Here is a 144,179-nt window from a genome sequence, read left to right on the forward strand (position 1 = left end):
CTAATCGATAGATACAAAGTCATTTTTGGGGTGAACTATACACTTTAACTTGAGCGGCCGGTTTGGGATTCATAAGGTTCCCGGTTCGATCCCCGGATTCCCCTCTGTGTTATCTGTCGAAGTGTCCTTGGGCGAGACGCTGAACTGCTCCCGATGAGCAGGTTGGTGCCTTGCATGGTTTCCTCTGCCATCAGTGTGTGAATGTAATGCACATTTTAAAGCCATTTGGATAAAGGTGCTATATGAATGCACCATTTACCATTTTACTTAAAGGGGAAGACCACTCATTTTCAACATTGTTCAACATTGTTCTAGGCAACATAGAGGTGGGGGGACTTTTTTCTTATTTCCACACAACAGCTCTAAGGTGTATTAAAGTCATAGTTCAATGTTGAAAATGAGTGGTCTCCCCCTTTAAAGCTGTACTATGTAACTTTCCTCTTCTACCCTGGATTTGACCCCGGTTTCCTGCGAAAGTGCTGCCATTTTTACCACTAATGCTAATACTTTTGAACTAATATAGCCTGCCTGCTTGCTCAAGGGATAAATTGAATCTCAACCATCAGGTCAAAAATCATGTCAGATCCAAAGAGACTCTTTGTGTCTCCTACAGGAACCGCTGCCGGTCAACAAAAAAATGGCTTAGGAATGCGGCAAAAACAAAAAAATATACATGAATTTAAGTCTCCATGGGGTGACTAGTCGATAGGGGAAAAAAAAGTCATTTTGGGGGTGAACTATCCCTTTAAGTAAAAAAGTGACTTTGTCCACCACTGGCTACAGTCAGTGTTTTTGGCAGTAGTTGATATAATTCTACACTGGGGGAAACGGAGAGGTGTTTGAACAGGTTTTTTAACAGGTAATAAAATGTGCAACAAGCTATTATGGTGGCTTGTTTTACAGTAATCCAATGTAGGCTAGAAATGACAAGCACAGACCCAACCACCAGTGGGACTGACGCATTCCACTTTTACAATGTGATACCTGTTACTCTGAACACAATGTTTTGTGTGGCATCTCTAATACAGTGGTTCCCCCAACTGAATGTTTTCGATATTTTTCAATTAGTGAGGGTGATGCAACACATTGTCACAACATCTTCACTAATTGGCAATTCAATTAAAAAATATTGTATTTTTAATAACTGAAGCTACTGTATTGTATAGTTGTGTAAGTTGTGTGAAAATAGACAATCTACAAGCTCACATCTATGGCATGCTTTATGCGTTGAGCTTATGGGAGAAATTAAAATACGTTAATTAAATGAATGTATGTATGAATGAATAAATAAATAAATAAACAAATAGATAAATAAGCTGCATACATGCATACATAGCCTACATACCTACACACACACACACACACACACACGCACGCACGCACGCACGCACGCACGCACACACGCACGCACTCATCTCCACACGGATAGGCTGCCGTCGCCTCAGTTCTCACAAATCAATACAATAATTAATGAATGAATGAATTGAACCTATCAGAACACGCAGGGGATTTCACGCCCCGCCCACCCAGTGTGGACCGCAAATAATAATAGCGTGGTCAGTGGCGTTCCCAGAAATTACATTTAGGGCAGGCGAGATTTTTTTTTTCTCTACCTACCCCCCCCCAAGGGGCGGGGGGGGGGGGGGGGGGGGGGGGGGGTACTCGGGGAAAAAATCTCGGGGGAAACAAGTTAACAACGCAACACTTACTACAAAACTGAAAAACGTTAATAAAAACAATATGCAAGTATAATCAATCAATCAATTATTCAGCAGTGGTCTCTTCATGTTGTAGTTTAATGGTTCAAGCTGCTCTCATACTCAGAGCCCCTTTTATGCCTGGTGAGTACAGGTGATGGCCCAGAAACCCCCACACCTGGCACTCCTGGCACCCCATGAAGATAAAGGCAAACATTTGCATCACTATAGTATAATAGTATAGGCGACGTCGCTCTGCTGTTTGGATACGGTAGTGATTAGCTGCCTGCCCGCGTGAATGGACGAGGTCCGACGGCCACTATTCTCTTTGGATTTTTTTCACTGCCTGTTTTTCAGTCTTTTACTTTATTCTCTAGGGGAGGCTAGATTTTAGTTGGGCAGGCGGCCGCCTGCCCTGCCTCTATGGTGGGTACGCCACTGAGCGTGGTGGATATCAGCTGTGAGAGAGAGAGAGAGAGAGAGAGAGAGAGAGAGAGAGAGAGAGAGAGAGAGAGAGAGAGCGCGCGCGCGCGCGCGCATGGTCGAGAGAGAGAGAGAGAGAGAGAAAGAGAGAGAGAGAGAGAGAGAGAGAGAGAGAGAGAGAGAGAGAGAGAGCGAGAGAGCGAGAGAGAGAGTGAGTGAGTGTGAGTGTGAGTATTGTCTCTCGTCTCATTCACTGATCAGACAGCCTGTAGGTTTCATATACTGTGGACTGGAGGATGTATAACCGTGTTTCACTCATTCTGCCTGCAGTGCGTGTGCGTGTGTGTGTGGTTATTAAAATAAACACCTCCAATCTGAACCGCACAGAATCATGTAAATAAATAACACACAGAAACAGCACGAGAAGCTGCTGCGGTGCGATAAGGCGAGGAGAAAGCTCACCACAGGAGTGTGATCCAGGTAAGAACACACACACACACACACACACACACACACACACACACACACACACACACACACACACACACACACACACACACACACACCAAAGTCACTTTAACAGAGAGGATCGTACATATTTATTAACAAATATTAATAACAAATAATAATGTTTCTATAGCGCACGCTTCCCTTCCAGCTGAGCGTGCGCTATAGAAACATATATTATTATTTGGAACAGAATGTCTTTTCTTTCATTCAAGATTGATCCTACTATATACTGTCCGCATGCTCTCACGTGCTTTATCTAGAGCTGCTTTAGTTCTGATGCTGAGGGTGATTGATACTGTGTTAATGTTGCTGCTGATTGGAAGCGTGTTGTGTGTGTGTGTGTGTGTGTGTGTGTGTGTGTGTGTGTGTGTGTGTGTGTGTGAGAGTGATATTGGAAATGAGGATTCTATACAGTATGGTCTTGTGTTTGGATTTGAAGTGGAGCTTCAGTCCATCACAGTGTGTGTGTGTGTGTGTGTGTGTGTGTGTGTGATTGATTTACTTTATTTAGTAAGACATGAGAAAAACAGTACATGGAAGTACATATTCACAATACAAGGGTGTGTGTGTGTGTGTGTGTGTGTGTGTGTGTGTGTGTGTGTGTGTGTGTGCGTGCTGTTAGTGCAGTGGTTTTCTACCCTTTTCATGTCAAGGACCCCCAAATTGACACTTATTAGCCCGAGGACCCCCCATTTGAAAATATATGCCTGCAGGGACCCCCATAAGAGAAGATTGTTTTACGTCTCTAGCAGTGATTCTCAAGCATTTTAATTTCAAGGACCCCCCCCCCAAGTTTGACATGCATTAGGGCTACGGACCCCCATTTAATGGCATTTGTATCTCTGGGACCCAGATTTATATTGTAAAATCTATGTTAATTTAACTTTGAGAGTGTACAAATGGACCCGTTAGGGTCCATCTGGTTCCATTTATACACTCTCTGAGTTACACATAACACATAAGACCCTTAAGGGTTGGTTCCTAAATATCTATCATTTAGCTGGGGACCCCCTGGAACCCCCTCAAGGACCACTTAAACCCCCAGCATCCAGTATTGTGGGGAAGGCTTTCGCAGGAAATGAGCAGATCTACAAGCTCACAACTGCGACTCGTTGTGAGCTTGTAGATCTGCTACTTTCCTGCGAAAGCCTTCCCCACAATAACAGCACATACACTAGTAGTCCTGAGGGACTCTGCTCAACCATAATATGGCGTTTGAGTTGTAAATCTCTGTTTCACCTACAGTATACTCATGGAATGGATTGATTCTAAGAACAAGCTATTAGTAATTAAGTGAATTTACTTGAGTACTGTGCATTTTCTTTTCTAGTATCTGTACTTTACCTGAGTATTAGTATTTTTTTTGGTGATACTCTCACTTTCACTCCACTACATTTCAAAGACGCATATTGACTTACAGTAAGTCACTCTGACTCCACTGCGTTTCTAGGAAAGGAACAAGTACATTATGACTAATAACCACTTTAAAGTGAACATGGCACTTCTGTCAAGCGGTGAGCTTGTAGATGTAGGCTATGCAAACTCCCACTCACTTACTGGCAGGGGTGCAATGCTCAGTGGACGGGGTTGCACGCCGAGCAACCACTTATTTGGCCAGGGGGACGTGCAGGCACACGCATAGATTTAAAACTACTTTAAATTCACACTTCATCAAAGTTTACAAAGGCTCCCGACTCACGCCAGGTACATTAACATAGGAATTAGCCTATATGCATATCAATTGCCCATTGTGTGACCTGTACTGTAGGTGTTAAGCGACGTGCGCGTCATTAAAATAGAGAGCAACCACTTCTCAAATGAGCATAGCATCACTGCTTACTGGGGATTATTGAGTATTTTGTCCATCACTAAATGGACGGATACATAAAAGTGCTGAACAAATATTAAATGTGAAAAAGGTTAAGACACATGTCTTCCTCACCCCTCTGTCTTAGCCTTGGGTCAAGACGGTCGTCGGTCATAATGTTATGACTTGGAGTCAGTTCAAAATTAGCCTTAATACATATAATATATGACAGTCTTGTGTCAAGGCTACCTCTGTCTGTACTGATATGAGAATACATGGATGAATATCTTTGATATCAGCGGGTTGACCCATGGCTCAATGGTTGACAGGGTAGGCAAGTGGTTTAAAGGGATAGTTCACCCCAAAAAATCCCCATGGAGGCTTGAATTCATGGATATTTCTTTGTTTTTGTCGCATTCCTAAGCCAATAATTTGATGACCAGCGGACCGGCAGGCAGCGATTCCGGTAGGAGATACAAAGGAGACTCTTAGTGTCTCCTAATGGAACTGCTGCCGGTCATCGACTTATTGGCTTAGGAATGCGACAAAAAAATATCCAGGTCTCCATGGGGTGACTAATCGATAGGGGAAAAAAATCATTTTGGAACTATCCCTTTAATTGTATGTACGAAACGTCATGGGTTCAAATCTGGACCATGGCACACACTCTCTGTCTGTTTTTGTGCTCCCCCAGAGTTAGTGTCCTTGACGCTGAACGCCTAATTGCTCCCGATGAGCAGGTTGGTGCCTTGCATGGTTTCCTCCGCCATCGGTGTATGCATGTGTGTGTGAATGGGTGAATGTAATGCACAATCTATGTAAAGCGCTTTGGATAAAAGCGCTTTACATAGATTGTGCATTACACCATTTAGGATAGAGAGTGTGTGTGTGTGTGTGTGTGTGTGCGTGTGCGTGTGTGTGTGATGTTTCTCTTCCTTTGTTTTCCTGGTTAGCGCTCCCTCTCTCTCAATCCCGTCTGTCTGTCTGTCTCTCTCTCGTCAAGCAAAGGTTGTCAGTTCACCGTAGAATATCAATATTATGTCAATATGGAGGATTTAGAGGCGCTCACAAATTTGTGGGATTATGAAAGTTTCCAAGAAGGACTTGGAAATCACTTTTGTCGATGGCTGCGTCTGCCGCGTCTACTCCATTGGTTTTCAAAGTGGGGTCTGGGGACCCCCTAGGGGTTCTGGGGGGCAAAATGAGTTAACCCAATAAGACCTGAAGCCGATTCTACTGTATATGTCTCCTAAATCCCAACAGTATTCTGAAAAAACTTATATCAGTGGGGCTCAAACTTTTTCATGTGAAGGACCCCAAAAATGATATGTATTTGGCCGCCGACCGCCATCTCAAAATGTGTTGTTCCAGGGACCCCCAGAAGCAAAGATTTGAGTTAAAAATGTCCGCTTTCAAACTATATATTCAAAGTTTTGCACACATTTTCACAATTTTTCGAAAATAGCAGATCTACAAGCTCATAGCGCGGCACCCGGTGCCGCGCTATGAGCTTGTAGATCTGCTATTTTTTAATAGCCAAAGTGTAAAATAATGTTTTTTTTCTCGCTCGCTCGCTCTCTCGCTCTCTCTCTCTCTCGTCACCCACATACCGTATGCTGCAAAATCCAGAGAGCGTAACATTATGTAAGTCAATGTTTATGCCAAGTTCAAGCTGATAAATGCCATAAACTCTAGCGTGAATGAATAGCTTAGGAAAACAAACACCGCGCTAAGCCCTTGGAGAGTGATGAAAGCTCTCCGCAACACGCACCCTGTTGAGGATCGTCACAAAGAGACGCTCACAACGCCTGATGATCTATATACTTGGTCATGCACTAAAAAACAAAATAGCAGATCTACAAGCTTGCAAAGTGTCGTGACTCGTGGATGCGCGCGCTTTTCGCGTTTCCGTACACCTGTTGACCCATTGAGACCGGGAACGCATCTGTGTCATTGTGTTTATTTCTTTGGGCTATTCAAAAATAGCAGATATACAAGCTCATAGCGCGGCACCGAGTGCCGCGCTATGAGCTTGTAGATCTGCTATTTTTGAAAAAGCGTGAACATTTTTGCAAATCTTTGAATATTTATATTTCTTAAGCAAACATTTGTAAATCTTTGCTTCTGGGGGTCCCTGGAACAACATATTTTGAGATTTTTTTAATTTTATATACATATATATATTTTGTTATATTTTTTATTTAAAAAAAACCTGTTAGGATTTAGAATCGGCCTCAGTTGTTAATGGGTTAACCTCATATTGTTGTCGATGTCGGGTGGGAACCTTGTATGCCCAAAACCGATATACAAGCTAAGCTTGTAGATCGGTTTTGACTACTATTTTCACTACTTTTTGTGTGACCCTCTTGCATGAGAGTCTGAGGCCCCTTTTCCCACCAAAATAACTTTGTTTCTAAGACTCGTTCCGTTCCAGATTCTTGGAACCTTGGTGCTTTCACGAAACCGTCTTGCGTCTGCATCTTCCAACCTCTAGAACAGTGACACGCCCACTTTGGTACGAAAAAAAAAACTAGTATTTTTGTTGGTTCCGCTTCAGAACCAACTTTTAGGGTTCTGAACCCATATATTCTCAGTGGAAACACTCTGAACTGTCACTCAGGTATTATTAGCATTTTTTTCAGAGTGGTGAAAGGTTTATAAATTGATGTCACACCTGCAATACCTACGTTTCACGTCCTACCTGGAGTTTGAGCCCACATTTCTGCCACTCACATGCTGCAGGGGAAGATGTGCTTATGAGCTTTGGGCAGTACTATGAGCCAGCCAACTCCTCTCAATGGAATTGTTGGGCGACCACCTCCAATACTCTGCAGTGTATGTAGGCTACTGCTTATTGTATATTGTATTAAAGCTGCACTACGTAACTTTCCTCTTCTTCCCCCGGATTTGAACCCGGTTTCCCGTGCAAGTGTTGAAATGTTTACCATTGAGCTACTAGAGCCTGCCTGCTTGCTCAGGGGATGAATTGAATCTTGACCATCAGGTCAAAATTTGTGTTAGATCCTGTGTCTAGGTTGAGACGCGACCTTTGACACAATCTAAATGTCTCAATAGAAGAGAAGGGAGACAATTACTCTACCATACAAAATTACATTTTGTTCATAAGAAGAAAGGTTACACACTTTAACATACTCTACTATACAGACTGATTCAAATTAAGTTTTATTTGTTCAAAGAAGTTCTGGATTGTATTTATTTTTCTCCCCCTTTTTTTTGGGTCAACTTTAGGAAGAAAAAAACAAATCTCTTGAGATGCCATCCTTGCTCTGTCAGGCAGTGGTGGAAAAAAAGTACTCCAATGTTTTACTTAAGTAAAAGTATCAATACTGCAATGTAGAAATAGTCTGTTACAAGTAACAAAAGTAGAAAAGTATTGGTATCAAAATGTACTTAAAGTACCAAAAGTAGAGAGTTATTATGCAGAATGTCCCATTTCACAAGGTTTCAAATGTATCTATAGAATGTATATAAAACTTTTGAAAATAGCCAATCTACAAGCTCACAATGTGTCGTGTCACGACACATTGTGAGCTTGTAGATCTGCTATTTTCAAATGGCCGAAATGTTTGTAGGGCTGAAGTGGTTACTGTATGTTTTGTAATAATCAAAATCTACAAAGTAACTAAACTAAGTAACTAAAGTTTTCTAATAATTGTAGTGGCTTAAAAAGGACAATGTGTTCCTCTGAGATGTTAGTGGAGTAGAAGCAAAAGTACTGAAAATGAGGGAAAAAAACAGTAAAGTATAGTACTTGAGTAAATGTACTTCCACTGCTGTCAAAAGGCTTATAGATCCAAGCTGGAGGAACACAATGGCTCCGCTGCTCAAAGTCAGTGGAACCGAGAGATTTGGTTTTTCCGGTGGTTGCCAACTCGGAACAAGAAGATTGGGGGCCATGTTTGTGCTGTTGGCCGAGTGTTGCCTGGTTACCTGAGAATGACCAGTCCAGCACTAATCTGACCTGGACACTGGCTGACTACTAATGAGAGAGCTTTGTAAAAAGCTGTTGTCCTGTTCCTTTAGTGAGGGGGGGGGGGGGGGGTTTGGAATTGAAATTGATTGATTGATCGAATACGTTATTTGCAGTGGTGGAAAGTAACAAGTACATTTACTCAAGTACTGTACTTAAGTACCATTTTGAGGTAGTTTTACTTTACTGGAGTATTTAAAAAATGTCAGTACTTTTACTTTTACAAATATTGTGCTTTTACTCCACTGCAATTATTTGAAAACTTGAGTTACTATAGTTACTTTGAAGATTTTGATTATTATTACAAAACATGAACCACTTCAGCCCTATATATATTTTGGCCATTTGAAACAGATCTACAAGCTCACAATGCGTCGCATCGTGACGCATTGTGAGCTTGTAGATCTGCTATTTTGTAGATCTGCTATTTTAGTAAAAAATCGTGAAATATATAGATAATTTTAAAGCAAACATTTTTAACTCAAATCTTTGCTTCTCGAACGACATATTTTGAGATGGGGGTCCGTGGCCAGATATATATAATTTTGGGGGGGTCCTTGACATGAAAAAGTTTGAGAACTACTGATATTATTAGCCTGGTAAACCCTCCCTCCGGAAATCTCATTTCAATTCGATTTCAGAAAGGAGTCTGGTCTGAAACGCCTTTCTGCAATAATCGCTGTGGGCTGGAGTTGGGCGGGAGTAATACCGTTGACTGACAACCCCTTCAACCAATGATCGTTTTCCCCTTCAGCCAATGAGCAGTTCATTTTGACGAGCTCCAGGCTATGTGACGCAACGGGACTTTTGGGACGGCCATGCCGAAAATAGGTTGCCTTATTGGGATACATGCGTGTCACTCCCCGCCCCTGCCGGTTCTCTAAATTTATATTTTTAAATAGGCTCTGTCATGATTAATTGACCACATATATGAAGTTAAACAACTAAATTCTATCCAAACGATATCTTATAAGTAAATTCCGTGCCTCAAAAAAGAAGTTTGAAAGCGTTATAAAACTGAAAGTAAGAAGTGAAGGCACCAGGAAGGCACTCGCACAAACAACAATGGCTGCCGTTCGTCTTTTTTCGGCGGCTCTCAGGCTGCACTCGGGTTCATTCGGGCTCACTCGAACTCGCCACCTGATTGGCCAACTGTCGCTGTCAATCACAGAACAATGAGCGACGACGCTGATAGGCTCGTCGGCTCGGCGAGCAGAGCGATTATTGGAGAAAGGCGTTTCAGACCAGACTCCTTTCTGAAATCGAATTGAAATGAGATTTCCGGAGGGAGGGTTTACCAGGCTATGATATTATAGCAACATATGTAAAAAAAGATATATATTCAAAGATTTGCACAAATCTTCACGATTAAAAAAAAAAAAAAAAACTGATCCACAAGCGCTTGTAGATCTGCTATTTTTGATGCCAAAGTATCAAATAATGGTTAAAGTGGTCAAAATCTAAAATGACAGATGCTTTCCCGGTCTTTAATGGGTTAATGGGTGAAGTCAGGACATTCCACACTTTGGTGGCTGAGCAGCTAGAATCATGAGAACTTTCCCAATATGTTTGTTCTAAATGTGGATGTACCAGGCCAGCAGATCATGGTGGTTGGTGGCTGTCGGTGTCGCTCACTTTGGAGAAGTAGTTAGACAGGTATGAGGGAATGGAGGGCACTGAGGATTGTATGGGGTGCAACGGTTAATCTTATCAAACTAATCTATTTAATCAATAAAGAAATCCATACCAGCTCAGTGATCTTGTGGTTAGAGTGTCTGATCCTGGCACTGGGAGGTCGGGGTTCAATCAGCAGTCATACCAGAGATGGTTGATTTAGAAAGGTGTGTGTGTGTGTGTGTGTGTGTGTGTGTGTGTGTGTGTGTGTGTGTGTGTGTGTGTGTGTGTGTGTGTGTGTGTGTGTGTGTGTGTGTGTGTGTGTGTGTGTGTGTGTGTGTGTGTGTGTGTGTGTGTGTGTGTGTCTTTTGGTGCTTCTTGTTTTCATAGACCTGGTTGTTTATTTCTCTCGCAAAATTTGGCAACACTGCTTCTGGTTATAGTTGAGGTCTGTGATTTTCAACTTGGCGACGTTGCAGACTCACAGCTCTGTACAAGCTCTGAAACAAGTGATTTCAAGGATGCACAATTAGATATGCATTATAGGCCAGAGGTTCTCAACCTGTAGGTCGGGACCCCCACATGATGTTTTGGGGGGGTCCCGAGATGACAGTGAAGTGACAATTAATACCTCCTCAAAAAAAGAAAAAAATGAAAAGAAAAAGACCATTACTTCATCAAAAGTAATCAACAAACTTTACAATAAGAACTGGTCAAACATTGGTCAAATTGTCATTTAAGAAATAGGCAAAATATTATATATTTTAATAGCTGATCTACAAGGTTGCGAGGCGTTGTGACCTTGTAGATCAGTTATTTTCACTATTTATCTTTGGAACTGAGTCAAACTAAATTCCTACATTGAAACAAATTTATAACTCCTACATTCCAAGTGCTTAACAGGGTGGGGGGTCCCCAGTTCAAATATGATCAGTTCAAATGTCATTATTTTTGGGGGTCCCCAGTTCAAATATGATTATTTTTGGGGGTCCCCAGTTCAAATATGATTATTTTTGGGGGTCCCCAGTTCAAATATGATTATTTTTGGGCGGTCCTCAGTTCAAATATGATTATTTTTGGGGGGTCGGCAAATATGATTATTTTGGGGGGTCATGGCCTGAAAAGGTTGAGAACCACTGCAATAAGCAATGGACCCATACTGTATGACTTTTTTTACATTTTATATTATGCGTGGGTAACTTTTCCCTGTGTTTACATAACAAGAATAACTATACCAGCAGTCACCACCAGCCACTGGAGTAGTGTGGCGGTGTTTACCTACAGAAACACACTGCCCTCTCTCTGTATTTGGGTGTTTTCACTTTCTTTTTTTTTCGCAGGCCAAAAACATCCCAGTCTACCAAAACAAACCGTGAAAACAAACCAAAATACAGAGAAAGGGCAATGTGTTTCTGCAGGTAAACACCACCACACTACTCCAGTGGCTGATGATGACTGCTCGAGCCTTTACTTAAGGGTCCATTTGGTTCCTCGCCTGCATGTCAACCCAGACAACTATTCTACAATATTTTAATGCTGAGTGCGTGGAGTATGTTAACTGAATTAGGTCTGTTCATCATTCATGCAAATATATTAAAATGCCTTTAAACAAAAAAAACATTTTTCTCGATTTTCCATTTCTTCTAAACTGCAAGCTAATACTGTATATACTGTATGCTTTTGAGTAATGTTTGATTTAAAGTAGGACAAATTGTAGTGCTTCCTTTGCATAGACTGTTTAGTTAGACAGAAGCATTTGGAAATTGTCTCTGCTGCCAACAGTCTGTTTGGTTCCTAATCCTAATCGTCATTTAGCTGGGGACCCCCTGGAACACCCTCAAGGACCACTGGGGTCCCCAACGATCCCACGTTGAGAAACCAGTAGTGTAGGTATAGTTGATTCTGGGATGAGGTGGAGCAGATCAATTGTCTCATAATTGCTATCATCTCAAATAATTGCGATTAATGTGATTACGTAATAATTGTGACAGGCCTAATGAACGGTATGGGTGCGACTACAAAAACTCTTATGCCATTGGTCCTCAAAGTGGGGTCCGGGGACCCCCAGGGGTCCTTGGGGAAGTTCCAGGGGGTCCCCAGCAAAAGTGGTTAACATAGCACCACAATCGTTTTAACCACTTTACCCATTTATACGTTGGCTAATGGCTATAGTCAAAAATAGCAGATCTACAAGCTCACAGCGCGTCACTTCGCAAGCTTGTATATATGCTATTTTTGACACATTTTGAAAAATATGTTTTTTTTGTTTTACTCTTCTGGGGGTCCCTGGCACAAAACATTTTCAGATGGGGGTCCGTGGCCAAATACATATCAATTTGGGGGTCCTTGGCATGAAAAAGTTTGAGAACCACTGATATTATGCAATATAGCAGAATCGTGCTGCTGACACAAAAACGACAACAATAACGCTATTTAGCAGTGCTTAGTGTTGAGCTGAAATTTGGCAAGAAGACAAAGACAAATTGACACTGTCTCTAAATCCTTTTTTAGAAAGCCACAACGCTGCACCGAGGCTACAAAGGCATTTTTCTCCATTTCATCTGCGCAAACGTAATGTTGTCCAGATGAATATTTCAGAGGCTTCTCATGTGAATAAAGAGGACGTCAAGCTGTGAAGGAGAGAGATGCTCCTCGCTCAGCCCAGGGCAGGTACTGTATAGTACAGTGCAGTGCAGTAGGCCTGCATTTTAATAGGATTTATTCTGCTGAAAGCATCCTGTGCGCTGCCTGCATGTTTAAGGTATAGTGCAAGTGATATTTTGTGTAAAGACCTGAGGCCAATTCTAAAAACGTCTTCTAAATCCTGAGTTTTCTGAAAAATGTACTGTATGTTGCTATATCAGCAAACTTTTTTCATGCCAAGGACCCCCAAAATTATATGTATTTGGCCGCGGACCCCCATCTCAAAACATTTTCACGATTTTTCGTGACACGCTATGAGCTTGTAGATCTGCTATTTTTGAATAGCAGATATACCATATGCGATAATACCATTTAATGTATTATATAAACTCTAAAATGACACAGGAAGGGTTAAAACTAAATGTTTTGTTTTTCTTTTCGTTAAAAAGTTAAAGTGCTATTTTCTGATGGTAATCATTGCTATAGTGTCTTTGTTCAGTAACAGGGTCTCTTCAGCTCTTTTAATAAACAGAAAATACATTTTCGGGTGGGTTGCCAATTTCAGGAGATTATAGTGTTCCAGTTCCAATTCCTTCTTTGTATCATCGCTTCCAATTGCACTTGTTTATCTTGTGTTCTCTCGCCTGATTGGATTAAATTGGAACCCCGACCTGAAAATGTATGTTATGAACACCCTATATTGTTTACTGATGATTACTATCAGAATATAGAGCTATTTAACACTCATTAACCTATTCAATCCGGGAAAGCATTTTAGAGTTTATCGTTGGCTATTCAAAAACAGCACATTAATTCCTCGCCGGCTCGTGCCTGCTCACTCACTCACTACTCCTGCATGTCATTGTATTGTATTTTAGATGCTGGTGTCTCATACTGTATATCAGGGGAACGTTTTTCAGCCCAAGGACCCCTTAGCTGAGAGAGAGATGAAGCAGGGACCCCCCACTGCATATTGTATAGCATTGTAGTAACTTAGTGAATGGAGCAGCAAATCTTCAAATGATGATATCTTGGGTTCTGAACGTTTTTTTTTTACATTTTTTTTCAAAAACACGTCAAACACGTCATTGGCACGTTGCGCCATTGCGGTAAAACGCGTGAAACACGTCAATGGCACTCAATGAGTTAAGACCCCTGGTTTAGTTGGTTTCCATCCCATTGCCAGAGGAGACGGCCCATCCAATAACAGAACAGATAGGCAGACAACACTTCCAGCGAACGAACGAGAACAGGCTGTTAGTGCACACTGGTTGTACTCTCGCTGTTAGACGGTGCGAGCGGCTTGGAGAGCTGACTCGCTCTCCGGTCTCAGCTCCTCCAGAAAATGACCATTTGGGACAAAACTATTTTCGGGTCAAACCATTAAGACCGGGAACGCATCTGTGTCATTTTTTGCAATTCTTTGAATATATTTCTTAAAAGTGAACATTCGTAACACAAATCTTTGCTTCTGGGGGATTCTACAGATGTCTTCTAAATCCTAACAGTTTTCTGAAAATCTTATGTTGCTGTAATTTCAGTGGTTCTCAAACCTTTTTTCATGTCAAGGGCCCCGAAAATGATATGTATTTGGAATTTTGGCTTCTGTCAACCCATCAATGCATCCACGGTATAATGCCCCCTCCTACCTTTAAGGAGTTGCTCGAGCCACAAACCTCCACTCTGGAAACAGTAACCTCCCCCTCCTCCCCCCACCAAGCTCCGCACCATGGGCGACCGGGCCTTCTGTTCAGCCCCCCCCCCTCCCTCTCCACTGTGGAACTCACTCCCTCCCGGACCAGCTAAAGAACTAAAGACTTTTTAACCCATTAAGACCTGAGGGCCGATTCTACAAATGCCTTCTAATTCAGTAGTTCTCACACTTTCAAGACATTTAAAACATTTTCAAAAATAGCTGATGTACAAGCTCAAAGCGCGTCACACGCGCCGTGAGCTTGTATATCTGCTATTTTTGAGTAGCCAACGCAAAAATCTAAAATGACACGGATGATTGCCTGGTTTAAGAAAGCATTCGGTTAGCTAATATTCTGGGTTTACCCCCTGCCTAGTTTTCCATTGCCCCCATGTTTTCAATAGTTTTTTTAGACCATTTTTAAGACACTTTAGATGTGTTGTTTTGATATGCAAATGTTTTTTTTTATTCTGTACTGCGGCACTTTGAGATTTCTTTCAAATGTGATTATTATCATTGATAGAAACGGCAGGCTTTTTCTTCCTGGAAAGTCAGCATGCTAGTATAATGCAAGCAATTGGTCTGGCATACATAACAGCCCTCCTCTGAGACTCTCAGAGTCAATAGACAAAAATGGCACCGTATTATAAAGAGCATTACTGAGGACCAATTATATGAAGATGGGTTGAACATGGCTGAAGTGGTCCTTTTTAAGTCAGTGGTTCTCAAAGTGCGGTTCGGGGGGGGGGTCCGGGGACAACTGTGGGATCCGGGGACAACGCGATGCGACGCGTTGTTGTGAGCTTGTAGATCTGGTATTTTCAAACGATTCATTTGGATTACCGGACCTTTTACTTGTGTTTCTACATTGCAGTAATGATACTTTTACTTAAGTAAAGAATTAACCACTAGATCTGCTATTTTCTAAAGATTTTTATACATTAATACATTCGAAATCTTGTGACATTCTGCACAATGAGTACTTTCTACTTTTGGTACTTTAAGTACATTTTGATGCCGATACTTTCGTACTTTTTACTCAAGTACATTTCTTTCCCAGGCCTTCTAGAGGTGTTGTGCAGGATCCTGGTTCAATGCAACATGTGTTTTAGGGCCCCGCCGTTGGCCCGGGGTTTCGGGTTGCATGGCTTTGGTGACTGTGTGAATGGATCATTACATGGCACTGAACGGTGCCAGGGTTAGGGGCACCATTTCCTTGGTGGCTCCGTGTTGGGCAGAGCCCGGGCAGTCTCTCTGCCAAGGTTAGGGGCAGTTACTGTGTGACACTGTGGGCAGGGTCTTTGCTTGGCAGGCTGCTGGTTGTGTAGGAGTCATTGTGGTGCTGTTGTAGTCCTGTCTTGTGTTAAAAAAAGGTAACTGGAAGAGTGGGCACCTCGATGTAAAAATGGCCATTTGGTCCCACATGTTAAAAAAGACTTAACTCATTCACTGCCAGGAATTCATTCATTCATTCTTCCGTCCACTGTACCCTTGCCAGCGAAAAACGGCGATTTTGCTGTACCTTTTTGAAAAATCACGGGATAATCTCTGTGACCGCGATCCTCACGGACAGGGGCTTGTTGCACACACAGGGGGGTCCCATAGCGTCGGGGGGGGGGGGGGGGGGGAAGATTGGCCCATTCCAGAGCTATGGCCGTTTGAATGTGGCTTGTTTTTTGAAAAACACTTGAAAACAACATAAATCGGAGAAAAAAAATACTTTTGTAAATCCTTTAACATGGATATATTTTTTTCTTCTGGTCACGTGATCTCTGGGTGTACACTTCTTCGGTGGTGCTCGGACATTCACAGGCTGCGGAACAGCGTCCCCTGGTCTAATATTTCTACAATTGCTACAAAACATGTACATCCAATATTTTGGGCATAAACAAGAAGTTGAAGGGCACATTGAAGTCTGATAATGATGTACTGTGCATGTTCAAAGCATGTACATTACATTACTTAAGAGCATTTTTCAAATATATATATATTTTTTAAAACATTTTGGACAAAATAGGAACTTTTACATGGAGGCGCCCACTCTTCCTTCCTTAGTGCCTTAGTGTAAAATGGTGATTCTTCTCAACCTGTGAGCCGTGAGGATACTGCAAGTGGGTCCTCAGGAAATGCATGTGGGCGGGCCGGGCCCACCCATCTGGCCACTTAACAGGCCAGATGGCGGGGGGCGGGGGGGAGTGCGTTTGAGATTTTCAAGTCCTGAAAAGGAACAGTTTTGGACATATGAGGTTTCCACCCGATAGAGACAATACACTATGTCAATAGGCCTCTTCTTACTTCCTTCACAGGTGTTACCAATGATGCTAATGAAGGCTCTGTTCCATTCGGGTCAAACAGAGTCAGGGTACTGTTGTGCATTTTAAAAGGTGTGTAACTCTGAGAGTGTACAAATGGAACCAACATTTGGTTCCATTTGTACACTCTCAGAGTTATGGGGGTCCTTGAAATTAAAAGTTTGAGAACCACTGTGTTACATGAAATGGAACAAAGCCTTAATTAGTATCATTGGCAAAACCTGTGAAGGAAGTAAAAAGAGGCTCAATTTCTTTCCAATATGGCTGCTGTGCATAGAGCCTATTAAATAGTCAACCGCAGTTCTTTGTACGTCAATTTAATCGTGACAGAGCCCTGGGTTCAGTTCTGTCTGACATTGGAAGGAGAATGATTGTTTTCCTTCACTTTAGCTTTTTTGTTGTTGCTAAAAATATATTCAAATGGATGAGATGATCTGTATCATTATTTTTGATCTCCCGCGTGCCCCTGGGCGGAGAGCGAGCCAGCTTGCCTGTCAAGTCAAATGTATTCAAAAAGGACATAAAAAAAAAAACGGTTTGTCACAAAGTGCATTAGGCTACACACAGTGCATAATGGATACACTGCAGAGTTGATGCATCCAAAATATAGTTGTTTTTTTTTGGCGTGTGTCAGTGGTGGATAGTAACGTGTGTGTGTGTGCGTGCAGTGGTGTAAAGTAACTAAGTACATTTACTCAAGTAAGCTGAGGTACTTTTACTTTACTGGAGTATTTCCAATTTTCAATGCTTTTACTTCTACTCCACTACATCTCAGAGGCAAATGTTGTACTCCTCTACAATTATTTGAAAACTTTAGTTACTAGTTACTTTGCAGATTTAAATTACTACTTTAGCCCTATTTTATACATGGGCTATCTGAAAAAATAGCCGATCTACAAGCTCACAACACGCGATGTGAGCTTGTAGATCGGCTATTTTCAAACATTTTAGTACTTTTACCTTTGGTACTTTAAGTATTTTTTGATGCCAATAGTTATACTCAAGTAACATTTTGAACGCGGGCCTTTTAGTTGTAACAGAGTATTTTTATATTGTGGTATTTTTATATTGTATGTATTGCTACTTTTATTTAAGTAAAATATCTGAGTACTTCTCCCACCACTGGGAGAAGTACTGCGTGCGTGCGTGCGCGCGTGCATGCGTTCCACATCAAACAAACGGGCCCTGTCCTTGGCCACTGTATCCTGTGGCTGCAGTCTGTCAGGCCGTGCAGGAACAGATAAGGCTGGCAGAGTTTGATCTAGCGTCGTGATTTAGACCAATTTAGAACTCAATTTCCCCCCCATGCCTATCTGTGTCTGTGTGTGTCTGTCTGATCCATATAATCTCAGCCAATGTGTCTTTCTGACCATTACGTCTATGAAACCCTTTTGCTTTATTTTTGGCGTGTCTGTCTCTGTGCATGTCTGTCTAGCTATGGTTGCTTTGTGCATGTGTTTGTCTATCAACGTGTCTCTTAGGCCAGTGGCTCAAACCTTTTCATGTCAAGGACCCCCAAATTGATATATATTTGGTCGCGGACCCCCATCTGAAAATGTTTTGTGCCAGGGACCCCACAGAAGAGAAGATTTAAGTATTTTTTTTCCAAAATAGCAGATTTACAAGCTCGCGGTGCGACACGAAGTGACGCGGTGTGAGCTTGTAGATCTGTTATTTTTGAATAGCCAACGCGCAAATGGACAAAATTGGTTCAAATAATTTGTGATGCTATATTAAAGGGGAAGACTACTCATTTTCAACATTGAACTATGTCTTTAATGATTGAGGTCATGTGATCAGTGACATATGCAGGGTGTACTTTTGGATCCGCCCCCTCAGCCAAAAGTACACCCTGCGTATGTCACTGATCACATGACCTCAAGCAATTATCCAGTTCTAGGCAACACAGAAGGGGGGGGGGCTTTTTTCTTATTTCCACACAACATCTCTAAGGTGTATTAAAGGCATAGTTCATGTTGAAAAAGAGTGGTCTTCCCCTTTAACTACTTTTGCTTGGGAAAACCCTAGAACCCCCCCAAGGACCCCTGGGGGTCCCCGGACCCCACTTCGTTGTTTGCCAGCACTGCATCCTGTTAGTGTTCGAGGTAATGTTCTGTTCAAGGCGTTGTCCCAAATGGGAATCTTGGTGGCACCGAGCCAACAAGTAACAAAGTGCATTTACTCAAGTAGTGTATTAAGTACAATTCTGAGGTACTTTTACTTTACTGGAGTATTTTCCATTTGTCTATACTTTTACTTCTACTCCGCTACATCTCAGAGGCAAATATTGTAGTTTTACTCCCACTACAATTGTTTGAAAACTTTAGTTTCTAGTTACTTTCCAGATTAACCACTTTAGCCCTATTTTTTACCGAGGCTATTTGAAAATTGCAGATCTACAGGCTCACGTTTGAATGACCCCTCATGTTTAGTCTCAAAGTTTGTTTGTGTGTTTGTTTTGTTTTAACCCATTAAGACCTGAGGCCGATTCCACAAATGCCTTCTGAATCGGTAGTTCTCAAACTTCTTCGTGTCAAGGACCCCCAAACATTACAAGCAATTTGGCTAAATTATTTTAAAAATTATTCAACATTAAATAATGTTCAAAAATAGCAGATGTACAAGCTCAAGCTTGTATATCTGCTATATTCGAGAACCACTGTTCTAAACCACTGTTCTAAATCCTGGTTTTAATGGGTTTAAGAAAAGTCCTCCCTCTCACACTTCTGCCAGTGTGCCAGTTATTACCCTCTCCTGTGCCAACAATGGTGGCACCTGTGCCTAAGGTTGCCTACCCTTGCACTAGATTAATTTTCAACCTTTTTCATATCAAGGTCCATTATTTATTCGGCATTTGAGCCACGGACCCACCGTTTGATGAGATTTAGCCTCTAAGGCCCAAAACTTCAAATATTTTGTTATCGTTGGATAAGATTTTGTACACAATTCTGTACACAATTCCATGCTGTATTGATGTGGTACCATAGGAGAGATAACAGGCAAACATTGATCAAAATAACAATCATTTAATGAAGTAAATGCAGATGTTTAACAATAATTTAACTCTTGAGAGCGTAAAATGAAACCAAATGGTCCCGTAAGGGTCCATTTGGTTTCATTTTACGCTCTCAAGAGTTAAAGATCAATAAGGATCCATTTGGTTACCAACTCCCCATCATTTAGCTGGGGACCACCTGGAACCCCATCACGGACCGCTGGTGGTCCCCGGACCACTGGTTGAGAACCACTACTGTAATAATACGACAGAGAAGTGCTAGGTAAGGAAATAAGAGGCGATGAGATGGATACTTCAATTAGTTGACATGTTTAATATGTGGTAGCTCTCCACAAAGGGGGGAATCAAATTAACAGTGAATCGATTGTATTTAAATCAATTCACTTGCACTGATGTGAAATCAATCAGCGCAGTGCAGTGGCGGAATCGGGTTAGAATTGTGAAAAAGAAACAGGGGAGTACATTTTCTTAACAACTACATTTTAAAGCCCTATACTTCATCATGCGGCAAATAGCGGAAATCTACAAGCTCACAACGTGTTGTGAGCTTGTAGATTGTTTCATTATTTTGGAAAAAAAGTGTGAAACATTTTGCTTTATTGCCACAGAATATAGGGATGCCAGATTTATTGTTGTTAACATATGTTTATGTTAAATTGTGATCAAAGTTTAGTCAAGACTTTTGAATACATTTTCATTTAGTGGTAGTCATATTTTAGTCATCTGAAATGTTTTAGTTTTTGTCTAGTTTTTGTCGACTAAATCTACAGTTGATTTAGTCGACTAAAATGTATTTTGGTGGTGCCTTGATGGCGTGGTGACTGATTTTACACTTGGTTGCATGCTTAAAATAGCTGATCTACAAGTAGATCTGCTATTTTCAGAGCGCAACACCCGAGTGCAACCAAACACAAAATTACTCGTCTTTTAGTTCTACTGGATCTCTTCTCCAAAAGTCCCTCCCTAACATTTCAGTCTAGTTTTTATTTGTTGACAAAATTGTCAATATATTTAGTCTAGCTTAGTTTTTTTTTCTTTTTTTTTCTCGTTTTCGTCAGTGAAAAAAGTAGTCGACAAACATTTTTCGTCATAGTTTTAGTCGATGAAATCAACAATGTAACAAACATTCTGACATTTAGTCTGACCAGAAGCAGGGATAACACACTGGACACACCAGACAGCCCCCTCCCTCTCTTCCAGCAAATCGAGGTCAGTGTTGCCATGTCTGCTTATTATAAGTGCCGTTGGGCTGTTTTTTTCTGGAAAGTTGCTTGTAAATATTGGTAGTTGTGGGTTGCGTTTTTTTTTTGGCTTGTTTTTAAAGTGCATTTATTTGGGCTTATTTATTGGTCCAATCATTTTTTTTGTACTTTCTCAAACGCACATCAAGGACGCCCACATTAATGTAGCCCCCATCTGAAAACGTATCTGAAGATCTGAATATAGCAGATCTACAAGCTCACAAGCTTGTAGATTGGCTATTTTCAAATATCTCAAATGCATATTGGTTTAAAGTGCTCACGTAGCCTATTATAGTCCCTTCTTTTGGCCTTGTTTTCATGGATCTGGCTGCTTATTTCTCTCACAAAATCTGGCAACCGTGATGGAGTTGGAATGGGAAGAAGAGTGCACAGTCGGCACATGACTGCGTCCCACAGTAACTGACACAGTAACTGTCAGCAAAGTGCAGCAAGGACGAACCACAAGGACATTGTTGAGTGGCGAGCGGTTTAGGCGAAGGACAGGGTGACATGAATTATCTCTAGACAAAGACAGGTTTTCAGGTTCGGAATCTAGAGATTGGCATCTGTGTTGTGTTGTGACTGAGCCCGTTGACAGCTAAATAACTATACGACTAGAATTGGAAAAAAAGCTAAAAACCAGGCTTTACAAAAAAAAAGAAGCTCCTTGACAGGGAAAAGTTTGGCAACTATCAGTGAAAAAGTACTCAAATGTTTTACTTAAGTAAAAGTATCAATACTGCAATGTAGAAGTAAAAGTCCGGAATTCAAAATTGACTTGAGTAAAAGTACAAAAGTGTTGGTATCAAAATGTACTTACAGTACCAAAAGTAAAAGCACTCAACATGTTTGAAAATAGCAGATCTACAAGCTCACAACGCGTCGCAATGCGACGCGTTGTGAGCTTGTAGATCGGCTATTTTCAAATAGCCTATGTATGAAATAGAGCTGAAGTGGTTAATGTATGTTTTATAATATAATGATTTATATCTGCAAAATAACTAGAGTTGTAGTGGAGTAAAAGTACAATATTTGCCTCTGAGATGTAGTGGAGTAGAAGTAAAAGTATAGACAAAAACAACTCGAGTAAAAGTACCTCAAAATTGTACTTAAGTACAGTACTTGAGTAAAGGTACTTAGTTACTTTACACCACTCGGAGGCCGTTGACAAACCAGGCTTTACAAAAACAAAAAGGCGGGGGGGCCCTTGCATGGAAAGGTTTGGCAACTATGATCTACGAAAATAATTTCAGCCAAATATTTGGAAACGTGTTGCTTTCAATCTCTGCTCTTTGAAGGGATATTTCACTTTTGTTTGGGGTCATTTTAACGTCTACTCAGGCTTTTGTGAGCACCCATGACAGTTTTTAAGGTGCTTGATTCAGTATTTATGTATTTGATATTCATTTTATCAGACGCGTGGCACATGCCCTTCCAATAGAAACCCATTTTAACCATGATAGATTAATCAAAAACACCCGTCCTTGGTTCTGATGACTGATATTGTCCTTCTAATATGTTAGGGCGCTGTATTTTCCCAAGACATTATAAAAATACACGAACAAATGTATTTGAAAAACCCAGCCCCCTCACGCATTAGAAGGACAATATCAATCACCAGAACCAAGGACGTGTGTTTTCATTGAATCTAACATGGTTAAAACTTAAAGAGTAGTAGTGTTAAAATGACCCCAAACATATTTTAAAGTATCCCTTTAATTATCGTTTATAGATACATCCCTTGCCATTAATTGGTTATTATTCAGACTCTGAGGTTGTACTTGTACGTTTGTTTACATTCTTGTCAAGTCATTAAAACACTACAGAAGTTCCCTGAATTATTCAGTTAGTGTTAGCTTAAAGGTATTGTAGGGAACATTAAGCCTAAATTTAAAATATATATATATATATATATTTTGCATTTTTTCCCCTCTATCAGCCACTATATAATGATGCTGGGGTGTTTATATGCATTGAAACACAGTCCTCCTTCTGAAATCCGTATTTTCCCTAATGTTTATGTGTTCTATGTTTATGTCCGGTACGTAAATTAACGCACGCATGTGCGCGTCCGTGCGCGTCCGTGTCCGTATGAACGTTTACTTTCGGTTTTAAAACGCTCTCAAACTTCGTTTTTGAGGCACAGAATTTAATTTTAAGATAGCGTGTGGATAGAATTTAGTTGTTTAACTTCATATATGTGGTCAATTTATCATGAAAGAGCCTATTTAAAAATAAAAATTCAGAGAACCAGCAGGGCGGGAATTTCCGCATATTGTATCCCAATAAAGCAACCTGTTTTCGGGCACCATGCCTTCAAAAGAACCTCTCTATGGAGGTCCCTCCTACGTCACCCCCTGGTGGTCGGGGAAAAGTACTGCTGGAGTTTATTTACCTCTGAACTCCCTAGTATCCCTTTAACATAACAAAAAAACACCACCATGAATCATTTTTTTCTCCAGGGTCTATTTTGGCTAGGCTTTACAAACCTTAACCCCCTAGGAGTTGCAGTGCAGACGAATTCACTTTTGTAATATAATGTAATGAAATTTGTATTTTCCAACCGAGACCAAAACTGCATAGACTTTCTCTCCACACACAGTTCCTCTTGGAGGTGAAGTGGCTGTTGTCTAGCACAGTAGTTCTTAAACCTTTTCATTTCAATAACCCCCAAATTGATATATATTTGGCCGCGGACCCCCATTTCAAAAGATTTTGCCAGGGACCCCCCCAGAAGAGAAGATATATATGTTTTTTTTTTATACAAAAATGATTCAACGTTTTCGATATTTTTCAAAACTTCTCAAAAATAGCCAACGTATAAATGGATAAAGTGGTTAAAATGATTAGTGATGCTTTATGAACACATTTTACTGGGGACCCCCTGGAACCTCCCCCAAGGACGCCTGGGGGTCCCCGGACCCCACTTTGAGAACCACTGGTCTGGCAAGCATGACAAATAAATATAACAAACCCCCCAAATCTCTGTCTTGAGTTTGGAGAGACTATGACAGCAGGGTTCTTATTGAAAGACTGAATGGTCTGAAAATAAGGAAAGTAGACTCTGACCCATGCCACATTTGTGGGTCTGAGTCCTAGACCACCCATTACTGAAGTTTTTTTACTTGATATTTCTGATATTTCAGCACTTGTGCAGAAGACCCCACGGTTCAAATCCGGGGGAGAACATTGAAAGTTAACAGGGGTCATTTTTAATGTAGGCTATAGACCAATTATTTGTTTACCAACATTGAGACTGGATGCACAGGTGATTGTTTCACGCAATCAATTCTCAACCTGTTGTTTTGGGGTGCGCTTGTTTTCAGCGCACCCCGACCCCCTCTTGTGTGTTGGCTGGTGAGGCGCGTGCTAGCGAGACCTGATAGAATGGGTTTCATTGCGCGCATACTGGTAGCACGCATACTGGTTCTTATCAGTGTGACGTCGTCTGTTAAGGGTGTTAGTTCCAACTGATCCAAGCCAAAACACAAAGCGATTGATCATGAACATAAAACATGCTCCGGAAAGGCACGCATCTGCACACAAGTCTGACCACTTAACAAGTGGTTTAAGTGGTGAAGATGGGTGGCCCACGAACGAGAGGTGGTCCTTGAGGGCGTTCCAGGTGGTCCCCAGCTAAATGATGGAGAGTTGGTAACCAAATGGTCCCTTTAACTCATGAGAGCGTAAAATGAAACCAAATGGACCCGTAAGGGTCCATTTGGTTTCATTTTACGCTCTCAAGAGTTAAACTATTGTTAAACGTCTGCATTACTTAATTAAAGATTATTATTTTGATAGACCTTTGCCGGTTGTCTCTCCTATGGTACCAACATCAATATAGCATGGAATTGTGGACAAAAATCGTATCCAACGATAACAACATATTCTAAGTCTTGGGTCTGGGAGGCTAAATCTCATCAAACGGTGGTTCCGTGGCTCAAATGCCGAATAAATAAATAAATAAATAAATAATGGACCTTGATATGAAAAGGAGTTGAAAACCACTGTAATGTACATCATGGCTGGGGGACGTTCTTGTACATCAAGCTGCATGCACGTGCACACATAGACATGAAAGGGGGCTTGAGACCCTGCCCTTTCCTTTCCTTAGGTATCTAGTTTGTCACCGTACGACCTTCTTAGCCTGTGTTATTAAAGAAACACGGGCGACAATGGCCAAAACTCAATCGAGAAACCGGAGAAAGTGGCCGCTTTCAAGATGTTTTGGGCATTATCTCTGGAACGGAAGGTCCAATCTGCTCAGTTCTTGTTGGGTGCGTGACTTTGAGGACACTAAGCACGCAATGATACCTTTTCGGAGTTTTTGGGGTCGTCGGGCCTAAAAGTAAGGTAATTGTTAGTTAAAAAAAAATTCCGATAGGTGCCCTTTTGAAATTCCAGCCCCTGCCTCTCCAAATCCCTCTGTCTGCACGTCCCTGTCAAGCATGCCTCACACACTACAGAAACAGGAGATATAGGCTCCTGACCCTATGGGCCGCATGTCTCAGCAATAAGGCTTACCACCCCGCAGTGGGCTGTCCGGGCTGACGGAGCAAGGACACGGGCGGGGTGGGGGGGGGGGATGAGGTGTTTAGTGGGGAAGGTAGAACAGGCATGTTATCCAGTAGCTACTGTAACTCTAGTCCTTTTCCAGAGAGGGTCTCGGCCCGGCTACGAATGGTCCAGAAACCTTGTATGTCCTAAAAAACTGTTCCTTTTTGTCATCGCGAGGAGGCGTTGTGAGCTTGTAGATCTGCTATTTTCGCGTTTGGTCGTGCAACGCTCCTTTTGTATGACGACGTAGTAAAGGCATTAACCCTTTAAGACCTGAGGCCGATTCTGAAAATGTTTTCTAAATCCTAATAGATTTTTTTTTAAACACAAAAAATATAAAAATATATAAAAATGTACATAAAATATGTTGTTCCAGAGATCCCCAGCAGCAAAGATTTGAGTTAGCAAATGTTCGCTTTAAAAACGTATACATTCAAAGATTTGCACAACATTTTCACGATTTTTCAAAAATAGCAGATCTTGTAGCTCATAGCGCGGCACTCGGGTGCCGTGCTATGAGCTTGTGTATTTTTCAATAGCTCGAAAAAATAAATAAATCTTAAAATGACACACAGCTGCGCTCCCGGTGTGAATGGATTAACTTACGAAAAAAAAAGTTTAAATATGGAGATACAAGTTTTCTGGCCTGACGGCGAAGATATGAGTCAGACGTGGGGGGGGGGGGGTGACAGCGCCTGGCGGGGGAGTGTCATAGATGGACGGCGGGGGGCTGTCAGCAGAAAAAGGATACCGGGGGTCTCTCTCTCTCTCTCTCTCTCTCTCTCTCTACAGGGACACCTTTCTACTGGGTCCTGTGAAATGAGCTCCATTAGAGAGAGTGCTTTGGTGCACATCCGTCTTGCTGGACTGAGAATGTGTCGGCATTATTAACTTACACCGTGTGTGTGTGTGTGTGCGTTTGTCTGCATGTGAATGTGAAAAAATGTGCATGTATTACTCATGACCAAAACGTGTGTGTGTCTGATGTATGTGACTGTGAGTGTACTTGTCTTTTTTTGTGTGCAAAGAACCATTGTCTGTTTGTGTGAACACATGATGTGTACGAGTGTGTCTGCATGTGAATGTTCTGAAGGAAGAATGTGCATGTAATGTATTACTCATGACAAAACGTGTGTGTGTGTGTGTGTGTGTGTGTGTGTGTGTGTGTGTGTGTGTGTGTGTGTGTGTGTGTGTGTGTGTGTGTGTGTGTGTGTGTGTGTGTGTGTGTGTGTGTGTGTGTGTGTGTGTGTGTGTGTGTGTGTGTGTGTGTGTGTGTCCACGTCTGTCTGAGACTATTTGTAGACATATTGCTCGATAAGAATGTGTTTTTGTAGTTTTCACCATCTGTGTGTGTTGAGGGGGGTGCTGTTGAACATTCGTCACATTCGAACAGTCGTTGCCAAGCCGGCAGACTGTTTCATTGTTTGTGTGTGTGTGAGAGAGAGAGAGAGAGAGTGGTTATCAAACTTTCATGACAAGGACCCCCAAATTAATTTGTGTTTGGCCGTGGAGCCCCCAACAGAAACCATTTTTTGCCGGCTAGACCACAAGATTTGCGTGCCACATGAGCACTTTAAACCTATATACATTGGCTATTTGAAAACAGCCGATCTACAAGCTCACAATGCGATGCATTTGCGACACGTTGTGAGCTTTTAGATCTGCTATTTTCAAGAAAAGAAAAATGGAATACATATATATTTTTTTTTATTCAGATGGGGTTCTGGGGAGAAATACATTAATTTGGGCATTCTTGACATGCAAATGTTTGAGAACTGGTTTAAACTGGTTAAAAAAAGAATGGAAGCAAGCCAAAATGACAAGCCCCCAAAAAACGCAACCTAGGCTCCAATGTAGTCTGACAGCGTGTCGCGGGATCGAGTCCCAATCCCGACGGCCCTTGCTGTTTGTCATTACATTACATTACAGTCATTTAGCAGACGCTTTTATCCAAAGCGACTTACAATAAGTGCATTCAGGCAAGAAAACTACTAGAAGTCTTAAGTGCATTCTCTTCTAAAACAAGCAACTAAGAGCATACCTGGCGCTAAGGTAAAACTCCCCATCTCTCTCTCCCCGTTTCCTGTCTGCCTACTGTACTATCAATAAAGGCATAAAAATGGCCATGTCCAATGCCATGTCTGCTTATAATAAGCGGACATGGCAAAACTGACAGTGAATTGTCCTGGGATAGGATACAGTGTCACGTAGGCCCGTGGGTGTTATTATTATTATCATGATTATGATTATTACTGGTTCACTCCATGACAGCATCCAATATGTAGGACGTGGAAATGAAAGGTCACACATCTGTCCTGCATCAACCAGGCGAAGAGAGAGTGAGAAAGAGAGAGAGAGAGAAAGAGAGACACATTTCCCACACAACGGGCAGTAATAATAGCATATTTCCTCTTGCCTGACAGTGTGAGGTTCTCTCAGACTACCCTTGAATAACAAATAGACTTGTGTTTTTAATCTATTTTTATGTAACACACTCACCTAGGACTCTTTTGATGTTTTTCTTTTCACATTTTCAAAGGAAAGTGTGTTTTCTCTCCCCCATGCTTTCTGTTTGTCTCTACTGTGGCAACCTTTTTGGATACAAATGTTGTTTAAAGTGCCTCGGCTAACTGCATTGTCTTATAATGCCGTTTCACTTTGCTTCTGTTAGACGCGACCTTAGAATATATAGGGTTGAGTGCCCGTTGGGCACCGGCCTACTCGGGGAAAGAGGAGGCACGGTGCCCAGCAAGCTCTGTGAAATCCTCTGTGTTAATTGAACTCTGAGGCACCTTTTCCACCAAAATAACTTTGGTTCTACAACCTTGATAGGCTCTATGCACAGCAGCCATATTATCACTTCCTTCACAGGTGTTACCAATGATACTAATGAAGGCTCTGTTCCATTTAGTCTAGCACAGTGGTTTCCACGAGCCCCATAACTCTGAGAGTGTACAAATGGAACCAAATGGACCCGTAAGTCCATTTGGTTCCATTTGTACACTCTCAGAGTTACACACCTGTAAGGGGCCATTTGGAAGCCCTACAGTTGGGGTCCCTGGACCCCAACTGTAGACCCACTGGTGTAACAGTGTTTCCAGTGAGCCAACATGAACAGTATCAGCACCCTGACTCTGTTTGACCAGAATGGAACAGAGCCTTCATTAGTATCATTGGTAACACCTGTGAATGTCTTCATAATATGGCTGCTGTGAATAGGGTGCTTTCACGGAACCGGCCGCAAACAGGCCCGCATTTCCAGCAGTTCTAAGCAGAACCATTGTAACTGGGGGTGAACCAGCTGAATGGTTAGAGAGCCCGCCTGGGGAGAAGGAGTCCACAGTTGCCCCAGGTTCGATTCCAGGCCTGGCCAGCAATGTGCTGAATATGACCGGTCGAAGTGTCTATTTCACGGTGGAAATTCAATTGTCAATGGTGGTTACAGTTTCCCTTTTCTTTTCCCTTTTTAATGATGATTTTTCGCTTGCTTTTGCCATTATTGTTTATATCACATCAGAAAACTACAAAATTACGTCACTGAGCAGTGGTGATAAGCCGATAGATGGTCACCTCAGAATGTTTTACTCTCTCCCAACTAGCTTGTGGGAGTTCGGGGACAGTGTGATTCTTTTTTTATTTTTTTAATTTTTTTTTGTTTTAATTGCTGGGCGCTACTCTCCCTCTGCCAGCCAAGGGAGAGCCCAGACCGAGCTCATGCCTCCTTCAATGCATGAGGAGTGAGCAAGCCGCTTCTTATCACCTGTCACCTTTCCCTGGTAGGACGTAGCGCGTGGAAGGAACACGTTATTCCAACCAGTTCCTTTCCCCTCCATCAGGCGCCCTGGCTGACCAGGGGGAGGCAGTACAGATACCAGGATTACTGCATGTTTTTGTGAGGGCGCCTACCCTAGAGGACATGGGGAGAACATGCAGACTCCACACAGAGAGGCCCTCTCACCAACCCCACCTAGGGTATGGGCGCTGATGACGTGGAGGAGAGGACACGCTCTTCTCTTATTATTATTACTAGAACAGTGTGGCTGGGTTCTTGAGATGCGTGGATCCCAGATACATACGTACAGAGATTCCCTGCATTTATTGTTAGATTATCATCATCATCATTATATTTTGCATACACACATTTGGTATGACACACTAAAGGCTGCACAAACACACGTATCTAATTCTTGTTAGAAGACTCTGTAATAAAAGTGATTCAATACGAACATAGCCGGATGTCTTTCTTCTCACAGGGTATAAACCTTTGGGTGCAAACACTGTTTGAGCTTGTGTTGTATTAGACTGGGAGCTAACCTGGCACTTCCTTTTCTTAACTCCTCAGTGTTTTCTTTGTGAAGAAGGAGCGTTGTTGTGTGTGTTGGAAGCTGGCTCGGGGAACAGCGTTACACATCCATTAATGGATGATGTCAGGGCATTCCAGATTTTTGGCATTCCGTACTCTGAGAGCGTACAGACCATGTAAGGGTCCATTTGTGTGACCCCTTGTTGGTCCCCAGACCCGATGTTGAGTAACAATGGATTTATACTGTAGTAGCGTTGTCAGTGCACAGCGCTGGGCGATCAAAGAGGTCTTTGAAGTGTGTGTGTGTGTGTGTGTGTGTGTGTGTGTGTGTGTGTGTGTGTGTGTGTGTGTGTGTGTGTGTGTGTGTGTGTGTGTGTGTGTGTGTGTGTGTGTGTGTGTGTGTGTGTGTGTGCGTGCGTGCGTGCGATTGAAAGCAAAATCCCAATAGCCGTAAGCCTAGGCTACCTACCATACATTCTTTCACAGCACACACACACACACACACATAACCACACCTTGCCTGCAGCCATACTTAACCGCGGCGGGTTAACCTTTTATCTTGCTCTCTCTCTTCCTCATCATCTTTCACTCACTACTTTTATCTCTGTTTCATGTGGCTCCTCTTCCACTATGAAGGGTTAATCCAGAACTTTCCATTTATTACCTGAAACTTTCCAGAAACAGTCAAGTTCTGAGATGTTTTTTTTTTTGGTTTCTTTGTTTTGTTTTCATTACAACCTGAAGCACCTCTGAAGGGGGGGGGGGGGGGGGGGTACGTCTTAATAATAATAATAATAATAATAATACAAATTGTTAAAACGTTTCCAAACATCTTCGATATTTTTCAAAAATCTTCTCTCTCTCTCTATCTCTCTCTATCTCTATCTCTCTCTCTCTCTCTCTCTCTCTCTCTCTCTCGCCCCTGGTGCAGCAGTACCTGGTTTGTGTAATAAGCCTCTTGACGCTTGATAAGCCCTCAGGGAGCCGTGCCTTATTGAACATCATTTAATATACCACCACCACTCCTTCCTCTAGAAAGCTTCTGCAATATGTCAGGACAAAAGGACTGGCGGGCTTAGCTTTTCTTCTTCTTACGGTGACGGTATACGCAGGGGCGTCATTTGGCGTCGTTTGCATCTAACCGAATTTTCCTCTTCTGAACTTTGTTGCAGATTTGACTCTTCCATATAGGCTACTTTGTGTTGATGTGTGTGTGTGTGTGTGTGTGTGTGTGTGTGTGTGTGTGTGTGTGTGTGTGTGTGTGTGTGTGTGTGTGTGTGTGTGTGTGTGTGTGTGTGTGTGTGTGTGTGTGTGCGCGTGCGTATGTTTGGGGTCATTTCCCTTTCCCTAGCGTTTGCTTCTAACCGAATTTTCCTCTTTTGAACTTTGTTGCAGATTTGACTCTTGCATATAGGCTACTTTGTGTTGGAGTGTGTGTGTGTGTGTGTGTGTGTGTGTGTGTGTGTGTGTGTGTGTGTGTGTGTGTGTGTGTGTGTGTGTGTGTGTGTGTGTGTGTGTGTGTGTGTGTGTGTGTGTGTGTGTGTGTGTGTGTGTGTGTGTGTGTGTGTGTGTGCGCGTGCGTATGTTTGGGGTCATTTCCCTTTCCCTAGCGTTTGCTTCTAACCGAATTTTCCTCTTTTGAACTTTGTTGCAGATTTGACTCTTGCATAGGCTACTTTGTGTTGGAATAACTTATGAAGTGTGTGTGTGTGTCGGGTGGGTGTGGCCCATCAATGCAGTTAAAAGATAGATAGCACTCATATTTGATAGCATCAAATATGAGTGACTGACAGAGGTGGACAGAGTAGGCCTACTCGACCCCAGTACTTGAGTAAGAGTACAGATACTCCCTGGTTAAATTTAGTCCACTACAAGTAAAAGTAGCTCAGTCAAAATGTTACTCAAGTAAGAGTAAAAAAGTACTTGCTTTTAAATATACTTAGGTAACCAAGAGTACATGCTTTTAAAAATACTTAAGTACACGTAAAAGTAAAAGAACATTTCTTATTTTTCACATCAATGAATTGCTGTAATTTTTTAATATCACATGTCAAGTCAAACTAGTGCAGCATTGGTTCAAAACGAGTAAACTAAATATATATATAGTTTCTTTATAGCCTAGCCCTAGTGGTGCAGCACAAAATAACCAAATAAGCACAAAATATTCAAATTCAATATACTGTCTTGAACAAACTAAAATATGTCTAAAACCCAAGTAATTCCAATGCAACAAAAATAATTCCCCATCTAAGCAGCAGTGATGTTAGGTTTTCAATCTACTGACTGACTATCATAAACGATACAGAGCCACCTCCTTGACAATATCGCCGAGAGAGTTTGTTTATTTTTTTTACCACAATTCTTATATGAGACGATTCTAAGATGACCCAATGTTATTCTCCATAGAGAAATGACTTCTACGACCCAGGGGATGAACGGGTGACATCAGGACTTCTCTGCTCTATAGCTGCTAAATAATGTCTAGGTCTAGGTCTTGTGCATAATAACAGCCGCTCTCGTTCCCATATCGTGCAGGAAAGTCTTTCCAGAGCACTCGATTGGCTCCCAAATGGAATCACAAGACATTCAATAGGCTACATATACTGTATAGTGTTTTAGACACAACATCTCATATTGAAATACTGTCTAATGTTTTACAAATGCAGGCCCGGATCTGTCCCAATTTGCACCCTAGGCAAGCTTTCGCGGCCGCCTAGGTTGCCTATAGACGAATCCACAGACGCGCTGCCTTTCGGCAATCATAACTGCGGTGTCGCGTTGTAGCCGCTTGACACCGCAGTCATGATTGCCTACAATCTCTGTGGATTGTCTGCGGATTCGTCTATAGGGGCTGCATTGGGTTATGGCTGAGTCGTGGTGACATGAGCGTGACCTCAGAGGTCCGCAGAAACCGGATGTTTGAACTGACCGACCGACATTATACCATCATTAGAGTCTAAAGAAAACGTATCTAATACTGAAGGGCAGCCTCTGAACTCTCCCAGGATCAGTGGTGGGAAAAGTGCTACATTTTTTAACTGAAGTAAAAGTATCGATACTGTAATGTAGAAATACTCTGTCACAAGTAAAAGTCCAGAATTAAAATTTACTAGTAAAAGTACAAAAGTATTGGTATCCAAATGTACTTTAAGTACCCAAAGTAAAAGTACTCATTATGCAGAATTTCCCATTTCAAGTTTAAGTTTTCAATTAAATGTAGTGGACTAAAAGTACAATATTTGGATCCGAGATGTAGTGGAGTAGAAGTAAAAGTATTGGAAATTGGAAATACTCAAGTAAAGTACAGATACCTCAACATTGTACTTAAGTACATATACTGAGTTACTTTCCAGTTCCACCACTGCCCAGGATGACTTGTTATTTCCTCTACTTTGTGTTTTGTGCTCAGCTTCTTTAGCGCTGTAGTTTGAGGCTCTGTAGTTTGAGGCTCTGTAGTTTGATTCTCTGCGCTGACTCTCCTCCTTGTCTTGATCCAGCCAACGAGCTGTGGAATAAATATTACATCAGCCGAGAAGAAAGTCAGCTTTTCCCTTCACAGCGTGCATGCAACACAACGGACGTCTCATCATGTTGGCTTTGGCAACAGGAATCCCAGTGTGGCTGATTACTCTGTTTTCACCTCCACACTAGTGCTGTCCTCTGTCTGTGGTGGAAGAAGTGCTCTGATGTTTTTAGAATGCCGATTTTACAAATGTCTTCTAAATCCCAACAATATTCTGAAAAAAAAAGACGTTCTATATCTGTGGTTCTCAAACTTTGTCATAACCCCCAGAATTATATGTATTTGGCCGCCGACCCCCATCTCAAAATATTTTGTTCCAGGGACCCCCAGAAGCAAAGATTTGAGTTAAAAATGTTCGCTTTAAAAATATAATCAAAGATTTGCCCACATTTTCATGATTTTTCTAAAATAGCAGATCTACAAGCTCGTAGCGCTGCACTCGGTGCCACGCTATGAGCTTGTAGATCTGCTATTTTTGAATAGCCAAAGTGTAAAATAATGCTTTTTTAGCTCAAATCAAAAAGTGACATAGCTGCGTTTCAGGTCTTAAAGGGTTAAAGGAGCACTTTTCAACCTATTTTCATATAATTGTCCCCCACTAATGCTCATTGTAACATGGTACCATTTCTTGTCTGCTTATACTCTTGTGTCTCAGAGGAGTGCTGTACCAGGGGGTCAGACCCCCTGTCCCCAGATAAGTCAACATAGCGTCACAATCATTTTAACCATTAAAGCTTTCATGACATTCAGTTTTACAACACATTAAAAGTCTTTGTCATGGTCCTTCAAACGTGTATAAAAAGTTTTAACTGAAAACTCCACTCCAGTTAGCCATTGCAGGTGTTTTTCTCTCACATTTCTAAAGCCTTTTCAACTGCAATGAAAAAATAAATCTTTGCCTGCGGGTGTCGCTGTTGAGGGATTTTGCCTGTCAATCATCATCTCTGCCCCCCCCCCCCAAAGGAAAGGATAGGAGGGGAGGGGCGAGGAGGAGAGTGGGCGGGAATCATGGACCGTGACCTCACAGTCCAAGGGCCAATCACAGATTACTTTTCAGCCTAATTATTCATAAAACCCCAGACCACAAAAAATCCACTGAATGTTCAAAGTTCAGTTTTTTGGGGTGTAATTGAGGTCATAAAACCCCCAAAAAAACATGAAAAATAAAAAAAGTGAAAATTAATGTCATAGAACCTTTAACCATTTTTATACTTTGGCTATTCAGAAATAGCAGATATACAAGCTCACAGTGTGTCACTTCGTGCCGCGCTGCGAGCTTGTACATCTGCTATTTTGTTATGTGTTAAAACAAAAACAAAAGATTTTCAGACGGGGGTCCGCGGCCTAATGCATGTCCATTCGGGGGTCCTTGGCACAAAAAAGTTTGAGAACTCCTGGGCTAAAGGACGCCATGTCTTTTCTCGAGTTGGAAAAGATTCGTTTTTCTGTTAAGGGCAGCCCCGCTAAATTTCTCCATGAGTGGAACCCTTTTATTAATTACTTCAGTTCCTTACAAACTCTATAGGCCTACCTCCTGACTGAATCACCCCCCCTCCCCCTACTCTCCCCTCCCCCTCCCCCCTTAATTATCCTTACCCATTTTGTTCTGTTTTGCCGTGGTTCAATGGTTTTTATTAACATTGTATGTCCAAATCCTCATACCATGCAATAACTGTCTGTAATGAATACACCCAAAGAACGACACACACGGGTACTGCTAATTACTTTGCTATTGTTACTCAGTTTGCTGTTGTTTCTTTCTTCTATTCTTCTTTTTATTATTAATCACATCTTTTATTGTTATCATTTTTTCTCCATAATTATATACAGCGATAAAGGGAAAAAAAACACAAAAAAGGTATTACAAATGTACACTTCTGTAACTATGTACTTATAATTTACCCTTATAAAAATATTTAATAAAAAGTAACTAGTAACTGAAGCAGTCAAATAATTGTAGTGGATCAAAAAAGTACAGCGCTTGAGTAAATGTTCTCAGTAACTTCCAACCTCTAGTATTTCATCATGTGGGCTTTGACAAAAGGAATCCCAGGTGTGGCTGATTACTCTGGTTTTCACCTCGACGCTGCAACAAACCAACTCTGTTCTCTGTCGGCTGTTGCACAGACTTTCCAGCCGTCAGTGAAGTCTGCTGCAATCGGAAGAAAGCTGTCTTAAGCCATTCAATCCGGGAACGCATCGAATGTCATTTTAGATTTGAGCCTTAACCATTATTTTATATTTTGGCTGTTCAAAAATAGCAGATCTACAAGCTCGTAGATCTGCTGTTGTTGAAAAATTGTGTGTGTTTATCTTTGAATATATATTTCTTAAAGCGATTTGTAACTCAAATCTTTGCTTCTGGGGGTCCCTGGAACAAAATATTTTACAAATGTTCGCTTTAAAAAATACTCAGATTTGCATTTTCAAGATTTTTCAAAAATAGCAGATCTACAAGCTCGTATGTATGTATATCGATCGATCTATAGCTTTTAGATCTGCTATTTTTGAATAGCCAAAGAAATCTAAAAATCGATCGATCGATCTATCTATAGCTTGTAGATCGATAGATAGATAGATAGATAGATAGATAGATAGATAGATAGATAGATAGATAGATAGATAGATAGATAGATAGATCGATCGATCTATGATCTATCTATAGCTTGTAGATCTGCTATTTTTTAATAGCCAAAGAAATCTAAAAATGACACGCACGTGTTCCCGGTCTTAATTGGTTAAGACATTATGTCTGGTGTACAGTAATGTTATCGTGTTCTGTATCCTCTGAGAATTAATTAGAGTGTCAAACCACTCACACACGCATCGTATATGGTACACTATGGAGAAGATTACACCATTCTCTTTTACTGTGTGTGTGTGTGTGTGTGTGTGTGTGTGTGTGTGTGTGTGTGTGTGTGTGTGTGTGTGTGTGTGTGTGTGTGTGTGTGTGTGTGTGTGTGTGTGTGTGTGTGTGTGTGTGTGTTTGTGAGGGGCAAATTTCTCCACAAGTATAGTAGAATTTGAGGAATAGATGTTGTGAGGACAATTTTCCAGGTCCTCACAAGAGAAATTGTGGTAAAAAAAGCATTGTTAGGTGTATAATTAGTTAAAGGTTCATGTTGGGGATTAGAGTTGGACATTTAAAGGTTAGGTTTAGGTGTTGGGTGTAGAGTTACGACTGATTTATACCTAGTTGCGTGCCGGTGTCGTGCATGGAACATTTTAGATATGCAAGCTTGCAGCGTGTCACAGCCCAATGCGCTGTGAGCTTGTAGATCTGCTATTTTTTGGCTTAAGGGTTAGGGTTCAAAATGGCTAAAGTTGTTAAAAAATGTCCTCACAAGTATAGTAATACAATACAAACGTGTGTGTGTGTGTGTGTGTGTGTGTGTGTGTGTGTGTGTGTGTGTGCGCGCACACGCACGCACGCGCATGCACCCGAGTTTGTTTGTACACAAGTGTTTGTGACGCACACACACACATACGCAGCGAGTGGGATATTTGTTTCGGAGCCATCAAAGCAGGAACAGGAAAACTTCAGACGTGTGTCTCTCTTAACAAAGCTTGTCTGTGTCAAATATAACGAGTTCAGTTGTTCTGGGCTTACACACACACACACACACACACACACACACACACACACACACACACACACACACACACACACACACACACACACACACACACACACACACACACACACAGATATAACGAGCCGGGCTCTTCTGTTCTTCTGGGCTTCCAAAAAACAACAACAAAGAAATGCAAGGAAAAGTACAGTTCATTCTTTCTTCTTCTGGGTACATTTACTCGAGTACTGGACTTTAAGGTGTAGTGAAATGAAAACTATGTTTTTCACACTTTTAGAGCATATCCGTGGTCATCATATGGAAATACCTAACAATAGATGCCAAGATAATTGAAAAAAAAAAGCATTTTTGTGTATTTTTATATCAAAAGTCCCTAAAAAGCCAATCTTAATTACTTCCTGTAAACAAAAACGTGCTGCGTGATGACATAACGCAGCTTTCATGAATATGAATGAATCTTGATTACATGCACCTGTTTGATTCCCATAGCTGCACGTTTTTCAAACACAGCTGATTTTAATTACAGAGCTACTCCGTTTTGAATCTCATTCAAGATGACATCCAGACGGTGTATTACTAATTTTAAACTTCATCTGCACACTAAAATATGTATCTGAAAACATTATAGGTTAGAAATAAGCCAGGTAGTAGCAAACGCGCTTAACTGGTCGTCTCTCTCTCACTTGTAAACAAACACTAGCCCGGTTGCGCACGGCTGAAGTGATTTAGATTCCAACGTCCCATAGCCTGAAGGGATGGGACCTTCTGATTGGTTGAGAGTCCATTGAGACGACGTTTCAGACTGAATCTTCAAAAAAAAATGACCGAAAATGTTACTGCACTGCATCTTTAAGTACACTTTTGAGGTACTTTTACTTTACTTGAGCGTTTCAATTTTTCGATCCTTCATTGAGGTCTCGTCTGTTTGGACGTTGTACGACATTTTAAACATGCTGCACAGAATCATATGGACATATAGATTTAAGATTCACTATTCTTTAAACGTTTTTTTAAATGCATGCTTTTTTATCCCTGAAATTTTGTTGAAAATGTTTGACTTGCTGTCAGGCAGAAACCAGCTAACTGCGAATGGTTAATTTTTCAGGAAATGACAAAAACAAAATAAAAAGTGGAGTTAGGAGGTTTTGTTCATCATTGATAAGAACAGCTGAATGGACCTCCAAGCTCACAATGAGGTTGGAGGTCAAAAGGGGGTGGAGCCTGGAGTCAGCAAAACCAGCTAACTCCACTCCCCTTTGGTGGTGTTAGCTGGTTTAGAAGAAAGTTTGAGGATCCAATGGAGTTAGCTGGTTTTGTCAGAAGCGCTTTTTAATACTTTTCATTGGTTCAATATTTTTTTTTACCAACACACAGACATAAAGGGTGTTCAATTACTGATTTATGGGAAGAAAAAGCAAAAGCGTCAAAATGGAGTTAGCTGGTTTCTGCCCGACAACCACAATTTGTTAAAGCAAATGTAAAATAAATGAATAAAAGGGATACTTAAAATGGGTCCGCGACCCATTGTATGGGCCCCCGACCCACCGTTTGGGGAAACGCTGATGAAAACAACAATAACCATTTCCTGTCGTGTGTGTGTCTCTTCCCTCTCCCCAGGCCACGCCCCTCCTGGACCACGCCCCCCCCCCCCCCCCCCCCCCCCCTCACCATGAAGCGCTGGAGGAAGCTGCTCCTGGCGGCCATGCTGGCCTGGCTCCTCCTCTTCCTGTCGGTGCTCTCGCACTTCCTGGACCTGCGGGCCGCCGTGGCGCCCCGGGCTCGCTCGGCGGCGTCTGGACCCTCCCTCAGCCGCACCGAGATCCGCCGCCTGGCGTCCATACAGGGGGGAGGAGGAGGAGGAGGAGGAGGAGGGGGAGGAGGGAAGCCCGGCGGGACCCCCGGATCCTCCTCCACCACCTCCTCCTCCTCCTCGGCCCCGGGGAGTCGAGACCTCGGCCCCCCCAGGGCCCCCAAGGTCAGTGGGTGGACAGTAGCTAAATACTTTTTACTCGAGTACTAGCACTTAACCACTTAATCCAGGTGTCTTCAGCGTTTTCAGGCCAAGGACCCCTTAAACTGAGAGAGAGATGAAGCAGGGACCCCCCTCTATATTGTATAAAATTGTTGTAAAATTGTGTAGATTAAACTGCTCTTTATTCCCTCTACACCAAACCTCTTTGCCAAAAATCAAGCCGATCTACAAGCTCCCAAGTGCGAGGCGTTGGGAGCTTGTAGATCTGCTATTTTTGGAAACTCACGCTGAAACTCGTGCTGATTTTAAGAGATTGTATGATTTGAAGATCACCAGAAAAAGAAAACACAGCTCACGGTAACTAAAGCTCCACTGGCTAAGAGAAACGATCTACAGATCGTATAAAACAATTAAAAGAACGCTTTTTGAAACGCTTCCGTCTTCCGGTGGAAACAAGTGGAATTCTGGGTAACAGAGGAATAAACGAACGGCCTGCAGTGACTGTAATGACCAGCAGAGGCTGCTAAAAATCGTTATTTGTGGACTTGCACTGTATAACTTAAAAAAAAAAAATCGTGAAAGTATTGGAACTTTTTGAATAATTTAGATTTTAGTTTTTTTCTCACAATTCCTTGAACACAGGCCTTTTTTACTTACTACTTTACTGAGTACCTCTTTTTTCCCCCCACTGCTGAAGGTCCTAAACGGGGACACCCAGGACCTGGCGGCCTGGGCGGGCCTCCGCGACGGCCCCCGAGGCGCCGAGGGGGAGAAGAAGAAGAAGAAGCCCCCCGGACGGGTCAAAGGGGGGGACTCCTGGAGCCCGGAGGTGGAGGAGGACTGGGAGGAGAGGAGGCGGAGGAGAAGACTCCGGATACGCATGAAGAGGGCCAGGAGGTGGAGCCGGAGGAGAGGAGGAGGAGGAGGAGAGGCGAAGCGGGCGGAAAACGCCGCGGAGGACGAGGAGGAGGAGGAGGAGGGCGACTACTTCCTGTCGCGGAGCAAGGCGGTGGTGCAGAAGCTGTGGAAGGGCGCGGCGTCGGCCGACATGCTCAGCGCGCGCCTCCAGAAGGCCCTGAAGGACTACCTGAGCTCCAACAAGCACCACGTGGCCTACAGGTAGGCCTGGGTATCATTATTAATTTCGTCGACTAAAACCATGACGAAAAACTTTCGTCAAGTACCTTTTTTCACTGACGAAGGTGTGAGCTTGTAGATTGGCTATTTATGGCACGCAGCTAAGTATAATTCGACGCCATCACGGCCTTTAGTCAACTAAATACATTTCCTGATCCTGTTTTGCACTTTAACTGGATATTGAGTTATTTTGTGTGGAGTGTGTGATATACAGTACGTGTGATATATATATATACACAGTATATATATATATATATATATATATATATATATATATATATATTGTTGTAACAATGCTGCCTCTTGGCCAGGTCACTCTTGGAGAAGAGATTTTGATCTTTATGAGTGTTTTAACGTGATTAAATGTAGGATGTCGTCTCTGTCGGTTGGAAACCTCATTATGTCCAAAAATTCAAGATTCTAATTCAAAAGTAGCAGAAGTAGCAGATCTACAATGAAAATGCGTCGCTTCGTGCCACGTTTCTAGCTTGCAGATCTGATACTTTTGATATATTTGTGTGGCGCTGTAGTATGATCCAGTAGAACGCTAATTTACGAAAAAAAACACAAAAAGAATATGGAGATAAGAGGTTGTCATTTTATATATTTTTTAGCTATAATCATTATTTTATACTATGGGCTATTCAAAAATGGCATATCTGCTTCTTTTTTGAAAAATCGTGAAGATGTGTGCAAATCTTTGAATATATATGTTTTTTTAAAGCGACCATTTTTAACACAAATCTTTGCTTCTGGGGATTCTACAAATATCTTCTAAATCCTAACAGTTAAAAAAGGTGCTAAAATTTTTTTCATGTCAAGGACCACCCGAAATGATATGTATTTAGCCACGGACCCCCCGTCTCAAAATATTTTGTTCCAGGGACCCCCATTCAGAAGCAAAGATTTGAGTCCAGAATGTATATATATCTTTAAAGATTTGCACACATTTTCGAAAAATAGCAGATCTACAAACTCATAGCGTGGCACTCGGTGCCGCGCTATGAGCTTGTAGATCTGCTATTTTTTTGAATAGCCAAAGAAATCTTAAAATTACACAGATTTGAATGGGTTCAAATCCTAAACGATACCCGCCCCTCTGTACCCACACAGCGGGCAGCGGAGGCCGCGGCAGAGCGGGCGGCAGGTGCTGTGCGAGCTGAAGAGGCGCGCCCGCCTCCGCACGCTGGACGGGACGGAGGAGCCCTTCGCCAGCCTGGGCTGGACCCGGCTGGTGCCCCCGCGGCCCCTGGACCAACTCCTGCCCCAGGGGTCCGAGTTCAAGACCTGCGCCGTGGTGACCTCGGCGGGGGCCATCCTCAACTCCTCCCTGGGGGAGGAGATAGGTGAGTGAGATAACCGTTATACCGTGTTATGGATCAGCGGCACGCAGCGCCCACTTGAAAATGTCCAAAAGAAGACTGGTTGTACTGGTCAGTTCCATTTTCTACTTTACTGGAGTATTTTCAATTTTCAGTATTTTTACTTGTACTCCACTACATCTCAGAGGCAAATATTGTACTTTTACTCTACTACAATTATTTGAAAACTTTAGTTACTTTGTAGATTTTGATTATTATTACAAAACCTACATTACCCACTTAAGCCCTATATACATTTCAGCCAATTAAAAATCTGACATTATGCATAATGATTACTTTTACTTTTGTACATTGTATATTTTGATGCCAATACTCTTGTACTTTTACTCAAGTCAATTTTGATTACCGGACTTTTACTTGTAACAGAGTATTTCTACATTGCAGTATTGATACTTTTACTTAAGTAAAACAATGTAGTACTTTTTCCCAACACTGCCCACTACAACAGTATTAGACTTGTGGTTTTACTGGTCAGCTCCCAGTTGCAAACCTTAAGCAACTTTGCCAGAATGTCTATGTATTTTGTATTGCTGCTCTTTTTAAGCTTAATTCCTCCCTACATTGGTGAATTCAACTGTCTTATAGCCCTGCATTTTGGACCAGCCTCTTTCTCCTTATGAAGATGTTTGGAGATACTAGACTAGAGTGTGGTTACTGAAAATATTCCAGTAAATGAGGTGTTTCTGCCCTCTTGTGGTCATTAAGTGTCATGACTAAAGGGAGCAGTCATAACACTATTTACATGATTTGGAGTGTTTTGCCTTTTCAGTGAGCTTTATTTAAAATAGCGTTACACATTATGAATTACCACATCACATCTCACCAATATAAATGATTTGGTGTGATGCTCATTTACACAAATATCTCCAAATCAATATAAGATTCACGTAGAAGAGGTTAGGCTATACATAGTTGCATAATGCACATACCTAATGCAATGTAGATAAATTATGCTTTGTCATTTTTCCTGAACGTAGTCGGTAAGCGTTGTTAGCTTGTAGATATAGCTATTTTTACTAGTTTGGGTCCTGGGGAGACATCAAATTTCTCATTTGGGTGTCCAGCTAAAACATTTAGGAACCACTGCATTATATTAAGGTGATGTGCACTGCAGAAGAGTCTGTGTAACGTGTTGTTGGCTTGTGCCTCCTCAGATTCCCATGATGCAGTGCTTCGCTTCAACGCAGCGCCCACGAAGGGCTTTGAGAAAGATGTCGGGAACAGGACCACCATCCGCATCATCAACTCCCAGGTGAGACCCTCTCCTCTCCTCTCCTCTCCTCATCCGCTCTCTACCAGTTACAGTTCTCAAACTTTTTTGTGCCAAGGACCCCCAAATTGATATGTATTTGGCCACGGACCCCCATCTGAAAAGGTTTTGTGCCAGTGACCCCCAGAAGCAAAGATTTGAGTAAAAAAAATGTATTAAAAAAATATATTCTAAGATTTTTGAATAGCCAAAGTATAAAGTATGGATAAAGTGGTTACAATAATTGTGATGCTGGAACCCTCCCCAAGGACCCCTGGGGGTCCCCGGACCACACTTTGAGAACCACTGCTCTATACCACTCTTGTTTTTGTTTTGTTTTTACGGCATTGCAACTAGAGAGTGAACAGTTTAGAAGAGGGTCTGTCTGTCTGTCTGTCTGTCTGTCTGTCTGTCTGTGGCTAATCTCACAAACCACTGGACTGATCAGCGCTGAATATCTTATGCCACACTGTTAGTAGGCCAAGAAGGAAGTAAATCCCTGAATATGTTTTATTTTTTACATAATTGTGAATATTTCTTGGGGTGGGGATATTTATCACATTTTGTGAATTCTTAAACCTCGGTTCCATAATCTCTACCGTCCGTATTTGGGCAAGACTGACATCACCAACACGATGTGATCAACATGCTGCCATATATCCACAGGACAGCCACAGATTTATTATGAGACTCTGTCTTGTTTCCTTTCAGCTTCTTATATCAGCGCTTCTCCATTTCTCAAGTCTCAGAATTACAAACCTGTAAGGCAGTAGTTATCAAACCTTTTTATGTCAAGGACCCCCAAAAGGATATGTATCTGGCTGAGGACCCCCATGTGCCAGGGACCTCCAGAAGCAACACTTTTTGTTAAAAAATGCTTTAAAAACATAATATATATTTAAAGATTTGCCCCCCAGACCCCACTTACAGAACCAATGCTGTAAGGGTCCATTTGGCACTTCCTCAGGCAATCGTGAGGGTCCCTAGATCTCACTCTCCCCCCCCCCACCCCCCCCACCCCCCCCCACACACACACACACACACACACATTTTGTGAACCACTGGCTTCCACTATCTTTTCCAGTTGAGAATTTGAATGCCACTGCATTCATGAACATGCCCACAAGAGGGCAGTGTGTCCACAGAAATAAGAAGCATCCTGCACAAAGTCTACATCACCCTCTAGTTCCTCTAGAGTCTAGTAGTAGTTCATATATAGCTTAATGCAATAAACTCATCAAAGGCACCGCTCACTTCACACTGGGTGGGGATTTTGTTTTTGGATGTAGTTCTGTGAGGGAGAACACAGTGACGCTGAGGTCATGGTGGGAATAAGGGATGTAAAGGTTGGCACCGTGGCTGTGACACTTCAAACCGGTTCACGTCACAGAGAGATTGTGACCAGACCACATGAAACCTCTCCACAGCACTGGCAGCAGTGTACAAAAAAAACACACACAAGGATTTGGCGGCCCCACTGTAGTAACTCTGAGGACCTCCTAGGTTTCTGCTGTTTTCTGTTTGTCTGTTTGTTTGTGCAGACAGCACTCTCTCTTGATTGGTTCATGCAATGATGTGCGCACCTGATGTAAATATGGTAGATGGTGCATTTATCTATAGCATTGGTTCTCAGAGTGGGGTCCGGGGTCCTTGAGGGGGTTCTTGGGGGGGGGGGGGGGGTTCCCAACGAGATTTGTTAATATAGCCTCAAAGTCAGTGAAAAACACTTTTTACCCTATATGCACCGGCTATTTGAAAATAGCCGATCTACAAGCTCACAACGTGTTTGGGGGGTTTGGGGGGGGTTTGATATGAAAATAATGTGAGATTCAAACCTCCCAGTAGAAACATTTATTAAAGTTTAAACAACGTTTCGACCGCTGCTTGAAGAACTTTTCTTGTAGACCGGCCATTTTTTTGCTATGTTTGAAAACGTTAATACATTTACTTTGCTATTGTTAAGTAGGCCTACAGTATATTTTGATGGCAACACTTTTCTACTTTTACTCAAAGCGTGCGTGTGGGCTTTTATGAATATTTAACCAATGAAAAGTATCAACAAGAGCTTGTGACTAAATAATAACTACACTGGAATCCATTAGAAGTTTTTTTTTTTAAATGTTACCATTTCCTGAAAAGTAACAGGTTTGGACATACAAGGTTACGATATTATGAAGCATTCCGAACCCTCGGGCTCCGTGCAACCTTTCTCTGAACCGCACGAGTATGAAGAAGCATGAGAAATCATGATCCGTAGCGAATGGGAACATGATGTTACCGGATCCCTTTTTTTTTTACAGACAAAAACAATACATTCACACAACACAGTGCATGACTGATGTCATTGGTGAGTAGAGTACTACTCCAGTCCAAGTATAGATACTCCTGGTCACATATCACTCCACTGCTAGAAGGGCTGCCCCCCCCATTACACAATTTAAGCCATTAAGACCGGGAACGCATCTGTGTCATTTCTTTGGGCTATTCAAAAATAGCAGATATACAAGCTCATTATTGTCTCCGCCAGGCCGAAGGCATGGCGATAGAGTATGTTTTACCCTCCGTCCGTCCGTCCGTGTGTGTCCGTGTGTCCGTCCGTCCGTCCTGTCCGTGTGTTACCACCAAATCTCCGGCACCGTTGGCCAGGTCGCTGCGAAACTGTGCACACACACTCCCTGGATGCCAATTCAGAACCTCTGCCTCAAATTTTTCACATGGGCCTGTTATAGCGCCACCAGGAGGCCGATTTGGGCAAAACCCATTTTTTTTACATTACTCCTACAGTTTTTAACCAAACGTCATGCAAATCGGTACACAGTATCTCTATAGTCATGTGATCAACCCGGATCTGTCTGATTTCCCATATTCCATCCTCATTGGTTAAGTTTACAGGATTGGTCCGTTTTGAACAAACTGCCTCAAACCATGAACGCAGCTTGCGATTTCCGTGAAATTTCACACGCACATTTCCACTAGGCCAAGAAAGAAATGTCACCCTTTTCACATTGGCCTGTTATAGCGCCACCAGCAGGTCTAATTTAGCAAAACACATTTTTGGAACAAAATGCCTCAAATCATGAATGCTGTGTCTGATTGGCGTGAAATACCTAAGAATAAATGGCACCATTTTCACATTGGCCTATTATAACGCCACCAGGATGCCAGAATAACGTACCTGACCTGGCGGAGACCTGTGCTCCGAGGAGCACTTTTTCTAGTCTGCAATTGCTTTTTGTATTGTGAAAAATTTGTGCAAATCTTTGAATATATATATTTTTTAAAGATAACATTTGTAAAATATTTTGTTCCAGGGACCTTCAGAAGCAAAGATTTGAGTTACAAAATGATATGTAGCTATGTGGCCGCGGACCCCCCATCTGAACATGTTTTGTGCCAGGAGACCACCCAGAATTTATTTTCAAACACTTTTAAGATGTTTTAAAAAAAATCTAAAAATAGCAGATATACAAGCTCAACGCAAAAATCTAAAATGACACAGATGCTTTTCTGGTTTTAACGGGTTAAGTTGATGATGAGCACTGGAACATATGAATACATTGTTTTATTTCGGTTTGGCTTTTAGGCTTCATAATCAAAAAATGCACAGGGCAGACATGACAAATGACTTAAATATACAAAGACATGACACATTTAATAATCCTATACTTTCAAAAATAGCGTAAAAGTTACATAGTGCAGCTTGAAGTGGTCACTTCATTCTTTCATGTACTGTTTTCCCTTCCTAGAAATGTGGAGTCAAAATTACAGCATTTATTATTTATCGCAATAACATTTATTTAAACATAATGGAGTGAAAAGTCTCAAAAACAGACAGATACCAGATACTCCAAACCTTTACTTACGGACAGTACCGGAGTAAATGTACAACATTGTATTGCATTGTAATCCCTTTACAAACAAACAACATAACACATCATCAGTGTGCATACAGTATATATACAGTATATATATATCTATATGGCTGATGTCATTGGTGACAGCATCATGGATACATTACAGCAAACAGGAATGCTGCATTGTTGCACAAACATTGTGACAACTGACACTCATATCCTGACAGGCATGTTGGGGACAACAATAGGAATAGTTTCAGTTACTACTATGGACAGGAAAAAGTAAAGACAAGATGGATAGATATATAGACAGATTCTCAAAGTGGGGTCCTTAACTCTTTAACTGCCAGAGTTAAAACATTGTCTATAGCTGCCCTTGCCAGCGATTTCAAGCATTTTTACTAACCTTTTGAAAAATCATAGAATATTATTCTACACAATGATCCACCCGCCGATAGCCTGAAAAGACGTAGGGGGGGCCTCGGAGATTTGGGGTGGGGGGGGGGGGGGAGCGTGCCGTCGCGATAATCCGTTCCATAGTTATGGGCAGTTGAATGTGGCTTGTTTTCGCCAAACACAAAGCAGAGAATCGTGGAGAATCGTGGTCAGATGGGTGAATGTTTAGAGAATCGTAAACGCCCTCTATCGTAAACCACTGAAAACAGTCAATGAGTTAACCCATTGAGACCTGAAGCCGATTCTACATGTCTCCTGAATCCCAACAGTATTCTGAAAAACGTATGTTTCTATATCAGTGGTGCTCAATCTTTTTCATGTCAAGGACCCCCAAAAAGATATGTAATTGGCCGCGGACTCCCATCAAAATATTTTGTTCCAGGGACCCCCAGAAGCAAAGATTTGAGTTAAAAATGTTCGCTTTAAAAATATATATATTCAAAGATTTGCACACATTTTCACGATTTTTCAAAAACAGCAGATCTACAAGCTCATAGCGCGGCACTCGGTGCCGCGCTATGAGCTTGTATATCTGCTATTTTTGAATAGCCAAAGTGTAAAAGAATGATTTTTAGCTCAAATCTAAAAATGACACAGTTCCAGGTCTTAAAGGGTCAAGGGGGGTTCCAATGGGTCCCCTGATAGTTAGGAACCAAATGGACCTTTCATATGAACTGTCACACTTCCTACATAGCCTCAATTTACAAGCTGGATGCTAGCTCCTTGGCCAGGAGTTTGACAGCTGATGTCATTGGTGAGAGCGTGGATACATTACAGACAGGAGAAAAACATCAATGTTGCACTATTACATCCAGACGACTTGATGCCAGATTGTTTTGGGGCACGATGTGAATCCAACATCTTTGATGAATCCTAGCCCACCGTTGACCGATCTTTTGACCAATATTTTGTCCGAAATAGGCTCTATGCACAGCCATATTGGACAGAAATTGGGCCCCTTCCTTGCTTCCTTCACAGGTGTTACCAATGACACTAATGAAGGCTCTGTTCCATTTAGTGTAGCACAGTGGTTCTCAGACTTTAATTTCAAGGACCCCCATAACTCTGAGAATGTACAAATGGAACCAAATGGACCCGGGAGGGTCCATTTGGTTCCATTTGTACACTCTCAGAGTTACACCCTCTCAAGGAACCATGAGGGTCCCTGGACCACACTTTTGAGACCCACTAGTGTTTCTAGTGAGCCAACATGCACAATATCAGCACCCTGACTCTGTTTGACCAGAATGGAACAGAGCCTTCATTAGTATCATTGGTAACACCTGTGAAGGAAGTAAGAATATTGCAAAACGGAAAAGATTTTAGTTTGGGGGTAAATGTCCCGAAAAATTGCCAAAAGCACATGAGTCCAATACAATTGTCAAATGGATTATTCACAAAAACTGTTTCCAGTGGCGCTCGGGTGGCGCTGCAAGTGACGTTTTGGACAGTTCGATATGCGACTTGGGTGGTTAGAGCAGGTCACTGCGTTCAGACTGAGACGCATCTTTAGAAATCAGATTTGAATCGGATCTGAAACCACTTCTGAATGTGGCTCAGGTCGGATTTGTACAAATGGGATTCCATGTGACCTGTCTCTGTTCAGACTACATAAAGCAAATCTGGATGTGGCACAGATCTGATTCAGGCTGGATTTGGCGGCTGCTGGTGTAAACGGGGCCTAAATGGAACAGAGCCTTAATTAGTATAATTGGTGAGACCTGTGAAGGAAGTAAGGAAGAGGCCCAATGTCTTTCTTTCCAATATGGCTGCTGTGCATACTAGAGCCTATTAGAATGTTGACGGAGCCAGTGGAGAACCATTGATGCAGTCCTACAGAACCTCAGACCCGGACCTCGGCTGCTCTTGTGTCCACAGATCGTGGCGAGGCCCAGACATAACTTCAACAGCAGCTCCCTGTACCAAGACGTCGCCCTGGTGGCCTGGGACCCAGCACCCTACTCCGTCGACCTGCCAAAGGTAAGGAATTGGGGTCGTTTTAGAACACATTATCGTGTTAATTGCCTATGTGAGGAAGGAGGTCACGGAGAATATTCCATGATTTTTTCCAAAGGTACTATAAAATCACCGTTTTCACGGCAAGGGGATGGTAGACGGATGAATTAATGAATTAATTCCGTGGCACTGAATGAGTTAAAAGCATAGACTGTATAAAAAGAATGGACAGCGTCACGCCATTCGTTTCTACAGACCGTAAATGAAGCCAATTGTTCAGGAATGTGCATGTGCACCACTTGAAGCACATCACACTCAGGTGTTGCAAATACTGCTAATTAAAGATTGAAATGGCAGGCTCTGTGCAGCGTGTGTGTGTGTGTGTGTGTGTGTGTGTGTGTGTGTGTGTGTGTGTGTGTGTGTGTGTGTGTGTGTGTGTGTGTTCTTTTTTTTAAAAAGTGTTGTGTGTGTGAGTTGCATGCTGTGCCATCCTGTTTGTGTTAAATGAGTGTAGTTAGTTGCAGCTTTGTCTTGTAATCAGTTGCAGGTGTTCACTACAACTACTCACTACAACTACTGACTACTACTACAACATATTCGATATACAAGCTCACAACGTGTTAAAAAAGATCACAAGGTGTCCCATTTTCACTATTAGTCGTAGTCAGGGGTTCCCAACATTTTCAGGATCAGGGCCCACTTGAAAATCTTGAAAGCGCTGGCGGCTTAGTGCCCACTAGTGGTCAGATGGGTGGACCGCGTGCATTTTTAGAGCATGTTTATTTTAACGATCTATCAATCGATTGTGTTCCGGGTTGGATCAATGGAACAAACTTTTTTTTCATTCATTTACAGTATATTATCATTCAAATTTTAGTGTTTTGCCAATTATTTGGGGGCTTACTTGCAATACCCTTGCGGCCCACCAGTGTAATATAAGTGATATTTGTTTGTTAAAATAAGTGTTAGATAGCTCCTTAATTTCCTAAATTATTACTATAGAGTGTTTGTTCTGGTAACGGGGGTCTCCCCGTCTCTCCAGCTCTTTAAACAGAAAATAAAATTTCAGGTCGGGATACCAATTTTATCCAATCAGGATAGCGCACTCAGGTGGAGACCCCTGCTGCTGAACAAACACTCTAAAGCGATGATTACTATCAGAATATAGAGCTTTAACCCTTTAACAAAACAAAACCAAAAACCTATCACTTGGCCTACTTCGTCATAGTGCAGTGTCACATAAAAAGGGGCAAAAATAGCAGTGTCTGGGGAGCTGTCAAACGGCGAGGAGTTATTATCGTTGTGTAGTGTATGATTCTGTCTGCCCTAGACTTATTCAACTTCCACATGGTTGTCATGGAAACTGTCTCAACATATCATCATTGGTGTCGTCGGGCAGAAACCTTTTATCTCCATATCTTTACCTTGTGTTTTTTCGTAAATTAGCGCCCCCACTTGAGCATACTACAGCGTCACACGAAAGCATCAAAAGTAGCAGATGCGCATTTTGAGCTTGTAGATCTGCTGCTTTCGATATTTCTTTCATTTGAATCCTGAAAAGTAACAGTTTTGGACATATGAGGACGGAGATGATATAATGAGATGATGTAATGTCTTCGCCGTCTTACAAATGCAGTGGAGGAAAAAGTACAACAATTTATTTTTTACTTAAATTACTTAAAAAGTAGCAATACCTCTCTCTCTCACTCTCTCTCTCTCTCTCTCTCTCTCTCTCTCTCTCTCTCTCTCTCTCTCTCTCTCTCTTAAAGGCTTGTATTAAGTTTACATGAGTCAAAGTATGCAAAAGTAATGGAGTAAAAGTACTCGCATTGTACTCACAACAGAAACAGCAGATCTACATTGCTCAGAAAGTGTCACAATGTGATGCGTTGTGAGCTTGTAGATCTGCTTTTTTCAGAATAACTGAAATATTAAAATATGACTTATTAATAGTAAAAGATAATAATAATCAAAATCTGCAAAGTAACTAGTAACTAAAGCTGTCTAATAATTGTAGTGGAGTGAAAAAAAGAAGTACTGTAGTACAAGCCTCTGAGATATAGTGGAGATTGAATGGAAATATTCAATTACGGTAAAAGTATCTAAAAATTCTACTTAAGTACAGTACTTGCATGAATGTACATGGATACTTTGCACCACTGCACAAATGGCTGTGAATTGCAACTAAAAGCACACAAGTGACAGTTTGTGCAATCACACCTCCATCAGTCAGGCTTTTACAGCTCACTGTCTGCAAAGCCGCTGCACTTATTTCCTCAGCTGTCTGGCAGAAACCTCAATAGGCTCTATGCACACAGCAGCCATATTGGAAAGAAATTGGGCCTCTTCCTTACTTCCTTCACAGGTCTTACCAATTATACTAATTAAGGCTCTGTTCCATTCTTGTCAAACAGAGTCAGGGTGCCAATATTGTTGGCTCACTGGAAGCTGCTTCACCAGTGGGTCTCAAAGTGTGGTCCAGGGACCATTATACTGTTTGTCTCTAACTCTGAGAGTGTGCAAATGGACCCTTACGGGTCCATTTGGTTCCATTTGCACACTCTCAGAGTTATGGGGGTCCTTGAAATAAAAAGGTTTGAGAATTTTGAAAGCAACCATTGTTACACAATTATTCCACATTTTGGTTACAGAGCAGAAGAATGAGAACTTTCCCATGTTTGTTCTAAATTTGGCTGGTACCAGATCATGGTGCTCTTGGTGTCACTCACTTTGGAGAAGTTGTTTGACAGGTTTTAGGTCATTTTGATGGCACTGTCTCTTACTATCTTAAAGGAGTAGTTTGCCCAAAAACTATCAATTACACATTTGTTCTTGTCACATTCCTAAGCCAACAATTTGATGACCGGAGACTCTTTGAGTCTCCTACCGGATACATTAGCACCTTTCTGCCGGTCATCAAATTATTGACTGATATGCGACAATAACTAAAAGATCTCCATGAATTCAATGCTTCATGGGGTGTGTAATTGATGGAAAATATTTATTTTTTTTGGGCTGAACTACTCCTTTAAATACAAATCCCAGTGATATCTTCTTAACCCTGTCTTCTACCCTGAGCCATCCCAAACGAGCAAAGTGTGTTGGTATTAGATGGGTCATGGGCTTTAGGCAGAAAAGGGCAGAAAAAGTAGTTGTATCAGTTTGTTTAGGGAGGTCTGAAGCTTTTCAGTGACATGGTGATGTTGGAGAACGAAGAAGTCCAAGCATAGTCAAAATGGCATTGAATGATGGCTCCAGCGAGAGTCTTGAGAGCCTCAGTCCGCGAAAGTAGACCTAACTGCTCAAAATGTTTCCAAATGTGTCAAACTTTTTCAAAAATAGCAGATCTACAAGCAACACAACATGAGCTTGTAGATCTGCTATTTTCGAATAGCCAAAGTGTAAAATAGCCCTTAAGTGGTCAATGCATGTTTTGTATTAATAATCTAAATCTGCAAAGAAACTAGTAACTACAGCTGTCCTATAATCGTAGTGGAGAAGAAAACCATGGAAATAATCATGTAAAGTAAGTAAAGTAAAAATACCTCAAAATTATAATGAAATACAGTACTTGAAATAATGTACTTGGTGACTTTCCACCACTTCCGTCAGCAAGCCACCTACTCTATTTCGTTGTTGTCAGGCAGAAACCCCGTAACTCCATATTTTAGCTTGTTGTTTTTTTTGCGTACATTAATGCTCTACTTCATGATACAAGAGTGTCACACAAAAGTAGTGAAAATAGCTGATCTACAAGCTCTCACCACGTCGTGATGCGACACGTGGGGATCAGCTATTTCCTCTATTTGCATGTTTCTGAATAATAATAATAATTAAGGCATTGATTTATTGATTACTTAATTGTGGATAAAATGATTGTGATTCTACTTTTGCTGGGGACAAACCCCACCCCCAAGGACCCCTGGGTGTCCCCGGACCCCACTTTGAGAACCAATGCTAATTGGTAATCAGATATCTGGCCATCTCTGTTAATATCGCGTAATATCCCTTAATTTGGAACATACGGTACAAGGTTCCCACCCGCCCACGACACGTTGCATCAGTGTTTGAGTGTCTTTGAGAGCAGGTAGACCTTGGATACCCTCACTGTGTGGATGCATTCCATCATCAGAGATCACCTGAGATCGTTGGAGAACATGGGGGGAAAAAGGTGTGTGGGTGTGAGCAGTGTTGTAAAGTAACTAAGTACATTTACTCAAGTACTGTGCTTAAGTACACTTTTGAGTTTTTTTTTTACTTTACTGGAGTATTTCCCATTTTCAATACTTTTACTTCTACTCCACTACATCTCAGAGGCAAATGTTGTACTTTTACTCCACTACAATGTTTAGAAAACTTTTAGTTACTAGTTACTTTGCAGAAATAAATGATTACATTATAAAACACACATTAACCACTTTAGCCCTATTTTATACCTAGGCTATTTGAAAATAGAAGATCTACAAGCTCACAACGCGTCGCATCGCGGCGCGTTGTGAGCTTGTAGATCTGCTATTTTCAAACATTTGAGTACTTTTACTTTTGCTACTTTAAGTATATTTTGATGCCAATGCTTTTGTACTTTTACTCAAGCAAATTTTGAATTCCGGACTTTTACTTTTAACAGAGTACTTCTACTTTGCAGTACTGATACTTTTACTTAAGTAAAACATTTGAGTACTTTTTCCACCACTTGGGTGTGTGTGTATGTGTGTTTGTGTGTGTGTGTGTGTGTGTGTGTGTGTGTGTGTGTGTGTGTGTGTGTGTGTGTGTGTGTGTGTGTGTGTGTGTGTGTGTGTGTGTGTGTGTGTGTGTGTGCGCGCGTGCAAGATGTGCAGACAGACAGCTCTTCTCTGTCTATACACACACATGCACCACAGCGCTCATGTAACAGCAAAGTGCCCTGTTTAATCAAAATGATGCCGCATGAACTCCATGACTCCTGACTACTTGTATACACGCATACATTATGTATGCATAATGTGTATATACCGACTGTATGGCTGCTTCTTTACATTTCAGGGTAATAAAGTATTCAATCAATAAAAATAAATAAATACAACTTTTCACTGCTTGCAATTGTAAGCACGCACACGCACACACAGACACATACACACACACACACGCACACACGCACGCACGCACGCACGCACGCACGCACGCACGCGCACACACACACACACACACACACACAGTACCCCCTATAATAGAGGGCGTACCGTGTGTGTGTAGAATCAAGAAAGTTTTACATGTCACTATAACTTATACAACTGCAAGCAGCGAAAAGTTTTTGATGTTTATATTGATTGAATATACTTTATTAGTCAGAAATGGGGATGAACTATCCCTTTTAATGGGTGGTGTCGGGACATTACACATTTTGGTGGCATTTTTGTTCTAGCCTCGCGTGGCCAGACTATTATCACTGCGTGGATACGAGTCTGGTGCTTCTATGGGGCCATTTTTGCAAGTTGTTATTCCAAGGGGCGGGATCAAAAGAATGGCTCTGGACGCAATTGGTTAGACCTACAGTACTACCAATTACAGTCTCCCATATTTGAATACTGGGCCCTGATTGGTCACCCCAGACTTCGGGAGCAGGAAATGGATTCACAACGGAGCGGTGCCAGACCCGATTTTTTTCTTTTTTGTATTGGCCAGGTTAATTTTGTTCAACAAAAAGTGCAAAATCCTATACTACTAATAATAATATATTAAGTAAGGTAAGAAATAATAATAATAATAATAATAATAATAATAATAATAATAATAATAATAATAATAATAATTGTAATAATAATGAATAATAAAAATATATTTGCAGTACAGTGAGAAACAAATATAAGATCTTGCCTTTAGACAGATACATTAGCTTATCAATATGCAGGAGGTGATGTGCATATATACTGTACAATAATATCTGCGATTACTGTTTAGGTAATGTGCATATGCATATCTAATGAATTGCAGCAATATCGCAGTCAAAGATGAACAGAGAGAGACAGAGAGAGAGAGTGTATGTGTGGGGGAGGTCTGTGCATATCATTCGTACATTGTTGCTGTCGGGTGGAATCCTTTTGTAAGTGAAAATAGCAGATCTTGTGAGCTTGTGGATCTGCTATTTTCACCTCCTTGTGCGTGACACTCTTGTATGATGGAGTAGAGCATTCATTTACTGAAACAGAAATACAAAACAAAATTGAAATATGGAAATGCAAGGTTTCTTTCTGCCTGGCAGTTGAAAAAATCTGCCATTATAAGAGTTGTTCATAACTACGTTGAAGGTTCTTGCTCAAGGGCACACCGGCAACATTGTAACAACCGGTGGGGGCTCATTTTAAATCAGCATCCGTCACTCAATGTTGTTGTCCTCCAAAAAAAAAAACATACGGGCGTTCGGGTGGCAGTGGCTCAGGTGGTAGAGCGGCCCGTCTTGGAAATCTGAATTTTCCGGGTTCGATTCCTGGCTTCTCGGAAGTGTCCTTGAGCAAGACACTGAAACCACTTGCATGGTTTCCTCCGCCATCGGTGTGCGAAGGGGGGAAATGTGATCGTACATGAGAAAAGTAGTCTATAAAATGCAGTCGATTTTCAGTGGTTAAAGGGATAGTTCACCCCCAAAAAAAGTATTCATCAATCATCATTGGCTTAGCAATGCGAACAGGAGAAGGCAGCGAGAAGCGACGACCACTGTCTGGTTAGTTGGCCAGCCTTGCCTTTGGTAGCCTTGACGTTTTTTCTTTTGTGGTTGCACAGAGCATTTTTTCCCAGCCTTAGATAATCCCCTCTGGTCCTTGGTGACTTCCTCCAGTGCTACAAGGCCTCATGGATGACAGTGGAGTCATGATTTGTGTGAGTAGAATGACTCATGGGTCTGATAGAGTACAAATGTATATCAGGAACAGCATGGCCGCTTAATTCTCCCTGTACGCTGCACTGTAGTATTTCATTGCTGCCGGATGGAAACCGTGCACGTCCAAAAGCCTTCCATTTTTTTAATCATAAAATCACAAAACAATAAAACAACGCGACAAAAACAAAAAAATCGCCATGAATTCAAGGCTTCATGGGGTGTGTAATTGATAGAAAATAAGTAATTGTTTGGGTGAACTATTCCTTTAAAGAACCATAGCGGTATCACTAAATTAAAAAATATTGTCTTTTCTCTTTTTTATTTTAAAGATATTTTTGGGGGCTATTTCTGGTGGAGATTGACAGGAAACAGGGAGAGACGGGGAGTGACGCGGTTACCGGGATTCGAACCTGCGAAACGCTGTAAGGCTGCTTTAGAGCAAGCAACTTAACAACTTCATTTAATCAGACATGGCAGCACTGTTAGCGACACACATTCAGTCGGCTCTCTGGTCTTCATGGCCAGGCAGGTATTGACCGTGGCCATGATAGCCATTGTTCTCCGTCTGTGCACCGTCTCAATCAGCCAAGGGGGGGATGGAGTAAAAGTACTTAGTTACTTTCCACCATCAAACGTTTCTGAGCGCACAGACACACACAGATTGGAAGCACTTTGGAAACTAATGACCTCCATCCATGTCATTTACCCATGAAAGAAATAATGACGTCAATGGACATGGCGGTACTTTATAAACAAAACATGTTGTGACCTTACATGTAAATTAACGTGTAATGTGTTGGTTGCTAATGAGCGTCGATTTACGGCGTCGATTGACTATAGGAGAGAGCTGCTTACAGTAGGCTATAATGGCACAAGATTAAACACGTCCATAGAGCTCATCTTTAGAGGCACACAGACACACACACAGATAGTTTGATTGAATAGTTTATTAACAGTTCGCACAGAAAGTACACGTGTGCACAGCTTGTAGATGTGCTACTTTTGTAGATGTTATGTCAAAATTGAAAATAGCAGATCTACAAGCTCACAACATGTAGCTTAGTTCTGCTATTTTTAAAATGGACCACGTTTATATAAGGCTGAAGTGGTTAATGAGTTTAACTAATATTGTGGCTTTTTCAACAATCTAAAACAGCCACAGTTCTTCTTGATCAGGACTCAGGAGGCAGGGGCTGTTGTCTCGTGTCTTGCTTTGTTTAGGCTACAATTAATCGCAGAGATCAAGATCAAGTTGCATCAATCACTCCACAATGCATCGCATCACCAGGCATTGTGAGCTTGTAGATCGGCTATAGGAGAAAGATGCTTAATGGCACAAGATTAAACACTTCCATAGAGCTTATCTTTAATAATAAAAGGCACACAGACACACAGATACTGTAGTTTGCTTGTAGATCTGCTACTTTTGTAGAAAATACTTTACCCTGTACCTTCACGGTTCAAGTTCAAGATGTACTTTGTAGATGTTACAATCTATCGTTAATAATACTAATTAGATTTAAAGAACAACAGTGGTGTAAAGTAAGTTATTTTACTCAACTACAATTATTTGAAAACGAACTAAGCACAGTTTGATGCCAATACTTTGTAGCCTAGTTATTATTATTATTATTATAATAATAATAATAATTAATATTAGCCCAGATTATTTTTACATTAATGAATCAATGTATTTACTTAAATTAATCTATTCATAAATAGACATATACCTTCTATAATGTAGCCTATTATGACATGACGATTTTGACAACATGTGAAACGGGAATTTCTGCATAACGAGTACTTTAACTTTTTACTTGTACTTAATTTTTTTAAGTACATTTTGGCACCAAGCGCCACCTCGTGGCTGAACGGCCACACTACACGTTCTGATCGTTTCAATGGGAGGCGCTAAGAATCTGTGGGCGTCAACTTTAAAAGGTACCCAACGACACTGATCCCACCCTATGGAGTCCAATAGGCGGCCGTTTGAAGATCGCGCATGATTGGACTGGTGACCACTGTATGTGTAAATAGCCGATTGACAAGCTTACAACGCATCTTGTGAGCTTGTGAGTCAATCGGCTATTCTCAGCGAAAGCCTTCCCCACAATAGCAGAAAACAGAAAAGGCACCAGTCTAGCCCTGAGGGACCATCAACCATATAGGGTTTAACCCTCTAAGACCGGGAACGCATCTGTGTAACCACTTTAACCATTATTTTATACTTTGGCTATTCAAAAATAGCAGATATACAAGCTCATAGCGCAGCACCGAGTGCCGCGCTATGAGCTTGTAGATCTGCTATTTTTGAAAAATCTTGATTTTTTTTTGCAAATCTTTGAATATATATACATTTTTTTAAAGCAATTTTTTTACTCAAATCTTTGCTTCTGGGGGGTCCCTGGAACAACATATTTTGAGATGGGGGTCCGCGGCCAAATACATACCATTTTGGGGGTCCTTGACATGAAGAAGTTTGAGAAACACTGATTTTAGCAACATACGTTCGCTTTGAAAAATATATATATATTCAAAGATTTGCACAAATGTTCATGATTTTTCGAAAAATAGCAGATCTACAAGCTTATAGCGCGGCACTCGCGCTATGAGCTTGTACATCTGCTATTTATGAATAGCCTAAGGTTAAGATAATGGTTCAAATCTAAAATGACAGCCGCTTTCCCGGTCTTAATGGGTTAAGTGTCAAACGATTAAACGACATAATGTATGTGTGTACGTTCGGGTCCCTAGGAGACATCAAATCTATCTTTTTGGGTCTCGAACTTGAGGCTAAGTTTGGGAAGCCCGGCTTTTTTCATGGCTTTTCTTTTTTTAGCCTTCTTATGTGTTTACATTTTGTCCATAGCCACTGAATTCATGGGAAAAGCTCAACAAGTGAATAATACTCAGTAAATGCTAGCGAACCTCACTGTGCGGTGTATATAAGTCATGATCGTATTACAATTTAATTTGCAAATCAATCTCTGCCGCCACTACTACTCATATACTACTAATAAGGCCGGTTTATTTAACTTCCACATTGTTGACATTGTTGGAAACGTTGTACAGACGTGATGGTTATTTGCTTAGTGTACGTCAATAAATCATTTATCGTTAATGTACTTTGTAACTTCCCAAATGTGCCGTGATGGATCTGTGGGAAGCTGTCAATGACCTGATTAAATGGTTTGTTTTAGCTCTCTCTCTCTCTCTCTCTCTCTCTCTCTCTCTCTCTCTCTCTCTCTCTCTCTCTCTCTCTCTCTCTCTCTCTCTCTCTCTCTCTCTCTCTCTCTCTCTCTCTCTCTCTCTCTCTCTCTCTCTCTCCCCCCCCCCCCCCCTCCCTCCCCCTCCCTCCCTCCCCCTTTCTCTGTGCCAAAGCATCGTTTCAAAACCTACCCGTCCAATTCAGACCAGGCTAAAGCAATCATATTCAAGCAAACACACCCAGACCACAATTGCCAACTGTGCAATCATACCCATGTCTTTTGAATGAGTTGTCAGCTCCAGTGTTGACTCACCGTCAGTCAGGTAAACACGCTGTAGATAGGACAACCTGGCACATGGGGGATTTGCTAATAATTAATGGCTCCCAGTGGTGTAAAGAATAACTAAGTACATTTACTCAAGTACTGTACTTAAAGTACAATTTTGAGGCACTTTTACTTTACTGGAGAATTTCCCAATTGTCTATACTTTTACTTCTACTCCACTACATCTCAGAGGCAAATATTGTACTTTTACTCTACTACAATTATTTGAAAACTTTAGTTACTAGTTATTTTGCAGATATACATTATTACATTATAAAACATACATTAACCACTTTAGCCCCATTTTATACATAGGCTATTTTGAAAATAGCCGATCTACAAGCTCACAACGCGTCACGATGCAACGCGTTGTAGATCGGCTATTTTCAGACATTTGATCGGCTATTTTCAGACATTTCAGTACTTTTACTCTTGATACTTTAAGTACATTTTGATACCAATATTTTTGTACTTTTACTCAAGTAAATTTTGAATTCTGGACTTTTACTTGACAGAGTACTTTTACGTGACAGAGTACTTCTACATTGCAGTATTGATACTTTTACTAAGGTGAAACATTTGAGTACTTTTTCCACCACTGATGGCGCCATGGTTTTATCTTGATCTTGGTGCGTGTTAGGGAGCTGAGTAGTATCCCCTCACCAGCCCAGGTGAACGGTTCCGCAGATTTACAATTATGACTGTAAATAATGTCTCTGTCCAGGCCAATGGCCAATCAGTGTCAAGTTTCTGGTATACAATGTAGGCCAATGGTTCTCAAACTTTTACATGTCAAGAACCCCCAAAATGATATGTATTTGGCCGCCGACCCCCATCTCAAATATTTTGTTCCAGGGACCCCCAGAAGCACACGTTCGCTTAAAAAATATATATATTCAAAGGTTTGCACACATTTTCACGATTTTTCAAAAATAGCAGATCTACAAGCTTATATCGTGGCTTGTATATCTGCTATCTGCTATCTGCTTATTTATTATTTATTATTATTGTGATGCTATATTAACACATTTTGCATCACAGGTTTACAGGTGTATAACAGTGGATGATTTCTTGTCACATCACAGGTTTACAGGTGTAAAACAGTGGGTGATTTTCTTTTTTTTTGGGTGCAAGTTCCATCATCTCTTTCCATAAATAGAGAAAGGGAAGTAGAAAGACTGGAAGCGCCATACAGGGAGAAGGCAGCTTCTGTGTGAGCTCCGTAAAATCGTTGTTATTTCCTCTTTTTATCACTTTTTTTTTCTCTTTGCCTTTCTTTTTTCATCTACGCTGTCGGGAGTATAAGGAGATATGACACTATACATTTTTGGTCTTAACTCTTCCACTGCCAGAGTAAATGAATAAATAAAGCCCTGACTGCCAGCGATATTTTTGATCTTCTTTCCTACCTAGTCGTCACAGAATATGCATATCCAGTATGATCAATCCCCTGATGGTTGCTATAATCACGGAGGGTTTCACTCTACCCTCCCGTTCGCTTGTTAAACGCCGTTGAAAATAGCATGTCTCGCCAAAAAAAAACATAGTAAAACACAGGAGCCGAGATACAGGTTATTTTCCGAATAAATGAACCAGGAAGTGAATGGAGCGGTAAATCTCCGGATCACGTTATCTCCTGGTTCTTTGTGAAAAAAGAAAAGGATTTTTTTTTTCACATTCAGACTGGTGTTGGGGCTAAAACAATCTCGGCATCATTCGGTCCACAAGGTTGTCCTTCTACTCTCCAGTGCTCCCAGAATGCTTGGCTGACGTCCTGATAGCAGCTTCCATCTTTAAGCTCACACACTGCTTGCTCCACCGCCTCTGGAACACCGTGATGTGTTGGGTATCAACACGCCGGCCTGGGGTTGCCAGCCGTCCCCTGACGTACAGAATCGTCCCTTATTTGGAAATTAAAAGACGTGTCCCTTATTGCAGTGTTTCTCAACCTCTGGGTCTGGACCCTCAGACGGGTCCCCCCACATGATTTTGGGAGGGGGGGTCCCCAGATGTGACAATTGAAGGACTTTTAACACATTGGGTGCCAGAGGTTTATTAAAATATTATACCTTCACAGTGCCTGCTTTTCTTCCATCCACTTACGTTATACGTTTCGTGCTGTAGAATCCCTGCCGCGGAAGTGCATGTAAACAGAGCGTGCGTGCGAGACGGCGGAGGGTCCCGACTAACGCCTGGAACAATAATATTTCCAACACGATCCTCCATTGCAACAGTTTTTTGGAAAAAATAACAATAAAAATGTTTTCAATATTTTTCAAAAATAGCAGATCTACAAAAATGTAATGCCTCAACTCCTACATTCCAAGTACTTATGCATTACTTGGTGTGGGGTCCCCAGTTCAAATATGATATGTTTTATTTATTTATTTATTTATTTTATTTTATTTTTTGGGGGGGGGGGGGCTGAACTGATATGTGACTCACTTTGGTCCTTATTTTTGAGACTCAATCAATGACACGTATCTTATAAGTTCAAACGGCTCATATAGATAGACTATTATACAGGTTGTTAACCACTTAAAACACTCTAGACTAGTAAACTGGACCTGAATTATGCTTGTGCTGTGTTTTTCCTGTCTACACCCAATCTCTCTGCCAAACACTGCCAATCTACAAGCTCACAATGTGTTGTCATGTTGTGAGCTTGTATATTTTTGGCCAATGTTCCCCCAAGAATATGGATGCTGGGGTTCAAGTGAATATATTATAATATACAAAAACTGTATTATATACTGTGATATTACTTTTCTGGGCGTCTCTTATCTTTCTCGGAAACAGTGGTGGAATAAGTACACAATTTATTTTTACTTAAGTAAAAGTATCAATACTCCAATGTAGAAAAAATAAAATGTTTTTTTTTTAAAGTACAAAATGGGAATCAAAATATACTTAAAGTACCAAAAGTAAAAGTACTCATTATGCACAATGTCCCGTCTCAGAAGGTATATGTATAAAATGTGTTAAAATCTTTTGAACACAACCGATCTACGAGCTCACAACGCGTCGCATCATTCATGAAGACTTCTTAGTTTTTGTTGCATTCCATAAGCCAATAATTTGATGACCGGCGGAGTCTCCGGTAGGAGGACGAGTTTCCTACTGACCGATGACCCAGTCATCAAATTACTGGCTCAGGAATGCGACAAGAAAAAAATCTCCATGAATTCAAGGCTTCATGGGGTCTGTTAATTGCTAGTAAACAAGTAATTTTTTTGGGTGAACTACTCCTTTAAGAATGTACTTGATGAACCTGTGTGGCATAATCCCCCCCCCCCCCCCGCGCCCCCCCGTCCCCGTCCCCTAAACACACTTACATAATACCCTGTCAAAAGCTCAGAAGACGTTCTGAGACGATGATGATTTTAATTTGGATGATGAACATGTGTAGAGAATGAAACCGGCCACCTGTCTGCTAGTCGCCAATCACGTTAAACCAACACACGCAGCTCCGCTTAGTTTGCGTTCTAACCCGTTAAGACCGGGAACGCATCTGTGTGTCGTTTTTAGACGTATTTGGCTATTTTTGAAAAATCTTGAAAATTGGTGCAAATCTTTGAATATATATATATTGTTTAAAGCAAACATTTTTCAACTCAAATCTTTGCTTCTGGGGGTCCCTGGAACAAAATACCGTGACATGAAAAAGTTTGAGGACCACTGACATAGAAAACTGTCAGGATTTAGAAGATGTTTGTAGAATCCCCAGAAGCAAAGATTTGAGTTACAAATATTCAAAGATCTGCTAGCAATTTTCACGATTTTTCAAAAAAATAGCAGATCTACAAGCTCATAGCGCGGCACTCTGTGCCGCGCTATGAGCTTGTATATCTGCTATTTTTTTGAATAGCCGAAGGAAATCTAAAAATAACACGGTGTGCGTTCCCGGATTGAAAGGGTTAACGGAAGGCAAGCAATTTATTGACTTAGGGTTTTAAAAGGGAGTAGCGTGTGTGTGTGTGTGTGTGTGTGTGTGTGTGTGTGCGTGTGCGCGCGTCCACACAGGCGCCGCAGTTTTTATTTGTATAGCGCGTTTCAACAACAAGGCAATTCAATGTGCTTTACACAGAACATCAAGCAAAGGCAACACAATTACAAAATGACATTAGGACGCATAAAACAAAAATAAGTACAAATTAATAGAGAAGAGAAAAAAAGAAGAATAACTCGATTAAAGGCAGCGGGCAAACAGAAAGGTCTTTTAGTTGGGTTTTAAAATAAATACGAGTGGCGGTTTGTTCCAGATTATATGGTGCATAAAAAACTAAACGCTCACTCCCCACGTTTATTTTTGGTTGTAGGAACAGAAAGCAGGCCTTTCCCAGATGACCTGAGAGGTCTGGAAGGTTCATGATATCGCACAAGATCAGAAATGTATTTTGGCCCCTAAACCATTCAAAGCTTTATGGACCAACAGTAGTATTTTGAAATTATACCCATTGAGACCTGAAGCCGATTCTACATGTCTCCTAAATCTCAACAGTATTCTGAAAAACGTATGTTTCTATATCAGTGGTGCTCAATCTTTTTTCATGTCAAGGACCCCCAAAATGATATGTATTTGGCCGCGGACTCCCATCAAAATATTTTGTCCCAGGGACCCCCCAGAAGCAACGATTTGAGTTAAAAATGTTCGCTTTAAAAAATATATATATATTCAAAGATTTGCACACATTTTCACGATTTTTCAAAAATAGCAGATCTACAAGCTCGTAGCGCGGCACTCGGTGCATAGATTGGTGGCGGGGACATAGATTGGTGAAGCAATAGGAAGCGCCGCACGAATCCGGGGCGGCTGGGTTTGGATCCGCCCTTCAAGACCATCGATTGGGCTCGTTCTTTCAGTCTAATGAGACACAGACTGAGTAGAAAAAAATGGTACAGTTTTATCATGAGCATTAGTGAGGACCTATTATAGGAAGATAGGTTGAAAATGGGTGAAGTCGTCCTTTAAGTAACATTTTTAGGTACTTTTACTTTAGTGGAGTACTTTTACTTCTAGTCCACTACATCTTAGAGACAATTACTGTACTTTTACTCCACTACAATTATTTGAAAACTTTAGTTACTAGTTACTTTACAGACCTATTTTAGGCTATTTGAAAATAGCCGATATACCAGCTCATAACGCGTTGCATCGCGACGCGTTGTGAGCTTGTAGATCTGCTATTTTCAAACATTTTTGTACTTTTACTTTTGTATATATTTTGATACCAATACTTTTGTACTTTTACTCAAGTACATTTTGAATTCACGACTTTTACTTGTAACAGAGTATTTCTACATTGCAGTATTGATACTTTTGCTTGAGTAAAGAATTTGAGTACTTTTTTTCACCACTGCTAAATTCTTTACACAGGGAGCCAGTGTAAGGATTTAAGAACTGGAGTGATATGCTCCACTATCTTGCATGTGTTAGTAAGGAATCGAGCAGCAGCTAGCGTTCTGAATCATAGGAAGGAACTACAGTTGGAAGCTCTAAATGTGTCTGCCAAACACGGATGCTATCAGGTTCTCAAAGTGGGCGTGAAGACCCTCAAGGGCCCTTGAGGGGGTTCCAGGGGGTCCCCAGCTAATTTAGTTGATAAAGCATCAAAATGAGTTTAACCACTTTAACCCTTGTATGCCTTGGTTATTAGAAAAGTCTACAAGCTCACAACGTCAACGCATCTGCTACATATCTTGAATGATTTTGACACATTTTTAATATTTTGGAGACATTTTAACACTATTCTTGTATGGGGGTCCCCGGACACATTCTTTTCAGAGGGGGGTCCATGGCCAAATACATATTCATTTGAGGGTCCTTGACATGAAAATGTCTGACAACCACTGTAGATGGTTTGGTAGAAGTCATTATATCTGGTTGTGAAGGAACACACTGATAAACGGTGACCTTTGATGGTTCACAGAATTTCTGCGAACAAGGATAAAACCTAAAGGTAGGGTAAGTGATATGTGTTGGTATTATTATTATATTTGTTTAAAAGGTTAAAGTACTACATTCTGATAGTAATCATTGCTACAGAGCGTTTGTTCTGTCACAGGGGTCTCTCCAGCTCTTTGGTAAACAGAATATAGTACATTTTCAGGTAGGTGACAACATTTAAGCCAATCAGGAGAGAGCGCTGAAAATGCATTTTCTGTTTAATAAAGAGCTGGAGAGACATGGCAGACTCCTTTTACTGAACAAACACTCTATAGCAATGAGTACTATCAGAATATAGAGCTATTTAACACTTATTTTAACCAAAGTAAATCACTTACCCTACCTTTTAAGCTAAAAACTTTAAATTAAAAATAGGTGAAAAAAAAGTTCACTGAAAAAGAAACTAGACTGGATGAAATAAAACTATATAAAATAAATGTCCTTAGTTTTAGTCTGACGATTTGGTCAAATGTATCAACATAAGCATGAGGAGGCATTGTTGCATATCGTCTCTGTCGGTGAAACCTCATATCTCCAAAACTTGTTACTTTCCAGGATTCAAATAAAAAAAAGCAAAACTATAGCTGATCTACAAGCTGCAGATCAGCTCAATTTGCTACTTTTGTGTGACACTTTAGTATGGCGAAGTAGGGCATTCATTTACAAAAAAAGTTAAAATAAGGAGATAAGAGGTTCATTGAGACTGGGATGTCTACATGACAAAGTGTTCTGAACGTCTTGAATTGTTCCCCTGACAAATGCTACTGATGTAATAAAAACATAAAACAAAACTAATACTGAAACTGATAACTAAAAACCTGTTCAAACAATACAAACTGAACAAAAAAACGACACATTGTTAAACATTAAAAAACGAAACCGAAACGACGCTAACCCACTCTAACTAAAACTAAATTGAATTGAAGAAAAATTACAAAAAATAAAACAAAACTATGAATAAAACGAAGGGAAAAAATGCAACACTACTTACTCGTTGTCTTTGTAAATGAATTGATATGTCGTGAACACATTTTCACCTGGCTTTTGTTGTCGCCTGGGGCACAATCTATATTAGTAAAATGTAAGCTATTGCATTTATGGTGTTGTGTAAACGATGAGCTCGTTTAACTCACTTGCGGAGAACAAAATAGAATAAAAACCATTAAAAAAGCCAGTTGTAGAGTAGTATGATGCTATGATTAGTTCCCAGTGGGATCACTCAAGCATTCAGCGCCCTGCCTTCTCTCCCATCTGAACGAAGGGAGCCTTTTTAAGGGCAGCGATCTCCTCGCCTTCCCCTTTCTGCTGTCCCAGTGCCTGGAACTTGTTCTCTGCCTTTTTGTTTTAGTGGGCCCGCTGGAAGCCAGCACACTCATGTTAGTTTTCCCGTTGCTGTCGGTAGCCATGGCCGCCAGCTCCCACTTGATGTCGTTCGGGAGTTCCGAGTGCTCCAGACCATACAGAATAACAGCTTGCTTGCATAATGTCTTCAAGCTAGGAGTTAAGTCTAAGATGTACAGGTCACACACCTCGGCGTCGTCCTCGTCTTCGAGGTCGCCGCCGTTTACCGGAGTGGGCGTGGAGTATCCTCCGAATAGGACGACACGATCTTCCACCATGCAACAGCACATCTTGGACATCCACGAGCACGGGCCTTTCCCCTTGCACTCGACCTTCTTCCAGGAGAAAGTCGCCGGATTGAATTTCCACAGATCGTTGACGCTTTCGCCCAGACGGAAGTTGTCGCCGCCGAATATGTACAGCTCTCCGTTGTAGGCGAAGGCCAAGTGATCCGCGCGCCCTTCTGGAAGAAGCTGTGCAGAGGGCGTGCTCAGCCAGCAGTTGGTCTCCGTGTCAAACACTCTGACGATGTTGTACTGATTTTTGTCCTGGTCCCCTCTGCCGCCAAATACAAACATACTTTTGCCAATGATGGTGGCGGAGTGGCATGTCGTAGCAGGCGCCTGAGTGTCTCTCGTGTTAACGAAGGTCCAGGCCATTGTGGCGGTGTCCAACTTGTGAATGTCATTAGTGTATCTCGTCAGCAGGTTGAACCCTCCAAAGATATACATGACCCTCCCCAGGACACAGGCCGAGTGGTGGTACCTCGACTCCGGAACGATGCCCGAGACCCGGGGCTTGAACCATCCGTGGGTGCCCACGTCAAACGCATAGAGCACGTTGCTGTGCTCCCTGTACGTGCTCCCGCCCCAGATGTAGATGACGTCTTCTATCAGCACAGCCGTGTGGCTGTGGCGCATGTAGGAAACCTCGGGAGGGAGTTCACCGCTCCCTGTTGTCACCGGTGGCAGCTTGATCCAGCGCAGGGACACAGTGTTGAAGACGTGCACGTCGATGGGATCCATGTAACAGATGTACATGCACATGTAGCTCCGTTTGTCGGACATCGCAGGGATTAAACAGAATCCACCGAATGAGTACACCTTGTGCCCCACGGCCACAGCAGCATGATAGACCTTCTTTAGGCCTTTCAGATGCACGGGCCAGCAGAACATTTCACACACAACCAGAAACACTGTGTGGGTCAGAGCGGATCGATCTAATGTTGCCCTGTCAAAGAATGGGAGGACTGAGAACTGTTCATATGTTATCGCTTATATTGGTACAGCGTGACATGAGCGATACGCAAAGCTTGACCAATCCGCAAAGCCCCGTGGGTTGGGTCAGCCAATCAGGGAAGTGCAATGCCTGTGGAGATCCCTGATATGGCAAATTCATCAGCATAGCACTTTCGGTTTGTCATGTTTCAAATATACTGTATTAATAGTCATACTACTATTGTTTGTCACACATGTACAATTTCTTCTGAGGAGCATATACAAGAAAGTGAAAACAGAAAGAAGAAGACTAGAAAAGGGTCACTTTAAGGCTTGTATGCTGTATCTCTGGCAAGCTGGACTGCCTACCCAGGGCTGTGTCATGGGTTGCAGCTGTTAGGTCCTGAAGAAGCTGGGGGGCAATGGTGTTTTTATGACAAACGGTCCAGCTTATCATATGTGATGTGGCGCCCTCTATGGGCAGAAATGCATGGTCTTTTGGAGACATGCTCCCTTATTACTGACTCCCTACTGCCTTATGCTGCCTTATTACCGACTCCCTACTGCCTTATGCAGCCTTATTACTGACTCCCTTACTGCCTTATGCAGCCTTATTACTGGCTCCCTACTGCCTTATGCAGCCTTATTACTGACTCCCTACTGCCTTATGCAGCCTTATTACTGACTCCCTACTGCCTTATGCAGCCTTATTACTGACTCCCTACTGCCTTATGCAGCCTTATTACTGACTCCCTACTGCCTTATGCAGCCTTATTAATGACTCCCTACGACTGCCTTATGCTAGCTTATTACTGATTCGGTACTTCCTTACGCTAGCTTATTGCTGGTTCCTTACTGCCTTATACTGGCTTATTACTGACTCCGTATGACTGCCTTATGCTTGTTTATTACTGACTCTGTACTGCCTTATGCTGCCTTATTACTGACTCCCTACGACCGCCTTATGCTGCCTTATTGCGGACACCCTACTGCCTTATGCTGCCTTATTGCTTACTCCCTACGACTGCCTTATGCTGCCTTATTGCTTACTCCCTACTCCCTTATGCTCCCTTATTACTGACTCCTTACTGCCTTATGTTCACTTATTGCTTACTCCCTACTCCCTTATGCTCCCTTATTACTGACTCCCTATTGCCTTATGCTGCCTTATTACTGACTCCCTCCTTCCTTATGCTGCCTTATTAATGACTCCCTATTGCCTTATGCTGCCATATTACTGACTCCCTCCTGCCTTATGCTCCCTAATAACTGACTCCCTATTGCCTTATGCTGCCTTATTACTGACTCCCTACTGCCTTATGCTGCCTTATAACTGACTCCTGCCTTATGCTGCCTTATTAATGACTCCTGCCTTATGCCGCCTTATTACTGGCTCCTGCCTTATGCTGCCTTATTACTAACTCCTTATAGCCTTATGCTCCCTTATTACTGACTTCCTACTGCCTTATTCTCCCTTATTACTGACTCCCAACTGCCTTATAACTGACTCCCTTCTGCCTTATGCTCCCTTATCACTGACTCCCTACTGCCTTATGCAGCCTTATTACTGACTCCCTACTGCCTTATGCAGCCTTATAACTGACTCCCTTCTGCCTTATGCTCCCTTATCACTGACTCCCTACTGCCTTATGCAGCCTTATCACTGACTCCCCTACTGCCTTACGCAGCCGTATTACTGACTCTCTACTGCCTTGCAGTAGTGGCTCCTGTAATGACTGAACCATGTGTGATCAATACAATGCAATGTCATCTAATCCGCTGAACTTCCGCGGCGCATGTCTAATATTCTGTCACAAGCTGCTGAGATGAATCGATATATAGATCAATACACAAATCACTCTTTGTCTGGTTTAATGTTAGCAAAGATTGGCAAACACGTCTGTACTGTCCCTGTCGGGTTTATTGTACCCAGGGTGGAAACCTTGTATGTCCAAAACCACTATTTTTTCCGGAAATGTAATTGAAAAAAGAACCTCCATTCCAATGGATCCAATGTAGTTAACACCAGAGGCAGCACATACGTCAAGGCTACAGAGTGAGAAGTACTGTGAGATACACTCCTAGGAAGAATAAACATCACAAATCACCCGCCAATTGAATACACCTACCTAGTGTCTGCAATATTTTACTTTGGTACTATTAAAGGTAGGGTAAGTGATTTTCTTTGGTTAAAATAAGTGTTAAATAGCTCTATATTCTGATAGTACTCATTGCTATAGTGTGTTTGTTCAGTAAAAGGAGTCTCCTTGTCTCTCCAGCTCTTTATAAAGCAGAAAATGCATTTTCGTTTCAGTTTCAGTTTCATTTCCAATTTTATCCAATCAGGATAGAGAACTCAATCAGGATATAGATTAAACAAGTGAAATTTGAAGTGATGACACTAAGAAATGAGCAGGCAAAATTGGAACTGTTCGAACACTATAAAAATTAAGCTTAAAAGTGGGTACTTTCTCCTGATTGGCTGAGATTTTGACACCTACCGGAAAATGTATTTTCTGTTTATTAAAGAGCTGGAGAGACGGGGAGACTCCTGTTACTGAACAAACACTCTATAGCAATGATTACTATCAGAATATAGTGAAAGTGAAATTGGAAGTGATGACACTAAGAAATGAAATTGGAACTGTTCGAACACTATAAAAATTAAGCTTAAAAGTGGGTACTTTCTCCTGATTGGCTGAGATTTTGACACCTACCGGAAAATGTATTTTCTGTTTATTAAAGAGCTGGAGATACGGGGAGACTCCTGTTACTGAACAAACACTCTATAGTAATGATTACTATCAGAATATAGTGCTTTAACCTTTTAAAAAAATACTTTTTCTTTTAACCCAAAAATATCACTTACCCTACCTTTAAGCCCTTTGGGCTTCTAGCCCCCTCCTGGCACTTTTTGTCTCCGCCAGGCCGTAAGGCATGGCGAGAGAGTATGTTTTACCCTCCGTCCGTGTGTCCGTCCGTGTGTCCGTCCGTCCGTGTGTCCGTCCGTCCGTGTGTCCGTGTGTTACCACCAAATCTCCGGCACCGTTGGCCCGGTCGCTGCGAAACTGTGCACACACACTCCCTGGATGCCAATTCAGAACCTCTGCCTCAAATTTTTCACATGGGCCTGTTATAGCGCCACCAGGAGGCCGATTTGTGCAAAACCCATTTTTTCACATTATTCCTACAGTTTTTAACCAAACGTCATGTAAATCGGTACACAGTATCTCTATAGTCATGTGATCAACCCTGATCTGTCCGATTTCCCATATTCCATCCTTATTGGTTAAGGTTGCCATCCAAAGTTTGCAGGATTGGTCCGTTTTGAACAAACTGCCTCAAACCATGAACGCAGCGTGCGATTTCCGTGAAATTTCACACGCACATTCCCACTAGGCCGAGGAAGAAATGCCACCCTTTTCACATTGGCCTGTTATAGCGCCACCAGCAGGTCTAATTTAGCAAAACACATTTTTGGAACAAAATGCTTCAAATCATGAATGCAGTGTCCGATTGCCGTGAACGACCTAAGAATAAATGGCACCCTTTTCACATTGGCCTATTATAGCGCCACCAGGAGGCCACAATAACGTATCTGACCTGGCGGAGACCTGTGCTCCGAGGAGCACTTTATCTAGTTTGACCTTTTTCACACATTCACACTATGTTGAGGAACAAATGCCACCCTTTTAACATTGGCCTGTTATAGCGCCACCAGCAGGTCTAATTTTGCAAAACATTTTTTTGGAACAAAATGCCTCAAATGTGCAATTGAAAGGCCTAAGAAGGAATGGCACCCTTTTCACATTGGCCTATTATAGCACCACCAGGATCTAGGCCACAATAACCTCCCTGACCTGGCGGAGACCTGTATTGGAGCCAGTAGGAGGTGCACCACTAGTCTGGCAGATGCTAAGGTGGGGTGGTTAACTTGGTCCCCCCCCCACCAACACTTTACACCAGAAAAAAGTGACCTTTTGGTACCTACCAAGAAGTGACCTTTTCAAAAGGCCCGGATTTACAGAGGACTATGTCTAAAAAAACATTCATGCAAATTGTCTCTATCACAGAGAGCCACCCAGAGCCATAAACCAACAGTCACTGAATATGTTTCACTGCCACACCGGGCCCCAACATGACAGCAACAAAGCTACTGTACATGTTGAACCACATCAGCACATGATACAAACAGCATCAAACATGAACAGCATACAACAAAAATCATACAACACAAACTGCAGCTGCAGCAGCAGCAGCAGCAGCATCCAGCAAAGGAAAAGGAAAAATTTGGAATGTCACAATTATTACATAATAGAAAGAAAGAAAGAAAGAAAGACACAAACATCATACAACACAAACTGCAGCAGCAGCAGCAGCAGCATCCAGCAAAGGAAGGAATGTCACAATTATTACATAATCACCTGGTCGCAAGTATTTCAGAAAATCGCAATACTTTTTCGAATAATCGTCATAATCATTTCCATGTTGAAAAATGTTCGTATGTTTTCAAACATTTTCAAAAATAGTGGAAATAGCAGACTGCTATTTTCATGTATAAAGTGGTTGAGTTATGCAAGTTATTTGTCATATCTGACCCGTTTACGAAGACAGACACTTTTTTATTAATAATGTTACAATGTTCAGCGTACGACGCAATAATTAATTAATTCGGCCTAGTTCACTGCAATTATTTGAGCGACAATTAATCGTCAAGTAAAATGTCATAATCGTGACAGACAGTCCTAAAGAGGTTCCTACTTTACTTTGAGTCGTCTTCATCAGCCGTCTTCAGGGGAAACCCCCGAGAAGGACAAGGTCTTCGGCCGTTCGGCCGTGGCGGACCAAGTCGTCGGAGGAATCCCCCATGCAGACAAACCCATGGATAGAGAGAGATCTCCAGATCTCGTTCTCTAGGGCAGGGCATCCTCGGATGAGCCTTCCAGCGGGCGTACTCCCACCATCTCCATCCTCCGTACATCTGGTTGGCTTCACCAGTACTTTACATCTCTCTGGTTAGCTTCACCAGTACTTTGTTAGAGGTGGATGGTCTGGGAGGGTGTTACACTGTAGGTGAGAACCTCAGTCTTCTGGGCATCTACGATGCAGATGTCATCTGCCATCTGTCATATGTATATGTGTGTGGGGGTGTACGGGTCGGTGGGCGGATGTGTGTGTGGGGTGTGTTTGTGTGTGTGTGTTTATAAAATAAAATAAAAAAGACTACATTAGAGTCATCTAGACCTCCTAGTTGTAGTAGTGAAGCCCAGTTCTTGCTCCCCTCCTCCACTGATGGCCTGTCTTCATAGTCCACGCTTATAATGAAGAGATGGGGGGAGGGGGGTGTGTCCCCTGCAACACCTCTGCCAGCCTTGAGTATCTGAAAGAAAAGAAAGAAAGAAAGAAAGAAAGAAAGAAAGAATAATTCAAGTAACCGAGAGCCACATATACATATATACCTAGTATACGTATACTCTACTGCATTGGTTCTCAAAGGGGTCCTTGAGGGAGTTCCAGGGGGTCCCCAGCTAAATGATAGATTAGGCACCAAATGGACCCTTATGGGTCTGTAACTCTGAGAGTGTACAAATGGAACGAAATGGACCCTAACGGGTCCATTTGGTTCCATTTGTACACTCTCAGAGTTAAATTGACATAGATTTTACAATATAAATTGCGGTCCAAGTGATAGATATGCCATTAAATGGGGGTCTGTAGCCCTAATGCATGTCAAACTGGGGGTCCTTGAAATTAAAATAGTTGAGAATCACTGCTAGAGCCGTAAAAAATCTTCTCTTAGGGGGGTCCCTGGCATATCTTTTGAAATGGGGGTCCGTGGGCTAATAAGTGTCAATTCGGGGGTCCTTGACATGAAAAAGTTTGAGAACCACTGCTCTACTGTATTCTGTCATAACTGCATAACATTCACAGCCTAGTATATGTAAATTGTATCCTGTCACAGCATACACAGACTAGTATACATAGAGCTTGTAGATCGGCTATTTTCACAATGTTTTCCTCTTTCTTACAAAATACTTGACCATTTGGCCAATTTAGTATTCAAAGTCATTAAATTGTAACTTTATACATGTGCTAATACCCTGTATACACGTATAGGGCATAGCAGTGGCGGCCATTTTGTGGTGTCACAGATAGAAAACCCATTCATTTTTGGAGATTTCTGAAAATGTTTTTTATAAATTATGTTAAGCCTGGAACCAAGCCATCCAGGATCCTGATGAATGTGTGAAGTGATTTACTAGGCCCAGTGGTGCAATAAGCACTCAAAATCTTTACTTGAGTAAAAGTACCAATGCAGAAATTTTGAAATACTCTATTACAAGTACAAGTCTGGTATTCAAACTTTACTTCAGTAAAAGTACAAAAGTATTGGCATCAAAATATACTTAAAAGTACTCATGCACAAAGCGTTATGATGTGACGCGTTGTGAGTTTGTAGATCGGCTATTTTCAAATAGCCTAACTACATAGGCTGTAGCAGGGGTCTTCAACCTTTTCAGGCCAGGGACCCCCAAACTGATGGGGAGATGGAGCAGGGACCCCCTACCTCGTAGGGTAGGGGGGGCTACCACATATATTGTATATTTATGTATACAATTGTGTTTTATATTGCCTGCTCCTATGCACCTGCCCTAATAGGTGTGCAAAATAAAAATTCTCTACAAAATATGTATAAACATACCATGTTATTGTGCATTGTGCCTCCATTTATCTGTTTGCAATGGATTCATGTTATGTTTAAAGACAATTTGACATTTTTGGGGGAAAAAAGAAAAAACATTTTTTTTTTTCAAACAAAAATATTGTTTAATCAAATTTCGCGGACCCCCTGCAGTACCTCCGTGGACCCCCTAGGGGTCGCGGACCCCCTGTTTTAGACCTCTGGGCTAAACGGCTTATGTTTTGTAATAATAATCCAAATCTACAAAGTAACTAGTAACCAAAGTTTTAAAAATAATTGTAGTGGAGTAAAATATTTGTCTCTGGTATGTAGTGGAGTAGAAGTAAAAGTATTGAAAATGTAAAATACTCCAGTAAAGTAAAAGCTCCTCAAAATTGTACAGTACTTTGAGTACATGTACTTGTCACTTTACACCACTGTCTAGGACTGCATAGCTTAGCATCACAATCAAACACAGCTCAACAGTACAACATATTCACTTCACATCACATCACACCACACAACAATGCTTCATCCTGACTAGTTGTTGCTTTACCAAGTAAAATAAAAGTGAAATTAAACACACACATTCCATCAATTCCTTTAATGCTAAGCCGCTAATTAGCTATGCTAAGTCACCTGTAGAAACTCACCTCAGCTGGGTCAGATAGAGATAATGCACTTCTGTTTCCAATGTCTTGTTGTCACAAGTGTGTTTTAGCAGCTTTCACCACTCTGTTAAACACTGACAACTCTACTCAATGTTCATGTGGAGTAACGTTGCATTATGAGTTGTTTATTTTGATATTTTACTAACAAACATTGCAGAGCTTGTAACAACCTGTGTGTGTCTGTCTCTGTGTGTGTGTGTGTGTGTGTGTGTGTGTGTGTGTGTGTGTGTGTGTGTGTGTGTGTGTGTGTGTAGGGGGGGCGGGGCCGACAATTGGAGGACTTATAAAGCCCGCCACTCCCTCCCTCTCTGCTCCCTAGGGAGCGTGGAGCAATAACTAACTACCTCACAGGGCAGGGTTTCTCAAAGTGGGTGCCCCCGGTGGCCAGGTATTGAGGTGTTTTAACTTTAGTGGAGTATTTACACATTTCAATACTTTTACTTCTACTCCACTACATCTCAGAGGAAAATATTGTATTTTTACTCCACTACAATTATTTGAAAACTTTTGTTACTAGTTACTTTGCAGAAATATTATTACATTATAAAACATACATTAACCACTTAGCCCTATTTCTATTTGAAAATAGCCGATCTACAAGCTCACAACGCGTCGCATCGCGACGCGTTGTGAGCTTGTAGATCGGCTTTTTTCAAACATTTTAGTACTTTTACTTTTGGTACCTTTTGATACCAATACTTTTGTACTTTTACTCAAGAACTCAGACCTGCCAGCACTCTCCCCTCAGTGCTCCATATTCATTTTCGTATAGGCTCGGCTTTCCATCCACACACCTGTACTACACCATGTTCCACACATCCATAGTATACACATTCATACACCACTGGTTTTCACGTTTTTTTTTTGTGAAATTTTGCACACACATTCCCACTAGACCGAGGAAGAAATGCCACTTGAAATGTTTCAAATCAGCCTCATGGTGGCGCTATAACAGTTTTTACCTATAACTGCACCAAACTGTGTTAAACTGTGTATGTGCACTCCCTAGAGGCCAAGGAAAAACCTTTGCCCTGCATTTTTCACATCTGCCTCTTATAGCGCCACCAGGAGGCCGACTTATGTAAAACACATGTTTGGATATTAAGCCTTCAGATTTTATCAAAATGTCACGCAAATCGGTACACATGATCTCTAGTCATGTGATCAAGACGGATCCGTTTGATTTTTCATATTTCATCCTGATGGGCTAAGATTGACATCTAAAGTTCGCAGGAGTGGCCCGTTTTGAACAAAATGCCGCAAATCATGAACGCAGCGTCCGATGGCGGTGAAACTTTGCACGCACATTTGCACTACGTTGAGGAACAAATGCCACCATTTGAACACCCTATTACAGCGCCACCAGGAGGCCGATTTTTGCAATACTTTTCTTTTTCATATTACTCCTAGAAATTTTGTCCAAACATCATGCAAATCGGTACACATTATCGCTGGAGTCAATTATCGCTGGAACAACATGTTTTGATGGGGATCGGCTGCCAAAAACATAATTTTGGGGGTCCTTGACAAGAAAAAGTTTGAGCACCACTGATATAGCAACAATATATATTTTTTTTTAAATGAAGACATTTGTTGTGACATTTGACAGTCACAAATGTTCGCTTTAAAAATATATATATTCAAAGATTTGCAAAAAATCTCTAGATTTTTCAAAAATAGCAGATATACAAGCTCATAATGCCGCGCTATGAGCTTGTATATCTTCTATTTTTGAATAGCCAAAGTGTATCTAGTCAACAGACACTAGGCTAAGGAAAATAAGTATAAGCAAAAATGCAAGTTACGCAAGAATACTTGTCGCCATCAAATGTCGTTACAACATCACAGGAATACACTAGCATGGTTGTACAGGGGTCTCCATAGAACGGTATGCTCGGCCACTATGTGCAGGTAGGCCTGTCACAATTATTACATAATCGCCTAATCGCAATTATTTGAGATAATCGTAATATTTTTTTTGCATAATCGTCATAATCATTTACATGTTAAGAAATATCCACATATTATCAAACATTTTCAAAAATAGTGGAAATAGCAGTTCTATTTCCACAATTCATGTTTTTTTTCTTTAAGTATAAAGTTATACCAGGGGGTCCCCAGCAAAATGTGTTAATATAGCGTCACCATCATTTTAAGCACTTTAACCATATTTTATACTTTGGCTATTCAAAAATAGCAGATCAATCGTGGAAATGTGTGCACATCTTTGAATATACATTAAAAAAGAATTAAAGCGAAAATATGTTACTCGAATCTTTGCTTCTGGGGGTCCCTGGCACTCAATGTGTTTTTTTTAGATGGGGGTCCACAGCCCAATGCATATCATTTTGGTGGTCCTTGACATGAAAAAGTTTGATAAGCACTGTTCTAGGTCATCTTGTATTTCCAGTAATGGCAGTATGATGTAAGTTGGCAAACAATAAACACATCAGTTTCTCGGTAATCTCTCTGACGGAATGTCTCTTTCCTTTGTTGCTCCTGTTGCCGCTCCTTCTCACTAACAATGCTTGCAGTCATTGTCAAAGTTACCGCAACTGTACAGTATTTGTCCTTGGCCTTAAAATAAAATGCATACTTACAGGATACATAACACTTTCCAGTTTTGTAAGTTGTCACTTCAAAGTTGTCACTTAGAATATTCACCAACAGTTTTCTGCTGTAAAGTGTTATGTATCCTGAAAAGTGTTATGTATCCTGAAAGTATGCATGTTATTTTAAAGGGATAGTTCACCCCCAAAATGACCTTTTTTCTATCAATTAGTCACCCCATGGAGATTTGAATTCATGGATATGTTTTTGTTTTTGTCGCATTCCTAAGCCAATAATTTGATGACCGGCAGCGGTTCCGATAGGAGACGCAAAGAGTCTCTTTTGTCTCTCCTACCGGAACCGCTGCCTACTGGTCCGCTGGTCATCAAGTCCATGGGGTAACTAATCGATAGAAAAAAGTAGTTTTTTGGGTGAACTATCCCTTTAACAGTGTTGGGCAGTAACGCATTACTTAGTAATATAGTGCCAGTGCCACTGCAAATATGTCACTTAGATCAGTGGTCCCCTACCTTTTCTAGATCAGTGGTCCCAAAAATGGGGGCCCCCCAAATGATTTTGGGGGTTCCCCAGATGAATCGCTTATACTGTAAATACTGCAATGATGTTTTTTGTAAATTCTATTCATATTGTGTTGTTTACAAGTCATGTTCTATTAATATTTTGAATGTTGTTATACATACTGTAGGTAGAGGCCTCGTATGAGTCAGGGCAATTGCAAAGTGTGGTTGCGCCGACGCCGGTCGCGGGTTGCGGCCGCCGGGACTCGAGCAATACGCCGGGAGGAATACCGTCGGAGGCTGCGGCAATTACATTGTCACGTCACTCCTGAGATCGCTTGCGTTTCATTTTGAGAGGATTGATCCCCCCCGAAATAATGTTTTTGCATCAAACGGTCACATTTCGCGCAATTGTGGCGCCCCCTATGGATCAAAGTGGAAATGCTTTTGGGGATTTGTTGAGTAAACCACCCTTGACATGTGATTAAAATTTGGGATTGATTGGATGTTTTGTTCGTGATTTTTGGCGTTTTTTGTAAAACGGGCCCCTCCCGCTAACTTCGGAAGCCATTTACGGACGAACAGTACGGACTATCAAAATTCCGCTTGGAGATGTTTATCGCATGGGTCCAGAGATCATGTGTACCGATTTTTGTAAAATGTGGACAAAATATGTGGGAGGAGGAGCTAAAAGTGTGCTTTGCAGAAAATTCAAAATGGCGGAAAATCTATCCTAACGCAAATGGGCGTGGCCTATATAGGGAGTTGCGTAATGACCCAAGGAATCCAGGGAAAAAAATGATTTTTATTTTACGACCAACGGTTGAGAGTTATATGCCAAAACGTAAAGTGGGCTGTTATAGCGCCACCATGAGGCCGATTGGTGTAATTCTTTTTTTCATAATTTCGCACTAAATTATAAACCTCCCCTCCAAATTTGGTAACTCTAGCTCTTACAGTTTCTGAGAAAAAAATACTTGAATTTGAGTTTTTTCACTTTTCCATTAAAGTGGATGGGGACATTTAATGCACTAATAAATCAATATCAATAAAACTATGCAACCAATCTCTTAGCAAAATGATAGCACACGATTCCCGGTGAGGCCGGTCATTTTGACATATGTCGCAAAATTGGGAAAAATAAACTGTGGGAGGAGTAGCGCGCCAAAATAAAGTTTATCCGGAAGAAGAATATTAAAGTGCGACTATAACAATAGTCTGGTTGCCCTGTTAGGGCAACCACACTAACTAAAGTTTTCAAATAATTGTAGTGGAGTAAAAGTACAATATTTGCCTTTGAGATGTAGTGGAGTAGAAGTAAAAGTACTGAAAATTGGAAATACCCAAGTAAAGTACAAATACCTCGAAACTGTACTAAGTAAATGTACTTAGTTACTTGACACCACTGCTTATAGCAGGGAGAGAAAAAAAGTGGATTTTAATTACATTTTAATAATTTGTACACGTCATAGGTTTGTCGTCGTACAAGCTTCCATCAGCATTTTGTTTTTGTCAGGTGAAAACCTCATAATGTCCAAAACCGTTACTTTTCAGTATTCAAATTCAAAAACGTCAAAAGTAGCAGATCTACAAGCTTGAAGCTTTCGAGCTTGCAAATCTACTAGCTACTTTTCATGCATCTTTGTGTGACACTGTAGTATGATCAAGTCGGGCGTTAATGTACGGAAAAACACAAAAAGATAAGGGGTTTCTGCCCGACGACAGCAACGATTTGCACTTTGAAGAAAAGGGGGGGGGGGGGGGGGGGGGTGGAAAGAATAGAGAAGGACAGAAACAGGAACACAGGTCAGATATGTCAATATGAGCAGCATAGAACGACACATAATGGTGCTTGGTTAATAATAGTGGGTGGAATGAGGCGGTTAAAAATAGCAGCGGATGTAATATCACATAAGGTGCATGATTTAAAAGTAAACCATGGGGCTGTGATTAAAAGACCATTTATTTTGTCTTCTGTCAGATCTAATCTCCTAATGCAGGGGGGAACTTCGGCGGGGACCCCTGGGGGGGCGGTCCTCAGAGTTACTACAGGGGGGGGGGGGCGCCAAATCAAATTTGATAGCAACATCATTTAACTGTTCTGCGAGCTTGTAGATCTGCTATTTTCGGCAAGGAGGTTTGGTAGGAGGAGAAAAAAGAGCAGACCAAGTAGAGAGCCAATGGTCGAGTTTACTAAGTACTGTGGGTTAAATGTCTGAAAATACACATTAACATGAATCCAAAGATATTAATAGAAACGATAGTCTGTAAAATTAAAGACGGGGTGCCGTGATTTTCAGTGACCCCCCCCCCCCCCCCCCTAAACATAATCATCAGGTATTATGGTTAAACTAGCAGGAAGATTTTTTTCAAAAAAGTGTACAGAAAGTGTTAAAATTATGTTTTTATGTGGACACGCCTCCAGTTCATTAAGTATACCTGGTTCTCACCTTAGCACCTCCTCCACCACCTTAGCACCACCCACCTGTCCTAGTCCCTCCTCCTCCTCATGCCCACACCTGTTGTGTTAAGATAATGAGGGGGAGGTTATGTTTTTACTATGTCACTAAAGCGCTGTTTTTCTATTGGCACGTTTGACCCTCAAGGTTTCAGCCTCCAGGTAGAAACTCAAAATAGTCAGAGAAGACATGAAACACCATAAAAACACCACCAGGGGGCTTAATGAAGTTCTATCAACCTCATAGACACATGAAAAACAGAAAAAGTGCAAAACCATGGCACCACCTATTTAACAAAAACATTCATTTACACAACAACGATGAGTGATGTGATGTGTCGGTCATGATCGATTCGTTCAAAAGAACTAGTTCTTTGCCGTGAGCGTGAACGAGCTCGTTCACTTTCCGAAACTGCTACGTTCACGCTAGCTTTCATGCCCCCATCCCCTCCCGACGGGAGGTCGGGCTGTACGCGCGACGTGAAAAAAAAAACCGCTCCCGCGATGGTGTTTTACACTAGAAAATAGCGCTACTGAACGAGAACGTGAACGATTCCATTTGAACGAATCATTGCCGTGAACGTTAACAAAATTGTTTGTTCACTGAAATGACTTTTTTTTTCCCACCACTAGATGATAGTGCTGTCAAACAAGTCTATCTATGAAATGTGTTGGGGGGGGGGGTCCCTGCTTCATCCCTCTCTTAGCGAAGGGGTCCTTGGCCTGAAAAATGTTTACCCCTGTACTTATGTTCTCCTCTCCTCTACCTCTCCTCTCCTCTCTCAGTGGTATGAGAACCCGGACTATGATCTCTTCACCCCGTACAGTGAGCGGCGGCGGCGGCGACCGGACCAGCCTTTCTACATCCTCCACCCGGCGTTCATCTGGGACCTGTGGGACGTGATCCAGGCCAACACGCAGGAGAACATCCAGCCCAACCCGCCTTCCTCTGGATTCATTGGTAGGTCCCTCCTCCGTCAGTGTTACCCTAGCCTGGGATCGATACCTTTTTCGGGTTTATGATCCGGTCGGGAAATTAAGTATAAATAAATGTGAGTGTACTTTCCGGAGACTATTTAGCGTCTGTCTACCTTTGTTATCCCACGGGGAAATTCTATTCCATTTAAATAGGGATTGGGGAAACAAACAGGGGGAACCGCAGCCATAGAGTACAGAAGTCCTGACGTCACTCGTTCATCCCCAGGTTCGTAAAGTCATTTCGCTATGGACAATAACATTGGGTCATCTTAGAATCGTCTCATATAAGAATTGTGGTCCAAAAATAAACAAACTGTCTCGGCGATATTGTCAGGGAGGAGGTTCTTCTGTATCGTTTATGATAGTCAGTCACTTATATTTGATACAGTCTGTTTCTGGCGAAAATTTAACTAATTCGGCGGAAGTAACATTAAAGTTTTCTCACCGTCAGTTGATGCTTCATATCCATAAGAGTAAAACCGCCAGGGTCATTTGTTTATTTTTGGAACACAGTTCTTATTTGACGCAATATTAAATACGTTTATGGGGATTCAGAATGGGGTGGAAAACCGCGAACTAGGTAGACAAACCTAGGATGTGTAAATTACGTCAGACTTCGGTGCTCTATATCGGAAAGAAATTGGGCCTCTTCACAGGTGTTACCAATGATTCTAATGAAGGCTCTGTTCCATTCTGGTCAAAGAGAGTCAGGGTGCTGTTATTGTGCATGTTGGCTCACTGGAAACACTCTGTTACACCAGATTCTGCGTAGCATACGTGATGCGTTTTTGTCACATACTGTATGACTCTCAAATCAGGTTGTTTCTTACACATGTGATTTATATTTTTTGGGCTGTGTTACGATAGTTTTCTTTCAAATGCTATAATTTAAGCCCTGTGTATGATACATTTAAATATCCAATCTGGCAACACTGTCTCCTCTCCTCTCCAGTGTTAAATGTGTTTACAAAAAAAGAAAAATGAGGAAAACTGTTCGTTGACTACCCTTTTTCACTGACTAAAACTATGACTAAATATACTGAGAAGATATCCAGTAGAACTAAGACAAGTCATTTGATGCTTGGTTGTGCGTGGGTGTTGCACTCCCGAAAATAGCCGATCTACAAACTCACAACGCAGACGCATTGTGAGCTTGTAGATCGGCTATTTTCGGCACACACCTAAGTATAAATCAGGCATTAGATGCCATCACGACCTGCCAACATACATTTTTGGCGACTAAATCAACTTCTAGGTTTAGTTAACTAAAACTAGACTAAAACTAAAACGTTTCAGATGAATAAAGTGAGTGAAAGAAGATTCAAATTAATTGTAATTCTAAAGACTATGACTAAAACTAAATCCAAAATTAACACTGCTTCTCTCCTCTCCTCTCCTCTCCTCTCCTCCATCATTAAAACAAACACATCCGACGTGTTCAAAGCCTAATGTAGCAGATTAGCCGTGCCGGTAGCTGCCTCCACACTTAATTTAGTTGCGCGTATAAATCAGGCAAGGTTTCACTTTAAAACTATCAACTAATTACCTTGATTGAACCATCTGGGGCGTGTGTGTGTGTGTGTGTGTGTGTGTGTGTGTGTGTGTGTGTGTGTGTGTGTGTGTGTGTGTGTGTGTGTGTGTGTGTGTGTGTGTGTGTGTGTGTGTGTGTGTGTGTGTGTGTGTGTGTGTGTGTGTGTGTGTGTGTGTGTGTGTGTGTGAGTATTGTACAGATCCGTAAGCTGTTTAACAAAACAGATCGATGACTGGGCGTGCCTGAATATTTGCCGTCTCACTCTGTGTGGACTTTCAAGATGCTCACTTAGAAGGCCTCCTGTCACAAATCTTGCAGTTAACCACAGAACACTAACGTTGGTTGAATTTCACCCGAACAATTGTAATCATGTGATTTTCATAGCGTTGCTGATGTCTGAGGTGGGCAGGTCCTTGGGTACCTTCTGGAGGCTCACGGACGTCGTAGAATGTAGGTTTGTTGCCCTGCCCCCATCCCTGTTTTTTTCTACAGGCAGGTCTTTGTGATACGTTAGTGATAGAAAAAAATGGTCACAATGGTCAGCTGATGCATTTAGACTGTGCCTTCACTGGACAAGCCCACATGTCCCAGGAATGGATGGACCAAAGGCAAAATGTTCCCAGCTCCATTATTATTATGTTTTGAATATTTTTTTAACAATACCTGTTTTTTTAAAAACATTTTATTTCATGTTGAAATATTAAAGAGTACCTCAATTCGCCATTTATTGTGGTAATTCAATATGTTTTGATGAGAATTTTTTGTATTGGGTAAAATATACCCAACGTTAGTGATGGTGTGACTATTTTCATCGTTAGTGTTCTAGGGTAAGACCTGGTTGCCCATTTTAAGTTGAATTTTCAGTCTAAAAACAGTGTCTCATCCGTTATTCTGACTAATTAATGAAGTGGTCACTCAGAGGCAGTTAGGTTGAGAACCACCGCGATTGGTTGACTGTATGAATTCGGTAATTAGGCTGAATTGTGGACCGTTTATGTCTATGATTGATTGATTGATATCTTTATTGATCATGAAATTAAACATTATGTCGCATAACCCACCATAATAAGGATAACGCCCCCCCAAAAAAGCTTAGTTTGTTTCTATTCCATTGCGGTATGAGGTGTGTATGAGGTCAGGAAGTGTGATGCTCGCAACTGCATGCATTTATAGAGTTCATGATGTGCTGATGGTGTCCCTGGGCTCAATCGCAAAAGTTCTGCACCCAAATTAATTGGACTCTGGCGAATAACTGTGTAATTAGGCGGTTGCTTGGATTTAATTCTGCTTAATTAGTTTGCCGTTCGTCCTTTATTATTGGTCAGACTGGGGTCATCATAACCCACTAAAACCGGGAAAGCGTCTTGTGTCATTTCAGATTTTAGCATTGGCTGTTCAAAAAATAGCAGATATACAAGCTCACAGACACGCTGCAAGCTTGCACATCTGCTATTTTTGAACATTTGTCGAAAATCTTGAGAAGAGTGAGAACTGCAGGTTTAGAAGGTGTTCGTAGAATCGGCCTCAGATCTTAGTGGGATAATTATATCCACAACCCATTTAGAAGGAAATGAGCTTGTGAGTAACAGCCTAGATGTCCGACGCAAGCTCATTTCCTCGCCAGGCTGGAGGTTATCTGCCTAATTCAAATCATTAAGAAAGAAGAAAAAAAAACAGTGGAATGAAAAGACCGTTGTGAAATTAAAACAAGAGCAAATGCTTTGTCATTAACAGTGGGGGAAAGTAACTAAGAACATTTACCGTACTGTACTTAAAGGACGACTTAAACCCATTTTCAACCTACCTTCATGTAATTGGTCCTCACTAATGCTCATGATAATATGGTACCATTGTTCTCTACCCCGTCTCGGAGGACGGCTGTGGACAGTTCAGAAACCCGCCTACTGTACCTATCCCAGCTAATAGAAACGGCAGGCTTTCTATTCCTGGAAAGTTGGAAGCCATTGTTCTTGTGTTAATACAAAAAAAGATATACTGTCACTGGTAGGCGGGATTCTGCAGTTTCCACAGCCCTCCTATGAGACAGAGTGAGTAGAACAAAATTGTACCATTTTATCATAAGCATTAGTGAGGACCAATTATATGAAGTTAGGTTGAAAATGGGTGAAGTGGTCCTTTAAGTACAAGTCTGAAGTACTTTGTACTTGACTTTTTACAAAACAATTAAATGAAATACTTTATACGAAACATTATTTCATAACCTTGAATCCTGAAGCATTAACAAAGTAACGTGAACAGCTGATTTGTGTTTGCATGGCTGGTAACTCAACAGCACTTTATTTCAAAACGTGTCCCACCAAACATTTAGAGACAACACTGTAAAAGCAGCATCCTGTCCTTTAACCACGCAAACCCCAAATACATTGTCTTTGGGGGGAGGGGGGGGGGTTTGTACTGTACTTGACTTGGGTTGGGATCCGTAACCGGAGGAATCATCAGATCCAACATCGAGGAACAGGAATCGGTTCCATCACATTTTGAACCGTTTCTCGAACCGTTTTTTATCACACTGTCAGAACTGGCGTGTTGACTGCTATTATAATTACAATACGGTGGTTCTCAAACTTTTGCATTTCAAGGACCACCATAACTCTGAGAGTGTACGAATGGAACCAAATGGGTCCATTTTGTTCCATTTGTCCACCCTCAGAGTTACAGACCTGTATAGGGTCCATTTGGAACCCCCTATTCTCAAGTTTCCCAAGGAGCTCACTGGGGAAAAGGGGGTGTTTTAATGTGGGCATCACTTCCTGTTGTCACTCATTCAATTAATTTGAGGGATCAAATCAGTCAACAATAATGTGGGAACACAACCTGACAGAAATCAGAAAATTAGTCTGTCTACTTCCCCTACAAGATCTTCCTCTACACAGCTGATTCAAATCACTTAACAAGCACCATGTAATCCTCATGTAGAGATTCAGGTGTCACAGCCAGTGTTGCCATTTCTGCTTATTACAAGCATATTGTAAATATTGGTAGTTGCGGGTTGCGTTTTTTTCCCGGCTTGTTTCTAAAGTGTAGTTGCTTATTTGGGCTTGCTTCCTAATGTTGTTTAAACCAGTGGTTCCCACATTTGTTCATGTCAAGGACCCCCAAATTAATATGTAATTGTCCATGGACAAAAAATATTTTGTGCCAGGGACCCCCATACAAGATTTGTGTTGTTAAAATGTTTAAAAAATATTTAAAATCATATTTTTGGAAAATAACAGATCTACAACCTTGCAACGTGTCGCTGTGAGCTTGTAGATCTGCTATTTTCCAATAGCCAATGTAAAGTGGTAAAACACAGCCGAGTAGCTTCTTTTTTAGCTTCTAATTTTCCCTCTACACCCCCCCCCCCTCTTTTTGACAAATGTCCGCCTATTAGGACGTGCCTAGAAATAGGGGGCGCTATAGGGTTCATGTGGTTAATGACAAGCAATTTCAGTTTGGATACACACAGAATCACAAGCAAGTTGACAATATAAAAATATACACACATTTCATTCACACACACTAACATGTGTAGGGCAGCGACTCCCAAGCTGTGGGGCGGGGGCCCACTGACGGGCCGTGAGGATATTACAAGTGGGCCCCCCAAATAATTGGCAAAAAAGAGTAGTGATAAAATAACATTAAAGAAAGACTTCACCCATTTCCAACCTATCTTCATATAATTGGTCCTCACTAATGCTCATGATAACATGGCGCCATTTTTGTCTACTCTGTCTATGTCTCAGAGGAGGGCTGTGGACAGTTCAGAAACCCGCCTACCAGTGACCTCATCGATGGGGAATCCAAGCAAATAAGAAACTGTTGGTTTTCTATTCCTGGAAAGTTATCATGCTATAATGGAAGCCATTGTTCTCGCGAAAAGAATTGTGAAATTTGTTCGCAAAAGAAAATAACCTGCCTAATCATGATGTCACTGGTAGGCGGGTTTCTGAAATGTCCACCGCCCTCCTATGAGACACCGAACGAGTCAAAAAGTACCATTTTATGATTTATCATTATATGAAGATAGGTTGAAAATGGGTGAATTTGTCCTGTAAAAGAAATATCATGGTATTAGTTTTTTCTTTAAAACCTTGAAAAATGAGTTTTCATTACTATGTCAGTTCCATTGCACCAAGCCGCCGGAACACAATCAATTGATTGATTGTTAAAATCGGCCCACCCTTCCATCTAACCACTTGTAGATCTGCAACTTTAGATTTTTTTTATTTCAATCCCGAAAAGTAACAGTTTTGGACTCATGAGGTTTCCTCCCGACAGAGACGACTTCATTGACTGGGGGTCCCCCATCATGGTGCTGCTCTTGGTCCCCTCCTTAAAAACAAAACAAAAACATTCTACACCAAATCTCTTCGGTGACAATAGCCGATCTACAAGCTCACAATGTAGTGCATTGTGAGCTTGTAGATTGGATGTTCCTCTCCTCCTATTACGACACAACCAGGATAGGATGTGGTTAATATTCATGGGGCAAATGCTTGGCAGTTATGTGACAGCACAGCATCCCATATATTGTTGCTGTCGGGCGGAAACGTTGTATCTCCATATTTCATATTTCATGTTTGTTTGCTTCTTTTTTTCTTTCTTTTTTTCGTAAATTAATTCCCTACAAAAGTAGGAACATTTCTCCTGTTTGAATTTTTTTTTTTAAAGTAAATGTGTAATTGGTTGTCTGTCTGTGTGTTATCTATTTTTTTATTTTTATACATATTGAATTAATGAAAAGTATTGCTTGTAAATAAATAATAACACTGGATGCATTAGTTCAGTGGTTCTCAAACTTGTTCATGTCCCACAAATAGGCTCTATGCACAGCAGCCATAGTGTGAAGAAATTCACAGGTGTTGCCAATGATACTAATGAAGGCTCTGTTCCATTCTGGTCAAACAGAGTCAGGGTGCTGATATTGTCCATGTTGACTACTGGAAACACTCTGCTACACCAGTGGGTCTCAAAGTGTGGTCCAGGGACCCTCATGCTTCCTTGAGGGGGTTCCAATTGGTCCCTTACAGGTGTGTAACTCAGAGAGTGTACGAATGGAACCAAATGGACCTGTAAAGGTCCTGGTTCCATTTGTACACACTCAGAGTTATGGGGGTTGTGGAAATTAAAACGTCTGAGAACTACTGTGCTACACTAAGGCCTTGGCTACACGTACATGGATCTTTTACTAAACGGATATTTTAGTCCTCCGTTTTTAAAAAGAATCCCTGGCCACATGACAAAGATAAACAAAAATCCCTGTCCACACGTAGACGCAGAAACGCATCGATCAGCTGCAAGTTTCAATTTTATATCAGATTTTATATTTACATTTATTTTATAATTATATATATGAGGGGCCAAATACAAATACATTTGTAATCACATGTTAAGGCCCAATACTGCAATAGCTGCTATAGACCCCTTAACAGACGACGTCATACTGGCTGCGTGCAGCCAGTATGCGCGCAACGAAACCCATTATATCAGGTCTCGTTAGGACGCGTCTCACTAGCCAACACACACAAGAGGGGGTTGGGGTGTGCTGAAACCAGTGCACCCCGAAACAGGTTGGGAATTGATTGCGTGAAACAATCACCTGTGCGTCCAGGCTCAATGTTAGTAAACAAATAATTGGTCTAGCGCAAACAGTATAGCCATGGTTCACATGACGCTGTCGAGTCTCTGGTTTATAGTGGTGTTCGTTTTTTTTTTTACATTGCCAACTCTCACATGTACATAAACGTTCAGATTTCAAATATAAAGTGCTTATCCCTGAGCCACGGATGTTACAAGGCAATCCGGACCGCGATAAGTACCCGTATCTCCCGTATTGTTCAATAAAAAAGCATTTTAATCCCATCGCCGGTCATTTTCTTTTTCTTTTCTTTCTTTTGGGTAATGTATCAGAGTGCAATACACCTCCCAACCATTGGTGTCGCATAGTTGAAAGCATCGGAGAAATTTTGGAGAAAATGGCCGGCGATCGGATTAAAATGCTTTTTATTGAACAATACGGGAGATACGGGTACTTATCGCGGTCCGGATCGCCTTGTAACGTCCGTGGCTCGGGGGTAAGCACTTTATATTTGAAATCTGGACGTTTCCTACATGTGAGAGTTGGCAATGTAAAAACATCGAACACCACTATAAAGCAGGGAGTCTCGGCACCATGATTGTCATGGTATGACCCAAAAAAAACTCCCCGCCCCACGCACCTTTTGAGCGGGCCACCCGCGGCCGCTCCATGGTCGCTGGATTTTGACCCGGGACGATTGTGTTTTAGGACGACAGACCCCACATTCAATCTGTGTGTGCGCCGTGTGTTCTACTTGGCGCAGAGAAAGAGGGTTTTCGTCACGCAGTGAATGAGCTACTTTTTCCACCACTGTCTTATTATTAATTACATTATTTTGCCATAAATGAGCGTGCCTTGTTTCATAGACTGTAAGTGTTGCTCTCTCTCTATCTTCTTTTATTATTATAATGACCATGAGCGGTCCGGTGTTTATGTATTATTATATTATTTATTATTATAATGACCATGTGCGAATGCGCGATGACATCATCGTTTCTCAAAATCTCCGGATTACATGTCCACACAGATCCACTGAAACGCATGTTTTGGAAAACCTTCACTTATTTATCCGTTTACAAAAATATCCGTTTTAGCGGCCAAAAACACCGTTTGCGTGTGGCTGAAAGGCCCAAACGCACACAAAAATGTCCGTTTACAAAAAGATCCATGTACGTGTAGCCGAGGCCTGAAGGGAACAGAGCCTTCATTAGTATCATTGGTAACACCTGTGAAGGAAGTGATACTATGGCTGCTGTGCATAGAGCCTATTGTTACATAATTAACCAGCGGACCCCCATTTGAAAATGTATACCAGGGAACCCCATAAGAGAAGACTTTTATGGCTAAAGCAGTGATTCTGAACCATTTTAATTTCAAGGAACCCAGTTTGATATGCATTAGGCCACGGACCCCCATTTGATGGCTTTTTTGTATCTATGGGACCCCTAATGTACACTGTGAAACCACCAATGTTCATCTAACTCTGAGAGTGTACAAATGGAACCAAAATGGACCCATTAGCATGTGTACGCTCTCAGAGTTACAGACACATAACTAGTACTGTAACTATCAGACATTAAGCCGGGGACCCCCTGAAACCCCCTCAAGGACCCCCTGGGGGTCACCAGACCTGCATTAGAACGCACATTTACTTTTCAGGATATGGAAGTGAAAAAAGACATACAAGGTTTCCACCTGACAAGCGACGACATTCACAAAATGAACCTCGGACAGACATTGTGGAGCCGACAATGAGACGCTTCTTTTGTGTCGTAAAATGAGACAGACGGGGCAAACAAGGAGGAGAATGTGCCACTTTTTCCAGGAAATGCCATTTTCCCTAACCCATTTAGACCGGGAAAGAATCTGTGTCTTTTCAAGATTTCTTTGGGCTATTCAAAAATAGCAGATATACAAGCTCGTAGCGCGGCACCGAGTGCCGTGCAACGAGCTTGTAGATCTGCTATTTTTGAAAAATCTTGAACATTTGTGCAAATCTTTGAAAATATATATATTTTTAAGGCAAACATTTGGAACTCAAATCTTTGTTTCTGGGGATTCTACAAATGTCTTCTAAATCCTAACCGTTTTCTGAAAAACTGTAGTTGCTATATCAGTGGCTCTCAAACCTTTTCATGTCAAGGACCCCCACAGTTATATGTATTGGGCCACGGACTTAAACGGAGTAAAAAATGTAAAAAGTTATATATATTCAAAAGATTAGCATAAACTTTCACGATTTATTTCAAAAATAGCAGATCTACAAGCTCATAGGGCGGCACTCGGTGCCGCGCTATGAGCTTGTAGATATGCTATTTTTCAATAGCCAAAGAGAAATCTTAAAGTGACACAGATGCGTTCCCGTTCTGAATGGGCTAATGTATTCACAAAAACTTTTCTACACTTTTTTTCAATCTCGTAAGGCTTCTTCTAGACCTGACATTGTAGTCCATGAAGGCAATTATCGTTGGAAGTGATAAAATCCCCACCCCCTCCCCTCCCTCCCCCCAAAACCCCCAAATGCTGCGATGGGGTCATTCTGATCGAGGCCATTACCTTGTCGGATTGTCGGTGCTGATAATTGGATTTTCTTTTTCTTTTTTTTTTTTAACATTTCTTTGTCCAATTACGAACTGGATTCTGACATGGTATGAAATATTTAAACATTGCTGACATGCCAGTACTACAAATTAAAATGTTCACATTTAAATTTAAATAATAGAAACTTTCATTTCATTAATGTACAACTCTATGAACTTGCTGCAGACTCTTCCCCCCCCCCACCCCCCCTTCACAAGTGTGAAGTTCCTTCCTTAATCTCCATAGTGCAGGTTGAAGACCATGCATATCGTTTTGCTGTCGGGCAGAGACCTTGTATCTTATTTTTTCAACTTTTTCCGTAAATTAATGTCGTAACTTCAATGGTTCTCAAACTTTTTCGTGCCAAGGACCCCTACATTGTATTGTATTTGGCCGCGGACCCCCATTTGAAAATGTATTGTGCCAGGGACCCCTCAGAAGAGAAGATGTAAAAAAAAAAGAGGAAATGTTATTTAAAAAAAAGAAAATTCAAATATTTTAAAAAATAGCAAGCTCGCAGCCCGGCACAAAGTGCCTCGCTGTGAGCTTGTAGATCTGCTATTTTTGAATGGCCAACATAAATGGATAAAGTGGTTAAAATGATTGTGATGCTATATTAACTACTCTTGCTGGGGACCCCTTGAGGGCCCCAGGAGGGTCAAGCATGAAGTGAAGTGACAATTTAACTCATTGACTGCCATAGTTAAACATCATCTATGGCTGCCTTTGCCAGCGATTCTGAGCGTTTTCACTAACCTTTGAAAAATCGTAGAATATTTTTCTTCTCAAAGATCAACCCGCCGATCGCTTTAAGATTTACCATTACTGCATCAAAAGTTGTGTTTGTTTGTCGTTGTGAGCTTTGTAAGTTCTGCTATTTTCACAATATTTATCTGTAGAACCGAGTCAAACTAAATGTAATGCCTCAACTCCTACATTCCCAAGTGCTTGTCAGGGTGGGAGGTCTCCAGTTCAAATATGATTATTTTGGGGGGTCCCCAGTTCAAATATGATTATTTTGGGGGGTTCCCAGTTCAAATATGATTATTTTGGGGGGTCACGGCCTGAAAAAGTTGAGAACCACTGCTGTATCTGAACATCACTACATGTCTGACCTTTTGTTAAAAAAAACGACTTGAACATCCGTTGATAATTTGCCGAGTTATGATTTTAAAGATCCAGTGCAATGACATTTTCGGTCATTTTATTTTGAAGTTTCAGTCTGAAACGTCGTCTCAACCTGGTCAGAAGGTCCCATCCCTTCAGGCTATGGGACATTGGAATCTCAATCACTGCAGCCGTGTGCAACTGGGCTAGTGTTTGTTTACAAGTGACAGAGCAACAGCCAGTTAAGCACGTTTGCTACTACGTGCATGCCTTATTTCTAACCTATAATGTTTTCAGATTCATCTTTTAGTGTGCAGATTAAGTTTAAAATGAGTAATACACAGTCTGGATGTCATCTTGATTGAGATTCAAAACGGAGTAGCTCTGTAATTAAAATCAGCTGTGTTTGAAGAACGTGCAGCTATGGGAATCAAACAGGTGGATGTAATCAAGATTCATATATATTCATGAAAGTTGATCTATGTCATCATGCAGCACGTTTTTGTTTACAGGAAGTCATTAAGATTGGCTTTTTAGGGACTCTTGATATAAAAATACACAAAAATGTTTTTTTTGGCATCTAATGTTAGGTATGGCCATATGATGACCACAGATATGCTCTAAACGTGTGAACAACATATTTTTCATTTCACTAGATCTTTAAAGACTGAAATGGCTTTTTTTTTGGGGGGGGGGGGGCTCATTTTAGTTTTCAGTCTGTAACTTGTTTTTCAACCAATCAAGAAAGTCCCCTCAGGCTATGGCAACGCTGGATTCTAACTCCACTGCAGCTGTGGAATGAGATTCAAAATGGATTAGCCCTGTAATTGAAATCAGGTGTGTTAGGAGAAACGTTCAGCTACGGGAATCACACAGGTGAATTAAATCAAGATTCACATTTATTCATAAGGGTCCGCCTATATCATCGAGCAGGACGTTTGCGTTTGAGAGGAAGCAATTCAAATTCGCCTTTGATATGAGAATACACCAAAATATTTTTTTTTCACATTTTTGGTGGCAAAAAAAAGGCAAAAGTAGCAGATCGGCAAGCTCGAAACGCGGCGCATAGATCTGCTACTTTTTGATGCTTTTGTGTATGGTCAAGTAGGGCGTTGATTTACGCAAAAAACACAACAAGTTAAAATACGGAGATAAGAGGTTTCTGCCCGACAGTCAACGAAATAGCAACAGCTAATATGACACAGAGGTGTTCCCGGCTTGAAAGGTATAACAACATACAGGTGTTTCCAGGTCTAAATGGGTTTATTGTGCGGAGACCTCTTGCTTCAGTAGACATAGTAACGTGGGGCATATACATGCATTGAGAGTCATGGCTTTTGCCCATAACACATGGCTTCAATGAACAGCAGCAGCCAATGCCTGATCTGTATATCTATGTACGTTCATATATATATATATATATATATATATAGGTTATATATATATATATATATATATATATATATATATATATATATATATATATATATATATATATACAAACACATATAATCTATGGCGAAGACATAACAGACCAGCGATGGACGAACCATGCTTTGAACACCTTGCAATGCAAACAACATTCTTCCATGAACAGGTTATACATACAGTAGGAGTGCCATTCGTGAGGTCTTGCATCGTAAAATACCAAAGACAGCTTTAATAAGGGCCAGATCATCATGGCACAACACAGACGTTTTGGGGTGATACCGCCCTTTAATAAGGGCCAGAATCATGGCACAATACAGAGGTTTGGGGGTGACACCGCACATGTGCACTGCACTGACAATCTGGGATGATGACGCCAACATCTAAAGCAGCGGTTCTCAACCTTTTCAGGCTGCGACCCCCCCCAAATAATCACATTTGAACTGGGGACCCCCCAAAATAATCACATTTGAACTGGGGCCCCCCAAAATAATCACATTTGAACTGGGCACTCCCCAAATTATTCATACTAGACCATACCCGGTGAAGGGGGCAGGCGAAAGTAGTTGGAAACTTGGGGTTAATGCACGTCCTGTCGCGCGGTTTCTCCCCCGCGCGCGTCCCGTCGTGGCGCCCCCCCCCCCTCCTCCCCCCCGTGGGTTCCGTCGCGGCACCCCCCGGCCCGCGGTCACCGCTTCCCACGGGCGTATATATATATATATATATATATATATATATCAGCACGGAGAATGGCGTAGGCATGTTACTCGCCCTCCCCGGGTCCGTCTGGTGTGTTTACTTTCCACAGAAAGAATTGTACTCAGAGAGTGGGCGGGGTCTATGGTGCAGCGTGGTCTTGCCATGTCGGCTTATTGTAAGCGCTTTAGGGGCAATATTGGTGGTATCGTGTTTTGACGTTGGTTGTGAAAGTGCAGGTGGGTGTGGGGACGCGTTGTGAGCTTGTAGATCGGCTGTTTTCCAAGAGGCAAGGTATATGTGTGAAGGCGCTTCGTTTGGCCTTGTTTTCATAGACCTCGTTGCTTGTTTCTCTCGCGAAACCTGGCAACGACGCATGCGCAGTTTGATCAAGAGTCCCCCCAAGACACAACCACCGTGAGGTTACTAGAATTATAGTAGGATTTTAACTGGGGACCCCCCAAAATAATCACAATTGAACTGCCCCCCCCCCCCCCCCCCCCAAAATAATTACATTTGAACAGGGGACCCCCCAAAATAATCATATCAAATAATCATATTTGAACTGGGGACCCCCCGCCCTGACAAGCACTTGGAATTGTAGGAGTTGAGGCATTACATTTAGTTTGACTCGGCGCCACAGATAATTGTGAAAATAGCCGATTTACAAGCCTCGCAACGTGAGGCGTTGTGAGCTTGTAAATCGGCAATTTTCGAACGTTTTGCGTCTTTCTTACATTATTTGACAATTTGGCCAATGTCTGACCAGTTTTTACAGTATAGTTTGTTGATTCCGTTTGATTCAGTAATGGTCTCCCCTGGGGGTCCCGACCCACAGGTTGAGAACCACTGGTCTAAAGGTCCTCTCACTTTGTGACCATCATCCCGTTTTCTTCAATTAAACCCGTAAATAGTCACTCGGGTGAGTTTTCCGTTCTCTGGGTGATTCCCAATCGTCGTCAGAAAAGCCGTGCTTTCTAAAAAGGTCCAAAACAAGAGTTCTGTAAGCCAGGGGTCTTCAATGTCTTCAGGCCAAGGACCCCCCTAGCTGAGTGAGAGATGAAGCTAAAATTGTGTTTCAAATTACACTTTTTTTGTTTACTTGATCTGCTCTTTTTCGCTCTTCACCAAACCTCTTTGCAAAAAAAATTGCAGATCTACAAGCTCACAAGCTTAACTCTGAGTACCTCTGGGGGTCCCGGACCCCCTGTTTTGAAGACCCCTGCTATAAGCGACAGTGAACATTTTTGACTGATTGATTGAATACTTTATTAACAGGTTTGTTAACAGTACAGGAAGTACAGTCAAAGGCTATGCTAAAAGAACACAAAAAGCCTGATTCCATTGTGGTCCATCGTACTCAATTCATCAGTGACGTAATGTCGGTGGAGTGTTCACACAGCTCTGCGTCTGGTCCGAGGCGTGCCATTGGCTGCCGGCATGTGAACAAATCTCGGCGCTGCTGTTGCTTCTTTTTTTTTAACAACCTGTCCGAACGTACAGTAGGTGGCAGCAGAGAGCCGAGTGAGGTGTCCACTTTTAATGCCACTTAAGGCCTATTTTTTTTACGCCATCGTGTGACAGTATGGCGTGGCGAATCGTTTACCGACCTACAAGCTCACAGCGCGCCACGACACGCTGGGAGCCGGTAGGTCGGCTACTTTCGTACATTTGTCGTCAGTTTTCGTGCAATTTCCGCCTCTGATGGCGTTCCCGCAACAGGGACAGCGCGCAGGTCGAAAGTGGTTCAACATGAAATGACCGATAACCGGAAAAGGGCGACGCGCCGCCCTACACCGCGATGAAAGGCCGAAACGCGAGGGGAAGCCATCCTTTATATAGTCTCGCAGCGGCTAGCGCCTTCACGAGACGATATCCGGCAATTCCGGGCGCTGCTGCTGCTGCTCCGACAACTCCATCTTGTCGGACAACTCCGAATGCGTGGGACTGATGCACTCCTTGTTGGTGGCCTCGCTGTGCTCGTAGCAGAGCGGCGAGTGCGCCGGCGAGTGCGGCGGCGCCGGCGCTTGTCCGCCGGTGGCGGCCCCGCCCGCCCCCGGGGCCTTGCCGCCGTGCGCTGCCGGCCGCTTGTTGAGCTGGATGACGGTGGTCTTGGAGGCCACGGAGTGGCCGTTCTCCGCCGACGGATGCTTGCAGTGGAACAGGATGAGGAAGCAGCGGTAGAACTGAGAGTGCAGAGAGAGAGAGGGGGGGAGAGAGAGAAAGGAAGGGGGAGAGAGAGAAAGGGGGGGAGGGAGGTAGAGATGGGTGTAATAACAGTTAGTGTACTGTACATGCACCACTGATGGTGAATTCTTCGTCATACTACACATTAAACACAGGGTTTCCATACATTAGAGTAGCCTGGAAAGCAGACAAATCTGCCAGTGCAAAAATAAAAAAAATATTCCTCGGCAGATTTGGTCGTGCCCCGCTCGGTTGTGATTGGATTTCCCTGCCCCCGAAGTTGTGGGGGGGGGGGGCACCAATCAGGACAAGTAGGCAAATATGGGGGTGGGTTTATCACCGCCCCCATATTTGACTCCCTGCCCAAACTGGGCGTGTCCAAGTACCTGTCACTCAAGTCTCCCCGGTCTCCCTGCCGCTGTCTCGCCGCAGAGATGACAGGCAGCGGGAGCCCCGGTGCCGCCACTGCCGTGGTCTTCTCCTCTGCCCGGGGAGAGGGCTCGCAGGATTGCTATACATTATATATACATATATATACATTATTTCATGGTTTGATGCTTCGCTATACTGGAGCGACATTATTATTATATATATATATTATATATTATGTATAGGGACCGTGGCAGGCCGTCTCCCCAGCTGACAGACACGGACGCGCGCGCGCACACACGCACGCACGCACGCACGCACGCACGCACGCACGCACGCACGCACGCACGCACGCGTGCCGTGCTGCGGCGGGGAGATCTCCACTTGCTCGCCGAGAGCAGTGCAGGTCAGAGTGCTCTGTTGTGATTTGTCTGTGTCTCAGTGATAAAGGTTATTATAAATTCATGACAGTATGTAGTAACTTTAATATTCGTTTTGTGTGGGTGTGTGTAGTCCACTTCAGCCTCCGGTGTTCATCTACCCTCCGCTCCGCCCGGTGAGAACCGGGCAAGGGGCACCACGGCGGACCGTGTGACAGTCCGCCCCCAGCGGGCTCTCCTCTCCCACGAGGGAGCTGGTGGGGGGAGAGGGGGCCTCACGGAACATAACCAGTTTGAACTGCTTTCACGACTTGTTGGTCACATGTCCTTTTATTTCAGACCATAAATATGCCACGTTCTTGCCAAATCACCATTAATATTACCTATACAGCCGTTATTTCAAAAATTTGATTTTTCTTTCAGAAACCCCATCTCCGTGTCTGCTGTGAGACACGAGTTGCCTTTTTTTTGGGGCTGAATGAGCTACTCAGATCATGCTGTGCTCTGATTGGCTAGAATTGAGCTTTAAAAAGCTGACGTCTCAACAATAAAAAAAAAGCAGCTTCAAGGATGAGGTCTGGGGAGAAAAAAAGCACGCTTTTCTATTTACGCTTTTAAAAGCTCATGAAAAAATGTTAAAAGCTGATTTGCATAGAGATAACTTTGAAAATAAAACCTGATTCATTGTTCAGCTTCCCGTCGGTGTGAACTCTGCATTATATCTACGCAGTGATATTAGTCTGGCCATGCCAGGCTAACACTACAGCAGTGGTTCTCAAACTTTTTTCGTGTCAAGGACCCTCAAAATGATATGTATTTGGCCACAGACCCCCCCGTCTGAAAAGGTTTTATGCCAGGGACCCACCCCAGAATAGAAGATTTCTGTTAAAAAGTCCAAAATGATTCAACATTTTCCAAACTCGCAGCTTGTGGGCTTGTAGATCTGCTATTTTTTAATAGCCAACGTATACATGGATAAAGTGGTTAAAATGATTGTGATGCTAGAGAGAGGGAGAGGGGGGAGTTTGGCATATTCACTACTGAAGCTGTATTCTTCATCATATTGCAGTGTCTCACAAAAGTAGCACACACAGCTGATCTACTAGCAAAAAAAATCGAGCTTTTGTAGATTCTTTCTAATAGCTATTCATACTATCTTGGAATTTGACTTCTGGGAATTGTAGTCATAGCTAGATGGCTGTAATGACCAGTTAGCTATCACTGGTGTCGCCCCAAGTACCTCAAAAACTGTACAGTATCTTGAGTAAATGTACTTAGTTTACTTTTAACCACTGGTAATATTCGCGTTCGCATTATGAAAGAGTTAGATTTTTGCTAGATGGAAAATATGTAAATTTCACCGTCATAAATCAAAATGTACGGCTGCAAACAAAGTAAATGGTGGGCGTTTGGGCAGTCGAGTGATTGTGGTACGAGTCACTGTGGCGTGTTCTGAAGACGACGCAAAGCAATCAACAACAAAGCAGCGCCGGGTAGCTCACAGAACACACACACACACACACACACACACACTCCCAATGTGAGCCCTATAGCGTCTGAACATTATGGGCGGCTAAACATTTAGCGTTATTGCACAATGCAACTGCAATGGCTGTGGTTTGTTCATTGATCTAGACAGCGTTATCAGGCACACAGCTATTAAGAAGAAAAAAATCACAAACCATAGAAAGTCTGAGGAAGATATCTCATTTTTTTATACTTTAAAAAACATCTTAGAATAATGAAAATAGCTGATCTACAAGCTCACTGTGAGCTTGTAGATCGGCTTTTTTTTTTTAAATAGCCAAAATACAAAATGGAGCTTAGGTGGTTAATGTATGTTTTGTAATAATAATAATAATAATATAAATCTACAAAGTCCAGTAATTGCAGTGGAGTAAAATTACAATATTTACCTCTGAGATGATACTAGTAAAAGTAAAAAGCACCTCAAAACTGTACTTGAGTACAGTACTTCAGTAAATGAACTTAGGTACTTTCCACCACTGTATTTTCGTTTTTACATACGTGGTAAAAAAAAAGTTTCTTTCCAGACACCTGCACAATTAGACAGATTATGCAACGTAATAATAATGATTAACCGGCAGCACTACGGCTATGAATACTGCAGCACGGTAGAGGAGAGTCATTCAGTAGCTTATTATTGTCCTCCTGGTCATACGTGTGTCTTTAGTTGCCTTCTAAATGTAACAGTACTCATTTCAAGGACAGAGCAAAACTCTCCCAAGCATGCTGGTTGACTCTCAGTAACTTAAAGGAGTAGTTCACCCAAAAAATTGACTTATTTTCAATCAATTACTCACCTTCAGGGCTTCATGGGATGTGTAATTGATAGAAAATAGTACATGAACTTGAGTACTGTACTCATTTTTTATTTTATTTTTTTGTTTAATATTTTTATTAGGGAAAATTTTAAGTACAGTACATAGTTACATAGGTACATTTGTATTCCTTTTTTTTGTTGCTTTTTCCCCTTTATCTCTGTATACTGTACATGGAGAAATGGTAATATTAATACAACATTTGCATGGTATGAGGATTTAAACTTGTAATGTTAGTAAAACTATTGAAGCACAAAAACAAAAAAAAATGGGTAAGGAACAAAATGGGTAAGGAACTATACTAAAAAAATAAAATAAAAACTGTACACATTTTTGTCTCCGCCAGTATGGTGGAGAGTATGTTTTCGTCTCCGTCCGTCTGTGTGTGTGTGTGTGTGTGTCCGTCTCAGCCAAGCTAACATTGGTCAAGCTTCACGTGACAATATGTTGTCACCGATGCTTTGATTGGCTAGCGAGACGCATGATGAAATGAAAACCTATAAATAATACTGCGCTCTTCAAAAAATCATTTATATTTTTTGAAGTGAGCTTCCATCACTGTGATGACCACTGTTGTTTCTAAATATGAATGGGGTGTGATTTTTTGTCTCCGCCAGGAGAGTTTTACCCTCCGTGTGTGTGTCCGTCTCAGCCAAGCTAACATTGGTCAAGTGACACGTGACAATATGTAATATAGATAGGTAAGACAGGATTAATCAGGAACAGTACTGGCGGAGACCTGTGCTCCAAGGAGCAAATTTTCTAGTTAGGTATGTTTACTTTTATGCCAGCAAAATGTGTTAACAGAGTATCAAGTTTAATTTTTGTTTAATTTATTTTTTTACATTTTAACAACCCAAATCTTGTATGGGGGGATCCCAGGCCCAAAATATTTTCAGATGGTCTGTGGCCCGAATACATATTAATATGGGGAGAGGTCCTTGACATGAAAATATTTGAGAACCAACTGCCTTTACAGGTCTACAATTATCACGTCCTCAAAAGAAGGAAGGTGGCAACAATTACAAGCCACCAAATCAATCCTGTGTAAGTCAATAGGCCACATTTCCTTCTCTGGTAGGCCCGCTCGTTACCTGACATGAATTGCAAGTGGTGGATTGATTTTAAGTGTACATGCCTGTCAATTTGCATTCATGACGGCTGGCCAGGGGCGAGCGTGGAAATGTCAAAACAAGCCATACTTTTGTCAGTTGTGTAGTTGGCAGGGTTACGATATAACAGTTGCTGTCGGGGAGAAACCTTGTAGCTCCATATTTCAGTTTTGTTGTAAATTTAAATTAACTTCCTCGTCCAAGAGTTGTCGCACAAAAGTTGTGAAAATAGCAGATCTACAAGCTCAGGTGCGAGGCGTTCACAATTTTATCTAATATATAATAAAAAAGGAACACTTTTGGATATACAAGGTTTCCACCGGAGAGCAGCGGTATATAAATATTTTCTAGGATCCAGCAACTTGCACTGAAATGTGAATATTTGGACCTTCCGGCAGCTTCCGGGGTTTACTTATTCTATAAAGTGTCGTTGTGGCATTGGGAGACTGAATTCATCTATGTGTGTGTGTGCATGTTAGCGCTGCAACTATCAATTATGTATTACTTTTTCTTTTAATCAAATAATCATAACTCCTTCCGCGGAGTTCGCCGAGGGAGTGCGTTGTTTGCATCTCTGGGGGCAAGCTGGTAGGGAATGAAATGATCCAATTATATTTTGAGGACGGCCATGTTTTTTAGGCCTGTTTTTAATTTTGGATGGGGAAGTCGAGAAGTTTCATGGCTGTTGGTAGGGCATTCCACATTTTGGTTAATAAAGACCCCAGGGGTCTTTGACAGGGTTCCTGGGGGTCCCCAGCTAAAGTAGTTAAAATAGCCTCACAATCATTTTAACCACTTTATCCATTTATACGTTGGGCTATTCAAAAATAGCAGATGTACAAGCTCACTTCGTTCCGCACTGCGAGCTTTGTAAATCAAATCTTTGCTTCTGGGGGTCCCTGGAACAAAATATTTTGAGATGGGGGTCGGCGGCCAAATACATATCATTTTGGGGGTTCTTGACATGAAAAAGTTTGAGCCCCACTGATATAGAACATATGTTTTTCAGAAAACTGTTGAGATTTAGAAGACATTTGTAGAATCGGCTTCAGGTCTTAATGGGTTAAAGGTTCTATGACATTCATTTTCACTTTTTTTTTATTTTTTATGTTTTTTGGGGGGTTTTATGACCTCAATTACACCCAAAAAATCTGAACTTTGAACATTCAGTGGATTTTCTGTGCTCTGGGGTTTTCTGAATAATTACTGTAGACTGAAAAGTAATCTGAGCTTGGCCCTTCGGCAGTGAAGTCACAGGCCATTAATCCCGCCCACTCTCCTCCTCGCCCCTCCCCTATCCTTTCCTTTGGGGGAGGGCGGAGCAGAGGCGATGATTGACAGGCAAAATCCCTCAACAGCGACACCCGCAGGCAAGGATTTCTTTTTTCATTGCAGTTGAAAAGGCTTTAGAAATGTGAGAGAAAAACACCTGCCATGGATCAATGGAGTGGAATTTTTTGTTAAAACTTTTTATACACGTTTTGAAGGACCATGACAAAGACTTTTAATGTGTGGTAAAACTGAACGTCATGAAACCTTTAAAATGGTTAAAATGACATTATAAAATGGACAATTTCCAATAAATGTTGTGTGTGCGCGCATGTGTTGTGTTTCTTCTACCCCAGGCATCCTGCTGATGATGTCCCTGTGCCGGGAGGTGGACGTGTACGAGTACCTCCCGTCGGTGCGCCAGACGGACCTGTGCCACTACCACGAGCACTACTACGACGCGGCGTGCACGCTGGGAGCCTACCACCCGCTGCTCTACGAGAAGCTGCTGGTGCAGCGCATGATGAGCGCGGCGCCCGAGCGCGACCTCAAGAGGAAGGGCAAGGTCACCCTGCGCGGCTTCGGCGCCGTGGACTGCTCAGCCGACGACCCCTGACAGGTTTTTTTTCTTTCTTTTTTTTCTCTCGGTTGCCTGTCTTTTTTTGGGACGATTTCCGCTCTGGATCTCGCCGCGTTCCGCCGCGACGACGGGAAAGATCCGTGTAATACGAAGGGTTAAAACCCGGAAACCCGCCTCCGTATAACTGAAACTTTCAAGAAAACCCGTGAAGTTTTACTGGGGGACCCCCAGACGACAATAAAGAAGTCTTTTTGTTTTTTTTTCTCTCCGATCTACAAGCTTGTAGTGAGCTTGTAAGATTACGTGCTTTTTGCAACGTTTGGAGAAAAAACATGACGTGGAAGTGAAAGTTCCAGGACGATTTCCTTTGGATTGGATCGCCACAGCCATGGCGAGGGAGGTCGGGATTTTATCACGTTGTCACAAAGAGGAAGTCGGCAGCGATTATACGAGCCTGTTACTGAGCACATCTGGAAGGGTTGCCCTGACAAACAGTTCACATCAAAATGAAGAGGATCGCGCTCAGAAAAAAAACAAAAACAAAAACAACTTCCGTTATGCCTCGAGATCACAGAAAAAGTTTCAGCGTATTCAGCCTTCATCAGTGTGAACTATTATTAACAAGTCGGGTCAATTCTGTTCAAGTCAATAGACCACCCTCCTTCCTCTCTAGTAGCTGTAGCTCGTGACGTGTGCAGACATGAATTATAAGTGGCGGATTGATTTTTGAGTGGTGCCAACCACTCCTATATCTGACTTTGTCTGTGTGTCCGTCCGTATGTATGTATGTCCAATAAACAAACATTGATAACATTGATAACATCAATACGGGGCTCATCAAGGCACCACTCTCTTCACACAGGGTGTGATTTTTTTAAGTTTACATGCTTAACCCTGTCCTTTTCTATTCATGACGTGTGGAGGGTTGCGTCGTAGGTGTCAAAAGGAATGATAGTGACAATTAGGGTTATAGGGTCTGAAGACCCTAAGCCACTTGTTTGTGACTCGACTTGTTTGGTGCTGACCGTCGGGTCCGAGCCCATTATCTTCCTCCGTTAACACTCTTTGCTCTTTGTCTGTGACCCCATCAGCACCGTCTTTGGGAACCTTAATGACCCGAACAGAACGTCTTCGATGGCAGCTGATGGTGGAAGAACCAGGACTTATTGTATCTTTAGCGGTGGTGGACATGTAGTCAACCCCAGTGCTTGAGTCACAGTATAGATATACTGTTGGTCAAATATGACTCAACTACAAGTGAAAGTTGCTCTAATCACTATATTTCAATATATTATATTTGGTCCTCACTAATGCTCATTTTAAGATGGCACCATTCTGGACCTGCAAATAAGCTAGTATTCTGGCTACATTTCATAGTTTCTGTGTAAATGTGTAGACAAACACTACATGCTCGTACGTGCTGTACAGTAGGGTTACTGTTAAGCAGTGGTCCTTGAAAGGGTTCCAGGGGTCCCCCAGCAAAACGTGTTAATATAGCATCACAGTCTGTTTAACCATTTTACCCCTATTTTATAATTTGGCTATTAAAAAATTGCAGTTGTGAGCTCGTAGATTTGCAATGTTTTCAAATATTTTTTTTTATTTTTTCAAGAGATGTGAAAGACATGTGAAACATTTCAAGCTCACGAACTTGTCGATCGGCCATTTTCAGAGAAGGCTTTACCACACAAATAACAGAAAACTGAAAATACAGTAGTACAGAGCCCTGGGGGACTCCGCTCAACCATATGGGTTTTAAGTGGTTAAAACCTGGTGCCCTCACACTAACTGACACACGTGTGTGTGTGTGTGTGTGTGTGTGTGTGTGTGTGTGTGTGTGTGTGTGTGTGTGTGTGTGTGTGTGTGTGTGTGTGTGTGTGTGTGTGTGTGTGTGTGTGTGTGTGTGTGTGTGTGAGTGATACCTTCCCCTCTGGACACATGTATACCTTCCCCCCCTGATTGACAGCTCTATTTCTTGTGCATCAACTCCTCGGGGTCCGTGACCCGCGGCGCTAGACTGACGGCTTTCTAACAAGCACTTAATAAAAAATATATCCCCCCACACCCCCCCCATCATCATCAGACCCCCCCCCCCACCCCCCCCATATGTCAGTACCACTGAGAATTGAGCGCTTCTGCCCAGCTTACAAAACCAGTGGTGGCTAAAAAAAAAAAGCCTTCTAAATCTGTAGTTCTCGAAAGAATGTTGCGCCAAGGACCCCCAAATTGATACGTATATTTGGCCGCGGTCCCACCCCCATCTGAAAAATGTTTTGTGTGTGCTAGGGACCCCCGCCCTCCCCCAGAATAGAAGATGTGTCTAAAGAAAATACAATTTTTTTTTTAAAATAGAAAATGTTAAAGCTCTGAAAAAAATGATGTTGCTATATTTATATAGCTAAAATCTATAATGACACGGATGCTTTCCCGGTTTTAATGGGTTAAGTAAAAGTATCAATATCGCAACATATACATACTCTGTTACAAGTAAAAGGCCTGTATACTTGAGTAAAAGTACTGAGGTATTGACATCAAACTTATACTTTACTTTTACCAAAGTAAAATAACTCAAAGGCCGAAGTTATAAAATAGTACTTCATGAAAATCTGCAAAGTAACTCGTAACGAATAACTGTAGAAGAGGAGAACGTACAATATTTGCCTGTGAGATGTAGGCTAGTGGAGTAGAAGTAGAAACGTGGAAATGCTCGAATAAAGTAAAAGTACCTCAAAACTGTACTTTTGTGAAGAAAATGAAAACGTGTCTAATCTGTATGGTAGACTATGTTAATACAATATAATACAATAGGCTCTATGCACAGCAGCCATATTGGAAAGAAATTGGGCCTCTTCTTACTTCCTTCAAAGGTGTTACCAATGATACTAATGAAGGCTCTGTTCCATTCTGGTCAGGGTGCTGATATCGTGCATGTTGGCTCACTAGAAACACTCCATTTTGGTTCTCAAATGGCCCCTTATGGTGGGTGTGTAACTCTGAGTGTGTACAAATGGAACCAAATGGACCCGTAAGGGTCCATTTGGTTCCATTTGTACACTCTCAGAGTTATGGGGGTCCTTGAAAACAAGACAACCACTATGCCACACTAAATGGAACACAGCCTTAATTAGTATTATTGGTAACACCTGTGAAGGAAGGGGCCCAATTAATTCCCAATATGGCTGCTGTGCATAGAACCAATTTGGGGTGGTTGTATTTTGTCTCCCTTGCTCCTCTATTGAGACATTTAGATCGTGTCAAAGGTCATGTCTCACTTAGACACAGACACAAATTTTGACCTGATGGTCAAGATTCAATGTATCCCCTGAGCAAGCAGGCAGGCTCTATTTGCTCAACGGTAAACATTTCAGCACTCGCACAGGAAACCGGGTTACAAATCTGGGGTAGAAGAGGAAAGTCGCATAGTGCAGCTTTAAGTACGGCACTTGAGTAAATGTACTTATTTGCTAACCACTGTATACAATGGTGAAAGAAAAGAATTATAATAAAACACTGCCGTTCTCCTGGCCTCTCAGTCTAAATATCGTTGCTGTCGGATGGAAATGTCATTATGTCCAAATATGTTACTTTTCAGAATTTAAACAAATAACATGTGTGACTGTAGTATGACGAAGTAGGGCAAAAAAAAATGCAGATAAGAGGTTTACAATTTGGAGATATGAGGTTTTTATTTGACGGCAGCACATTGGTGCAATGTGTAAATACCGGCTTTCAATTTGGGTAAATTGACACTGTCGGGTAGAAACTTTGTATGTCCAAAGCTGTTACTTTTCAGATAAAAAAGAACCTGTTTTCCAATGGATCCAATGTAATTCTTATTTTATCACAAGTTATTGTTAATACTTTTCATTGGTTCAATATTTATAAAAAACGACGGACACACTTAACTTATTCACTGCCAGATTTATTTCTGGCTGTGTTTGCCCACTGCCAGCAATTTCCTTTTTTTTTTTACTTTCAACAGGTCACAAAAAATGTATATTCATTATGATCGCATGTCCAATCGTTTGTAAACATCTATACGCTATCGTCGTGACGTGCACACGCTATCCGTGCACGCCGCCCAGACAACAAACATTCCAATCGGATCAGCTACTTCTCGTGCAGCGCCATGTAAACACGCCATTTCTCGTCAAAGATGCGCGGTTTTCTTACTTTTTCAGCGCGCCACAGAAAATGTACATTTTCTGTACCCTTATGATCGCGTGTTCGACTCTGGTAAACAGACAGGGTACGTGTGTGTGTGTGTGTCCCAGAGAATATGGGGAGAATATTCTTTCTGCGAAATTCCTTTCTCCTCTAGCAGCAGTTTGAAAACAGCTGCGCTTCGCGTAACACGGCGAAACAAACGGCAACTCGAGAAAGAGCCATTTCAATGAAAAAGTTAAACAGGAAGCGGATGGAAACGAAAATCTTGGATTGCCGTTATTTCCGTATCCGGGTGTGTTACAGTGAAAATAGTCACTGCGAGAGATGAAAAACAGTGTGATCCTTTATAAAATAAAATAAATACACTAATTTCGTCTGTGGCAGAATTGGTAATTGGAAAAAAATAGTTTTTTACGTCAGTGGCAGTGAATGAGTTAACCACTTTAACTTCACATTTCTTCTTTTTGTGAATGTGAATTCTTCTAATTTAAAAAAAAACAAAAACATTATCTGCCGAAAATGGCAGATAATGCGTTGCAACGCGTTCTGAACTTACAAATCTGCTAGAAGAAGAAACAAAATGAAACATTGAAAGCTGAAATATATAGACATACAGGGTTTCTGCCCCAAAGCAAAGAAATGCAGCTATTAACCCCTTAAAACCCCAGCATCTGTATTGTGGGGAAAGCTTTCGCTGGAAAAAAGCAGATCGACAAGCTCGCAACGCGTTGCGAGCTTGTCGATCGGCTATTTTTTAGCAGAAGCTTTCCCTGAGGGGAACTCCGGTCAACCATAATAAGAGGGTTTAAGTGGTTAATAGTGTTGGGAGGCCCACTGGCCTCTGGCAGAGATAATGGACTTGGGTCTCGTGCCAAAATGCAATGCTGTGTGAATGAATGACGTCTCTGCTGCTGCTTTTTGTGTTTGTACAGAACGCTAACCACCATGCTTCCACTAAAAACATTACACGTACAATGTGTCTGCAGGAAAAGCGCGCTTTTCGGCACACCGCTTTGTTTACTTTTTTTTTATGTGTTTGAAGAGCCCAAGTGACAGGAAAAGTCTCTCGATACATAAATAACGTAAACAAAAACCGTGACGCTACACTTTTAGGCAGTGATACATTTCAGCGCGCTGTAAAGCAGTGGTTCTCGAACTTTTTCACGTCAAGGACCCCCACATTAATATGTATTTGGCCACAAACCCCCCCCCCCCCCCCCCCCCCATCTGAAAATATGATTTTGTGTTGATACAAGATTTGTGTTTCAAAAATATTACATTTTTGGGGGAATTTCAAGATTTCTTTTTTGAAAATAGCAGATCTTATATTAACTAATTTAGCTGGGCCCAACTTGAGACCCACTGTTGTAGACAATAATGAGCCAAGTCTGCGTCCTTATCATGAATATGTATGTATGGTATGTATGTATATATACGTACGTAAGTTATGTATGTGTATTGAGTTATGTATGTGTATTGAGTTGTAGCGCGCGCACAAGAAGACAGCAATAGAAATGTCATTGTTCCTGACTGTGTAGAAAGCCTGCCACGTTAAGCACAGGCTTTCTTTCTTTAGGCACTCCAAGAAACTGCTTGTTTTTGCCCCTTTCTTTTTACTGTTTATTTTCTATAGACTCATTTGCACTGATAATGTTTCCATTTTCTGTATAGAATTTGTAACTTTGTTCATTGTTTTCTACTTGGACTTAATAATAAAAATAAGTACTAGCTTGTAAGCAGTGGAGTTTGACTGAGTTTTTGTGTGTGTAATATTCAGCTCTGTGTCATATTCAGTAATGCAGTTGTTCTCAAACTTGTATCAAGGACCCCCAAATTGATACAGTAAGTGCTAGGGACCCCCATAGGAGAAGATCTAGTATTATGTAAAAAATGTTACTTAAAGGGATAGTTCACCCCCAAAATGATTTATTTTCTATTGATTTGTCACCCAATGGAGATTCTAATTCATGGATATTTTTTAGTTTTTGCCGCACTCCTAGGCCAATAATTTGATGACCGGCAGCGGTTCCGGTAGGAGACGCAAAGAGTCTCCTTTGTGTCTCCTACCGGAAGCGCTGCCTACCGGTCCCCTGGTCATCAAATTATTGGCTTAGGAATGCGACAAAAACAAAAAAATATCCATGAATTCAAGTTTCATTGGGTGTCGAATCGATTAAAAATAAATTGTGAACTATCCCTTTAAGGCCTTACGCATACACTATTTTAAGCCTGTGTCGGGCGCGATTATGAACGTCGGGTGCGCGTGCCTGCAGTTTTTCATCTTGTAGTGTGACATCAAAAGACCAATATTCGGCCTCTGTGACGCCCATGACAACACGTCGTTAATATTAAACGTGTTTAACGTGTATTTTTTTTCCCCGCTAGCGTGACATATCCTTCGACCCTTTCATTGCTTTGATCAATTATACCATAGAATCTCCAGTCTAGTGCGCTGCTGCACCCTCCAGAGCGCACAGCCCATGCAAATTGTACATGGCATTCATGCTATAAACTTTATTATATAACCTACCAAATCATTATGGTTAAGAGATTAATTTATAATGCCACATCCTATGACAGGAGTAAATATTAGAGTGTATGTATTGGAATCTTACACACCTGCTCCCAAATAATTGATTAATTACATCATTCCATCATTCCAAAGTAGGTCAAATCAATTAGGCTGCCACCCCAGCGCAAAAAGCTGACCAGCTCCCTCCCATTAAAGTTTAAACCATAACATGACATGTAGTATGGATCTTCAGCCAAACAATTGTGATCGAAAAGTAAACGTAATCCTATGCATTCTTCACGTCCTCACCTCAAAGTAAACGCTGGATTATTTCTTCAAATAGACCGGATCACAGGGGCAGCGGGCAGTACGAGGTGACATGGGCAATTGACATCTAGATGTTTATATTTTATGAGATTTCTCCATCACAACGCTTTCCCATCAAACATGAGCGCGGCACAGTGCGGCGCTATGAGCTTGTAGATCTGCTATTTTTTGAAAAATCGTGGAAAATGTGTGCAAATCTTTGAATATATAAATATGTTTTAAAGCGAACATTTTTAACTCCGATCTGTGCTTCTGGGGGGTCCCTGGAACAACATATGTTGAGGTGGGGGTCGGCGGCCAAATAAATATAATTTTGGGGGTCCTTGACAAGGAAAAGTTGGAGCACCAGTGATATAGCAACATGCTGTTAGGATTTAGAAAACATTTTTAGATTAATATGTATTCGGCCGAGGACCCCCATCTCAAAACATTTTGTTCCAGGGACCCCCCAGAAGCAAAGATTTGAGATTTTAGTTCCCTCTGACCCAGACAGACCCACACATACCTGCTTGTTCATGAGGATGTAGATGAGCGGATTGAAGACGGTGCTGCTCTTGGCCAGTATGGAGGGCACCACGCTGGCCACGGGCGTGACCAGGCCCGGCCGGCCAAACGTGGCCATCATGGCCACCACGCCGTAGGGCATCCAGCAGAGCAGGTAGCACACCACCGTGGTCAGCACCATGAACAGGATGTGGAACTCCCGCCTCCGAGCCGCGGTCCGCCGTATCCGCCCCATCTGCGTGGATCGGGAAGGTACACAAAAAAAAAAGCATTGGCCTCAAAATATACTTTAAGAAGTGCTCGTTGTGTGAGATGTTATTCAACATTTTCCAGACATTATTGATATTTTTCAAAAACAGCATATCTCTGCTGTCCGGCAGAAACCAGCTCCAAAATGTTCATTTTTTAGGGAATGACAAAAACAAAACAAAAAGTGGAGTTAGGAGGTTTTGTTCATCATTGATAAGAACAGCTGAATGAACCTCTAAATAAATGGATAAAGTGGTTAAAATGATTTGTGATTGTTAACTAATTTAGCTGGGGACCCCCTGGTAACCCCTCCAAGGACCCCACTTTGAGAAACACTGTGCTGGACAGAGTAAATGCACTTTAGTTACTTTCACTGCATTTCCAACCCACGGATGCACACGTCCTTCCTGCATCTTGGTCTGGTCTCTCTACTGTCTCTAACTACCTTCTCCTTCTCCTCTCAGGGACGGATTAACCCATTAAGACCGGGAACGCATCTGTGTCATACTTTGGCTATTCAAAAATAGCATATCTACAAGCGCTTTGAGCTTGTAGATCTGCTATTTTTGAAAAATCTTGAACATTTGTGCAAATCTTTGAATATGATTGATTTACAAGCTCGCAATGCGACGCATTGTAAGCTTGTAGATCTGCCAAAATCCAATAGGATTTTTATACATCTACCTACCTACTCAAATCTTTGCTTCTCGGGGTCCCTGGAACAAAAATATTTTCAGATGGGGGTCCGCGACCAAATACATATAATTTTGGGTGGTCCTTGACCTGAACAAGTTTGAGAACCACTGATATTATAGCAACATATGTGTTTCAGAAAACTGTTAGGAAGACATTTGCAAAGATTTGCTAAAAAAAACCACCATTTTTCAAAAAATAGCAGATCTACAAGCTACGAGCTTGTAGATCTGCTGTTTTTTGAATAGCCAAAGAAATCTTGAAAATGACACAGAAGCGTTCCCGGATTGAATGGCTTAACGACCCCAACCTCTCTCTTCCTCCCGATCCAGAGGAGAAACCACGTGATTGCTCTGCTCCGCTGGTTCACTCACTGTAATCCCCCCAGATCCTTATAAATGATGAGGAAATGGGAGTAACCCCCCCCAGGCACCTTAACACATTAATACCTGAGGCCGATTGTACAAAACGCCATCTAAATCAGTAGTTCTCTAACTTTTCCGTGCCATGGGCCCCCAAAATGATAGCTATTTGGCCGCGGAGCCCCCATATGAAAATGTAATGAAAATCTTTCAGAATTTGTTAATGATTTTTTTTTTTTTAAGAGCAGATGTACAAACTCGCAGCGCGGCACGAAGTGACGCCCTGTGAGCTTGTGGATCTGCTATTTTTTGAGAACCACTGTTCTAAACCACTGTTAGCTAAAAACAGAGCTAAAATGGCATAGATGCTTTCTCGGTTTTAATGGGTTAAAGCTCCCTTTCCCACAGGATTTAAGCTTCCCGTGATTGAATGTTTTTTTTTTCTTTTAGGAGTAAGGAGTTCCGTTACACTGCCCTCTCTATCCTATTATATGTATGATGGTGGAGAGAGGACCTGACCGAAGGCCAGGTAGGAAGGAAAGAATGTGTACGGGAACAGGGATGGGAACGAACCGTAGTGCTGTGCTCCTGGGTTTAATTCAACCTACCCGGAACCTTCCATTCCCTGAAACTTTCCAGAAACCATTCATTTTTTAAATTATTTCTAATGTATTTATTATTGTTTATTAATTTGTTACGTTTCCATTATACCCCAAACCACCCAAGGTGGAGGTATTTTTGCTATTTTAGAAAGAAAAAAAAGTGCCATTAATGACTCCTAAATTATTGTATAAATGTAGACCCGTAACTAAAAGCATTTATTTTGTATGTTTAGATTTTATTACATTTTTTGTATTTCTGCCTTATTTTCTAGAGAGAGAGAGAGAGAGAGAGAGAGAGAGAGAGAGAGAGAGAGAGAGAGAGCCTCCGGCCGGTCTGATTCGAACCTGGGACAGACTGGAGCCTTATTTATTAGATTGTCTCTATCGGGTGGAAATCTCAGATGTCCAAAACTGTTACTTACTTACGTTTCAAGCTTGTAGATTTGCTATATTGGATACTTTTGTGTGACGCTGTACTATGATCAAGTAGGGCGTTAATTTACGAAAATTATGCAGATAAGAAACCTTGTACCTCCATCATTTCAACATTTCTTGTTTTTTTCCGTCAATTAATGCCCTATACTTCCTCACACTACAGTGTCACAAAAAAGTAGCAAAAATAGACAATCTTGACGCTCGCAACGTGTTGCAACGTGTTGCATCGCGGCGCGTTCTGAGCTTGCAGATATCGGCTATATGTCTTTTTTTCATTTTTTGCTGTTTTCTGAAAGTGAAAGTGGTTAAATGTTTCTGTGGGTGTGGGGGTTTATAAATAGACAAGTGGAGAAAAAGAGGGCAAGAATAAGAAAATAACTCATGTCTATGACCAACCAATGGAGAGAAAAAAAAAACTGAAATACTTTACTCAATAGTAAATAGTAATAGTAATCTCTCCAAAATACATTTTCAGGGCGACACCAATTTCAGCCAATCAGGAGAGAGTACCCATTTTATAAGCTTCAGTGTTATAGTGTTCCAGTTCCAATTTTGTCTGCTCACTTATTTCCAATTACTTCCAATTTCGCTTGTTTATCCTGTATCCTGTGTGAGTTCTCTCTCCTGATTCGGATAAAATTGGTATCCGGATCTGAAAATGCCTATTGTTGGGGGAACATTTGCCGAAAATAGCCATTCTGCAAGCTCACAGCGCGTCACAGGTCGGCTATTTTCGGCAAAGCAAAGCAAAGCAAAGTTTGTTGTTTACCCAGGGTGTCGGACTAAATACGAAACTTGTTTCCAGCCGGACCCTGCATGGAAGCCTTGCTCAAGGGCTATTCAGCGGTGATTCATGATTGATGTGATGAATTGGGGAATCGAACTAGGGACCTTCTCTAACCACTAGGCCACCGCTGCCACTAACTTGAGCAAGGCTTCCATGCAGGGTCCGGCTGGAAACAAGTTTCGTACTTAGTCCGACACCCTGGGTAAACAACAAACTTTGCTTTGCTTTACTGCTGTGGAGTCTGGCTCTCATGGTGAGTCACACACCCTGTACGAATAGTATCATTGTGTAATGAGTTTCACTATATTCATCTAATTAGCAGTGGTGTAAAGTAACTAAGTACATTTACCCAAGTACTGTACTTAAGTACCATTTTGAGGTATTATTACTTTACTGGAGTGTTACCAATTGTAAGTACTTTTACTTCTACTCCACTACTCAGAGGCAAATATTGTACTTTTTACTTCACTACAATTATTTGAAAACTTTAGTTATAGTTACTTTGTAGATTTGGATTATTATTACAAAACATACATTACCCTTCAGCCTTATATACAATTCGGCCATTTGAAAATAGCCGATCTACAAGCTTACAATGCGTCGCGATGCAACGCATTGTAAGCTTGTAGATCTGCTATTTTCAAAAGATTTTTTATACATTGTATATATTTGAAACTTGTGAAATGGGACATTCTGCATAATGAGTACTTTTATACTTTAAGTATATTTTGATACCAATACTTTTGTAATTTTACCCAACTGTTTAACTGCTTTAGTAAATCGGAGACTCCTTCCAACCATGTCGTTCACTTATCTCTCCATCGCAGCTCATTTGTCTCAGGAGAGAACCTGTTCCCCTGTCGTCAGACTCCAGCACAGAGGTACGCCCAGTCAAGGAGAACTTTTATTACAGTGTGTAAGTGACAGCTCATGCTCATTGTCTGCTGTGACTTAAAGGTAGGGTAAGAGTTATTTTGGGGTATTTTTTTGTTTCTTTGTTAAAAAGGTTTCAGTACTATATTCTGATAGTAATCATTGCTACAGAGCATTTGTTCGGTCACAGGGGTCTCTCCAGCTCTTTAGTAAACAGAATATAGTACATTTTCAGGTAGGGGACAACATTTAAGCCAATCAGGAGAGAGCACTGAAAAAGCATGTTCTGTTTAATAAAGAGCTGGAGAGACATGGGAGACTCCTTTTACTGAACAAACACTCTAGCAATGACTACTATCAGAATATAGAGCTATTTAACACTTATTTTAACCAAAAGTAAATCACTTACCCTACCTTTTAACTGTTGATGTAAATCAGTGTGAATGTTAATGTGCACAAACAGGTTTTCTTTTGTTACCACTGCGCTCTGAGTCTTGACAAGGTGACTAGTGGTTACACAAGTCGACTAGTTGGTGAAATCCTAGGCCACTCTCACAATGACAGGATCAAAGTTTATTTTCTTTTATTTCTCCATAATGCCTTAAGGTACAACAAAGGTTTCGGCTATCCAGCCTAAGTCGGTGTGCGACACGCTGAAGAAGAAAGGCTGGATAGCCGAAACTTTTGTTGTACCTTAAGGCATTATGGAGAAATAAAAGAAAATAAACTCATTGTGAGTGTGGCCTAGGGGTTTCACCAACTAGTCCACTTGTATAACCACTAGTCGACACTGTGGAAGTAGTCGAACTAGTCAAGGTTTTAATTATTTTTAAATGTAATTATTATTAAGAAATTATAAATCAGGGCAGTATATCTACAGCAGATATGCAGCTGTGGGCCCTGAAACAATTGTTCTCTTTACACATCCATGGGTTATTGTTGTCAAACAAATCATAGTTGTCAAATTCTGTTGTGCCTTCAGTGTGGGGCGTCAAGGTTTTAATTATTTTTAAATGTAATTATTATTAAGAAATTATAAATCAGGGCAGTATATCTACAGCAGATATGCAGCTGTGGGCCCTGAAACAATTGTTCTCTTTACACATCCATGGGTTATTGTTGTCAAACAAATCATAGTTGTCAAATTCTGTTGTGCCTTCAGTGTGGGGCGCTCAAACAGCAGACATAACTCCTTAAATTGTGCTTATTTAACCCTTTACTGGTTGTATCTGAGATGTTTTTGATGACAATTGTGAAGTGTTAATGGATGAAAAAAAATATATATAATGTATCCGATATATCTCCACAACTAGTCGACTACATTGTGTTAGTAGTTGACAATTATTAAAATCCAGTAGTCGTGAATGGCCTAGTGTGACTCTTCGAATGTTAATGTGCACTTCATCATCAATGTATGATTATTGTCTAACTGTTTTGTTTTCAATTTCACCTTTTCTTCAGTAAAACCCTGCAAAGATCACATGGCCAGTTCCTATGAAAAAAGTCATTCTACACTGTGTCCTATACATGAAGTCATGCAATACTTTAGTTTAAACAAAATGCCACACAGTACTGTTGTTTAACAAAAAGAAAGCTATACATACCATAATACTGTGTTCTTGTTAGCCTAAATTGTTCACAGCACAGCTATCTGTTTTTGTATTTAATTCTTGATTGGTGTTGTTGCAATAAATACATGAAATGGAAGTGGTTGGATTCAATTTACATAATTTGTTATCCCTGAGTCACTAAAACAGCTTAAAACAAAACAGAATTCAGTTCACAAGTATGGGGCTCAGTCTATAATTGATTTGATTGATATGCTGGCGGAGACCAGTGCTCCGTGGAGCACTTTTTCTAGTTAAATCTAATATTAATATGCAAATATTTAAACATTTGAATATTTGTATCTTTTGACCTGCCATCTCTTCCTTCAACTTCAAATATGACCTAAAACATTTTATTGTTGTGAAAGGCCTGGTGGCGTGAAGGTAAAGCACAGGATTCAAGTGCAGAGGGTTGACGGTTTGAATCCTGCTTATGGCTATTGTAGTTTTTTTTGTTCAGAAGAGGAGGAGGATCGATTTAGCCCGCCTTCCTCAGGTTGTAGAGGGAGGGGCTTAAAATTATTTATTTTTTTAAAAATAAAAAAAGTTTTTTTTCCCCTTTTTCTTACTCAATTCTGTGGCTCATATCATCTCCGCCATCTTGTGCCGTTGCTGCGGGAATCTCGTTCGTATCGAGGCGTCGCTGCGGGAATCTCGTTCGTATCGAGGCGTCGCTGCGGGAATCTCGTTCGTATCGAGGCGTCGCTGTGGGAATCTCGTTCGTACCGAGGCGTTGCTTCTCCATCTTTCGATTTTTCTTTCACCATCTTTCGGGGTATCTCTTTTACCATCTTTCGGGATTTTTCTTTTACCATCTTTCGGGTTTTTTCTTTCACCATCTTTCGGGTTTTTTCTTTCACCATCTTTCGGAGTTTATCTTTCACCATTTTTCGGGGTATCTCTTTTACTATCTTTCAGACTTTCTCTTCCACCATCGGTGAGATTTGAACTCACAGTCTTTGCCCTCTGAGGTGGTGATCTTAACCACTGCGCCACGGTGGTTCATACAAGAACTGTCCTCTTGCACAGTCTTCACTGAACGAGTGTTGGCTTTTGTGCTTTTATAGAATTGTTCAGTTAAGAGTGTGCAAGAGGAGAGTTCTAGTATGACCCATGGTGGTACAGTGGTTAGGATACAGGACTTGTAATCCGAAGATTCCTGGTTCAAATCCAGCAAGGACATTTCTTAAGTTTTAACTGGCTCTTGTACCTTTATGGTAAAACTTAAAGAAATGTCCTTGCTGGGTTTGAACCAAGGATCTTCGGGTTGCAAGCCCTGTATCTTAACCACTGTACCACCATGCTTCATACAAGAACTGTCCTCTTCCACAGTCTTCACTGAACGATTGTTGGCTTTTGTGCTTTTATAGAATTGTTCAGTTAAGAGTGTGCAAGAGGAGACTTCTAATATGAACCATGGTGGTACAGTGGTTAGGATACCGGACTTGTAATCCGAAGATTCCTGGTTCAAATCCAGCAAGGACATTTCTTATAAGTTTTAACTGGCTCTTGTACCTTTATGGTAAAACTTAAAGAAATGTCCTTGCTGGGTTTGAACCAAGGATCTTCGGGTTGCAAGCCCTGTATCTTAACCACTGTACCACCATGCTTCATACAAGAACTGTCCTCTTCCACAGTCTTCACTGAACGATTGTTGGCTTTTGTGCTTTTATAGAATTGTTCAGTTAAGAGTGTGCAAGAGGAGAGTTCTAGTATGACCCATGGTGGTACAGTGGTTAGGATACAGGACTTGTAATCCGAAGATTCCTGGTTCAAATCCAGCAAGGACATTTCTTAAGTTTTAACTGGCTCTTGTACCTTTATGGTAAAACTTAAAGAAATGTCCTTGCTGGGTTTGAACCAAGGATCTTCGGGTTGCAAGCCCTGTATCTTAACCACTGTACCACCATGCTTCATACAAGAACTGTCCTCTTCCACAGTCTTCACTGAACGATTGTTGGCTTTTGTGCTTTTATAGAATTGTTCAGTTAAGAGTGTGCAAGAGGAGACTTCTAATATGAACCATGGTGGTACAGTGGTTAGGATACCGGACTTGTAATCCGAAGATTCCTGGTTCAAATCCAGCAAGGACATTTCTTATAAGTTTTAACTGGCTCTTGTACCTTTATGGTAAAACTTAAAGAAATGTCCTTGCTGGGTTTGAACCAAGGATCTTCGGGTTGCAAGCCCTGTATCTTAACCACTGTACCACCATGCTTCATACAAGAACTGTCCTCTTCCACAGTCTTCACTGAACGATTGTTGGCTTTTGTGCTTTTATAGAATTGTTCAGTTAAGAGTGTGCAAGAGGAGACTTCTAATATGAACCATGGTGGTACAGTGGTTAGGATACCGGACTTGTAATCCGAAGATTCCTGGTTCAAATCCAGCAAGGACATTTCTTATAAGTTTTAACTGGCTCTTGTACCTTTATGGTAAAACTTAAAGAAATGTCCTTGCTGGGTTTGAACCAAGGATCTTCGGGTTGCAAGCCCTGTATCTTAACCACTGTACCACCATGCTTCTTACAAGAACTGTCCTCTTCCACAGTCTTCACTGAACGATTGTTGGCTTTTGTGCTTTTATAGAATTGTTCAGTTAAGAGTGTGCAAGAGGAGACTTCTAATATGAACCATGGTGGTACAGTGGTTAGGATACCGGACTTGTAATCCGAAGATTCCTGGTTCAAATCCAGCAAGGACATTTCTTATAAGTTTTAACTGGCTCTTGTACCTTTATGGTAAAACTTAAAGAAATGTCCTTGCTGGGTTTGAACCAAGGATCTTCGGGTTGCAAGCCCTGTATCTTAACCACTGTACCACCATGCTTCATACAAGAACTGTCCTCTTCCACAGTCTTCACTGAACGATTGTTGGCTTTTGTGCTTTTATAGAATTGTTCAGTTAAGAGTGTGCAAGAGGAGAGTTCTAGTATGACCCATGGTGGTACAGTGGTTAGGATACAGGACTTGTAATCCGAAGATTCCTGGTTCAAATCCAGCAAGGACATTTCTTAAGTTTTAACTGGCTCTTGTACCTTTATGGTAAAACTTAAAGAAATGTCCTTGCTGGGTTTGAACCAAGGATCTTCGGGTTGCAAGCCCTGTATCTTAACCACTGTACCACCATGCTTCATACAAGAACTGTCCTCTTCCACAGTCTTCACTGAACGATTGTTGGCTTTTGTGCTTTTATAGAATTGTTCAGTTAAGAGTGTGCAAGAGGAGACTTCTAATATGAACCATGGTGGTACAGTGGTTAGGATACCGGACTTGTAATCCGAAGATTCCTGGTTCAAATCCAGCAAGGACATTTCTTATAAGTTTTAACTGGCTCTTGTACCTTTATGGTAAAACTTAAAGAAATGTCCTTGCTGGGTTTGAACCAAGGATCTTCGGGTTGCAAGCCCTGTATCTTAACCACTGTACCACCATGCTTCATACAAGAACTGTCCTCTTCCACAGTCTTCACTGAACGATTGTTGGCTTTTGTGCTTTTATAGAATTGTTCAGTTAAGAGTGTGCAAGAGGAGACTTCTAGTATGACCCATGGTGGTACAGTGGTTAGGATACAGGACTTGTAATCCGAAGATTCCTGGTTCAAATCCAGCAAGGACATTTCTTAAGTTTTAACTGGCTCTTGTACCTTTATGGTAAAACTTAAAGAAATGTCCTTGCTGGGTTTGAACCAAGGATCTTCGGGTTGCAAGCCCTGTATCTTAACCACTGTACCACCATGCTTCATACAAGAACTGTCCTCTTCCACAGTCTTCACTGAACGATTGTTGGCTTTTGTGCTTTTATAGAATTGTTCAGTTAAGAGTGTGCAAGAGGAGACTTCTAATATGAACCATGGTGGTACAGTGGTTAGGATACCGGACTTGTAATCCGAAGATTCCTGGTTCAAATCCAGCAAGGACATTTCTTATAAGTTTTAACTGGCTCTTGTACCTTTATGGTAAAACTTAAAGAAATGTCCTTGCTGGGTTTGAACCAAGGATCTTCGGGTTGCAAGCCCTGTATCTTAACCACTGTACCACCATGCTTCATACAAGAACTGTCCTCTTCCACAGTCTTCACTGAACGATTGTTGGCTTTTGTGCTTTTATAGAATTGTTCAGTTAAGAGTGTGCAAGAGGAGACTTCTAATATGAACCATGGTGGTACAGTGGTTAGGATACCGGACTTGTAATCCGAAGATTCCTGGTTCAAATCCAGCAAGGACATTTCTTATAAGTTTTAACTGGCTCTTGTACCTTTATGGTAAAACTTAAAGAAATGTCCTTGCTGGGTTTGAACCAAGGATCTTCGGGTTGCAAGCCCTGTATCTTAACCACTGTACCACCATGCTTCTTACAAGAACTGTCCTCTTCCACAGTCTTCACTGAACGATTGTTGGCTTTTGTGCTTTTATAGAATTGTTCAGTTAAGAGTGTGCAAGAGGAGACTTCTAATATGAACCATGGTGGTACAGTGGTTAGGATACCGGACTTGTAATCCGAAGATTCCTGGTTCAAATCCAGCAAGGACATTTCTTATAAGTTTTAACTGGCTCTTGTACCTTTATGGTAAAACTTAAAGAAATGTCCTTGCTGGGTTTGAACCAAGGATCTTCGGGTTGCAAGCCCTGTATCTTAACCACTGTACCACCATGCTTCATACAAGAACTGTCCTCTTCCACAGTCTTCACTGAACGATTGTTGGCTTTTGTGCTTTTATAGAATTGTTCAGTTAAGAGTGTGCAAGAGGAGAGTTCTAGTATGACCCATGGTGGTACAGTGGTTAGGATACAGGACTTGTAATCCGAAGATTCCTGGTTCAAATCCAGCAAGGACATTTCTTAAGTTTTAACTGGCTCTTGTACCTTTATGGTAAAACTTAAAGAAATGTCCTTGCTGGGTTTGAACCAAGGATCTTCGGGTTGCAAGCCCTGTATCTTAACCACTGTACCACCATGCTTCATACAAGAACTGTCCTCTTCCACAGTCTTCACTGAACGATTGTTGGCTTTTGTGCTTTTATAGAATTGTTCAGTTAAGAGTGTGCAAGAGGAGACTTCTAATATGAACCATGGTGGTACAGTGGTTAGGATACCGGACTTGTAATCCGAAGATTCCTGGTTCAAATCCAGCAAGGACATTTCTTATAAGTTTTAACTGGCTCTTGTACCTTTATGGTAAAACTTAAAGAAATGTCCTTGCTGGGTTTGAACCAAGGATCTTCGGGTTGCAAGCCCTGTATCTTAACCACTGTACCACCATGCTTCATACAAGAACTGTCCTCTTCCACAGTCTTCACTGAACGATTGTTGGCTTTTGTGCTTTTATAGAATTGTTCAGTTAAGAGTGTGCAAGAGGAGACTTCTAATATGAACCATGGTGGTACAGTGGTTAGGATACCGGACTTGTAATCCGAAGATTCCTGGTTCAAATCCAGCAAGGACATTTCTTATAAGTTTTAACTGGCTCTTGTACCTTTATGGTAAAACTTAAAGAAATGTCCTTGCTGGGTTTGAACCAAGGATCTTCGGGTTGCAAGCCCTGTATCTTAACCACTGTACCACCATGCTTCATACAAGAACTGTCCTCTTCCACAGTCTTCACTGAACGATTGTTGGCTTTTGTGCTTTTATAGAATTGTTCAGTTAAGAGTGTGCAAGAGGAGACTTCTAATATGAACCATGGTGGTACAGTGGTTAGGATACCGGACTTGTAATCCGAAGATTCCTGGTTCAAATCCAGCAAGGACATTTCTTATAAGTTTTAACTGGCTCTTGTACCTTTATGGTAAAACTTAAAGAAATGTCCTTGCTGGGTTTGAACCAAGGATCTTCGGGTTGCAAGCCCTGTATCTTAACCACTGTACCACCATGCTTCTTACAAGAACTGTCCTCTTGCACAGTCTTCACTGAACGATTGTTGGCTTTTGTGCTTTTATAGAATTGTTCAGTTAAGAGTGTGCAAGAGGAGAGTTCTAGTATGAACCATGGTGGTACAGTGGTTAAGATACAGGACTTGTAGTCTGAAGGCTCTTGGTTCAAATCCAGCAAGGACATTTCTTAAGTTTTAACTGGCTCTTGTACCTTTATGGTAAAACTTAAAGAAATGTCCTTGCTGGGTTTGAACCAAGGATCTTCCGGTTGCAAGCCCTGTATCTTAACCACTGTACCACCATGCTTCATACAAGAACTGTCCTCTTCCACAGTCTTCACTGAACGATTGTTGGCTTTTGTGCTTTTATAGAATTGTTCAGTTAAGAGTGTGCAAGAGGAGACTTCTAATATGAACCATGGTGGTACAGTGGTTAGGATACCAGACTTGTAATCTGAAGATTCCTGGTTCAAATCCAGCAAGGAAATTTCTTATAAGTTTTAACTGGCTCTTGTACCTTTATGGTAAAACTTAAAGAAATGTCCTTGCTGGGTTTGAACCAAGGATCTTCGGGTTGCAAGCCCTGTATCTTAACCACTGTACCACCATGCTTCATACAAGAACTGTCCTCTTCCACAGTCTTCACTGAACGATTGTTGGCTTTTGTGCTTTTATAGAATTGTTCAGTTAAGAGTGTGCAAGAGGAGACTTCTAATATGAACCATGGTGGTACAGTGGTTAGGATACCGGACTTGTAATCCGAAGATTCCTGGTTCAAATCCAGCAAGGACATTTCTTATAAGTTTTAACTGGCTCTTGTACCTTTATGGTAAAACTTAAAGAAATGTCCTTGCTGGGTTTGAACCAAGGATCTTCGGGTTGCAAGCCCTGTATCTTAACCACTGTACCACCATGCTTCTTACAAGAACTGTCCTCTTGCACAGTCTTCACTGAACGATTGTTGGCTTTTGTGCTTTTATAGAATTGTTCAGTTAAGAGTGTGCAAGAGGAGAGTTCTAGTATGAACCATGGTGGTACAGTGGTTAAGATACAGGACTTGTAGTCTGAAGGCTCTTGGTTCAAATCCAGCAAGGACATTTCTTAAGTTTTAACTGGCTCTTGTACCTTTATGGTAAAACTTAAAGAAATGTCCTTGCTGGGTTTGAACCAAGGATCTTCCGGTTGCAAGCCCTGTATCTTAACCACTGTACCACCATGCTTCATACAAGAACTGTCCTCTTCCACAGTCTTCACTGAACGATTGTTGGCTTTTGTGCTTTTATAGAATTGTTCAGTTAAGAGTGTGCAAGAGGAGACTTCTAATATGAACCATGGTGGTACAGTGGTTAGGATACCGGACTTGTAATCCGAAGATTCCTGGTTCGAATCCAGCAAGGACATTTCTTATAAGTTTTAACTGGCTCTTGTACCTTTATGGTAAAACTTAAAGAAATGTCCTTGCTGGGTTTGAACCAAGGATCTTCGGGTTGCAAGCCCTGTATCTTAACCACTGTACCACCATGCTTCTTACAAGAACTGTCCTCTTGCACAGTCTTCACTGAACGATTGTTGGCTTTTGTGCTTTTATAGAATTGTTCAGTTAAGACTGTGCAAGAGGAGACTTCTAGTATGAACCATGGTGGTACAGTGGTTAAGATACAGGACTTGTAGTCTGAAGGCTCTTGGTTCAAATCCAGCAAGGACATTTCTTAAGTTTTAACTGGCTCTTGTACCTTTATGGTAAAACTTAAAGAAATGTCCTTGCTGGGTTTGAACCAAGGATCTTCGGGTTGCAAGCCCTGTATCTTAACCACTGTACCACCATGCTTCATACAAGAACTGTCCTCTTCCACAGTCTTCACTGAACGATTGTTGGCTTTTGTGCTTTTATAGAATTGTTCAGTTAAGAGTGTGCAAGAGGAGACTTCTAATATGAACCATGGTGGTACAGTGGTTAGGATACCGGACTTGTAATCCGAAGATTCCTGGTTCAAATCCAGCAAGGACATTTCTTATAAGTTTTAACTGGCTATTGTACCTTTATGGTAAAACTTAAAGAAATGTCCTTGCTGGGTTTGAACCAAGGATCTTCGGGTTGCAAGCCCTGTATCTTAACCACTGTACCACCATGCTTCTTACAAGAACTGTCCTCTTGCACAGTCTTCACTGAACGATTGTTGGCTTTTGTGCTTTTATAGAATTGTTCAGTTAAGAGTGTGCAAGAGGAGAGTTCTAGTATGAACCATGGTGGTACAGTGGTTAAGATACAGGACTTGTAGTCTGAAGGCTCTTGGTTCAAATCCAGCAAGGACATTTCTTAAGTTTTAACTGGCTCTTGTACCTTTATGGTAAAACTTAAAGAAATGTCCTTGCTGGGTTTGAACCAAGGATCTTCGGGTTGCAAGCCCTGTATCTTAACCACTGTACCACCATGCTTCATACAAGAACTGTCCTCTTCCACAGTCTTCACTGAACGATTGTTGGCTTTTGTGCTTTTATAGAATTGTTCAGTTAAGAGTGTGCAAGAGGAGACTTCTAATATGAACCATGGTGGTACAGTGGTTAGGATACCGGACTTGTAATCCGAAGATTCCTGGTTCAAATCCAGCAAGGACATTTCTTATAAGTTTTAACTGGCTCTTGTACCTTTATGGTAAAACTTAAAGAAATGTCCTTGCTGGGTTTGAACCAAGGATCTTCGGGTTGCAAGCCCTGTATCTTAACCACTGTACCACCATGCTTCTTACAAGAACTGTCCTCTTGCACAGTCTTCACTGAACGATTGTTGGCTTTTGTGCTTTTATAGAATTGTTCAGTTAAGAGTGTGCAAGAGGAGAGTTCTAGTATGAACCATGGTGGTACAGTGGTTAAGATACAGGACTTGTAGTCTGAAGGCTCTTGGTTCAAATCCAGCAAGGACATTTCTTAAGTTTTAACTGGCTCTTGTACCTTTATGGTAAAACTTAAAGAAATGTCCTTGCTGGGTTTGAACCAAGGATCTTCGGGTTGCAAGCCCTGTATCTTAACCACTGTACCACCATGCTTCATACAAGAACTGTCCTCTTCCACAGTCTTCACTGAACGATTGTTGGCTTTTGTGCTTTTATAGAATTGTTCAGTTAAGAGTGTGCAAGAGGAGAGTTCTAGTATGAACCATGGTGGTACAGTGGTTAAGATACAGGACTTGTAGTCTGAAGGCTCTTGGTTCAAATCCAGCAAGGACATTTCTTAAGTTTTAACTGGCTCTTGTACCTTTATGGTAAAACTTAAAGAAATGTCCTTGCTGGGTTTGAACCAAGGATCTTCCGGTTGCAAGCCCTGTATCTTAACCACTGTACCACCATGCTTCATACAAGAACTGTCCTCTTCCACAGTCTTCACTGAACGATTGTTGGCTTTTGTGCTTTTATAGAATTGTTCAGTTAAGAGTGTGCAAGAGGAGACTTCTAATATGAACCATGGTGGTACAGTGGTTAGGATACCGGACTTGTAATCCGAAGATTCCTGGTTCAAATCCAGCAAGGACATTTCTTATAAGTTTTAACTGGCTCTTGTACCTTTATGGTAAAACTTAAAGAAATGTCCTTGCTGGGTTTGAACCAAGGATCTTCGGGTTACAAGCCCTGTATCTTAACCACTGTACCACCATGCTTCTTACAAGAACTGTCCTCTTGCACAGTCTTCACTGAACGATTGTTGGCTTTTGTGCTTTTATAGAATTGTTCAGTTAAGAGTGTGCAAGAGGAGAGTTCTAGTATGAACCATGGTGGTACAGTGGTTAAGATACAGGACTTGTAGTCTGAAGGCTCTTGGTTCAAATCCAGCAAGGACATTTCTTAAGTTTTAACTGGCTCTTGTACCTTTATGGTAAAACTTAAAGAAATGTCCTTGCTGGGTTTGAACCAAGGATCTTCGGGTTGCAAGCCCTGTATCTTAACCACTGTACCACCATGCTTCTTACAAGAACTGTCCTCTTGCACAGTCTTCACTGAACGATTGTTGGCTTTTGTGCTTTTATAGAATTGTTCAGTTAAGAGTGTGCAAGAGGAGAGTTCTAGTATGAACCATGGTGGTACAGTGGTTAAGATACAGGACTTGTAGTCTGAAGGCTCTTGGTTCAAATCCAGCAAGGACATTTCTTAAGTTTTAACTGGCTCTTGTACCTTTATGGTAAAACTTAAAGAAATGTCCTTGCTGGGTTTGAACCAAGGATCTTCCGGTTGCAAGCCCTGTATCTTAACCACTGTACCACCATGCTTCATACAAGAACTGTCCTCTTCCACAGTCTTCACTGAACGATTGTTGGCTTTTGTGCTTTTATAGAATTGTTCAGTTAAGAGTGTGCAAGAGGAGACTTCTAATATGAACCATGGTGGTACAGTGGTTAGGATACCGGACTTGTAATCCGAAGATTCCTGGTTCGAATCCAGCAAGGACATTTCTTATAAGTTTTAACTGGCTCTTGTACCTTTATGGTAAAACTTAAAGAAATGTCCTTGCTGGGTTTGAACCAAGGATCTTCGGGTTGCAAGCCCTGTATCTTAACCACTGTACCACCATGCTTCTTACAAGAACTGTCCTCTTGCACAGTCTTCACTGAACGATTGTTGGCTTTTGTGCTTTTATAGAATTGTTCAGTTAAGACTGTGCAAGAGGAGACTTCTAGTATGAACCATGGTGGTACAGTGGTTAAGATACAGGACTTGTAGTCTGAAGGCTCTTGGTTCAAATCCAGCAAGGACATTTCTTAAGTTTTAACTGGCTCTTGTACCTTTATGGTAAAACTTAAAGAAATGTCCTTGCTGGGTTTGAACCAAGGATCTTCGGGTTGCAAGCCCTGTATCTTAACCACTGTACCACCATGCTTCATACAAGAACTGTCCTCTTCCACAGTCTTCACTGAACGATTGTTGGCTTTTGTGCTTTTATAGAATTGTTCAGTTAAGAGTGTGCAAGAGGAGACTTCTAATATGAACCATGGTGGTACAGTGGTTAGGATACCGGACTTGTAATCCGAAGATTCCTGGTTCAAATCCAGCAAGGACATTTCTTATAAGTTTTAACTGGCTATTGTACCTTTATGGTAAAACTTAAAGAAATGTCCTTGCTGGGTTTGAACCAAGGATCTTCGGGTTGCAAGCCCTGTATCTTAACCACTGTACCACCATGCTTCTTACAAGAACTGTCCTCTTGCACAGTCTTCACTGAACGATTGTTGGCTTTTGTGCTTTTATAGAATTGTTCAGTTAAGAGTGTGCAAGAGGAGAGTTCTAGTATGAACCATGGTGGTACAGTGGTTAAGATACAGGACTTGTAGTCTGAAGGCTCTTGGTTCAAATCCAGCAAGGACATTTCTTAAGTTTTAACTGGCTCTTGTACCTTTATGGTAAAACTTAAAGAAATGTCCTTGCTGGGTTTGAACCAAGGATCTTCGGGTTGCAAGCCCTGTATCTTAACCACTGTACCACCATGCTTCATACAAGAACTGTCCTCTTCCACAGTCTTCACTGAACGATTGTTGGCTTTTGTGCTTTTATAGAATTGTTCAGTTAAGAGTGTGCAAGAGGAGACTTCTAATATGAACCATGGTGGTACAGTGGTTAGGATACCGGACTTGTAATCCGAAGATTCCTGGTTCAAATCCAGCAAGGACATTTCTTATAAGTTTTAACTGGCTCTTGTACCTTTATGGTAAAACTTAAAGAAATGTCCTTGCTGGGTTTGAACCAAGGATCTTCGGGTTGCAAGCCCTGTATCTTAACCACTGTACCACCATGCTTCTTACAAGAACTGTCCTCTTGCACAGTCTTCACTGAACGATTGTTGGCTTTTGTGCTTTTATAGAATTGTTCAGTTAAGAGTGTGCAAGAGGAGAGTTCTAGTATGAACCATGGTGGTACAGTGGTTAAGATACAGGACTTGTAGTCTGAAGGCTCTTGGTTCAAATCCAGCAAGGACATTTCTTAAGTTTTAACTGGCTCTTGTACCTTTATGGTAAAACTTAAAGAAATGTCCTTGCTGGGTTTGAACCAAGGATCTTCGGGTTGCAAGCCCTGTATCTTAACCACTGTACCACCATGCTTCATACAAGAACTGTCCTCTTCCACAGTCTTCACTGAACGATTGTTGGCTTTTGTGCTTTTATAGAATTGTTCAGTTAAGAGTGTGCAAGAGGAGAGTTCTAGTATGAACCATGGTGGTACAGTGGTTAAGATACAGGACTTGTAGTCTGAAGGCTCTTGGTTCAAATCCAGCAAGGACATTTCTTAAGTTTTAACTGGCTCTTGTACCTTTATGGTAAAACTTAAAGAAATGTCCTTGCTGGGTTTGAACCAAGGATCTTCCGGTTGCAAGCCCTGTATCTTAACCACTGTACCACCATGCTTCATACAAGAACTGTCCTCTTCCACAGTCTTCACTGAACGATTGTTGGCTTTTGTGCTTTTATAGAATTGTTCAGTTAAGAGTGTGCAAGAGGAGACTTCTAATATGAACCATGGTGGTACAGTGGTTAGGATACCGGACTTGTAATCCGAAGATTCCTGGTTCAAATCCAGCAAGGACATTTCTTATAAGTTTTAACTGGCTCTTGTACCTTTATGGTAAAACTTAAAGAAATGTCCTTGCTGGGTTTGAACCAAGGATCTTCGGGTTACAAGCCCTGTATCTTAACCACTGTACCACCATGCTTCTTACAAGAACTGTCCTCTTGCACAGTCTTCACTGAACGATTGTTGGCTTTTGTGCTTTTATAGAATTGTTCAGTTAAGAGTGTGCAAGAGGAGAGTTCTAGTATGAACCATGGTGGTACAGTGGTTAAGATACAGGACTTGTAGTCTGAAGGCTCTTGGTTCAAATCCAGCAAGGACATTTCTTAAGTTTTAACTGGCTCTTGTACCTTTATGGTAAAACTTAAAGAAATGTCCTTGCTGGGTTTGAACCAAGGATCTTCGGGTTGCAAGCCCTGTATCTTAACCACTGTACCACCATGCTTCATACAAGAACTGTCCTCTTCCACAGTCTTCACTGAACGATTGTTGGCTTTTGTGCTTTTATAGAATTGTTCAGTTAAGAGTGTGCAAGAGGAGACTTCTAGTATGAACCATGGTGGTACAGTGGTTAAGATACAGGACTTGTAGTCTGAAGGCTCTTGGTTCAAATCCAGCAAGGACATTTCTTAAGTTTTAACTGGCTCTTGTACCTTTATGGTAAAACTTAAAGAAATGTCCTTGCTGGGTTTGAACCAAGGATCTTCGGGTTGCAAGCCCTGTATCTTAACCACTGTACCACCATGCTTCTTACAAGAACTGTCCTCTTGCACAGTCTTCACTGAACGATTGTTGGCTTTTGTGCTTTTATAGAATTGTTCAGTTAAGAGTGTGCAAGAGGAGAGTTCTAGTATGAACCATGGTGGTACAGTGGTTAAGATACAGGACTTGTAGTCTGAAGGCTCTTGGTTCAAATCCAGCAAGGACATTTCTTAAGTTTTAACTGGCTCTTGTACCTTTATGGTAAAACTTAAAGAAATGTCCTTGCTGGGTTTGAACCAAGGATCTTCGGGTTGCAAGCCCTGTATCTTAACCACTGTACCACCATGCTTCATACAAGAACTGTCCTCTTCCACAGTCTTCACTGAACGATTGTTGGCTTTTGTGCTTTTATAGAATTGTTCAGTTAAGAGTGTGCAAGAGGAGAGTTCTAGTATGAACCATGGTGGTACAGTGGTTAAGATACAGGACTTGTAGTCTGAAGGCTCTTGGTTCAAATCCAGCAAGGACATTTCTTAAGTTTTAACTGGCTCTTGTACCTTTATGGTAAAACTTAAAGAAATGTCCTTGCTGGGTTTGAACCAAGGATCTTCGGGTTACAAGCCCTGTATCTTAACCACTGTACCACCATGCTTCTTACAAGAACTGTCCTCTTGCACAGTCTTCACTGAACGATTGTTGGCTTTTGTGCTTTTATAGAATTGTTCAGTTAAGAGTGTGCAAGAGGAGAGTTCTAGTATGAACCATGGTGGTACAGTGGTTAAGATACAGGACTTGTAGTCTGAAGGCTCTTGGTTCAAATCCAGCAAGGACATTTCTTAAGTTTTAACTGGCTCTTGTACCTTTATGGTAAAACTTAAAGAAATGTCCTTGCTGGGTTTGAACCAAGGATCTTCGGGTTGCAAGCCCTGTATCTTAACCACTGTACCACCATGCTTCATACAAGAACTGTCCTCTTCCACAGTCTTCACTGAACGATTGTTGGCTTTTGTGCTTTTATAGAATTGTTCAGTTAAGAGTGTGCAAGAGGAGACTTCTAATATGAACCATGGTGGTACAGTGGTTAGGATACCGGACTTGTAATCCGAAGATTCCTGGTTCGAATCCAGCAAGGACATTTCTTATAAGTTTTAACTGGCTCTTGTACCTTTATGGTAAAACTTAAAGAAATGTCCTTGCTGGGTTTGAACCAAGGATCTTCGGGTTGCAAGCCCTGTATCTTAACCACTGTACCACCATGCTTCTTACAAGAACTGTCCTCTTCCACAGTCTTCACTGAACGATTGTTGGCTTTTGTGCTTTTATAGAATTGTTCAGTTAAGAGTGTGCAAGAGGAGACTTCTAGTATGAACCATGGTGGTACAGTGGTTAAGATACAGGACTTGTAGTCTGAAGGCTCTTGGTTCAAATCCAGCAAGGACATTTCTTAAGTTTTAACTGGCTCTTGTACCTTTATGGTAAAACTTAAAGAAATGTCCTTGCTGGGTTTGAACCAAGGATCTTCCGGTTGCAAGCCCTGTATCTTAACCACTGTACCACCATGCTTCATACAAGAACTGTCCTCTTCCACAGTCTTCACTGAACGATTGTTGGCTTTTGTGCTTTTATAGAATTGTTCAGTTAAGAGTGTGCAAGAGGAGACTTCTAATATGAACCATGGTGGTACAGTGGTTAGGATACCGGACTTGTAATCCGAAGATTCCTGGTTCAAATCCAGCAAGGACATTTCTTATAAGTTTTAACTGGCTCTTGTACCTTTATGGTAAAACTTAAAGAAATGTCCTTGCTGGGTTTGAACCAAGGATCTTCGGGTTGCAAGCCCTGTATCTTAACCACTGTACCACCATGCTTCTTACAAGAACTGTCCTCTTGCACAGTCTTCACTGAACGATTGTTGGCTTTTGTGCTTTTATAGAATTGTTCAGTTAAGAGTGTGCAAGAGGAGAGTTCTAGTATGAACCATGGTGGTACAGTGGTTAAGATACAGGACTTGTAGTCTGAAGGCTCTTGGTTCAAATCCAGCAAGGACATTTCTTAAGTTTTAACTGGCTCTTGTACCTTTATGGTAAAACTTAAAGAAATGTCCTTGCTGGGTTTGAACCAAGGATCTTCGGGTTGCAAGCCCTGTATCTTAACCACTGTACCACCATGCTTCATACAAGAACTGTCCTCTTCCACAGTCTTCACTGAACGATTGTTGGCTTTTGTGCTTTTATAGAATTGTTCAGTTAAGAGTGTGCAAGAGGAGACTTCTAATATGAACCATGGTGGTACAGTGGTTAGGATACCGGACTTGTAATCCGAAGATTCCTGGTTCAAATCCAGCAAGGACATTTCTTATAAGTTTTAACTGGCTCTTGTACCTTTATGGTAAAACTTAAAGAAATGTCCTTGCTGGGTTTGAACCAAGGATCTTCGGGTTGCAAGCCCTGTATCTTAACCACTGTACCACCATGCTTCTTACAAGAACTGTCCTCTTGCACAGTCTTCACTGAACGATTGTTGGCTTTTGTGCTTTTATAGAATTGTTCAGTTAAGAGTGTGGAAGAGGAGAGTTCTAGTATGACCCATGGTGGTACAGTGGTTAAGATACAGGACTTGTAGTCTGAAGGCTCTTCGTTCAAATCCAGCAAGGACATTTCTTAAGTTTTAACTGGCTCTTGTACCTTTATGGTAAAACTTAAAGAAATGTCCTTGCTGGATTTGAACCAAGAGCCTTCAGGTTGCAAGTCCTGTATCTTAACCACTGTACCACCGTGGGTTCATACTCAAATAGTCCTCTTGCACAGTCTTCACTGAACGATTCTATAAAGGTACAAGAGCCGGGTAAAACTTAAAGGATTATCCTTGCTGGATTTGAACCAAGAACCTTTGTGTTGCAAGTCCTGTATCTTAACCATTGTACCACCATAGTTCATTCTAGAACGGTCCTCTTGCACAGTTGTTACTGTACGATTCTATAAAGGTACAAGAGCCAGGTAAAACTTAAAGAAATGTACTTGTTGGATTTGAACCAAGAAACTCTGGTTTGCAAGCTTTGCACCTTAACCACTGCACTACCATGGCCCATACTAGAACTCTCCTCTTGCATAGTATACTGAACTATTTTATAAATGTACAGCGCCAGGTAAAAGTAAAAAAAAATGTCCTGGCTGGATTCGAACCAAGAAGCTTCGTGTTGGAAGCCCTGTATCTTAACCATTGTACCACCCTGGTTCATTCTAGAACTCTCCTCTTGCACAGTCGTCACTGTACGATTCTATAAAGGTACAAGAGCCAAGTAAAACTTAAAGAAATGTCCATGCTGGATTTAAACCAAGAATCTCTGGTTTGCAAGCCCTGGACCTTAAGCACTGCACTACCATTGCCCATATTAGAATTCTCCTCTTTCTAAGTATACTGAACGATTTTATAAATGTACAAGAGCCAGGTAAAGGGTTAGCTTGTAGATCTGCTATTTTCAAAATATTTTTTATACATTGTATAGATTTGAAAATATTTGTTGGAGATGGGGGGGAAAAGAGCAGACCAAGTACAGAGCCAAAGGTCAAGTTTACAAAGTATTGAGGGTTTAAGTGGTTAAATGTTTGAAAATAAACATTAACATGAATCCTACCCTTGCATTGTGTTGCATCCACTTGTGGTGTTAGCGGGTCAAATTTGACCCGTGATTTAAATCAGCCCAAAATACTAAAAAGAATATTTTTCATTCATTATTTTTCTCCCACCTTATAGCTGACTCGTAATGCATTCATATCCATGTAAACACTTTTTAAAATATTATGTTGGGTTAGGGCTAGGGTTTCATCTTTCAATATATCTCGTTTTCTATTATAAAAATGTTAAAATTCACTCATTAAATTTCCTATAATGAAGGCTATGGATAATGATGTTATCTAGCTATAATAGAATAATTAAGAATAATAATTAGAACACACTTCCAAAAATACATTATTTTCGTTTTTTAACTTTAAAAAGTGTTAATATTATTAGAAATAGTGACACTAGTGGTGTTGGAGTAATTTTTGACCTGTATACCATAAAAGGTAAAAAGTAATTTATTTTTCATAAACTCAAACTTTACTTTACTCCTGATAGCAAATGCTAATTGAAGTCTCTCTCACTCTCAAACATGTAAACATTGAATATGACAATTTGAGGGGAATAACCACACTTTTTTTTAGAGACCATCAGAATTAATTAAAATGATGATAAATCATTTTGTTGCGTTAGAATGGCTATTTCTGAGGATATCATGAAGCCTCGTTCCAATACAGAAATGTAAAGGGTACTTTTTACCTATTTAAACTTGAAAACGGGGTAAAAAATGACCCTAACACAATGGAAGGATTAATATAAATAGTTGTAACACTGATGATAATGCTGTCAAACAAGTCTATGAAATCTATGAAAAGGTTTAATTTGCAACACAATGTGTAACAGGGGCCCATGCTCCATCTCTCTCTCTCTCTCAGCCAAGGGGTCCTGTATGCAGAAGAATACTCTCTGATAAATGAAATTCCGAAACGCTTTGTCTATTCCGATGAACTCGGGAGCCGCCAAACTGTTTATATTTCACTTCAAAGCGCGTAGTGCAATTAATCTACATGTTTATATACATGTGTAATGTCATGGCATGTTGTTTGCCTTGACCTGTAACCCTTGTCCTACTGAGCTGTCCTTAACGGAAGCCCCCCGTCCAAATGCACAGTTTTAGTATCGCCAGTGGACACATGTACCCAACTCCAGAACTTTAACCCATTGAGACCGGGAACGCATCTCTGTGTCATTATTAGATTTCTTTGGCTATTAAAAAAATAGCAGATATACAAGCTCATAGCGCGGCACCGAGTGCCGCGCTATGAGCTTGTAGATCTGCTATTTTTTGGAAAAATCGTGAAAATGTGTGCAAAATCTTTGAATATATAGATTTTAAAGCAAACATTTGTAACTCAAATCTTTGCTTCTGGGGATTCTACAAGTGTCGGGTTTTTTTTTAAACGTATGTTTCTATATCAGTGGTTCTCAAACTTTTTCATGTCAAGGACCCCAAATACATTATATGTATTTGGCCGAGGACCCCCAATATTTTGTAATAGGGAATCCCAGAAGCAAAGATTTGAGTCAAAAAATGTCCCTTTAAAAATATATATATATTCAAATATTTGCCATTTTAACGATAAAAATAAATAAATAGCAGATCTACAAGCTCATAGCACGGCACTCGATGCCGCGCTATGAGCTTGTAGATCTGCTATTTTTGAATAGCCGAAAAAATCTAAAAATGACACAGATGAGTTCCCGGTCTTAATGGGTTAAATCAATGTATAGATACTCCTGGTCAAATATTAGGCTACTCCACCACAAGAGACAATTGTAGGTTAGTTGAGTTGAAGTAAGAGTGTTTGCTTTAACAATAACTGTTGTGTTCCTTGTTTCTTGGTTATACTTGGTGTTTTACAAAACAGTTGTGTTTCTTTACATATTTTAGAAATATATCTTCTTAGTTCTAGTTTTAATTTACACTTGTGTACCTTTTGTTTTGTAGTGATGTCTGAGTGTTTCCTGTTTGCTGCTACCTGTCTTGTCTCACCATGTCATTTGCAAATGTTGTTCACCTGTGTCTTGTTTAGCCCTAGCCAATCGTGTGTTGATTGTCCATAGATAAGCACCTGTGTCTCCAATGTGTTTCTGTTTGCCCTTCACTGCCAGTCTGTGTGTTGTATGTAGTTGTCTGTGAGTATCTTAGTGTTCGAATCAAGGAGACTAGATCAGTGTATGTAGGCTTTCTTCTTGTGCTTTTACAAGTGAAACTTGCAAGTGCCCTCCTAGTTCTTCTCGTGCTCCTTGTGTTCCCTGGTTTTTGTCATAATAAAAACAAGAAAACTCCATGTATCTGAACTAGTCTGGCTTGGTCTTTCTGTCCTGCACTCCCTCCTGACTCGCATAGTGACAGCAGTCTTCATTACTTTTGGAGTCTCTCATTCTCCCCTCTCACATTTTGGCTTGTTTGTCTTTTGGTTTGCATCCATCATCCAACTCCTTACTTCTAAGACATTTTAATTTCAATGACCCCCATATCTCTGAGAGTGTACAAATGGACCATTAGGGGTCCATTTGGTTCCATTTTGAACACTCTCAGGAGTTACAGAAATGTAAGGGGACATTCAGAACCCCCTCAAGAAACCATGAGGGTCCCCTGGACCCCACTTTGAAAACCACTCCTTTACACACATCCACTACAGATTCTGCAGACTAACTCACTCATAAACACTTAGTTAATTAGCCTTTGTCTTTATATTCATAATCAATTCTGTGTTTAAGTGTATTGCTCTTATTTTGTTTGAACTCTGAGCCAGGTTCACACTCTTGATTAAAACTGCTATTTTTGGTCTTCTGAAATTGATAAATGACTTTAAGATATGACAATAACGAATATGTGTTTTGATAACATTAAACATCCCTCTGTTTGCTCTCCAACCATCTGTTGCATGTTTTTTTTTCAATCTATGTTTTTTAACAATAACCTAAAACTCAAAAAAGTTGTGTCATAATGAACCCTGATCATCAGTGAATCTAGTAGATTCAGTCATTCTGTCAGGGGGAGAGGTGTTTGCTGTAGACTTTCAACTTTTGACCTGCCACCTCTCCCTTAAACTTCAAATATTACCTCGAGTTTCTAGTTAGTATGAAAAGCCTGGTGGCGCAAGAGAAAAGGAGAGGCCTTGCATGTGGAAGGTTGGGGGTTTGAATCTTGGTCCTGGTAAATCTCTATCTTTGCTCTTTTTAAGGCGAGGAGCGTGGAATCAGCCCGCCTCCCTCCTCACACCATCTTTTAGCTCCGGTAGGAGGGGGAGGAGCATGGGTAAAGCCCACCTCCAGTGGGAGGAGCTTAATACATTTACATACTAAGCAAAGCAATTTGTGTTGTATGTCATTGACATTATTAGTATTACAGCTGACTTATTTGTTATTTTTTTTTACCACTGTTTTATGTTTTTTTATTTAGGCACTTTGAAGTTTTGTATTGATTGTTGTTTTGGTTGTTTGAGATATTTTGTATTAGTTGTTGGAGTGGTCTTTTGTATTAGTTGGGCTTTGAACCCTCAACCTTTGGATTATAAACCCCTGATTCTTCTATTGAGCCACGCTGGCATAGGAGATGTAATCGGGAATGTAATACATAACTCACCTTTCACAATTTAGATGGAAAGTGAAAAATGCTCTTTGGGAGCTTTGAACCCAGAACCCTCGGATTCGTAACCCCCGAGTTATCATTTGAGCCATGCTAGCATGGAAGAAGCAATCGGGAATGTAATATTTAACTTACCTTGCACAATTTAGATGGAAAGTGAAAAATGCTCTTTGGGAGCTTTGAACCCAGATATCTCGGATTTGAAACCCCTGAGTTATCTTTTGAGCCACACTAACATAGGAGATGCAATCGGGAATGTAATAGTTAACTCACCTTTCACAATTTAGATGGAAAGTTAAAAATGCTCTTTGGGGGCTTTGAACCCAGAATAGTGCGGGCCACTAAGTCCATTTTTATGTTACAATAGTTCACTTTGTGATACAAGCGCCAAATTTGGCATGAACAATGCCAAGGACCTACTTTTGCAGAAAAGCCCGTTAGCCACGCAAAAAACCCCAATATGGCTGCCATTTTCCAAAATGGCTGCTGGCGAAAGACATTTTATGTGTATTTTGACCTGGATTGTGATTGGATTTTGATTATTTTGGTATCAACATATAGTTTTGACTCCCCCTGCCCCCTCCCCCCGTTAGCTACGCGAAAAAAAAAACCTATATGGCAATATGGCTGCCATTTTCCAAAATGGCTTCAGGCAAAAGGCATTTTATGTGTATTTTGACCTGGATTGTGATTGGATTATCCAATTTTGATTATTTTGGCATCAGAATATAGTTTTGACTCCTCCCCGCCCCCTCCCCCCGTTAGCCACGCAAAAAACAAAACAATTTGGCTGCCACTTTCCAAAATGGCTGCTGGGGAAAGACATTTTATGTGTATTTTGACCTGGATTGTGATTGGATTTTGATTATTTTGTTATCAACATATGAGTTTTTACCCCCCCCCCCCCCATGTCTGGATCACAAATTGTTGCAGCAATTGTGCAGGCACTCAGCTGTGTGCACTGAAGGCCAAAGCGGTAGCACTTGCATCTACCACGACATTCAGTCTTGCACCGGCATTTTGTCAGTTGTTCACACATCTGGCCAATTGGTAGAGTGTCATCCACGCTACTTGCCAAATGTCACCCTCTGCTCGCCATCCCCAGCTGGCAGGGCTCTCTGTATGACATTTGCCATACAGTTACCTGGCTTCAGACAGGGGCAACTTGATAAGTGGCATGCTTCACATGATGTGCAAGAGATGCCCTTGTAGGTGGAATGGCATCATAGGACCTCTGCTTCCATGCAAACAGGTAAAATCTTGCATCATCAACCCCATCACCAGTGCTGTTCTTGTCATGCACTGTTACTGGTGGGTATTGACTGAGCTTCTGGAAGACATGAGACACTTCAGGCCACACTTGCCGGGTTTGCCATGCTGTCTTTTTGCCTTTTCCCACGAAAGGCTGACACAACATCACATCCAGTGAAAGTGTGAAAGAAAAGGATGCCAATGGATTTTTCAGGGCCTAGATTCTTCACTAAATTGTGAACTGGTAACCAACAACAATACAGTACAGTACAGTACAGTACAGTACAGTGCTGTTCAATAACAATACAGTAGAGCACAGTACAGTACTGTGCTATACAATAACAAAACAGTACAGTACTGTGCTGTACAATAACAAAACAGTACAGTACTGTGCTGTACAATAACAGAACAGTACAGTAGAGTAAAGTACAGTGCTGTATAATAACAGTACAATACTGTTTTGGAATGTGTTAGTTTGTCCTGTTTTAAGTGGTTACTTAGTTTTTACTTTACTGTTGTGTTTGTTTTTTACCTTGTGATTAGTTTTATTTATCCACCTGTGTCCCGTTAGTCCCTTAACTCAGTGGTGCGCATTCTGCACAACCTTTTTACAGTACACCCTCAGAAAACGTTTGGATTATCGAATCCCGATCCAGGTCAAAAACCACATGAAATGTCTTTCGCCGGCAGCCATTTAAAAAAATGGCAGTCATATATATTTTTTTGCTTGGCTAATGGGGGGAGGGGCGGGGGGGAGTCAAAACTATATTCTGATGCCAAAATAATTTCAATCCAGGTAAAAAAAAACACATAAAATGTCTTTAGCTGGCAGCCATTTTGGAAAATGGCAGCCATATTGTTTTTTTTGGTGTGGCTAACGGGGGGAGGGGGTAGGGGGGAGTCAAAACTGTATTCTGATGCCAAAATAATCAAAATTGGATTATCCAATCACAATTCAGGTCAAAAACCACATAGCATGTCTTTTGCCGGCAGCCATTTTGGAAAATGGCAGCCATATTGGTTTTTTTTGGGTGGCTAACGGGGGGATGGGGTGGGGGGGAGTCAAAACTATATTCTGATGCCAAAATAATCAAACTTGGATTATCCAATCACAATCCAGGTCAAAAACCACATAGCATGTCTTTCGCCGGCAGCCATTTTGGAAAATGGCAGCCATATTGTTTTTTTTTTGGGTGGCTAACGGGCTTTTGTGAAAAAGTAGGTCCAGAAGAAACTTTGTGGAAAATTTGGCGTTTGTATCACAAAGTGAAGTATCGTGTCACTAACAGCCCCCACTAGAACCCTCGGATTTGAAACCCCTGAGTTATCATTTGAGCCACACTAACATAGGAGATACAATCGGGAATGTAATAATTAACTCACCCTTCACAATTTATATTAAAACTCATGTAAGAATGCAATACTTAACCAACCTCTTCGATTTTAGATTGAGAGTGAAAAATCATATTAAGGCGTTTCAAAGCCTAAACCTTCAGCTTATGAATCCCTGGTATATCTCCTGAGCCACACTGATATGGAAGATGCAACTCTATTTAATGACTATAAGATAAGACATTAACGGATTTGTATTTTGATGACATTAAACAGCTCTCTGTTTGCTCTCAACGAAAGAGTAAATCTGGGTGCAGAGAAAAATGTTCCAACAGATCTGTTTTTTTTTTAATACTTAAAGGACCACTTCACCCATTTTCAACCTATCTAATAAAATTAACTATACATTTACGAATTATATTTTCTTATTGTCAATGCGTTTCTGTATTAAAATAAGAGAAAGTACCCATTTATCAGTCATCAAATTTGATGGTGTTTCAGTAACGTCCGCCCGCCCAACTGCCTGACCGCCCGCATACGTACGGTAAATATTTTTTTTTTATATTTGTGGTCATGTGATCAAGATGTATCTGTCAGATTTTTCAGATTCCATTCAGATTCACGAACACAACGTCAGATTGCCGTGAAACTTTGCACACCCAGTAAGCCAAACAAATACCCTTTTTACCAGGTTGCAAAACCTGGTCTACATCTACACTCGCTAGTCCTGACTTTTGCGTCACTTTTTCCTCATTGGCTGGTCCTTTAGCCAATGCGGGCTCAATGTCGTCTCAGAATATGGGATCTAAAAATGTTGGCATGTTTAGTGAGAGAAATAAGCAACCATATGGGATCTAAAAATGTTGGCATGTTTAGTGAGAGAAATAAGCAACCTGGTATAATATGACTGAGTCATATCTTATTTTGTATTGGCTTCATGGTGGCGCGATAACAACCCACTTCACATTTTGGTCTATACCTCTTGAACCGTGGCACATACAATCAAAATCTTTTCTCCCCCTTGATTCCTTGGATCATGACACAACTTCCCATACAGTATATAGGCCACAGCCAATTGTGTCAAGACTAGATGTTCTGCCATGTTTTCTTCAACACATTTGTTGCTACTACTATGTCATGGCATGTTGTTTGCCTTGACCTGTGACCTCTGTCCTACTACTGAGCTGTCCTTCAAAGCTCGTAGTGTGATTAAATTAAAATGAAATTTGGTCCAAAACTCACTCTGTACACATGGGGAGAATACTTTTATAGTAGAGTCATGTTTGTTTTTGAGACTGGGAAGTCTGGGTTCAATCACTTGGCACAGCTGGCAGAGACATCCAGAGAGACTATTTTGCAGTGGTGGAAAGTAACGAATTACATTTACTCAAGTACTGTACTTAAGGACAATTTTGACGTATTTTTACTTTACTTGAGTATTTCCAGTTTTCAGTACTTTCACTTCTACTCCACTACATCTCAGAGGCAAATATTGTACTTTTACTCCACTACAATTATTTGACATTTTAGTTACTAGTTACTTTTCAGATATAAATTATAATATTATAAACCAACATTAACCACTTTAAACCTAATTTATACCTAGGCAATTTGAAAATAGCCAATCTACAAGCTCACAACATGTCGCAATGCAACGCGTTGTGAGCTTGTAGATCGGCTATTTTCAAACATGTTAGTACTTTTACTTTTGGTACTTAAAGTACATTTTGATGCCAACACTTTTGTACTTTTACTCAAGTAACATTTTGAACACAGACCTTTTACTTGTAACAGAGAGGGTAAGATCGTAACCCTAACACCACACCCTGCCTGAATGTTATCAAAGGCCAAGGCAACACGAAACGACAATATTTGAGATTAAAATCAGGCATACACCCATGTTGTTAATGTTATTTTAGTTGTATGGTTAATTGGAGATTGTATTCATTCATTTATCATTGATTTAGTTTTTCCGTAATAATGATCTGCTCTCCTCCCAACACACGCACGCACGCACGCACGCACACACACACAAGCTGTGATGTGGCAATGCAAATGATTCTGACTCAGATTCTAGATTCAAGATATGTTAGACTGATCAGAAAGTCTGAGAAGGAATACCAACTGACATTCTCTCCGTCTGTCTGTCTCTATCTCTCTCTGTGTGTGTGTGTGTGTGTGTGTGTGTGTGTGTGTGTGTGTGTGTGTGTGTGTGTGTGTGTGTGTGTGTGTGTGTGTGTGTGTGTGTGTGTGTGTGTGTGTGTGTGTGTGTGTGTGTGTGTGTGTGTGTGTGTGTGTGTGTGTGTGTGTGTGTGTGTGTGTGTGTGTGTGTGTGCGTGTGTGCGTGCGTGCGTGCGTGCGTGCGTGCGTGTGTGTGTGTGTGCTGGATTTGGACCAGCAACCTTCTGGGTACAAGCCCTGTATCCAGACCACTGCACCAGTGGTTCTTACTGACTCAGTTCACTTGCGTAATCTTCACTGAAAGATTAGATAAAGGTAAAAGCGCCAGGTAAAAGTTGGAAAGATTTCCTTGGTGGTTTTGAACCCTGAACCTTCCGTGCGCAAGGCCTGTATTCTAACCACTGCTCCACTGTGATTATTCCATCACAGATATTATTATATCACAGATTAGTATATCACATATATTGCATGCTGAAAATAGCCAATCTACAAGCTCACAGCGCGTCGCGCTGCGACACGCTGTGAGCTTGCAGATTGACCCCGAAGATAAGAGGTTTCTGCCCATAAAAAGGCCTATACCTGTTTGACGGCGTACATCAGGCGTCCGTAGCAGTACACCATGATCAGCACGGGGATGCCCAGGCAGAAGATGAACAGGCAGATGATGTAGGAGTGGGACCGGGTCGTCCGCTCCGTCCAGGTGACCGAGCAGCTGGTGCCCGCGCCCTCCAGGCCGTAGCTGCTCCAGCCCAGCAGGGGGGGCACCGTCCAGAAGAGGGAGTAGAGCCAGGCGCCGCCCACCGCCACCAGGGGCTTGCGGTAGTCCGGCGCCCGCTTGTTGTACACGGTCAGCGTGCTGTAGCGGTCGTAGGACAGCACCGCCAGCGAGACCAGGGACACGATGCCTGCGGGGGGAGGGGTAATGTATTAGATTTGAGGAAAAAAACAAAAAACAAATCCGCCCAGGTATATCCGGCTTCGTCGAGCGTCTAGACCAGTGGTTCTCAAACTTTTTCATGTCAAGGACCCCCAAATTGACACTTATTAGCCCACGGACCCCCATTTGAAAAGATAAGCCAGGGACCCCCATAAGAGAAGATTTTTACGGCTCTCTAGCAGTGATTCTCAACCATTTTAACTTCAAAGGACCCCCACTTTGACATCCATTAGGCTACGGACCCCCATTTAATGGCATTTCTATCTCTGGGACCCCAATTCATATCGTAAAATCAATGTTCATTTAACTCTGAGAGTGTCCAAATGGAACCAAATGGACCCTAACGGGTCCATTTGGTTCCATTTGGACACTCTCAGAGTTACAGACCCAAAGGGTCCATTTGGTTCCTATCCATCATTTAGCTGGGTACCCCCTGGAACCCCCTCAAGTACCCCTGGGGGTCCCCGGACCCCACTTTGAGAACCAATGGTCTGGACGAACTCAACTGGCCCGTGTTCGGGGTAGGGAAGCCAAGCCGGGAGGGTGATAGGAGCGAGTGTTGCGCGGGAGGAGTAGAACGACTCTACGCCCTCCTGGTTGGGGCTCCTCACTGGTACAGTAGGTCATCCTACTGAGTCAGTAAGGATACAACAGCAGTGACAACACACATGTGTGCGTGGGGGGACTGGGGAGGACCCCCTACGTCTTTTAAAGGTTTCATGACGTTCAGTTTTACCACACATTTAAAGTCTTTGTCATGGTCCTTCAAACGTGTATAGAAAGTTTTAACAAAAAAATCCACTCCATTGATCCATGGCAGGTGTTTTTCTCTCACATTTCTAAAGCCTTTTCAACTGCAATGAAAAAAGAAATCTTTGCCTGCGGGTGTCGCTGGTGAGGGATTTTGCCTGTCAATCGTCGCCTCTGCTCCGCCCCCCCAAAGGAAAGGATAGGGGAGGGGAGGGGCGAGGAGGAGAGTGGGCGGGATTAATCGACAGTGACCTCACTGTCGAAGGGCCAAGCTCAGATTACTTTTCAGCCTAATTATTCAGAAAACCCCAGACCACAGAAAATCCACTGAATGTTCAAAGTTCAGATTTTTTGGGTGTAATTGAGGTCATAAAACCCCCCAAAAAACATAAAAAATAAAAAAAAAGTGAAAATGAATGTCATAGAACCTTTAAAGCGATCGGCGGGTGGATCGTTGTGAAGAATAATATTCTGTGATTTTTTTTCACTAACACTAAGGTTAGTGAAAACACTCAGAAATCGCTGGCAGTGGCTTAGCAAACAATGTTTTATTTCTGGCAGTCAAAGAGTTAAAGGGATAGTTCACGTTCAAACATGTTTGGGTCAATACAATTTTATTTTATTTTTTTATTATTACGCAAGAGGGCGCTCTTCCACAACCTATGAATGCTCCCTTGACTGCGAGAGAAGGAATGGACGGCTGTGGCGTCGTCCCAAAAAGATGTTATGAGATGTAGAAAAACACGTCTAGCTCGGACGTCTTCTTTTTTTTGGTGAAAACGAAAAAAAGAACCACAGCCCACCACTTCACAGTTGTTTCATCCTGTACCCTGTGAGTTGACCCTTTATTTCAGGTTTCTGAACATAAGTATTTGCCAAATGAAAAGCTGATCTTCAGCCCCTTTACCTGCCCTCCAGCCCACACTAGACTACGTCATTAACAAGGAAGGGAATTCACATTGACGTCTTTTTGTTTTGACCACACTGCCAAGTGGCGCGTCGTCCGAGGATTAAAGCACACGATCATCTCTCTTGATGTTAATATAATCTAATGTGTGTAATGAAGGATGACGCAATCGCTGCAAAGAGCATGTGACTCCCCCCCCCCCCCTTATTTTCCCCCCCGTACTTTAATCTTGGTGGGAACACGATTGGGCGCAGCAGAAGAAGCACTCAGATTTTCTTTTTTTACTTGAGTAATAAGTATCAATATCGCAATATAAGAATACTCTGTTAGAGATAAAAGGCCAGTATTCAAAAATATTATTTAGTAAAAAGTCCAAAAGTATTGGCATCAAAACATAATGTGCCAAAGAAAGAAAAATATATATATTTTCTTTTTTAATGTGTTAATTGTTTTCAAAAATAGCAGATATTGTTGCCGTCGGGCAGAAACCTCTTATCTCCAGAGTTTAACTTTTTGTGTTTTTTTCGTAAATT

The 144,179-nt window shown here is 41.5% G+C and overlaps 1 protein-coding gene across 2 annotated transcripts; it reads left to right on the top strand.

Annotated features, from left to right (window-relative positions):
• Positions 1 to 38,575: 38,575 nt before the first annotated feature.
• On the top strand, positions 38,576 to 104,085 carry LOC311041109 (beta-galactoside alpha-2,6-sialyltransferase 2-like). 2 transcript variants are annotated; one of them, XR_014600350.1, is made up of 8 exons: positions 38,576 to 38,898; positions 39,593 to 40,014; positions 41,146 to 41,378; positions 42,569 to 42,666; positions 48,852 to 48,953; positions 81,486 to 81,660; positions 102,616 to 103,572; positions 103,719 to 104,085. XR_014600350.1 is itself a non-coding variant. In XM_084051596.1 (7 exons), the coding sequence occupies exons 1-7, from the start codon at positions 38,593 to 38,595 to the stop codon at positions 102,873 to 102,875; spliced, it is 1,596 nt and encodes a 531-aa protein (XP_083907722.1). In that variant the 5' UTR covers positions 38,576 to 38,592; the 3' UTR covers positions 102,876 to 103,634. The 2 variants fall into 2 exon arrangements, 1 of the variants encoding a protein (XP_083907722.1); XM_084051596.1 differs by lacking the exon at positions 103,719 to 104,085 and having other exon boundaries at positions 102,616 to 103,634.
• The last annotated feature ends 40,094 nt before the right edge of the window (positions 104,086 to 144,179 follow it).

The sequence above is a fragment of the Gymnoscopelus microlampas genome (assembly GCF_963454915.1).
Source record: "Gymnoscopelus microlampas genome assembly, chromosome: 24".
Lineage (NCBI taxonomy): Eukaryota > Metazoa > Chordata > Actinopteri > Myctophiformes > Myctophidae > Gymnoscopelus > Gymnoscopelus microlampas.

Coding starts and splice junctions, on each gene's coding strand:
- LOC311041109 (XM_084051596.1), top strand. CDS start 38,593: ATGAAGCGCTGGAGGAAGCTGCTCCTGGCGGCCATGCTGGCCTGGCTC. Junction 41,379..42,568: donor CTCCCTGGGGGAGGAGATAG/GTGAGTGAGATA, acceptor GTGCCTCCTCAG/ATTCCCATGATGCAGTGCTT. Junction 48,954..81,485: donor ACTCCGTCGACCTGCCAAAG/GTAAGGAATTGG, acceptor CTCCTCTCTCAG/TGGTATGAGAACCCGGACTA.